The 141028-nt window shown below is 45.7% G+C and overlaps 1 protein-coding gene across 3 annotated transcripts; it reads right to left on the reverse strand.

The window, feature by feature from the left end:
* Positions 1-5828: 5828 nt before the first annotated feature.
* LOC106586768 (beta-galactoside alpha-2,6-sialyltransferase 2) lies at positions 5829-118378 on the reverse strand. 3 transcript variants are annotated; one of them, XM_014174374.3, is made up of 6 exons: positions 117999-118367; positions 70006-71126; positions 59614-59711; positions 56935-57036; positions 30053-30227; positions 5829-11767 (listed from the first exon to the last, which is right to left on the reverse strand). In XM_014174374.3, exons 2-6 carry the CDS (start codon positions 71030-71032, stop codon positions 11520-11522), a joined length of 1650 nt encoding a protein of 549 aa, XP_014029849.1. In that variant the 5' UTR covers positions 71033-71126; positions 117999-118367; the 3' UTR covers positions 5829-11519. The 3 variants fall into 3 exon arrangements, with proteins under 3 accessions (XP_014029849.1, XP_082825283.1, XP_082825284.1); XM_082969157.1 differs by lacking the exon at positions 5829-11767 and adding an exon at positions 13161-13631 and having other exon boundaries at positions 117999-118378; XM_082969158.1 differs by lacking the exon at positions 5829-11767 and adding an exon at positions 13259-13708 and having other exon boundaries at positions 117999-118376.
* Between the last annotated feature and the right edge of the window lie 22650 nt (positions 118379-141028).

Raw genomic sequence — 141028 nt, forward strand, 5'->3', positions numbered from 1 at the left:
CTTAAAAGACACACCCTCGTCCGCTTACCCTCGCCTTATGCCCTTGGAGGAATCCCCATCGCCATATTGGATGGTGGTCCAAATGATTAGCCAAGCAAGGGAAGTTTGCAACGTAACCCCCTCAGCCCTCGTTTTTAGTCGGCTTTGCGAGTGTACAATTATGTTCACTCCGGGACCTGAAACTCCCCATAATTCAATTTGTGACGATAGTACATCCGCTAAGAAAAGTCAGTGAAAACTTAAAAACAACATCAATGGAGAAGTCAGCATACAAGTGTAAGTAAAAACGAATGCAAATAAGTTCGAAATTTTGCTACTACGTAAAAAGTAAATATGTTTTTGTTTGGTTATCTTTTGGAAATTGTAGAAATAAAACATTTTACTTCTTCAGAAGTTCCAGCTAGGCAGGCTAATGTTATTTATCTAATTAATTTGCTAGCTATCATACAGTAGGCGTATATTAATATTTATATATTTAGTATAAGTAGACATGCACTCATAATTGAATGTAGCGGATATAAAGCACCCACAAGCTACCGGTGGCTGAAAACACAATCATTGCGCGATGAACGAGTGACGAATTTCCCGGCCCAGGGTGGTCCATTTAAAAATCATTCCTTCCTCCCTCGCCCCTTGCCCTGCAAGTGTAAACTCATCAGACGTCATGATACATCATCAGATGTGTTCACTTAATTTGAGGGCTGAGGGGATAGGGTGCGTCTTTGAAGTGTTTGGACCGCAGCCCATGTCTCCCCAAGGCCCTGTTTATTACTAACCCTTTATGAGTGTGTTCATCTCCCAATAGATCAATCTGTGGAACTCTTCAACTCAATCTGCTTTCTCATTTAGTCAGCCAATAATTGGTCAATGAATCTCTCTTTCTCCCCCTTCTGCCTTCCTCACTCCGTTCTTTTGTCTTCTCTCCTTCTTCCCTTCCTCACTACCACCCAATGTCTCTCTCCTTCTCTTTCTCTCTCCCGCTGCTTTTACCACTCTTTCTCCGGCTCCCCCTCTCCTCTCCCCCACTCCTCTCCTCTCCCTCCCCAGGTATCGTGTCGTTGATCTCCCTGGTGGTCCTTTCATATGACCGCTACAGTACCCTGACCGTGTACAACAAGCATGGTCCCGACTACCGCAAGCCCCTGCTGGCCGTGGGGGGCTCCTGGCTGTACTCCCTGATCTGGACGGTGCCCCCCCTGCTAGGCTGGAGTAGCTACGACCTGGAGGGGGCCGGCACCAGCTGCTCCGTGTCCTGGACCCTGAGGACAGCTCAGTCCCACGCCTACATCATCTGTCTGTTCGTCTTCTGCCTGGGCCTACCCATCGTCATCATGGTCTACTGCTACTGTCGGCTGCTGTGGGCCGTCAAACAGGTGGGGTGGGGGATAAAAGGATAGATGGAGAGAGAGAGGGTGGGGCTGAGGGAACCCCTCATCCCAGAAGAACACAGATACTGTTGACTGATGGGAGGGAGGGAGAGAGGGAGAGAGACAGAGACAGATGCGGAGAGAGTAAAGTATTGACATTGAGAGATGTACAATGTACTAAAAGAGAGACTGAGAGAAAACGAAAGAATGTGTGTTTGTAAAAAAAAAAAAAAACATTTTATTGGTCACATACACATGGTTAGCAGATTATTGCGAGTGTAGCGAAATGCTGAGTTGTGAAAGAGTTGGTAATGTGTGCGTGTGTTAGAGAGCCCTCCAAATTGAATTGAATCTGGCTCACTATTGAGATCAATTTCAGCACTATACTCACAACTAAACTAAACCCTTATTGTGTTTTAATCAAGATTAGTGTGATCCATGCGCCTGCCCATTCAATTTATTCTGGGGGTCAATTAACTCCAAGATCACCCTGCTAGAACACCTAGTGAGTCTGGAGAAGTAGGTTGTTTCAACTAGGGCTGGGAATTGCCAGGAACCTCGTGATACCATATTATCATAATACTAGGTGCTGATCCGATTATGTATTGCGATTCTCACGATTCTATATGTATTGAGATTCGATACTGTGATTTTATTGCAATTTTATGTTACCAGAACATTGTTCATTATATGTGTTCTGTAGAGAGACAAGAGAAAGCATGAGAAAATTAGTTTTGATCAGTAATGGAAATAAATTGGTGAAAACTTGTTGGCTCAGGATTTAAAAGGATTTGGCACAGGTGCAGCCAACTAGCGCTAACTAACACTTCCCATAGCTGCAGGAAGTAGTTTGGGGGTGCTGTATATTTTATAGATTTTTATTTTATTTTCAAGGGGGGGTGCTGAAAAAACATGTTTGCCCTCTCTACAGAAGCTATATTGGGCTGCTAATACAGCACCATTAAAGGCCCAGTGCACTATTTTTATGAATTTTAGTATAACATTTTTTTAAATATTTTATTTTATTAATATATCATTTTTTATTCCGATTTTTCAGGGTTGCTGCAGCAACCTCAGAACCCCTACTTTCCGCGGCAGCGAGATTTTTTTTTAAATACATACATTTTTTTATACAAATCAATACTTGGAGTCAAACTATCGATATAATATCGTTCAAACTAATATTGCGATATGTAACTGTATCGATTTTTCCCCATCACTAATTTCAACCTTGTTATTTTATACTCCATTATCTTCCAAGATCACATTTCTGGGGGATTAATGCTGCCAAAACAAATGTTAAAGTAAAGCTGCTGCAGTGTGTAAATATTGCCCCAGCCTCAGCCAGTGTGTGTAGTTGATGTGTGAGTGTTTGGGTTTGGATTAAGGGACCGTTCTCAGTGTAGGTTCGTACTGAAGAAGACTGTTAAGCTGAAACGTCTGTGTATGCGATCCTGATGTCAACCCATCACACTTTAATGCCCTCAGATAGAGCCAGGGCCAGGAATGAGTGAATGAGGGGGTTAGCTGAGTGCTGTCTGGATTTCCCAATACCAATCTGTTTTTAGTGGGACTCGGAGTCCCGGACTCACAACCAGCAGCTTTCACAAAGCTCTACGCCATTCCAAGTGAGCGCAGGGAAATGCTCTGAGAAACATGTGAACATGTACATGCATGAACGTACGTGCTTCATACACACACACATACTCTCTGTAGTGACTTTCCCTTTTTTGCTGTGAGTGTGTGTTAGTCAGTGTTGGGGAGTCGTGAATTATATTGAGGTAACTAGTAATTAACTCAATTTTTTTGCAGTAGCTTGGTGGTACTGTAGTTTAACTTAATTCAAATCTAGGTAATTTTTTCAGCAGTTAATTACTATTTGTTTTGCTTTGTAGTGGTAGAAAACAATAAGATATGGGTGAAGTAGGCAAGAAATTCATTTCTTTTTCCACATCAGACCTGCTTAATTCTCACTCAGAACATAGTTTTTGTGTTTAGTAGGCAAAATTACACATTCTGTTAACATTTGACCACAAAGTGAAATTTGTTATTACAATTTGTAGTCTAGAATTTCATATGTACATATGATATTTTTTGGGGATATAGTGAAGTACTTTTTCAAAGTAACTTTGGTTAAGTAAACTATATTTTTCTTAAGAGTAGCTTTAGTGTAGCTTAAATTCCAGAGTGAAGTAATTGGTAGCTTGGTGAACTATGTTTTCAGAGTAGCTTCCCCAACGCTGTTGTTAGTCACTGACCCCTCGCTTGAACCCCGCCTCCGCTTGAACCCCCCCGCCTCTAAATAATAATTTTCTTCTGTTAGGACTCCTCTGATAAGAATAAGTAGCTTTCACTAAATGTGACTTGCTCACGCAATCACTGCACTGTGGGGCTCAATAGACAAATGAATTTGAGTCCAGAGCATTACTCAACAGCATCCCTATGGAGCGTCAGGGTCATGGTCACCGCATGGTGTGAAGAACTGACCAATCCATGCCGATACAGCTGTTCTGGTATTAGAGCTGTGTTTACATTGCCCCTGGCAACTCATCCTGAATTTACTTTCGCTGCTTTATCGATCGTTCCATACATAAATCTGAACCTGCCATCCTATAAGTATTTTGAGCTGACGTCAAAATGACGTGTTTCATGATTTCTGTAGGGAAGCTCTGGCCCAACCCATCGGTTTCTGGCACCAATCAGAATGGTCAGAATGTGTTTGCATTCTAAAAGAGTCAGGCAAAAGAGCAAATCAAGTCTTGCTATAGGTTATCATTTTGAGGTTCCGTTAGCGAAGCATCACTGATCAATGATTTGGAGGAAACTAAACCATAGTCGTTCTCCCATCATGTCACCTTTTTACCTTTGCTACGGTTTAGGCCTAATGGAGGTTATTGGGACAGTAGCCTATTACGTCCAGTCTCTGGATTAATTTGATGCAGGGAGGTACAAGGGAATCTGGTCATAAAAAGCCACTTTATGTTGGCGAACGGCGAACAGGATAGAGAGTGGGACAGTGCCTTAATCCTCTAAAATGGAAGAAGGAGAATAGAATCTCTCTCTCTGCTGTCCCTTTCGTTCTTTGGGCTGACAGGGATACTGGGGGAGATGGATGGAGAGTCAGGCATTCCATTGCTGAAATGGGAGGTTAGCGGCACAGAACGGATGGACTGATTATCACTGTCTCTCTGTGGGTTAGGAGAGAAGCCCTCAGGCAGAACAATGAGCACACTGCAGGGACGGAGCACAACCAGAGAGAGGGAGAGTAGGAGGGAGGGGACCTGTCAGCGTGAGATAGTTAAAGAGATATTAGCTCTGAACAGATTGTGTGTTTACCCCCCGGGGACTCTGTCGTGTCTAAAGGGACATCTATTAAACTCTAACACCACCATGCTGTTTCAGCTCAAACACACACACACACACACCCTTTTCCCTCCCTATCATCATACTATTCCCTCCCAAATATTTACACATTTATCAAACGTATTAGAGTCCAGAGCCTTACATTAGGTGTGTGTGTGTGGTGTCCAGAGGATTGACAATAACAAATACAGCAAACAAATGTCTATTTGGACAAAATACTATTTTAGTCTCTCCCAGGGGTGAAAACACATTCTCTCCTCCTCTTCTCTTCTCCTCCTCTCTCCTTTTCCCCTTCTACCTCCTCCTTTTCTCTCCTCCTCTTCTCTCTCATCTTCCCTCCTCTTCTGCTGTTCTCTCTCCTCCTCTTCTCTCTTCTCTCTCCTCTTCCTCCCCCTTCTTCTCCCCTCTCCACCCTCCTCTTTTCCACTCCTCTCTCCTCTTCCCCCTCCTCTCCTTCTCTCCCCTCCCCTCCTCTTCTCTTCCTCCTCTCTCCTCTCCCTCTCCCCTTTTATCTCCCTCTCTCCCCTCCTCCTTTCCTCCTCCTCTCCCCTCCCCACTCACTCTCTCCTCACTCACACTGTCCTTTCATCTCTCCTGTCTCTAGGTGGGTAAGATCCGTAAGACTGCGGCACGGCGGCGAGAGCACCACATCCTGTTTATGGTGCTGACCACAGTGGTGTGTTATATACTGTGCTGGATGCCCTATGGTGTGGTGGCCATGATGGCCACATTCGGCCGGCCCGGCATCATCACCCCCGTGGCCGCCGTCGTGCCCTCCCTCCTGGCCAAGAGCAGCACCGTCATCAACCCCATCATCTACATCCTCATGAACAAACAGGTGAGGCAGCCGGGGGGTGTTTGTGGAGGGGGGGGGGGGGGGGGGTGTAATGTGTATTGGGTGGTGCTTGGTAATGTGTGTGTGTGTGTTTTGTCGGTAATCTAAGGCCGGGATTCAATCCGATCGCGCATTGTTGAGTGTGTCTTTTAAAGGCAAGGTTCCTGAATGCATTTACGCTAAACACGGAGATGCCGGCTCAAACGGAAATTACATTCAAATGGCGCATTGTGACAGCGACAGTCTTTATAACTCCAGACTAATCCTTTGTACATGTACAATGTCTTTATTTACATGGTAAAAAATAACAATGAATTAACAACAATTTAATTTTATACCAACAGTCAACTTAAATACCTTTGTGTAAAAAACCTGTAATGACAAATCAAAAGGAAAGTTTTAGTCATAACATTTTTTATCCCAAGGCTGAAAATGAGATGTGCTTTTCAATAACACTTTGGTCATGATGAATCACCCACACTCTCTCTCTCTCTCCCTTTCCTCTCAGCCTTTGTTCAAAGCCCTCTTGGAAATCTGAGGACAACTTAAAAACCATGAAATGTTTCCATTTTAAAGGCAGTGTTGTGGCGCTGTGAATCTCCACCCTACAGAAAAGGATGCGAGCGAGTGAGAGAGAGAGATATCAAAAACATACTGTGGAGGAGGAATCAAGTTAAGCAGTGACCTCCAAAACAAACTCTTTCTCTTTGTTGTCTGGCATGCCAGTCCATACAGAGATGTCTGGCATGCCAGTCCATACAGAGATGTCTGGCATGCCAGTCCATAACGAGATGTCTGGCATGCCAGTCCATACAGAGATGTCTGGCATGCCAGTCCATACAGAGATGTCTGGCATGCCAGTCCATACAGAGATGTCTGGCATGCCAGTCCATACAGAGATGTCTGGCATGCCAGTCCATACAGAGATGTCTGGCATGCCAGTCCATACAGAGATGTCTGGCATGCCAGTCCATACAGAGATGTCTGGCATGCCAGTCCATACAGAGATGTCTGGCATGCCAGTCCATACAGAGATGTCTGGCATGCCAGTCCATACAGAGATGTCTGGCATGCCAGTCCATACAGAGATGTTGGTCGTCTTTATCGCCCCTAAACACATGCTAGAAGACAAACAGAGCCCCCTTCCACCCAACCACCTACCTGCATCAGCAAGTAAACGTTAAATAAATAAATCATTGGGAACAGTATCAAGATTCCACTACCGTTGCCAAAAGCATTGCATTTGATCAAGGAGTGCTTCTACAGACTATATGAAGATGCTAATAATAGCTGCTCTCTTGTTTCCAGCTGGATGGAATTTCCCTACGCACACAATATACACAGCGCCAGTAGAAATATTGGACATTTTTCCATCATGGTCTTTTTTTTTACTTGGAGCTCTAAATACTAAATTACAGTAAAGTACAGTCAATTGCAGTACAGTAAAGTACAGTATACATGGACAATTGAAACCTCCTAGCCCTGCTCCGGTTAGACTTGCATGCTCTGTCCATTGGAATATAAACAAAGTTATTACAAATGAATTTCATATTTTTTTGCACCATCACTGTGTCACAATCACAATCACAAGCGTAACAGTTACAGTTAGTTAGGGTTGCAATGTTACCGGTAATTTACCAAACTTACTGGATCTTTAGTCATTTTGGTAATTTACAGAAAATATGGCAATCGTAACTTTGGTAGTTTATACCATGTAAAAATGTATTCATATATAGCATTCATTTATTATATCTGTGTCCACATCATCCATGAGTTTCTAGTAGATAGAGCAGAAGGTTCAAGAGAAAATAGCCCAATTAATGAAAAAAAGAATCTAAGCAACAAGGGAATTATCTTCAATTAACTGCAACTCTGCCATTTATTGACTTTTCACAACTGCCACCAGTTTGACACCAAAACATTAACAAATACATAGAAAAAAAGTGTGGTATTCACCAAGTTGATGGTTTATAATTAGGATAATGTTTTACAGCTGTCATCATTTTTATTCTTATTTAATTCTTAATTCATTATTTTAGATATTTTACATGTGATAAGGCCACACAGAGGGCCAGAGATAATTACAGACACCCGATATTATCTGAAATACCCAAATGGGCCATTAGATATCTTGTGAAAGAGTACATAAAATCTTTGTAAGATACCAAAATTCTGGTATTTTACTGGATAACTTCAAAAGATTCCAGTAATGCACCCTCCCCTTGTAACCCTAGTTAAAGTTGATGATTTGTAAACATCAATAATAATGCATGGAGATGAATCAGAGATGAGCCTTCTGATACACTGTGTGTAAGAGACTCTTCCAGACAGCTTCACAACAGCCTTGTTTCACTCAGATCTCTCAGTGAGAGGTTGGCCCTAGGCGATCATGCGACACAGAGGTGCATCTGGCTCCTCAAAGCCAATATTTTCTTTCCATCAGTGTGATATTTTGCTTGCCTGGGGTGCCGGTGTAACAGTTATTCGGAACCACGCTTGCGTGCTGAGTAACCTTGCCTGAGACCTGAACTTGCGTTAGCTCCCCGAACTACTGCCAAGGCTTTATTTATTTTGATTTAACCTTTATTTCTACAGGGAGTACCATTGAATACAAAGGACTCTATCCAAGGGAGCCCTGCATGAACACAATTTATTAAAACAATTACAACATTCAATGTAATAAGAACATACAATACTATAAGAAATTCATAAAATTGCAAAGAGCCATCAGAGTTCCCCTCATACCGACACAGCCTTCACATCACAGATTTAAAACAGCTCTAACCCTAAATGGTATTCCTGTTCGGTCTCTCTTCTATCACCTGAATACAACAACAGTTGCCTCGGTTTATCCCAAGCAGCGTTTGTTTGCCATGTGTAGAACTGAATAAATTCCTTTCTGCAACTCTGGTTAAGCATGGTTCCTGGAGCAAGGGCATAGCAACAAGTTACAGAATAACAAACGCTAATACACAAACACACATCTCTTATTTGCGTTCTGTCACTGACTGCCAATGTCAACCCCTTCCATGTTTTCCCTGGCCAGGGAATGGTCACTAGCTGGACGCTACAGAGAGAACTACAGTGACAAATAGGTTAGATGGACAAGTACATGATCTGTTTGTTTTCATTGGGTCAGCTGGGGATCAAGGTGAAGCTTAGTAGTTGTAAGCGGATTTGTGGTTGGAAACCACTGAGCCTCCATTGTCCATTCCAGCATGGCCAGATAGTTCATTCTATAGGGCTCTATATGTCATTCTATAGGATCACTATTAGAATAGGTCTCTGAGAAATCCCCCATCTCCTTTCCTTTATACACACACACACACACACGCACACACACACACACACACACACACACACACACACACACACACACACACACACACACACACACACACACACACACACACACACACACACACACACACACACACACACACACACACACACACACACACACACACACACGAGATAGCTAGCTAAAATGTACTGTAGGCAAGTCTGGCACAGAGTCAGGATAAATAACAAAGCCATTAAAACACAAAGTGAGTGTGGAGATATTACTGCTTGAAATCCCTGCCACGATAAGAAATGTTCTCCAGCAGCGCACCAGGGCAGGCTGCTGCAAGCTCAGGCATAATAATAATTTCAGACCAATATTGGACTATTGAGTCAAAATGACAACGGTAAAGACATAATGAACGATAGTTTCAAGGTAGAACTAGACTACGCTCTGCTGTATGCCTGGGAGGAAGTCTAGCTACTGGACCCTGCAGACTGAACCCCTCATTCTCTTGACTCCATCAAATGGCACACAGTCAGAGTAGTGCTCATAGACAGAAGGGCCCTAAGGAGAGGTTTGATTACATTCAAAGTGACAGGTCAATCAGCGCAGTAGCTACAGCTGCTTTTAAAGAGACGTCAGAGAGAGGGCGTTGGTTCAATTGCCTTTTGGCATGGGGTGGACACTGGACAGTATGGGAGTTTGACTAGTGATCTCTCCTACTCGCCACTAACAGAACACAGGACGGTCTGAGCTATGGGCTGATTAGCAGGCTTCTTTAAATCTCAACTATTAAACAATTAAATAAGCAACAAAAAGTTCAACAATGACACTGCAGTTAAATGGATGGCATATGTGAATGATCAGTCTGAGGGTGTTTTGAAAGGCAACCCAGTGTTCGTTTGGCCACTAGGCACAGGGTTATAGCTGTTTTCAGAAAGTGTTGCGAGTCCCTTCTCTTACCCCCTAGCTCCTATCCACTTGCCTCTCATCATTTGGTGTACTGGATTAAACCTAAGAATGGGCAACCAATGTGTTTTCCAGGGTTTGGTACCCAACTACCCACCAGACATGCATTTGAAGTGGCAGCCTTGAAATGGCAGGCAGTCACCAGCCTGTCATTAGCCAGTCTTAAAGTGCTAAGTGGGGAGTGTGACAATCTGTTTATTGGCAACTGGTCTGGTGCAGTCAAGCTTGAGGATTGGACAGGAGTGACATAAAGCGCAGCAGCAGCAAAACAGCACTCAAAATCATTGACAACAACAAATAAGACTTCACAAATAAGAATAGAAAAGAACATTTAAGGAATGTCAAATACAGCAAAATGTGACGGTTGTAGATCAAAAACAATGTACCTCCATCTTGGTTAGATAATACTTAGAGGGTTTGGTGTAGTTCCAGTGTGCCTGTATGGAGCAACATATAGCCCCTCTGTGTATGTACAGTGTACGGGTGTGTGTTGTGTATGTATTGTCTTTGAAGTTATATGGAGGTACATTTCCAATAGAACTTCATGTGTGTTACATGTTGTCGGGAGTGTGTGGCTGGTGTACGCAGAGTTTGTATCTTTTCAAAAGTGTGTGTTCGATATGGACGTGTGTGAGACATTCAGTGCGGACCACTGCTCATTTTCTCAAACATTAATTTACCACCCCATGAGAGCCATAACCCGCTATTAAAAAAACACAGACACCCACCATTAAAAAACTGTGGACTGTCCTTTTAAGAAAGAAGAGCAACCAGAGCTCTGGAGAAACAACACTTCACAACAGCAAAAAACATCCAAATATATCAAAACCGTTTCTCTATCTAAAAACACTTTTCTATTGCTACCCTAGACAGCTCTTCTCTCTTCCGGCTCAGCAATGGCAGAGATAGAGGTGGTCACATTGGGCATGTCTTGGGCTTGTTAACCCTCTGAGGAGGGTTGAAAAGTAGCTGATTGCATGTAATCTGATTACAACAACTGGTAACTGTAATCAGTTACGTTACCAGCAAAAATACTATCATCAGATTACAAATACTTTTGAAAAACTAGCTCATTACTTTTTGGATTACTTTTAAATTTAGAAAGGATGTTTGCGAAAAAATACATTACGACACCTTTCCGTTTTCTCAGTGACATTCAATTAAGCGTTGTTTAAGTTTGTTCCACCTGAGCGAGTCTGACCACAAGTCAGAGACCACTATGATGATACACCAAATGATGACCACCAATCAAAGACCACTATGATGACACACCAAATGCATTTGATGGATCCTTTTGTCTTCTATGTAATCCAAAAGTAACTGAGCGTAATCAGATTACGTTACTGAGTTTGGGTAATCCCAAAAATTACGTTACTGATTACAATTTGACAGGTAACTAGTAACTGTTGATTACATTTGGAAAGTAACGTTCCCAACCCTGCCTGTGAGGAAGGCAAGGTTTTGACTGATGTGGGTTCTGTTGATAAATCCTGACTTAGATGTAGTTAGACTAGAGCTGTACCCTCCGGTTTGATCCCATCCCACACAGAGGGGCTATGGCTTAGGTTCTCCACTGTTCTACGTGGTTCTACATGGTTGCCTCCGGGTTCCCCCTAAGGTCAGAGTCCAGAGGGTTCTTATTGCACCGTTTTCCCTTAGACGCGTGGAGTCATGGTGGTTCCATGTGTGGCTTCCTAGTTCAGAGTTCACAGTTGACGGTGTTGAAGCCGGGGAGGGTGACACGGCCCTTCCTCTTCAGGTCTCTCACAGGGCCTGTGTTGATGCGCTGCACCAGACTCTTCTCATAGAGCAGCGGGTGGTACGCCCCCAGGGTGCATGCAGCGTCGTAGTAGCGCTCGTGGTAGTGGCACAGGTCTGTCTGCCGCAGCGAGGGGATGTACTCGTACACGTGGACCTCTTCGCACAGCGCCATCATCAGGAGGATGCCTGTAATTACAACGACAAGGCAGAGCATGAAGTGTTACATATTCTAGCATACACACACACAAGTTACACACACACAAGTTACACATTCCACAAAACACACAATCCATTAAGCTGTCCCCGACACATTTTTTTTTGATTGACTGAAAGTCATCTGTTCTTTAAACGAATCAATTGGCAGGAATTTTAAAACGTGCATTTTTACATACATAGACATTAATAAAATCAACTATATATTTTTACATTTTACATTTACGTCATTTAGCAGACGCTCTTATCCAGAGCGACTTACAAATTGGTGCATTCACCTTATGATATCCAGTGGAACAACCACTTTACAATAGTACATCTATATCTTTTTTTGGGGGGGGGGGGGGGAGTTAGAAGGATTACTTTATCATATCCCAGGTATTCCTTAAAGAGGTGGGGTTTCAGGTGTCTACGGAAGGTGGTGATTGACTCCGCTGTCCTGGCGTCGTGAGGGAGCTTGTTCCACCATTGGGGTGCCAGAGCAGCGAACAGTTTTGACTGGGCTGAGCAGGAACTGTGCTTCCGCAGAGGTAGGGGGGCCAGCAGGCCAGAGGTGGATGAACGCAGTGCCCTTGTTTGGGTGTAGGGCCTGATCAGAGCCTGAAGGTACGGAGGTGCCGTTCCCCTCACAGCTCCGTAGGCAAGCACCATGGTCTTGTAGCAGATGCGAGCTTCACCTGGAAGCCAGTGGAGTGTGCGGAGGAGCGGGGTGACGCGAGAGAACTTGGGAAGGTTGAACACCAGACGGGCTGCGGCGTTCTGGATGAGTTGTAGGGGTTTAATGGCACAGGCAGGGAGCCCCGCCAACAACGAGTTGCAGTAATCCAGACGGGAGATGACAAGTGCCTGGATTAGGACCTGCGCCGCTTCCTGTGTAAGGCAGGGTCATACTCTGAGAATGTTGTATAGCATGAACCTACAGGATCGGGTCACCGCCTTGATGTTAGCGGAGAACGACAGGGTGTTGTCCAGGGTCACGCCGAGGCTCTTAGCACTCTGGGAGGAGGACACAATGGAGTTGTCCACCGTGATGGCGAGATCATGGAACGGGCAGTCCTTCCCCGGGAGGAAGAGCAGCTCCGTCTTGCCGAGGTTCAGCTTGAGGTGGTGATCCGTCATCCACACTGATATGTCTGCCAGACATACAGAGATGCGATTCGCCACCTGGTTATCAGAAGGGGGAAAGGAGAAGATTAATTGTGTGTCGTCTGCGTAGCAATGATAGGAGAGACCATGTGAGGATATGACAGAGCCAAGTGACTTGGTGTATAGCGAGAATAGGAGAGGGCCTAGAACTGAGCCCTGGGGGACACCAGTGGTGAGAGCACGTGGTGCGGAGACGGATTCTCGCCACGCCACCTGGTAGGAGCGACCTGTCAGGTAGGACGCAATCCAAGAGTGAGCTGCGCCGGAGATACCCAACTCGGAGAGGGTGGAGAGGAGGATCTGATGGTTCACAGTATCAAAGGCAGCAGATAGGTCTAGAAGGATGAGAACAGAGGAGAGAGAGTTAGCTTTAGCAGTGCGGAGAGCCTCCGTGACACAGAGAAGAGCAGTCTCAGTTGAATGACCAGCCTTGAAACCTGACTGATTTGGATCGAGAAGGTCATTCTGAGAGAGATAGCAGGAGAGCTGGCCAAGGACGGCACGTTCAAGTTTTGGAGAGAAAAGAAAGAAGGGATACTGGTCTGTAGTTGTTGACATCGGAGGGATCGAGTGTAGGTTTTTTGAGAAGGGGTGCAACTCTCGCTCTCTTGAAGACGGAAGGGACGTAGCCAGCGGTCAAGGATGAGTTGATGAGCGAGGTGAGGTAAGGGAGAAGGTCTCCGGAAATGGTCTGGAGAAGAGAGGAGGGGATAGGGTCAAGCGGGCAGGTTGTTGGGCGGCCGGCCGTCACAAGACGCAAGATTTCATCTGGAGAGAGAGGGGAGAAAGAGGTCAAAGCATAGGGTAGGGCAATATGTATTGAGCTTGTCTGATGCTTTAAGCGCACTGTTAGATGAAGTAAGACACAAATGACTCAAGAGGGAGCCAAAGATCAAGATAAGCAGAAGAAAAAAACCTAACCAGACTATCCTCCTCCCGCTCCTACTGGCTTTCACAGATTCTGCCTTCACTCTCCTGAAGTTGCCGGTCATAGGCTGCATGAGGAGTCAGCAACCTTTCTCACCTGGAATCCCAATTTATCTTAACATTTCTACCACCCTGCGTGCCAGTTATGGTTTTCATGTGCACATTTTCATGGAACAGTTTAATTTAATTTATAATAATGTCTTCGTATCTCAAATTCATTGTCATGAAAATGAATGAAAATGATACAAACCTAAAAAGTAACTTATTGCCATTTCCAACTATGTAAAAATAGCCAATAAAGCCAACAAATAAAAACATTGCAGACTGCAGATAAAAATAAATATCCTCTAAAATCACATTGGCTACACATGGCCTGTCTGCAACGAACATGAAACATTGTATCAACTATTAACTTGGGTATGGCCTAAAGCTGGTGCTAGCTAACTTGAAACATTGTATAAAATATGCTGGGCCCTCAGAGGTTCCTGAGCCAGTGAGCTTGGGACAGACACAACTGTAGGCTAATTGCACAAGGGATAAGAGGTCATCAGGTAGGCCTGTTCTATGATGTTTCCACTGGATCAGAACATGACATTTTTCTCTTTCATGCTGAGAGCTTATCGAAAGGGAGAGCGCTGGAAAGATGTTTCAAATACATTGAGGAACTGATGTCATTCTCAATGGATGTATAAACAGACTTTGAGAAGCTCCACAGCTCATTAGTGGTGGTGCGTTATGCCAATCAGAAATACCATCAGATCCTCAAATGGACACTATAGGTTTACTTCTATGCGTAATCAGGGGCGTGTCCTTACTCAACAGAAGCGCTTCAAACAAAAGACAATGACTACATTGACAAAACTTGGAAATCGAATGAAATAAACCAAAACTTGTTTCTCATAAGTGTAGCATAGGTTGTGCGCTCTGAAAAACAATGTGTCCCCTCCGACAACAAGAACAGTAAAATACTGGAATAATAATATATTGAATGCATTAACAGAAATGACCGTAACCAAACAAACATTGTAGATTAGAAATGATAGGAATTAAGTCAAAAGTTTGGACACACCTACTCATTCAAGGGGTTTTCTTTATTGTTTTACTATTTTCTACATTGTAGAATAATAATGAAAACAGCAAAACTATGAAATAACACATTGAATAATGTAACCAAAAAAGGTGTTAAACAAATCAATATCGATTTTATATTTGAGATTCTTCAAAGTAGCCAACCTTTACCTTGATGACAGCTTTGCACACTCTTGGCATTCTCGCATGTGTGGGAACCATCCGTTCACCTTCTCTGAGTCTCAAAGAATCGGCCGTTGGAACCAAAAATCTCAAACTTGGACTCATCAGACCAAAGGACAGATCTCCACCAGTCTAATGTTCTTTAGTAGTGGTTTCTTTGCAGCAATTCGCCCATGAAGGCCTGATTCATGCAGTCTCCTCTGAACAGTTGATGTTGAGATGGGTCTGTTACTTGAACTCTGTGAAGCATTTATTTGGGCTGCAGTCTGAGATGCCGTTAACTCTAATGAACTTATCCTCTGCAGCAGCAGTAACTCCGGATCAACGGCACTTGAAAAAAAATGCAAAGTTCTTTACATTTTCCGTATTGATTGACCTTCATGTCTTAAAGTAATGATGGACTCTTGTTTTCTTTGCTTATTTGAGCTGTTCTTGCCATAATATGGACTTGGGCTTTTACCAAATAGGGCTATCTTCTGTATACCATTAATCACTGAGCCAACTGATTAGCTCAAACGCATTAAGAAGGAAAGGAATTCCACTTTTAACAAGGCACACCTGTTAACTTCACTAGGGTAGGGGGCAGTATTTTCACGGCCGGATGAAAAATGTACCCAAATTAAACGGCCTACTACTCGGGCCCAGGAACTGGAATACGCATATTATTAGTAGATTTGGATAGAAAACACTCTGAAGTTTCTAAAACTGTTTGAATGATGTCTGTGAGTATAACAGAACTCATATGGCAGGCAAAAAACGGAGAAAAATCTAAGCAGGAAGTGAGAATTCTGGTGCTTGTAGTCCTTTCAAGTCTTGCCAATCGAACACACAGTGACTAAGGATTAATTTTGGCTTCCACTAGATGTCAACAGTCTTTAGAACCTTTTTTGAGGCGTCTACGATGAACAGAGACCCGACTGGAAGGCTGGGAAGTTGGTAACCCAAGGAATGACATAACTTCATTGGTGCGCATTCATGGGAGTGTTGGCTTTGTTCCAAAACCTTTTTCAAGACACAGGAACCGTCCGGTTGAAATATTACTGAATCTTCACGTTCTATATGCCCTAAAGATTGATGTTTTACAACGTTTTACATGTTTGAACGAACGTAAATAAAAAATGTTTTTACTTTTCGTCGTGACATTTCCCTCGCGCGCCCTACATTTGGAGTACCTTACTGAACGTGCAAACAACATGGAGTTATTTGGACATAAATTATGGCTTTTATCGAACAAAACAACATTTGTTGAGTACCTGGGATTCCTGGAAGTGCCTTCTGATGAAGATCATCAAAGGTAAGTGAATATTTCTAATACTATTTATTAATTTAGATGACTCCAACATGGCGGCTATCTGTATCGCCTAGTGTTTTTTTCTGAGCTCAGTACTCAGATTATTGCAAAGTGTGATTTCCCAGTAAAGTTATTTTGAAATCTGGCAATGCGGTTGCATTCAGGAGATGTTAATCTATAATTCTTTGAATGACAGTTTAATATTTTATCAATGTTTTTGAAGAGTATTTTTGTAGATTGTGGTGCTGATTCACCGGCAGTATTGGAGGCAAAATATTTTCTCAACATCACGCGGCAATGTAAAATGCTGTTTTTATATACAAATATGAACTTTATCGAACAAAAAAATGCATGTATTGTATAACAATGTCCTAGGAGTGTCATCTGATGAAGATCGTCAAAGGTTAGTGCTTCATTTAGCTGTGTTTTGTGTATTTGTGATGCATGCTAGTTGCTTAGAAAATGGCTGTGTAGTTATTGTGTCAATGTACTCTCCTAACATAATCTAATGTTTTGCAATGGAAATTTGTAAGTCGCTCTGGATAAGAGCATCTGCTAAATGACTTAAATGTAAATGTAATGCTTTCGCTGTAAAGCCTTTTGGAAATCGGACAACGTGGTTCGATTCAGGAGAAGTGTATCTATAAAATGATGTAAAATAGTCCTACGTTTGAGAACTTTGAATTATGACATTTTGTGGTTTTAAATCTGGCGCTCTGATTTTTCACTGGCTGTTGAATAGGGTGGGACGATTTCCTTCCCTAGAGAGGTTAACTTCTCTAGGGCCAGTGGGACGATTTCGTCCCACCTACGTAACAGCCAGTGGAATCCCGTGGCGCGTTATTCAAATACCTTAGAAATGCTATTACTTCATTTTCTCAAACATATGACTATTTTACACCATTTTAAAGACAAGACTCTCGTTAATCTAACCACACTGTCCGATTTTAAAAAGGCTTTACAACGAAAGCAAAACATTAGATTATGTCAGCAGAGTACCCAGCCAGAAATAATCAGACACCCATTTTTCAAGCTAGCATATAATGTCACAAAACCCAGAAGACAGCTAAATGCAGCACTAACCTCTGATGATCTTCATCAGATGACAACCCTAGGACATTATGTTATACAATACATGCATGTTTTGTTCAATCAAGTTCATATTTATATCAAAAACCAGCTTTTTACATTAGCATGTGACGTTCAGAACTAGCAAACTTCCGGTGAATTTACTAAAAATGTACTAAATTACTCACGATAAACGTTCACAAAAAGCATACCAATTATTTTAAGAATTATAGATACAGAACTTCTCTATGCACTCGATATGTCCGATTTTAAAATAGCTTTTCGGTGAAAGCACATTTTGCAATATTCTAAGTAGATAGCCCGGCATTACAGGGCTAGCTATTTAGACACCCAGAAAGTTTAGCCTTCACCAAACTCCGATTTACTATTAGAAAAGTTTGATTACCTTTGGTGTTCTTCGTCAGAATGCACTCCCAGGACTTCTACTTCAATAACAAATGTTGGTTTGGTCCCAAATAATCCATTGTTATATCCAAATAGCGGCGTTTTGTTCGTGCGTTCAAGACACTATCCGAAAGGGTAAATAAGGGTGACGAGCATGGCGCATTTCGTGACAAATAAATTCTAAATATTCCATTACCGTACTTCGAAGCATGTCAACCGCTGTTTAAAATCAATTTTTATGCAATTTTTCTCGTAATAAAGCGATAATATTCCGACCGGGAAAGCGTGTATACGTACAAAGAGAGAGAAAATAAAAACATCTCGTGCCCTGGTGCACGAGCCTGAGTCTCAGAGTACTCTGACCGGCCACTATCCAAACGTGATAATGTGTTTCAGCCTGGGGCTGCCTCGATATCATTCAGCTTTTTCCCGGGCTCTGAGAGCCTATGGGAGCCGTAGGAAGTGTCACGTTACAGCAAAGATCCTCAGTCTTCAATAAACAGAGACAAGAAGAACAAGATCTTGTCAGAGAGGGCACTTCCTGTAAGGAATCTTCTCAGGTTTTTGCCTGCCATATGAGTTCTGTTATACTCACAGACACCATTCAAACAGTTTTAGAAACTTTAGGGAGTTTTCTATGCAAAGCCAATAATTATATGCATATTCTGGTTACTGGGCAGGAGTAGTAACCAGATTAAATCGGGTACGTTTTTTATCCGGCCGTGTCAATACTGCCCCCTACCCCCAACAGGTTAATTGAAATGCATTCCAGGTGACTACCTAATGAAGCTGGAAGCTCAGAGAATGCCAAGATTGTGCAAAGCTGTCATCAAGGCAAAGGGTGGATATTTGAAGAATCTCAAATATATTTTGATTTGTTTTAACACTTTCTTGGTTACTACATGATTCCATATGTGTTATTTCATAATTTTGATGTATTCACTATTCTACAATGTAGAAAATAGTAAAAATAAAATAAAACCCCTTGAATAAGTAGGTGTTCTAAAACTTTTGACCGGTAGTGTATATATACTGCTCAAAAAAATAAAGGGAACACTTAAACAACACATCCTAGATCTGAATGAAAGAAATAATCTTATTAAATACTTTTTTCTTTACATAGTTGAATGTGCTGACAACAAAATCACACAAAAAAAATCAATGGAAATCCAATTTATCAACCCATGGAGGTCTGGATTTGGAGTCACACTCAAAATTAAAGTGGAAAACCACACTACAGGCTGATCCAACTTTGATGTAATGTTCTTAAAACAAGTCAAAATGAGGCTCAGTAGTGTGTGTGGCCTCCATGTGCCTGTATGACCTCCCTACAACGCCTGGGCATGCTCCTGATGAGGTGGCGGATGGTCTCCTGAGGGATCTCCTCCCAGGCCTGGACTAAAGCATCCGCCAACTCCTGGACAGTCTGTGGTGCAACGTGGCGTTGGTGGATGGAGCGAGACATAATGTCCCAGATGTGCTCAATTGGATTCAGGTCTGGGGAACAGGCGGGCCAGTCCATAGCATCAATGCCTTCCTCTTGCAGGAACTGCTGACACACTCCAGCCACATGAGGTCTAGCATTGTCTTGCATGAGGAGGAACCCAGTGCCAACCGCACCAGCATATGGTCTCACAAGGGGTCTGAGGATCTCTTCTCGGTACCTAATGGCAGTCAGGCTACCTCTGGCGAGCACATGGAGGGCTGTGTGGCCCCCCAAAGAAATGCCACCCCACACCATGACTGACCCACCGCCAAATCGGTCATGCTGGAGGATGTTGCAGGCAGCAGAACGTTGTCCACGGTATCTCCAGACTCTGTCACATCTGTCACGTGCTCAGTGTGAACCTGCTTTCATCTGTGAAGAGCACAGGGTGCCAGTGGCGAATTTGCCGATCTTGGTGTTCTCTGGCAAATGCCAAACGTCCTGCACGGTGTTGGGCTGTAAGCACAATCCCCACCTGTGGACGCCGGGCCCTCATTCCACCCTCATGGAGTCTGTTTCAGACCGTTTGAGCAGACACATGCACATTTGTGGCATGCTGGAGGTCATTTTGCAGGGCTCTGGCAGTGCTCCTCCTGTTCCTCCTTGCACAAAGGCGGAGGTAGCGGTCCTGCTGCTGCGTTGTTGCCCTCCTACAACCTCCTCCACGTCTCCTGATGTACTGGCCTGTCTCCTGGTAGCGCCTCCATGCTCTGGACACTACGCTGACAGACACAGCAAACCTTCTTGCCACAGCTCGCATTGATGTGCCATCCTAGATGAGCTGCACTACCTGAGCCACTTGTGTGGGTTGTAGACTCCGTCTCATGCTACCACTCGAGTGAAAGCACCGCCAGCATTCAGAAGTGACCAAAACATCAGTCAGGAAGCATAGGAACTGAGAAGTGGTCTGTGGTCCCCACCAGCAGAACCACTCCTTTATTGGGGGTGTCTTGCTAATTGCCTATAATTTCCACCTGTTGTCTATTCCATTTGCACAACAGCATGTGAAATGTATTGTCAATCAGTGTTGCTTCCTAAGTGGACAGTTTGTTTTCACAGAAGTGTGATTGACTTGGAGTTACATTGTGTTGTTTAAGTGTTCCCTTTATTTTTTTGAGCAGTGTGTATATATATATATATATATTTGCTACTGATCGACTAAAATACATTTTGGTCAACCAACAGCTTAACGACCAAACAATCCACCAGTGGACTAATTCGGGTCAGCCCTACAATCCATACATTGAATTATGTAATTATGAAGTTGTCTAGTATAAAAGCTCTGTTGCACTGTTTCACTTAACTATAGTGAAATGGAACATACATTCAGTCTGGATACCAGGCAAATCATGAACCAGCAGGTAAACTCTTTGCTTGACATCATGGGAAAATGAAAAGAAATGTGATCCGGTCACAAATTGCAGACTTGTTTACGTGCTGCTGTGCATTTTGTTGCCGATCTTACTTTGCTACCTGACTACTTCACATTTTTTACTTTTTCATTACCGTATATTTTTAGTTTTTCCCTCACTCAACTTTTTTCATTCAACTTTTTCACCCCGGAGGTTTTATCTGGACATGGTTCGTCAGGACTTCCGACAGCCGAAGCTAAGTAACATAATGCCTTCTAATGGCAGTCGCTGTACTTATAATATACAGGAGAACGATCGCCTTACGGCAAGGATAGCTGTGCTGCAAGCCCAGCTTCAGACGCAATCGTTAGGCAAGGGTAATTTCAGTGTAGGAAAGGATGAAACAGCGTCTGTGCCACCAGTAAGTACAGATAGTAATGTTAGTATAAATCCCCTCGCACGGTCCCCGCAGCCGGACAACTTTCTCATGGCTTCTGGAGGGAAACGCTGTAGGAATGCTCAACCGGTGTCGCTTATTCAGCCGACAGAAACTTTCAACCAGTTCTCCCCATTAGGCGAGTCGGAGTCGGAGGCCGAAAGTTCTCTGGTCTCTGCTCCTCCCGTTATGGGGTCTGAGACGCCGAAGCCTCCCACCATTAGCTCTGACAAATTGAAAACCCTAGTCATTGGCGACTCCATTACCCGCAATATTAGACTTAAAATGAATCATCCAGCGATCATACACTGTTTACCAGGGGGCAGGGCTACCGACGTTAAGGCTAATCTAAAGACGGTGCTGGCTAAAGCTAAAACTGGCGAGTGTAGAGAGTATAGAGATATTGTTATCCACGTCGGCACCAACGATGTTAGGATGAAACAGTCAGAGGTCACCAAGCGCAACATAGCTTCAGCGTGTAAATCAGCTAGAAAGATGTGTCGGCATCGAGTAATTGTCTCTGGCCCCCTCCCAGTTAGGGGGAGTGATGAGCTCTACAGCAGAGTCTCACAACTCAATCGCTGGTTGAAAACTGTTTTCTGCCCCTCCCAAAAGATAGAATTTGTAGATAATTGGCCCTCTTTCTGGGACTCACCCACAAACAGGACCAAGCCTGGCCTGTTGAGGAGTGACGGACTCCATCCTAGCTGGAGGGGTGCTCTCATCTTATCTACGAACATAGATAAGATGAGAGCTAACTCCTCTAGCTCCACAATGAAATAGGGTGCAGGCCAGGCAGCAGGCTGTTAGCCAGCCTGCCAGCTTAGTGGAGTCTGCCACTAGCACAGTCAGTGTAGTCAGCTCAGCTATCCCCATTGAGACCGTGTCTGTGCCTCGATCTAGGTTGGGCAAAATTAAAGATGGCGGTGTTCGCTTTAGCAATCTCACTTGTATAAAGATCTCCTCCATTCCTGTCATTACTGAAAGAGATTGTGATACCTCACATCTCAAAATAGGACTACTTAATGTTAGATCCCTCACTTCAAAGGCAGTTATAGTCAATGAACTAATCACTGATCATAATCTTGATGTGATTGGCCTGACTGAAACATGGCTTAAGCCTGATGAATTTACTGTGTTAAATGAGGCCTCACCCCCTGGTTACACTAGTGACCATATCCCCCGCGCATCCCGCAAAGGCGGAGGTGTTGCTAACATTTATGATAGCAAATTTAAATTTACCCCCAAAAAAACAACAACAACGTTTTTATAGCTACTGTTTACAGGCCTCCTGGGCCATATGCAGCGTTCCTTACTGAGTTCCCTGAATTCCTATCGGACCTTGTAGTTATCGCAGATAATATTCAAATTTTTGGTGACTTTAATATTCACATGGAAAAGTCCACAGACCCACTCCAAAAGGCTTTCGGAGCCATCATCGACTCAGTGGGTTTTGTCCAACATGTCTCTGGACCTACTCACTGCCACAGTCATACTCTGGACCTAGTTTTGTCCCATGGAATAAATGTTGTGGATCTTAATGTTTTTCCTCATAATCCTGGACTATCGGACCACCATTTTATTACGTTCGCAATCGCAACAAATAATCTGCTCAGATCCCAACCAAGAAGCATTAAAAGTCGTGCTATAAATTCTCAGACAACCCAAAGATTCGTTGATGCCCTTCCAGACTCCCTCTGCCTACCCAAGGACGTCAGAGAACAAAAATCAGTTAACCACCTAACCGAGGAACTCAATTTAACCTTGCGCAATACCCTAGATGCAGTTGCACCCCTAAAAACATTTGTCATAAGAAACTAGCTCCCTGGTATACAGAAAATACACGAGCTCTGAAGCAAGCTTCCAGAAAATTGGAATGGAAATGGCGCCACACCAAACTGTAAGTCTTCCGACTAGCTTGGAAAGACAGTACCGTGCAGTATCGAAGAGCCCTCACTGCTGCTCGATCATCCTATTTTTCCAACTTAATTGAGGAAAATAAGAACAATCCGAAATTTCTTTTTGATACTGTCGCAAAGTTAACTTAAAAAGCAGCATTCCCCAGGAGAGGATGGCTCTCACTTCAGCAGTGATGAATTCATGAACTTCTTTGAGAAAAAGATCATGATCATTAGAAAGCAAATTACAGACTCCTCTTTAAATCTGCGTATTCCTCCAAAGCTCCGTTGTCCTGAGTCTGCACAACCCTGCCAGGACCTAGGATCAAGGGAGACACTAAAGTGTTTTAGTATTATATCTCTTGACACAATGATGAAAATAATCATGGCCTCTAAACCTTCAAGCTGCATACTGGACCCTATTCCAACTAAACTACTGAAAGAGCTGCTTTCTGTGCTTGGCCCTCCTATGTTGAACATAATAAACGGCTCTCTATCCACCGGATGTGTACCAAACTCACTAAAAGTGGCAGTAATAAAGCCTCTCTTGAAAAAGCCAAATCTTGACCCAGAAATTATAAAAAAAACTATCGGCCTATATTGAATCTTCCATTCCTCTCAAACATTTTTGAAAAAGCGGTTGCGCAGCAACTCACTGCCTTCCTGAAGACAAACAATGTACACGAAACGCTTCAGTCTGGTTTTAGACCCCAACATAGCACTGAGACTGCACTTGTGAAGGTGGTAAATTACCTTTTAATGACGTCAGACAGAGGTTCTGCGTCTGTCCTCGTGCTCCTAGATCTTAGTGCTGCTTTTGATACCATCGATCACAACATTCTTTTGGAGAGATTGGAAACCCAAATTGGTCTACATGGACAAGTTCTGGCCTGGTTTAGGTCTTATCTGTCGGAAAGATATCAGTTTGTCTCAGTGAATGGTTTGTCCTCTGACAAATCAACTGTACATTTTGGTGTTCCTCAAGGTTCCGTTTTAGCACCACTATTGTTTTCACTATATATTTTACGTCTTGGGGATGTCATTCGAAAACATAATGTTAAATTTCACTGCTATGCGGATGACACACAGCTGTACATTTCAATGAAACATGGTGAAGCCCCAAAATTGCCCTCGCTAGAAGCCTGTGTCTCAGACATAAGGAAGTGGATGGCTGCAAACTTTCTACTCTTAAACTCGGACAAAACAGAGATGCTTGTTCTAGGTCCCAAGAAACAAAGAGATCTTCTGTTGAATCTGACAATTAATCTGGATGGTTGTACAGTCCTCTCAAATAAAACTGTGAAGGACCTCGGCGTTACTCTGGAGCCTGGTCTCTCTTTTGAAGAACATATCAAGACTGTTTCAAGGACAGCTTTTTTCCATCTACGTAACATTGCAAAAATCAGAAACTTTGTCCAAAAATGATGCAGAAAAATTAATCCATGCCTTTGTTACTTCTAGGTTGGACTACTGCAATGCTCTACTTTCCGGCTACCCGGATAAAGCACTAAATAAACTTCAGTTACTGCTAAATACGCCTGCTAGGATCCTGACTAGAACCAAAAAATTTGATCATATTACTCCAGTGCTAGCCTCCCTACACTGGCTTCCTGTTAAGGCAAGGGCTGATTTCAAGGTTTTACTGCTAACCTACAAAGCATTACATGGGCTTGCTTCTACCTATCTGCCTGATTTGGTCCTGCCGTACATACCTACACGTACGCTACGGTCACAAGTCGCGGGCCTCCTAATTGTTCCTAGAATTTCTAAGCAAACAGCTGGAGGCAGGGCTTTCTCCTATAGAGCTCCATTTTTATGGAATAGTCTGCCTACCCATGTGAGAGACGCAGACTCAGTCTCAACCTTTAAGTCTTTACTGAAGACATATCTCTTCAGTAGGTCCTATGATTAAGTGTAGTCTGGCCCAGGGGTGTGAAGGTGAACGGAAAGGCTGGAGCAACGAACTGCCCTTGCTGTCTCTGCCTGGCTGGTTTCCCCTCTTTCCACTGGGATTCTCTGCCTCTATCCCTATTACGGGGGCTGAGTCACTGGCTTACTGGTGTTCTTCCATGCCGTCCCTGGGAGGGGTGCATCACTTGAGTGGGTTGAGTCACTGACGTGGTCTTCCTGTCTGGGTTGGCGCCCCCCCTTGGGCTGTGCCGTGGCGGAGATCTTTGTGGGCTATACTCGGCCTTGTCCCGGGATGGTATGTTGGTGGTTGGAGATATCCCTCCAGTGGTGTGGAGGCTGTGCTTTGGCAAAGTGGGTGGGGTTATATCCTACCTGTTTGGCCCTGTCCGGGGCTTTCATCGGATGGGGCCACAGTGTCTCCTGACCCCTCCTGTCTCAGCCTCCAGTATTTATGCTGCAGTAGTTTATGTGTCGGGGGGCTAGATTCAGTCTGTCACATCTGGAGTATTTCTCTTGTCTTTTCCGGTGTCCTGTGTGAATTTAAATATGCTCTCTCTAATTCTTTCTTTCTTTCTTTCTTTCTTTCTTTCTTTCTTTCTTTCGGAGGACCTGAGCCCTAGGTCCATGCCTCAGGACTACCTGGCTTGATGACTCCTTGCTGTCCCCAGTTCACCTGGCCGTGCTGCTGCTCCAGTTCCAACTGTTCTGCCTGCAGCTATGGAACCCTGACCTGCTCACCAGACGTGCTACCTGTCCCAGACCTGTTGTCCCAGACCTGCTGGAACCCTGACCTATTCACCGGACGTGCTACCTGTCCCAGACCTGCTGTTTTCAACTCTCTAGAGACAGCAGGAGCGGTAGAGATACTCTCAAACATCGGCTATGAAAAAGCCAACTGACACTTACTCTTGTGTTACTGACTTGTTGCACCCTCGACAACTACTATGATTATTATTATTTGACAATGCTGGTCATTTATGAACATTTGAACATCTAGGCCATGTGCTGTTATAATCTCCACCCGGCACAGCCAGAAGAGGACTGGCCACCCCTCATAGCCTGGTTCCTCTCTAGGTTTCTTCCTAGGTTTTGGCCTTTCTAGGGAGTTTTTCCTAACCACCGTGCTTCTATACATGCATTGCTTGCTGTTTGGGGTTTTAGGCTGGGTTTCTGTACAGCACTTTGTGATTTCAGCTGATGTAAGAAGGGCTATATAAATACATTTGATTTGATTTGATTTAAACAGGACACAGTGTTTACATTGACATGTCCCAAACACACCTACAACACAGAGACTAGAGTCTGGATACCCCCAAATCCATCCCCGTTTTCACACTCCTTAGTTGGTCATTTTCTCTAAATCTAAATGCAAAGATTCCAGACAAAGTTTTAAGTAGCCGAAACTGTCATTGTCACTTTCACAAGATTTGTAGTAATCTTAATTATCTTATTTTAATTATCATCAAAACCAACGTAATAGCGTCTTTGATTTGACGGCCTGCACATGTGAGTTCGGCGCCACACGACCGTTGGACCCAATGAGGTGTTTCTGTGCATGAGCTTAGCTAGGTAACGTCGCCATCACGTCGCCAACAAGTGTGATCTGGGAATTCTGTTGGAGAAGCACTTTCTGCCTATCTTCATACTGTACTGTCTTTGATGCTATTCTGCTGATGCAGTGAGGTCCTTAGAGGGGCTTTTCCTCTCCGTCTACCTCAGTTCCTGTTTAGCTTTGAGACGGAGAGAAATGTGACAGGTCAAACTCAGGGAACGGATACATTTGTCCAACCTCTCGAGGGAGACGGAGCAAAGGTTACACCAACTCACTCTGTGGGTGACCGTTCCACGACCTCTCTTGCTAGTGTGTGTTGTTTCTATAGACACAAAACGGAGAAGGCCACCAAATTAACAAAGTGCAGATGAAGTGTTATTGGCCAAGGATAGAAGTGACGTCATATCAACACTCTGTTCATACAACCCAGAGACATTGCATGATACAGGCCATAGAATCATCAGCTGCCATGGTAACATGGAACAATAGAAACATGAAGCTCTTAGAAAATGATAAAAGGATCTCCATGTATGAGTCCTGGTTGGTTCATGCAACCAAAATGAGCAAAAAGAGAAGATGGATAATGATGTTTTTTGCTTCTCATTGCTGTAGCAACAGCCTTCTCCTCCACCTCTTCCTTCTGTCCTGCTCACCTCACTCCCTTCTGCCATATCTGCCCTACCCGTTCCCCCCTCAAATCTCTCCCTCCCAACTAATATCTCCTCCCTTTCTCAGTTCTACAGGTGTTTCCTGATCCTGTTCCAGTGTGAACGGCGCGCCACGGAGAACGGCCTCTCCTCCATGCCCTCCAAGACCACCGTCATCCAGCTCAACCGGCGTGTCTACAGCAACACGGTGGCGTGCACCGCCCAGATCTCCACCGGTATCCACAACCATGGCTGCAGCACCCCGGCCACTGAGCGCAACAACCCTCCCGAGGTCACTTCCTGAGCAGGCACGCCGGGAAGACCAACGGGGAAGAGTGAATGATCGTTGGATGATGATGATACAGTAGCTAGCTAGCTGAGCGGTGCACTGTGTGAACCAATAGGCCATCACAACGTGAGCGCTCCAAGCCCCATGCATAAAACCCCTCGGGGGTCTCTCCAGCCACTTCCATTTGTTTACTGAACGCTGTGTTTACCTGTGCATGTGTGTGTATGTGCGAGAGAAATTGTCCATGTGTGTCTAAGAGAAAGTAAGTTTATGTGAGTGTATGGGGGATGGGGCAGAGGCTGTAATATAGTGAGCATGTGTCCTGCATGCATAAGAGGAAGTGTGTGTATCTCTGTGTATGTGTGTGTGTATGAATTCTGTGTGTGTGTGTGTGTGTGTGTGTGTGTGTGTGTGTCTGTGTGTGTGTGTGTGTGTGTGTCTGTGTGTGTGTGTGTGTGTGTGTGTGTGTGTGTGTGTGTGTGTGTGTGTGTGTGTGTCAATTCTGTGTAAATAAATTCTGTGTATGTGTGTGTATGAATTATGTGTATGTGTGTGTGTATGAATTATCTGTGTGTGTGTGTTTATAAATTATGTGTGTGTCTGTGAATTTTGTGTCTGTGTGTGTCTATGAATTCTGTGTATGTGTGTGTATGAATTATGTGTGTGTGTGAATACTGTGTGTGTGTGTGTATGAATTCTGTGCATGTGTGTGAATTGTGTGTGTGTATGAATTGTATGTGTGAGAATTATGTGTGTGAATTTTGTGTGTGTGTATGAATTATCTGTGTGTGTGTGTGTGTGTGTGTGTGTGTGTGTGTGTGTATGAATTATGTGCATGTGTGTGTGTATGTATGAATTCTGTGTGTGTGTGCATGAATTATATGTACTGCATGTGTGTGAGTATGAATTGTGTGTGTGTATGAATTATCTGTGTGTGTGTATGAATTATGTGTGTGTGTACCATTTGATGTCACTCTGCTCTATTGACAGTCTGCTTGTCTTGGTGTAAATACCATCGCTCAACACACTGGCAAACCACAAAACACACAGCACTGCCCAAGTGAAAAGGTGTATCTCTGTCACATTCCCCCCCCCACACACACACACACACACTCCGACCCCACGCCTCGAACAAACACACACAGACACACTCCACACACACACAGCCAGTGCGTATCCTACTCCCAGCCTCCGTGCTGTCCGAGCTGTGAAGACTGATGAGAGAGTTTGAGGCTGCGTCTCAAATTGCACCCTATTCCCCAAAGTAGTGCACTACATAAGGCTCTGGAAAGAAGTAAGGGGAATAAGATGCAGCCACTGACTAAAGTGCAATAAGCTATGGGATATATTAGGTATATTATATTGGGATATCCAGTAAAGAGATGATAAAGGCTACAAAGACTGAAAGTTTATCAAGAGAACAAAGACTACTTTCTACAGGAGATAGATCAGTTCAGCCCAGGAGGATACTGGTGACTGCTACACTGGTGGCTGTGGGTGATCTGGCAGCTGCGGGAGATCTGGTGGGTGATCTGGTGACTATGGGTGATCTGGTGACTGTGGGTGATCTGGTGACTGTGGGTGATCTTGAACTTTTCTATTGAGGAACTACATGGATCTCAAATACAGGGAATGGGACTTTGCCAGACCTGCCAGCATTTTCATTGGGGAGAATTGGCTTTCAAATCATGAATTCATGTGTGACGTTTGGGGTGCCCCCATCCTCCACGTCTTGTGCCACCCCCCCCACCCCCCTTCATCCAAACCTGTACAAAGAAAGTGCTGAATTCAGTCTCTCTGTGTTTCTTGTGTGATTTGTTGTTTCACTGGTCTACTGAGCAATCCAAACTGACCTAATTACCTAAACAATATGTAATATAACACAGCAATACACCACCACATCACTGGGGACAATAAAATCTTTGAGACATCGTTCTCCCCAAATGGGACTAAACGACTACCGTATACCTAAACAACACCCCAAATCCCACTGCAACACAAAATATACCCCTGTAACAGTTATGCATGCATAACCTATTCAGAAATAACTCGTCTTAAGAGGTCGGGAGAAGGGGAGTGTGAGGAGTTACAGCAGAAGACACGTCAACTTCCTGTGGCTATTAAAAACCCACTGGAGTCTGCATTATCTACTCCACACACACACACACACACACACACACACACTCTTCCTATGGTCATAATTGCTGTATCTAGGGCATAGAAAATTGCACATGATGCCAACCCTCCCACACTTATGTTGTTGGCATGGCGACTGGACCCCGAGGTGACAGGAGGAGTATAATATATAATAATAATTACATTGTTCTGATGACGACATTCACTAGATTTGAATAGCCCAATCAGTGGTGCTTTAGGACGGGTCCTGTATGGCTGTTTTAAAATAATACAACACTCTATTACACAACATAGAGAAGTGGACTGGCCGCATCTCAGACTCTCTAACGTTAACATTAGAACCACAGAGCCAGCTTTATAGAACACTTGTGTGAGTGTGTGTTTTTGTGTGTGTGCGTAATGTGTGTGTGCACTTGTACGTGTGTATGTGCATGTATGCATGTGTGTGCATACATAGTCTCACCTATAAACCCAGAGGAGGGTGGGTTGGGCTGAATGGTCTCCTGGGTGTTGCCCTGGATCACGTCCCAGAGATGCCACAAATATTTGGGGTGGAGGACGTAGAAGGGCTGGGTGGGGTGGAGCTTCCGGTGCTCCACGTACGGACTGAACAGGTTATAGTCTGGACTGGCATACCACTGTTTGAGAGCACGAGAGAGAGAGGGGAAAGGGAGAGGGAGGGTGAAAGATAGAGAAAGGAAAGAGGTTTGAGAGTGGGGGCAGAGAAAGAGAGGGAGACAGAGAGGGGGGTAGTAGTTATAGTCTACTCTAGACTGACATACCTAAGAAAAAAAGAGACAGACCAACACAAACAGACAGAGAGAGGCAGAGACTGACAGACAAACATACAAACAGACACAGACAGTACTTTTCCTTCTGCAGTCATTTGCAGGTGTGTGTGTGTGTGTGTGTGTGTGTGTGTGTGTGTGTGTGTGTGTGTGTGTGTGTGTGTGTGTGTGTGTGTGTGTATACACAGTTGAAGTTGGAAGTTTACATACACTTAGGTTGGAGTCATTAAAACTAGTTTTTCAACCACTCCACTAATTTCTTGTTAACAAATTGTAGTTTTGAGTCATTAAAACAAGTTTTTCAACCACTTCACAAATGTCTTGTTAACAAACTATAGTTTTGTCAAGTCAGTTAGGACACCTACTTTGTGCATGACGAGTCATTTTCCCAACAACTGTTTACAGACAGATTATTTCACTTATAACTCACTGAGTTATAATACACTAAGTTGACTGTGCCTTTAAACAGCTTAGAAAATTCCAGAAAATTATGTCATGGCTTTAGAAGCTTCTGATAGGCTAATTGACATCATTTGAGTCAATTGGAGGTGTACCTGTGGATGTATTTCAAGGCCTACCTTCAAACTCACTGCCTCGTTGCTTGACATCATGGGAAAATCAAAAGAAATCAGCCAAGAACTCAGAAAAACAATTGGAGACCTCCACAAGTCTGGTTCATCCTTGGGAGCAATTTCCAAATGCCTGAAGGTACTACGTTCATCTGTACAAACAATGGTACGCAAGTATAAACACCATGGGACCATGCAGCCGTCATACCGCTCAGGAAGGAGACGCATTCTGTCTCCTAGAGATGAACGTACTTTGGTGCGAAAAGTGCAAATCAATCCCAGAACAACAGCAAAGGACCTTGTGAAGATGCTGGAGGAAACAGGTACACAGGTATCGATATCCACAGTAAAACGAGTCCTATATCGACATAACCTGAAAGGCTGCTCAGCAAGGAAGAAGCCACTGCTCCAAAACCGCCATTAAAAAAAGCCAGACTACGGTTTGCAACTGCACATGTCACGCCCTGACCTTAGAGATCCTTGTTATTCTCTATGGTTGGTTAGATCAGGGTGTGACGCGGGTGGGAAATTCTATGTTTTCTGTTTCTTTGTTTTTGGGCCAGTGTGGTTCCCAATCAGAGGCAGCTGTCTATCGTTGTCTCTGATCGGGAATCATACTTAGGCAGCCTGTTTTCCACCTGAGGTTGTAGGATCTTGTTTTCTGTTTAGTGTCTGTGCGCTTTCGTTTTGTTGCTGTAGTTATTTTGTTTTAGTGTCTCTTGAATAAACGAATCATGAACACTTACCACGCTGCGCCTTGGTCTACTTCTACCACCAACGAGAGCCGCCACAGCACATGGGGACAAAGATCATACTTTTTGGAGAAATGTCCTCTGGTCTGATGAAACAAAAATATAACTGTTTGGCCATAATGACCATCATTATGTTTTTCAGGAAAAAGGGGGAGGCATGCAAGCCGAAGAACACCATCCCAACCGTGAAGCACGGGGGTGGCAGCATCATGTTGTGGGGGTGCTTTGCTGCAGGAGGGACTGGTGCACTTCACAAAATAAAAGGCATCATGAGGCAGGACAATTATGTGGATATATTGAAGCAACATCTCAATACATCAGTCAGGAAGTTAAAGCTTGGTCACAAATGGGTCTTCCAAATGGACAATGACCCCAAGCATACTTCCAAAGTTGTTACAAAATGGCTTAAGGACAACAAAGTCAAGGTATTGGAGTGGCCATCACAAAGCCCTGACCTCAATCCTATAGAAAATGTGTGGGCAGAACTGAAAAAGTGTGTGCGAGCAAGGAGCCCTACAAACCTGACTCAGTTACACCAGCGCTGTCAGGAGGAATGGGCCAAAATTTACCCAACATATTGTGGAAAGCTTGTGGAAGGCTACCCGAAACGTTTGACCCAAGTTAAACAAAGCCAATGCTACAAAATACTAATTGAGTATATGTAAACTTCTGACCCACTGGGAATGTGATGAAAGAAATGAAAGATTAAATGAATCATTCTCTACTATTATTCTGACATTTCACATTCTTAAAATAAAGTGGTGATCTTAACTGACCTACGACAGTGTCACATCCTGACACTGGGTCATTTGGGTCATTTGCCATAGTAGAATGGTCAGGGCGTGGCAGGGGGGGTTGTTTTGTGTGTTTTGGGGTTTGTTGGTTTCTAGGGGAATGTGTTCTAGTTTTCATTTTCTATGTTTCGTTTTCCAGGGTTGGCCGAGTATGGTTTCCAATCAGAGGCAGGTGTCTTTCATTGTCTCTGATTGGAAGCCATACTTAGGCAGCCTGTTTTCCTTTGGGTTTTGTGGGTGGTTGTTTTCCGTATTAGTCTGTGTACTGTTTTGTCGTTTGGTTATTTTGTTTAAGTTTTCTCTCTAAATAAATGAAGATGAGCACTATACACGCTGCGCCTTGGTCTGTTCAAAACGACGCTTGTGACAGACAGGACATTTTTACTAGGATTAAATGTCAGGAATAGTGAAAAACTGAGTTTAAATGTATTTGGCTAAGGTGTATGTACACTTCCGACTTCAACTGTGTGTATATATATATATATACATACACACATACATACACACACACACACACACACACACACACACACACACACACACACACACACACACACACACACACACACACACACACACATATATAGGACCAGTCAACAAGTGTGGACACACCTACTCATTCAAGGGGTTTTCTATTTTTAGTATTTTCTACATTGTAGAATAATAGTGAAAACATCAAAACAATGAAATAACACATATGGAATCATGTAGTAAACAAAAAAGTGTTAAACAAATCAAAATATATTTGAGATTCTTCAAAGTAGCCACCCCTAGCCTTGATGACAGCTTTGCACACTCTTGGCATTCTCTCAGCCAGCTTCATGAAGTAGTCACCTGGAATGCATTTCAATTATCAGGTGTGCCTTGTTAAAAGTAAAATTTGTGGAATTTCTTTCATTCTTAATGCATTTGAGCCAATCAGTTGTTTTTTGACAAGGTAGGGGTGGTATACAGAAGATAGCCCTATTTGGTAAAAGACCAAGTCCATATTATGGCAAGAACAGCTAAAATAAGCTAAGATAAACGACAGTCCATCATTACTTTAAGACATGAAGGTCAGTAAATCCGGAACATTGCCTAGTCAAATAAAGATTTTTTTTTTTTAAGCTAACATTTCAAGAACTTTGAAAGTTTATTCAAGTGCAGTCACAAAAACCATCAAGCGCTATGATGAAACTGGCTCTCATGAGGACCACCACAGGAAAGGAAGACCCGGAGTTACCTCTGATATAGAGGATAAGTTCATTAGAGTTACCAGCCTCAGAAATTTCATCTCAAATAAATACTTCAGAGTTCAAGGAACAGACACATCTCAACATCAACTGTTCAGAGGAGACTACGTGAATCAGGCCTTCATGGTCGAATTGCTGCAAAGAAACCACTACTAAAGGACACCAATAAGAAGAAGAGATGTGCTTGGGGCAAGAAACACGAGCAATGGACATTAGACCGCTGGAAATCTGTCCTTTGGTCTGATGAGTCTAAATTTGAGATGTTTGGTTCCAACCGCCGTGTCTTTGTGAGACGCAGAGTAGATGAACGGATTATCTCAGCATGTGTGGTTCTCACCGTGAAGCATGGAGGAGGAGGAGTGAAGGTGTGGGTGTGCTTTGCTGGTAACACTGTCAGTGATTTATTTAGAATTCAAGGCACACTTAACCAGCATGGCTACCACTGCATTCTGCAGCGATACGCCATCCCTTTTGGTTTGTGCTTAGTGGGACTATCATTTGTTTTTCAACAGGACAATGACCCAAAACACACCTCCAGGCTGTGTAAGGGCTATTTGACCAAGAAGGAGAATGATGGAGTATTGGATATCAGAGCAACGTCAGCTTACCAGCACTACGACCAAGAATACGACCTTCCCTATGTGGATCCTTTGTTCAAACCACTCAAGGAATTTACCCAAAACAACGTCGCCACAGAAGAGGTAGACGGAGTGGCCTTCTGGTCAGACTTCGGAGGCGCACACACCACTCACCGCTTCCGAGTATATTACTTGCTAATGCCCAGTCTCTAGATAACAAGGTAGATGAAATTAGAGCAAGGGTTGCTTTCCAGAGAGACATCTGGGATTGTCACATACAAATATAAACAGTGTAGTTATTCTCTCCGCAAGGCAATCAAACAATCAAAATGTCAGCATAAGGACAAAGTGGAGTCACAATTCAACAGCTCAGACATGAGACGTATGTGGCAGGGTCTACAGACAATCACGGACTACAAAAAGAAAATCAGACAAAAGAAAATTGCCCGCTTTGAGGATAGCACAGTGCCACCGACGCGGTCTGCTACCAAGAACTGTGGGCTCTTCTTCTCCATGGCCAACGTGAGTAAGACACTTAAACATGTTAACCCTCGCAAGGCCGGCCCAGACGGCATCCCTAGCCGCATCCTCAGAGCATGCGCAGACCAGCTGGCTGGTGTGCTTACGGACATATTCAATCGCTCCCTATCCCAGTCTGCTGTGCCCACTTGCTTCAAGATGTCCACCAAGGTAACTGAACTGAATGACTATCGTCCCGTAGCCCTCACTTCTGTCATCATGAAGTGCTTTGAGAGACTAGTATATCATATCACCTCCACCTTCACCCTAGACTCACTGCAATTTGCATAACGCCCCAATTGGTCCACAGACGATGCAATCGCCATCACACTGCCCTATCCCATCTGGACAAGAGGAATACCTATGTAAGAACGCTGTTCATTGACTACAGCTCAGCATTCAACACCATAGTACCCTCCAAGCTCATCATTAAGCTGGAAGCCCTGGGTCTCAACCCCGCCCCGCCCTGTGCGATTGGGTCCTCAACGTCAACATTGATGAGGTGACTCCGGGATGCTGGCCTTCTTGGCAGAGTTGCAAAGAAAAAGCCATATCTCAGACTGACCAATAAAAATAAAAGATTAAGATGGGCATCCCGGAGTCGCCTCTTCACTGTTGAAGTTGAAACTGGTGTTTTGCGGGTACTATTTAATGAAGCTGCCAGTTGAGGACTTGTGAGGCGTCTGTTTCTCAAACTAGACAGTCTAATGTACTTGTCCTCTTGCTCAGTTGTGCACCGGGGCCTCCCACTCCTCTTTCTATTCTGATTAGAGCCAGTTTGCGCTGTTCTGTGAAGGGAGTAGTACACAGCGTTGTATGAGAGCTTCAGTTTCTTGGCAATTTCTCGCATGGAATAGCCTTCATTTCTCAGAACAAGAATAGACTTACGAGTTTCAGAAGAAAGTTCTTTATTTCTGGCCATTTTGAGCCTGTAATCGAACCCACAACTGCTGATGCTCCAGATACTCAACTAGTCTAAAGCAGGCCAGTTTTATTGCTTCTTTAATCAGAACAGTTTTCAGCTGTGCTAACATAATTGCAAAAGGGTTTTCTAATGGCTGATTTTGAATGGAATATCTACATAGGCGTACAGAGGCCCATAATCAGCAACCATCACTCCTGTGTTCCAATGGCACGTTGTGTTAGCTAATCCAAGTTTATCATTTTAAAAGGCTATCAATTAGCCTTTTAAAATGATTGAACAGAGCGAGCTGGATGCATATATAAACATTTTGACGCTGGCAAGCAGACATGCAATCAAGTACCACACACACACACACACACACACACACACACACACACTTTTACAGCTGTTATTTTCTGTCGGCTGGGACTCTAGTGAGACCAATTTGGAGCAGGGTGAAAAAACAATTGTTATGAGGACTTTAGTGGTGTGAATAAATGTTTAAACAAATTGTGGGCTGATAAGTGTTCATTAAATTAAGAAGGGCTGAGTGGTGAATGGCAGGCAGCTCTCAGAGACAGAGAGAAGGAGAGAGACAGCACAGCGATGGAGAGAGACCGGGTCAGCAAGTTAACAGCTTGACGTCTGGGCTCTACTGAGGTAAAACTATTAAACACACACTGCCTTGAAAGTAGTGTATGTAGATCTGTGTGTTGGTTTTGCAACATTTCAGGCAACACCTGCTAACCGTCTCCACTTATGTTCCCTCCTGTTTAATTAAACAGCGTATTAGTCTAACAGCCATTGTAAAATGTATTCACCAGAGAGAGAGAGAGAGAGAGAGAGAGAGGGGAGAAAAGAGAGGAGAGGGGAGAAATAGGGGGGGGGGGGTGATTAACCTGCTGGAGCCAGGAGTCCCATGAAATCTATTAATCAGTGATTCACAATGATCATCATAGCCTTGTCCTTTTCCCCAGGACTTATTATTGAGCATGCACCTCAGCTCAGAAAGAGGTAGGGATAAAGGGAGGGAGTACATGAAGAAAGAGGAGGATCAGAGAGAGAAGCTGATTGGTCCTGCGGCTGACGTAATAGTCATGAAATAAAGAGAGGAGGTGACAGGAGGAGGGGGAAATGAGGAAAGAGAGAGAGAGAAGGAGGGGAGAGAGAGAAGGAGGGGAGAGAGAGAAGGAGGGGAGAGGAGAGGGGGAAGGAGGGGAGAGAGAAGGAGGGAAGAGTGAAGGAGGGGAGAGAAAAGGAGGGGAGAGAGAAGGAGGGGAGAGGAGAGGGGGAAGGAGGGGAGAGAGAAGGAGGGGAGAGGGAAGGAGGGAAGAGTGAAGAGTGAAGGAGGGGAGAGAAAAGGAGGGGAGAGAGAAGGAGGGGAGAGAGAAGGAGGGGAGAGGGAAGGAGGGGAGAGAGAGTGAAGGAGGGGAGAGAGAGTGAAGGAGGGGAGAGAGAGAGGAGGGGAGAGAGAGAGAGAAGGAGGGGAGAGAGGGAAGGAGGGGAGAGAGAGAGGAGGGGAGAGAGAGAAAAGGAGGGGAGAGAGAGAGAGATGGAGGGGAGAGAGAGAAGGAGGGAAGAGAGAGAAGGAGGGGAGAGAGGGAAGGAGGGGAGAGAGGGAAGGAGGGGAGAGAGAGAAGGAGGGGAGAGAGAGAGAAGGAGGGGAGAGGAGAGGGGGAAGGAGGGGAGAGAGAAGGAGGGAAGAGTGAAGGAGGGGAGAGAGAAGGAGGGGAGAGGGAAGGAGGGGAGAGAGAGTGAAGGAGGGGAGAGAGAGAGGAGGGGAGAGAGAGGAGGGGAGAGAGAGAGATATAAGGAGGGGAGAGAGAGGGAAGGAGGGGAGAGAGAAAGAGGGGAGAGAGAGAGAGAGGAGGGGAGAGAGAGAAAAGGAGGGGAGAGAGAGGAGGGGGAGAGAGAGAGAGGAGGGGAGAGAGAGAAAAGGAGGGGAGAGAGAGAAGGAGGGGAGAGAGAGGAGGGGAGAGAGGGAAGGAGGGGAGAGAGAGAAGGAGGGGAGAGAGAGAAGGAGAGGAGAGAGAGAAGGAGGGGAGAGGAGAGGGGGAAGGAGGGGAGAGAAAAAGGAGGGGAGAGAGAAGGAGGGGAGAGGGAAGGAGGGAAGAGTGAAGGAGGGGAGAGAGAAGGAGGGGAGAGAGAGTGAAGGAGGGGAGAGAGAGAGGAGGGGAGAGAGAGAGGAGAGGAGAGAGAGACGGAGGGGAGAGAGAGAGAGAGAAGGAGGGGAGAGAGAGGGAAGGAGGGGAGAGAGAGAGAAGGAGGGGAGAGAGAGGAGGGGGAGAGAGAGAGAAGGAGGGGAGAGAGAGGAGGGGGAGAGAGAGATAAGGAGGGGAGAGAGAGAGAAGGTGGGGAGAGAGAGAAAAGGAGGGGAGAGAGAGAAAAGGAGGGGAGAGAGAGAAGGAGGGGAGAGAGAGAAGGAGGGGAGAGGAGAGGGGGAAGGAGGGGAGAGAGAAGGAGGGGAGAGGAGAGGGGGAAGGAGGGGAGAGAGAAGGAGGGGAGAGGGAAGGAGGGAAGAGTGAAGGAGGGGAGAGAGAAGGAGGGGAGAGAGAGTGACGGAGGGGAGAGAGAGAGGAGGGGAGAGAGAGAGAGAGAAGGAGGGGAGAGAGAGGGAAGGAGGGAGAGAGAGAGGAGGGGAGAGAGAGAGAGAAGGAGGGGAGACAGAGGGAAGGAGGGGAGAGAGAGAGAGAGAAGGAGGGGAGAGAGAGGGAAGGAGGGGAGAGAGAGAGAGAGGAGGGGAGAGAGAGGAGGGGGAGAGAGAGGAGGGGGAGAGAGAGAGAAGGAGGGGAGAGAGAGAAGGAGGTGAGAGAGAGAAAAGGAGGGGAGAGAGAGAAAAGGAGGGGAGAGAGAGAAGGAGGGGAGAGGAGAGGGGGAAGGAGGGGAGAGGGAAGGAGGGGAGAGGGAAGGAGGGGAGAGAGAGTGAAGGAGGGGAGAGAGAGTGAAGGAGGGGAGAGAGAGAGGAGGGGAGAGAGAGACAGAAGGGGAGAGAGAGTGAAGAAGGGGAGAGAGAGTGAAGGAGGGGAGAGAGAAGGACGGGAGAGAGGGAAGGAGGGGAGAGAGAGAAGGAGAGGAGAGGGGGAAGGAGGGGAGAGAGAGAGGAGGGGAGAGAGAGGAGGGGAGAGAGAGAGGAGGGGAGAGAGAGAGAGAGAGGAGGGGAGAGGAGAGGGAAGGAGGGGAGAGAGAGAGGAGGGGAGAGAGAGAGAAGGAGGGGAGAGAGAGAGAAGGAAGGGAGAGAGAGAGAAGGAGGGGAGAGAGAGAAAAGGAGGGGAGAGAGAGAAGGAGGGGAGAGGAGAGGGGGAAGGAGGGGAGAGAGAAGGAGGGGAGAGGGAAGGAGGGAAGAGTGAAGGAGGGAAGAGAGTGACGGAGGGGAGAGAGAGAGGAGGGGAGAGAGAGGGAAGGATGGGAGAGAGAGAGGAGGGGAGAGAGAGTGAAGGAGGGGAGAGAGAGTGAAGGAGGGGAGAGAGAGAGGAGGGGAGAGAGAGACAGAAGGGGAGAGAGAGTGAAGGAGGGGAGAGAGAGTGAAGGAGGGGAGAGAGAAGGACGGGAGAGAGGGACGGAGGGGAGAGAGAGAAGGAGAGGAGAGGGGGAAGGAGGGGAGAGAGAGAGGAGGGGAGAGAGAGGAGGGGAGAGAGAGAGGAGGGGAGAGAGAGAGAGAAGGAGGGGAGAGAGAGAGGAGGGGAGAGAGAGAGAAGGAGGGGAGAGAGAGAGAAGGAGGGGAGAGAGAGAGAAGGAGGGGAGAGAGAGAAAAGGAGGGGAGAGAGAGAAGGAGGGGAGAGGAGAGGGGGAAGGAGGGGAGAGAGAAGGAGGGGAGAGGGAAGGAGGGAAGAGTGAAGGAGGGAAGAGAGTGACGGAGGGGAGAGAGAGTGACGGAGGGGAGAGAGAGAGGAGGGGAGAGAGAGAGGAGGGGAGAGAGAGGGAAGGAGGGGAGAGAGAGAGGAGGGGAGAGAGAGGGAAGGAGGGGAGAGAGAGAGGAGGGGAGAGAGAGAGAGAGAAGGAGGGGAGAGAGAGAGAGAAGGAGGGGAGAGAGAGGAGGGGGAGAGAGAGGAGGGGGAGAGAGAGGAGGGGGAGAGAGAGAGAAGGAGGGGAGAGAGAGAGAAGGAGGGGAGAGAGAGAAAAGGAGGGGAGAGAGAGAGAAGGAGGGGAGAGAGAGAAAAGGAGGGGAGAGAGAGAAAAGGAGGGGAGAGAGAGAAGGAGGGGAGAGGAGAGGGGGAAGGAGGGGAGAGAGAAGGAGGGGAGAGGGAAGGAGGGAAGAGTGAAGGAGGGAAGAGAGTGACGGAGGGGAGAGAGAGTGACGGAGGGGAGAGAGAGAGGAGGGGAGAGAGAGAGGAGGGGAGAGAGAGGGAAGGAGGGGAGAGAGGAAGGAGGGGAGAGAGAGAGAGAGAAGGAGGGGAGAGAGAGAGAGAAGGAGGGGAGAGAGAGGAGGGGGAGAGAGAGGAGGGGGAGAGAGAGAGAAGGAGGGGAGAGAGAGAGAAGGAGGGGAGAGAGAGAAAAGGAGGGGAGAGAGAGAAAAGGAGGGGAGAGAGAGAAGGAGGGGAGAGGAGAGGGGGAAGGAGGGGAGAGAGAAGGAGGGGAGAGGGAAGGAGGGGAGAGTGAAGGAGGGGAGAGAGAAGGAGGGGAGAGGGAAGGAGGGGAGAGAGAGTGAAGAGTGAAGGAGGGGAGAGAGAGAGAGGAGGGGAGAGAGAGAAGGGGAGAGAGAGTGAAGGAGGGGAGAGAGAGTGAAGGAGGGGAGAGAGAGAGAGGAGGGGAGAGAGAGTGAAGGAGGGGAGAGAGAGTGAAGGAGGGGGAGAGAGAGTGAAGGAGGGGAGAGAGAGAAAAGGATGGGAGAGAGAGAGGAGGGGAGAGAGAGAGGAGGGGAGAGGAGGGAAGGAGGGGAGAGAAAGAGGAGGGGAGAGAGAGAGAAGGAGGGGAGAGAGAGAGAAGGAGGGGAGAGAGAGAGAAGGACGGGAGAGAGAGAAGGACGGGAGAGAGAGAGAAGGACGGGAGAGAGGGAAGGAGGGGAGAGAGAGAAGGAGGGGAGAGGAGAGGGGGAAGGAGGGGAGAGGGAAGGAGGGAAGAGTGAAGGAGGGAAGAGAGTGACGGAGGGGAGAGAGAGTGACGGAGGGGAGAGAGAGAGGAGGGGAGAGAGAGAGGAGGGGAGAGAGAGGGAAGGAGGGGAGAGAGAGAGGAGGGGAGAGAGAGAGAGAGAGAAGGAGGGGAGAGAGAGAGAGGGAAGGAGGGGAGAGAGAGAGAGAGAAGGAGGGGAGAGAGAGGAGCGGGAGAGAGAGGAGGGGGAGAGAGAGAGAAGGAGGGGAGAGAGAGAAGGAGGGGAGAGGAGAGGGGGAAGGAGGGGAGAGAGAAGGAGGGGAGAGAGAAGGAGGGTAGAGTGAAGGAGGGGAGAGAGGAGGGGAGAGGGAAGGAGGGGAGAGAGAGTGAAGAGTGAAGGAGGGGAGAGAGAGAGAGGAGGGGAGAGAGAGAAGGGGAGGGGAGAGAGATGAAGGAGGGGAGAGAGAGTGAAGGAGGGGAGAGAGAGAAAAGGAGGGGAGAGAAGAGGGAAGGAAGGGAGAGAGAAAGGAGGGGAGAGAGAGAGAAGGAGGGGAGAGAGAGAGAAGGAGGGGAGAGAGAGAGAAGGACGGGAGAGAGAGAGAAGGACGGGAGAGAAGGAAGGAGGGGAGAGAGAAGGAGGGGAGAGAGAGAAGGAGGGGAGAGGAGAGGGGGAAGGAGGGGAGAGAGAAGGAGGGGAGAAGGAAGGAGGGAAGAGTGAAGGAGTGAAGAGAGTGACGGAGGGGAGAGAGAGTGACGGAGGGGAGAGAGAGAGGAGGGGAGAGAGAGAGGAGGGGAGAGAGAGGGAAGGAGGGGAGAGAGAGAGGAGGGGAGAGAGAGAGGAGGGGAGAGAGAGAGAGAGAAGGAGGGGAGAGAGAGAGGGAAGGAGGGGAGAGAGAGAGAGAGAAAAAGGGGAGAGAGAGGAGGGGGAGAGAGAGAGAAGGAGGGGAGAGAGAGAAGGAGGGGAGAGAGAGAAAAGGAGGGGAGAGAGAGAAAAGGAGGGGAGAGAGAGAAGGAGGGGAGAGGGAAGGAGGGTAGAGTGAAGGAGGGGAGAGAGAAGGATGGGAGAGGGAAGGAGGGGAGAGAGAGTGAAGAGTGAAGGAGGGGAGAGAGAGAGAGGAGGGGAGAGAGAGAAGGGGAGAGAGAGAGAAGGGGAGAGAGAGTGAAGGAGGGGAGAGAGAGAGAGGAGGGGAGAGAGAGTGAAGGAGGGGAGAGAGAGTGAAGGAGGGGAGAGAGAGAGAAGGAGGGGAGAGAGAGAGAAGGAGGGGAGAGAGAGAGAGAAGGAGGGGAGAGAGAGAGAGGAGGGGAGAGAGAGAGAGAAGGAGGGGAGAGAGAGAGAGGAGGGGGAGAGAGAGAGAGAAGGAGGGGAGAGAGAGGGAAGGAGGGGAGAGAGAGGGAAGGAGGGGAGAGAGAGAGGAGGGGAGAGAGAGAGAGGGAAGGAGGGGAGAGAGAAGTGAAGGAGGGGGAGAGAGAGAGAAGGAGGGGAGAGAGAGAAGGAGGGGAGAGAGAGAAGGAGGGGAGAGGAGAGGGGGAAGGAGGGGAGAGAAGGAGGGGAGAGGGAAGGAGGGGAAGAGAGAAGGAGGGGAGAGAGTGAAGGAGGTGAGAGACAGGAGGGGAGAGAGAAGGACGGGAGAGAGGGAAGGAGGGGAGAGAGAGAAGGAGGGGAGAGAGAGAAGGAGGGGAGAGAGAAGGAGGGGAGAGGAGAGGGGGAAGGAGGGGAGAGAGAAGGAGTGGAGAGAGAGTGAAGGAGGGGAGAGAGAGAAAAGGAGGGGAGAGAGAGGAGGGGAGAGAGAGAGAGAGGAGGGGAGAGAAGAGGGAAGGAAGGGAGAGAGAGAGGAGGGGAGAGAGAGAGAAGGAGGGGAGAGAGAGAGAAGGACTGGAGAGAGAGAGAAGGACGGGAGAGAGGGAAGGAGGGGAGAGAGAGAAGGAGGGGAGAGAGAGAAGGAGGGGAGAGGAGAGGGGGAAGGAGGGGAGAGAGAAGGAGGGGAGAGGGAAGGAGGGAAGAGTGAAGGAGGGGAGAGAGAGTGACGGAGGGGAGAGAGAGTGACGGAGGGGAGAGAGAGAGGAGGGGAGAGAGAGAGGAGGGGAGAGAGAGAGGAGGGGAGAGAGAGAGAGAGAAGGAGGGGAGAGAGAGAGGGAAGGAGGGGAGAGAGAGAGAGAGAAGGAGGGGAGAGAGAGGAGGGGGAGAGAGAGAGAAGGAGGGGAGAGAGAGAGAGGGAGGGGAGAGAGAGAAAAGGAGGGGAGAGAGAGAAAAGGAGGGGAGAGAGAGAAAAGGAGGGGAGAGAGAGAAGGAGGGGAGAGAGAGAAGGAGGGGAGAGGGAAGGAGGGTAGAGTGAAGGAGGGGAGAGGGAAGGATGGGAGAGGGAAGGAGGGGAGAGAGAGTGAAGAGTGAAGGAGGGGAGAGAGAGAGAGGAGGGGAGAGAGAGAAGGGGAGAGAGAGAAGGGGAGAGAGAGTGAAGGAGGGGAGAGAGAGTGAAGGAGGGGAGAGAGAGAGAGGAGGGGAGAGAGAGGAGGGGAGAGAGAGTGAAGGAGGGAGAGAGAGTGAAGGAGGGGAGAGAGAGTGAAAGAGGGGAGAGAGAGAGAAAGAGGGGAGAGAGAGAGAAGGAGGGGAGAGAGAGAGAGAAGGAGGGGAGAGAGAGAGAGAGGAGAGAGAGAGAGAAGGAGGGGAGAGAGAGAGAGGAGGGGAGAGAGAGAGAGAAGGAGGGGAGAGAGAGGGAAGGAGGGGAGAGAGAGGGAAGGAGGGGAGAGGGAAGGAGGGGAGAGAGAGTGAAGGAGGGGGAGAGAGAGAGGAGGGGAGAGAGAGAGAGAAGGAGGGGAGAGAGAGAGAGAAGGAGGGGAGAGAGAGAGAAGGAGGGGAGAGAGAGAGAGAAGGAGGGGAGAGAGAGAGAAGGAGGGGAGAGAGAGAGAGGAGGGGAGAGAGAGAGAGAAGGAGGGGAGAGAGAGAGAGAGAAGGAGGGGAGAGAGAGGGAAGGAGGGGAGAGAGAGGGAAGGAGGGGAGAGAGAGAGAAGGAAAGGAGAGAGAGAAGGAGGGGAGAGAGAGAGGAGGGGAGAGAGAGAGAGAGAGAAGGAGGGGAGAGAGGGAAGGAGGGGAGAGAGAGTGAAGGAGGGGAGAGAGAGAGAGGAGGGGAGAGAGAGAGAAGGGGAGAGAGTGAAGGAGGGGAGAGAGAGAGAAGGAGGGGAGAGAGAGAGGAGGGGAGAGAGAGAGAAGGGAGGGGAGAGAGAGGGAAGGAGGGGAGAGAGAGTGAAAGAGGGGAGAGAGAGAGAAAGAGGGGGAGAGAGAGAGAAGGAGGGGAGAGAGAGAGAAGGAGGGGAGAGAGAGAGAGGAAGAGAGAGAGAGAGAGAAGGAGGGAGAGAGAGAGAGGAGAGAGAGAGAGAGAAGGAGGGAGAGAGAGAGAAGGAGGGGAGAGAGAGAGAGGAGGAGGAGAGAGAGAGAGAAGGAGGGGAGAGAGAGGGAAGGAGGGGAGAGAGAGGGAAGGAGGGGAGAGGGAAGGAGGGGAGAGAGAGAGGGAAGGAGGGGAGAGAGAGAGAGAGAAGGAGGGGAGAGAGAGGAGGGGGAGAGAGAGAGAAGGAGGGGAGAGAGAGAGAGGGAGGGGATAGAGAGAAAAGGAGGGGAGAGAGAGAAGGAGGGGAGAGAGAGAAGGAGGGGAGAGGGAAGGAGGGTAGAGTGAAGGAGGGGAGAGGGAAGGATGGGAGAGGGAAGGAGGGGAGAGAGAGTGAAGAGTGAAGGAGGGGAGAGAGAGAGAGGAGGGGAGAGAGAGAAGGGGAGAGAGAGAAGGGGAGAGAGAGAGTGAAGGAGGGGAGAGAGAGTGAAGGAGGGGAGAGAGAGAGAGGAGGGGAGAGAGAGGAGGGGAGAGAGAGTGAAGGAGGGAGAGAGAGTGAAGGAGGGGAGAGAGAGAGTGAAAGAGGGGAGAGAGAGAGAAAGAGGGGAGAGAGAGAGAATGAGGCGAGAGAGAGAGAGAAGGAGGGGAGAGAGAGAGAGGAGAGGAGAGAGGGAGAAGGAGGGGAGAGAGAGAGAGGAGGGGAGAGAGAGAGAGAAGGAGGGGAGAGAGAGGGAAGGAGGGGAGAGAGAGGGAAGGAGGGGAGAGGGAAGGAGGGGAGAGAGAGTGAAGGAGGGGGAGAGAGAGAGAGGAGGGGAGAGAGAGAGAGAAGGAGGGAGAGAGGAGAGAGAGAGAGGAGGAGGGGAGAGAGAGAGGAGGGGAGAGAGAGAGAAGGAGGGGAGAGAGAGAGAGAGAAGGAGGGGAGAGAGAGAGGAGAAGGAGGGGAGAGAGAGAGAGGAGGGGAGAGAGAGAGAGAAGGAGGGGGAGAGAGAGGAGAAGGAGGGGAGAGAGAGGGAAGGAGGGGAGAGAGAGAGGAGGGGGAGAGAGAGAGAGGGAAGGAGGGGAGAGAGAGTGAAGGAGGGGGAGAGAGAGAGAAGGAAAGGAGAGAGAGAAGGAGGGGAGAGAGAGAGGAGGGGAGAGAGAGAGAGAGAGAGAAGGAGGGGAGAGAGGGAAGGAGGGGAGAGAGAGTGAAGGAGGGGAGAGAGAGAGAGAGGGGAGGAGAGAGAGAAGGGAGAGAGAGAGAGAAGGGGAGAGAGTGAAGGAGGGGAGAGAGAGTGAAGGAGGGAGGAGAGAGAGAAGGAGGGGAGAGAGAGAGGAGGGGAGAGAGAGAAGGAGGGGAGAGAGAGAAAAGGAGGGGAGAGAGAGGGAAGGAGGGGAGAGAGAGTGAAAGAGGGGAGAGAGAGAGGAAAGAGGGGAGAGAGAGAGAAGGGAGGGGAGAGAGAGAGAAGGAGGGGAGAGAGAGGGAAGGAGGGGAGAGAGAGGGAAGGAGGGGAGAGAGAGGGAAGGAGGGGAGAGGGAAGGAGGGGAGAGAGAGTGAAGGAGGGGAGAGAGAGAGAGAGGAGGGGAGAGAGAGAGAGAAGGAGGGGACGAGAGAGAGAGAAGGAGGGGAGAGAGAGAGAGGAGGGGAGAGAGAGAGAAGGAGGGGAGAGAGAGAGAGAAGAGAGGGGAGAGAGAAGAGAGAAGGAGGGGAGAGAGAGAGAGAAGGAGGGGGAGAGAGAGAGAGGAGGGGAGAGAGAGAGAGAAGGAGGGGAGGAGAGAGGGAAGGAGGGGAGAGAGAGGGAAGGAGGGGAGAGAGAGAGGAGGGGAGAGAGGAGAGAGGGAAGGAGGGGAGAGAGAGTGAAGGAGGGGGAGAGAGAGAGAAGGAAAGGAGAGAGAGAAGGAGGGGGAGAGAGAGAGGAGGGGAGAGAGAGAGAGAGAGAAGGAGGGGAGAGAGGGGAAGGAGGGGAGAGAGAGAGAGGAGGGGAGAGAGGAGAGAAGGGGAGAGAGTGAAGGAGGGGAGAGAGAGTGAAGGAGGGAGGAGAGAGAGAAGGAGGGGGAGAGAGAGAGGAGGGGAGAGAGAAAAGGAGGGGAGAGAGAGTGTGAAGGAGGGGAGAGAGAGAGGAGGGGCGAGAGAGAGGAGGGGAGAGAGAGAGGAGGGGAGAGAGAAGGAGGGGAGAGAGAGAGAAGGAGGGGAGAGAGAGAAGGAGGGGAGAGACAGGAGGGGAGAGAGAGAGAGAGAGAGAGAGAGGAGGGGAGAGAGAGAGAGAGAGGGAGGGGAGAGAGAGGGAAGGGGAGAGAGAGAGAGAGAGAGAGAGAGAGAAGGAGGGGAGAGAGAGGGAAGGAGGGGAGAGAGAGGAGGGGGGAGAGAGAAGGAGGGCAGAGAGAGAAAAGGAGGGGGAGAGAGAGAAAAGGAGGGGAGAGAGAGAAAAGGAGGGGAGAGAGAGAAAAGGAGGGGAGAGAGGGAAGGAGGGGAGAGAGGGAAGGAGGGGAGAGAGGGTAGAGAGAGAAGGAGGGGAGAGAGAAGGAGAGGGGGAAGGAGGGGAGAGACAAGGAGGGGAGAGGGAAGGAGGGGAGAGAGAGGAGGGGGAGAGAGAGAGGAGGGGAGAGAGAGAGAAGGAGGGGAGAGAGAGAAAAGGAGGGGAGAGAGAGAAAAGGAGGGGAGAGAGAGAAAAGGAGGGGAGAGAGAGAAGGAGGGGAGAGGAGGAGAGGGGGAAGGAGGGGAGAGAGAAGGAGGGGAGAGAGAAGGAGGGGAGAGAGAGTGAAGAGTGAAGGAGGGGAGAGAGAGAGGAGGAGGGAGAGAGAGAGAGGAGGGGAGAGAGAGAGAGGAGGGGAGAGAGAGTGAAGGAGGGGAGAGAGAGAGTGAAGGAGGGGAGAGAGAAAAGGAGGGGAGAGAGAGAGGAGGGGAGAGAGAGAGAGAGGAGGGGAGAGAGAGAGAGAGGAGGGGAGAGAGAAGGACGGGAGGAGAGAGAGAAGGAGGGGAGAGAGAGAAGGAGGGGAGAGAGAGAAGGAGGGGAGAGAGAGAAGGAGGGGAGAGAGAGAAGGAGGGGAGAGAGAAGGAGGGGAGAGGGAAGGAGGGAAGAGTGAAGGAGGGAAGAGAGTGACGGAGGGGAGAGAGAGTGACGGAGGGGAGAGAGAGAGGAGGGGAGAGAGAGGGAAGGAGGGAGAGAGAGAGAAGGAGGGAGAGAGAGGAGGGAGAGAGAGAGAGAGAGAAGGAGGGAGAGAGAGAGAGAGAAGGAGGGAGAGAGAGAGGGAAGGAGGGAGAGAGAGAGAGAGAAGGGGAGAGAGAGAGAGAGAAGGAGGGAGAGAGAGAGGGAAGGAGGGGAGAGAGAGAGAGAGAAGGAGGGAGAGAGAGGAGGGGAGAGAGAGAGGAGGGAGAGAGAGAGGAGGGGAGAGAGAGAAAGGAGGGGAGAGAGAGAAAGGAGGGGAGAGAGAGAAAAGGAGGGGAGAGAGAGAAGGAGGGAGAGGAGAGGGGGAAGGAGGGAGAGAGAAGGAGGGGAGAGGGAAGGAGGGTAGAGTGAAGGAGGGGAGAGAGAAGGATGGGAGAGGGAAGGAGGGAGAGAGAGTGAAGAGTGAAGGAGGGGAGAGAGAGAGAGGAGGGGAGAGAGAGAAGGGGAGAGAGAGAAGGGAGAGAGAGAGGAGGGGAGAGAGAGAAAAGGAGGGGAGAGAAAGAAAAGGAGGGAGAGGGAGAAAAGGAGGGAGAGAGAGGAGGGAGAGGAGAGGGGGAAGGAGGGGAGAGAGAAGGAGGGGAGAGGGAAGGAGGGTAGAGTGAAGGAGGGGAGAGAGAAGGATGGGAGAGGGAAGGAGGGGAGAGAGAGTGAAGAGTGAAGGAGGGGAGAGAGAGAAGGGAGAGAGAGTGAAGGAGCGGAGAGAGAGTGAAGGAGGGGAGAGAGAGAGAAGGAGGGAGAGAGAGAGAAGGAGGGAGAGAGAGAGAGGAGGGGAGAGAGAGAGAGAAGGAGGGGAGAGAGAGGGAAGGAGGGGAGAGAGAGGGAAGGAGGGGAGAGAGAGGGAAGGATGTGATTGAGAGAGGAGGGGAGAGAGAGAGGGAAGGAGGGGAGACAGAGTGAAGGAGGGGAGAGAGAGAAGGAGGGGAGAGAGAGAAGGAGGAGAGAGAGAAGGAGGGGAGAGGGGGAAGGAGGGGAGAGAGAAGGAGGGGAGAGGGAAGGAGGGAGAGAGAAGGAGGGAGAGAGTGAAGGAGGTAAGAGACAGGAGGGGAGAGAGAAGGACGGGAGAGAGGGAAGGAGGGAGAGAGAGAAGGAGGGAGAGAGAGAAGGAGGGGAGAGAGAAGGAGGGAGAGGAGAGGGGAAGGAGGGAGAGAGAAGGAGGGGAGAGGGAAGGAGAGGAGAGAGAAGGAGGGGAGAGAGTGAAGGAGGGGAGAGAGAGAGAAGGAGGGGAGAGAGAGAGAAGGAGGGGAGAGAGAGAGAAGGAGGGGAGAGAGAGAAGGAGGGGAGAGAGAGAGAAGGAGGGGAGAGAGAGAAGGAGGGTAGAGAGAGAAAAGGAGGGGAGAGAGAGAGGAGGGGAGGGAGAGAGAGAGAGAGGAGGGGAGAGGAGAGGGAAGGAAGGGAGAGAGAGAGGAGGGGAGAGAGAGAAGGAGGGGAGAGAGAGAGAAGGAGGGGAGAGAGAGAGGACGGGAGAGAGAGAGAAGGGTAGAGAGAGAGAAGGGGAGAGAGAGTGAAGGAGGGGAGAGAGAGTGAAGGAGGGGAGAGAGAGAGGAGGGGAGAGAGAGAGAGAGGGAGGGGAGAGAGAGAGAGAGGAGGGGAGAGAGAGAGAAGGAGGGAGAGAGAGAGGGAGAGAGAGAAGGAGGGGGAGAGAGAGAGAAGGAGGGGAGAGAGAGAGAGGAGGGGAGAGAGAGAGAGGAGGGGAGAGAGAAGGAGGGGAGAGAGGGAAGGAGGGAGAGAGAGTGAAGGAGGGGAGAGAGAGAGAAGGGGAGAGAGTGAAGGAGGGGAGAGAGAGTGAAGGAGGGGGAGAGAGTGAAGGAGAGGAGAGAGAGAAGGAGGGGGAGAGAGAGAGGAGGGAGAGAGAGAAGGAGGGGAGAGAGAGAAAAGGAGGGGAGAGAGAGTGAAGGAGGGAGAGAGAGAGGAGGGGAGAGAGAGAGGAGGGAGAGAGAAGGAGGGGAGAGAGAGAAGGAGGGGAGAGAGAGAAGGAGGGGAGAGAGAGAAGGAGGGGAGAGAGAGAAGGAGGGGAGAGAGAGAGAGAGGAGGGGAGAGAGAGAAAAGGAGGGGAGAGAGGTAAGGAGGGGAGAGAGAGAAGGAGGGGAGAGAGAGTGAAGGAGGGAGGAGAGAGAGAAGGAGGGGAGAGAGAGAGGAGGGAGAGAGAAAAGGAGGGGAGAGAGAGTGAAGGAGGGGAGAGAGAGAGGAGGGAGAGAGAGAGGAGGGGAGAGAGAGAGGAGGGGAGAGAGAAGGAGGGGAGAGAGAGAGAAGGAGGGGAGAGAGAGAAGGAGGGAGAGACAGGAGGGGAGAGAGAGAGAGAGAGAGAGAGGGAGGGAGAGAGAGAGAGAGAGGAGGGGAGAGAGAGGGAAGGGAGAGAGAGAGAGAGAGAGAGAGAGAAGGAGGGAGAGAGAGGGAAGGAGGGAGAGAGAGGAGGGGGAGAGAGAAGGAGGGCAGAGAGAGAAAAGGAGGGGAGAGAGAGAAAAGGAGGGAGAGAGAGAAAAGGAGGGGAGAGAGGGAAGGAGGGGAGAGAGGGAAGGAGGGAGAGAGGGTAGAGAGAGAAGGAGGGAGAGAGAAGGAGAGGGGGAAGGAGGGAGAGACAAGGAGGGAGAGGGAAGGAGGGAGAGAGAGAAGGGGGAGAGAGAGGAGGGGGAGAGAGAGAGAGGAGGGGAGAGAGAGGAGGGGAGAGAGAGAGAAGGAGGGAGAGAGAGAAAGGAGGGGAGAGAGAGAAAAGGAGGGGAGAGAGAGAAAGGAGGGAGAGAGAGAAGGAGGGGAGAGGAGAGGGGGAAGGAGGGGAGAGAGAAGGAGGGGAGAGGGAAGGAGGGGAGAGTGAAGGAGGGGAGAGAGAAGGAGGGGAGAGAGAGTGAAGAGTGAAGGAGGGGAGAGAGAGAGAGGAGGGGAGAGAGAGAGAGGAGGGGAGAGAGAGAGAGGAGGGAGAGAGAGTGAAGGAGGGGAGAGAGAGTGAAGGAGGGGAGAGAGAAAAGGAGGGAGAGAGAGAGGAGGGGAGAGAGAGAGAGGAGGGGAGAGGAGAGGGAAGGAGGGGAGAGAGAAGGACGGGAGAGAGAGAGAAGGAGGGAGAGAGAGAAGGAGGGGAGAGAGAGAAGGAGGGGAGAGAGAAGGAGGGGAGAGGGAAGGAGGGAAGAGTGAAGGAGGGAAGAGAGTGACGGAGGGGAGAGAGAGTGACGGAGGGGAGAGAGAGAGGAGGGAGAGAGAGGGAAGGAGGGAGAGAGAGAGAAGGAGGGGAGAGAGAGGAGAGAGAGAGAGAGAGAGAAGGAGGGAGAGAGAGAGAGAGAAGGAGGGAGAGAGAGAGAGAGAAGGAGGGGAGAGAGAGAGGGAAGGAGGGGAGAGAGAGAGAGAGAAGGGGGAGAGAGAGAGAGAGAAGGAGGGGAGAGAGAGAGGGAAGGAGGGGAGAGAGAGAGAGAGAAGGAGGGAGAGAGAGGAGGGGGAGAGAGAGAGGAGGGGAGAGAGAGAGGAGGGGAGAGAGAGAAAAGGAGGGAGAGAGAGAAAAGGAGGGGAGAGAGAGAGAAAAGGAGGGAGAGAGAGAAAAGGAGGGGAGAGAGAGAAGGAGGGAGAGGAGAGGGGGAAGGAGGGGAGAGAGAAGGAGGGGAGAGGGAAGGAGGGTAGAGTGAAGGAGGGGAGAGAGAAGGATGGGAGAGGGAAGGAGGGAGAGAGAGTGAAGAGTGAAGGAGGGGAGAGAGAGAGAGGAGGGAGAGAGAGAAGGGGAGAGAGAAGGGGAGAGAGAGGAGGGGAGAGAGAAGGGGAGAGAGAGAAAAGGAGGGGAGAGAGAGAAAAGGAGGGAGAGAGAGAAAAGGAGGGAGAGAGAGAAAAGGAGGGGAGAGAGAGAAGGAGGGAGAGGAGAGGGGAAGGAGGGGAGAGAGAAGGAGGGAGAGGGAAGGAGGGTAGAGTGAAGGAGGGGAGAGAGAAGGATGGGAGAGGGAAGGAGGGGAGAGAGAGTGAAGAGTGAAGGAGGGGAGAGAGAGAGAGGAGGGAGAGAGAGAAGGGGAGAGAGAGTGAAGGAGCGGAGAGAGAGTGAAGGAGGGGAGAGAGAGAGAAGGAGGGGAGAGAGAGAGAAGGAGGGGAGAGAGAGAGAGGAGGGGAGAGAGAGAGAGAAGGAGGGGAGAGAGAGGGAAGGAGGGGAGAGAGAGGGAAGGAGGGGAGAGAGAGGGAAGGATGTGATTGAGAGAGGAGGGGAGAGAGAGAGGGAAGGAGGGGAGACAGAGTGAAGGAGGGGAGAGAGAGAAGGAGGGAGAGAGAGAAGGAGGAGAGAGAGAAGGAGGGGAGAGGGGGAAGGAGGGAGAGAGAAGGAGGGGAGAGGGAAGGAGGGAGAGAGAAGGAGGGGAGAGAGTGAAGGAGGTAAGAGACAGGAGGGGAGAGAGAAGGACGGGAGAGAGGGAAGGAGGGGAGAGAGAGAAGGAGGGGAGAGAGAGAAGGAGGGGAGAGAGAAGGAGGGGAGAGGAGAGGGGGAAGGAGGGAGAGAGAAGGAGGGGAGAGGGAAGGAGAGGAGAGAGAAGGAGGGGAGAGAGTGAAGGAGGGGAGAGAGAGAGAAGGAGGGGAGAGAGAGAGAAGGAGGGGAGAGAGAGAGAAGGAGGGGAGAGAGAGAAAGGAGGGAGAGAGAGAGAAGGAGGGGAGAGAGAGAAGGAGGGTAGAGAGAGAAAAGGAGGGGAGAGAGAGAGGAGGGGAGGGAGAGAGAGAGAGAGGAGGGGAGAGGAGAGGGAAGGAAGGGAGAGAGAGAGGAGGGGAGAGAGAGAAGGAGGGGAGAGAGAGAGAAGGAGGGGAGAGAGAGAGGACGGGAGAGAGAGAGAAGGGTAGAGAGAGAGAAGGGGAGAGAGAGTGAAGGAGGGGAGAGAGAGTGAAGGAGGGGAGAGAGAGAGGAGGGGAGAGAGAGAGAGAGGGGAGGGGAGAGAGAGAGAGAGGAGGGGAGAGAGAGAGAAGGAGGGGAGAGAGAGAGGGAGAGAGAGAGAGAAGGAGGGGGAGAGAGAGAGAAGGAGGGGAGAGAGAGAGAGGAGGGGAGAGAGAGAGAGGAGGGGAGGGGAGAGAGTGAAGGAGGGGAGAGAGAGTGAAGGAGGGGAGAGAGAGTGAAGGAGAGGAGAGAGAGAAGGAGGGGAGAGAGAGAGGAGGGGAGAGAGAGAGGAGGGGAGAGAGAGAGAGAGAGAGAGAGAGGAGGGGAGAGAGAGGGAAGGGGAGAGAGAGAGAGAGAGAGAAGGGGGAGAGAGAAGGAGGGCAGAGAGAGAAAAGGAGGGGAGAGAGAGAAAAGGAGGGGAGAGAGGGAAGGAGGGGAGAGAGGGAAGGAGGGGAGAGAGGGAAGGAGGGGAGAGAGGGAAGAGAGAGAAGGAGGGGAGAGAGAAGGAGGGGAGAGAGAAGGAGAGGAGAGGGGGAAGGAGGGGAGAGACAAGGAGGGGAGAGGGAAGGAGGGGAGAGAGAGGAGGGGGAGAGAGAGGAGGGGGAGAGAGAGAGGAGGGGGAGAGAGAGAGAAGGAGGGGAGAGAGAGAGAGGAGGGGAGAGAGAGAGAGGAGGGGGAGAGAGAGAGAAGGAGGGGAGAGAGAGAGAGGAGGGGAGAGAGAGAGAGGAGGGGAGAGAGAGTGAAGGAGGGGGAGAGAGAGAGAAGGAGGGGAGAGAGAGAAGGAGGGGAGAGAGAGAAGGAGGGGAGAGAGAGAAGGAGGGGAGAGGAGAGGGGGAAGGAGGGGAGAGAGAAGGAGGGGAGAGGGAAGGAGGGGAGAGAGTGAAGGAGGTGAGAGACAGGAGGGGAGAGAGAAGGACGGGAGAGAGTGAAGGAGGGGAGAGAGAAGGAGAGAGAAGGAGGGGAGAGGGAAGGAGAGGAGAGAGAAGGAGGGGAGAGAGAGAATGAGGGGAGAGAGAGAGAAGGAGGGGAGAGAGAGAAGGAGGGGAGAGAGAGAAGGAGGGGAGAGAGAGAAAAGGAGGGGAGAGAGAGAGGAGGGGAGAGAGAGAGAAGGAGGGGAGAGAGAGAAGGAGGGGAGAGAGAGAAGGAGGGGAGAGAGAGAAAAGGAGGGGAGAGAGAGAGGAGGGGAGAGAGAGAGGAGGGGAGAGAGAGAGAGGAGGGGAGAGGAGAGGGAAGGAAGGGAGAGAGAGAGGAGGGGAGAGAGAGTGAAGGAGGGGAGAGAGAGAGGAGGGGAGAGAGAGAGAAGGGGAGAGAGTGAAGGAGGGGAGAGAGAGTGAAGGAGGGGAGAGAGAGTGAAGGAGAGGAGAGAGAGAAGGAGGGGAGAGAGAGAGGAGGGGAGAGAGAGAGGAGGGGAGAGAGAGAGAGAGAGAGAGAGGAGGGGAGAGAGAGGGAAGGGGAGAGAGAGAGAGAGAGAGAAGGAGGGGAGCGAGAGGGAAGGAGGGGAGAGAGAGGAGGGGGAGAGAGAAGGAGGGCAGAGAGAGAAAAGGAGGGGAGAGAGAGAAAAGGAGGGGAGAGAGGGAAGGAGGGGAGAGAGGGAAGGAGGGGAGAGAGAAGGAGGGGAGAGAGAAGGAGGGGAGAGAGAAGGAGAGGAGAGGGGGAAGGAGGGGAGAGACAAGGAGGGGAGAGGGAAGGAGGGGAGAGAGAGGAGGGGGAGAGAGAGGAGGGGGAGAGAGAGAGAGGAGGGGGAGAGAGAGAGAAGGAGGGGAGAGAGAGAGAGGAGGGGAGAGAGAGAGAGGAGGGGGAGAGAGAGAGAAGGAGGGGAGAGAGAGAGAGGAGGGGAGAGAGAGAGAGGAGGGGAGAGAGAGTGAAGGAGGGGGAGAGAGAGAGAAGGAGGGGAGAGAGAGAAGGAGGGGAGAGAGAGAAGGAGGGGAGAGAGAGAAGGAGGGGAGAGGAGAGGGGGAAGGAGGGGAGAGAGAAGGAGGGGAGAGGGAAGGAGGGGAGAGAGTGAAGGAGGTGAGAGACAGGAGGGGAGAGAGAAGGACGGGAGAGAGTGAAGGAGGGGAGAGAGAGAAGGAGGGGAGAGAGAGAAGGAGGGGAGAGAGAAGGAGAGAGAAGGAGGGGAGAGGGAAGGAGAGGAGAGAGAGAGAAGGAGGGGAGAGAGTGAAGGAGGGGAGAGAGAGAGAAGGAGAGGAGAGAGAGAATGAGGGGAGAGAGAGAGAAGGAGGGGAGAGAGAGAAGGAGGGGAGAGAGAGAAGGAGGGGAGAGAGAGAAGGAGGGGAGAGAGAGAAAGAGGGGAGAGAGAGAAAAGGAGGGGAGAGAGAGAGGAGGGGAGAGAGAGAGAGAGAGGAGGGGAGAGGGAAGGAAGGGAGAGAGAGAGGAGGGGAGAGAGAGAAGGAGGGGAGAGAGAGAGAAGGAGGGGAGAGAGAGAGGACGGGAGAGAGAGAGAAGGGTAGAGAGAGAGAAGGGGAGAGAGAGTGAAGGAGGGGAGAGAGAGAGGAGGGGAGAGAGAGAGAGAGAGAGAGAAGGAGGGAGAGAGAGAGAGAGGAGGGGAGAGAGAGAGAAGGAGGGGAGAGAAAGAGGGGAGAGAGAGAGAGAAGGAGGGGAGAGAGAGGAGGGGGAGAGAGAGAAGGAGGGGGAGAGAGAGAGAAGGAGGGGGAGAGAGAGAGAAGGAGGGGAGAGAGAGAGAGGAGGGGAGAGAGAGAGAGGAGGGGAGAGAGAAGGAGGGGAGAGAGAGAGAGGAGGGGAGAGAGAAGGAGGGGAGAGAGGGAAGGAGGGGAGAGAGAGTGAAGGAGGGGAGAGAGAGAGGAGGGGAGAGAGAGAGAAGGGGAGAGAGTGAAGGAGGGGAGAGAGAGTGAAGGAGGGGAGAGAGAGTGAAGGAGAGGAGAGAGAGAAGGAGGGGAGAGAGAGAGGAGGGGAGAGAGAGAAGGAGGGGAGAGAGAGAAAAGGAGGGGAGAGAGAGTGAAGGAGGGGAGAGAGAGAGGAGGGGAGAGAGAGAGGAGGGGAGAGAGAGAGGAGGGGAGAGAGAAGGAGGGGAGAGAGAGAGAAGGAGGGGAGAGAGAGAAGGAGGGGAGAGAGAGGAGGAGAGAGAGAGAGAGAGAGGAGGGGAGAGAGAGAGAGAGAGAGAGAGGAGGGGAGAGAGAGGGAAGGGGAGAGAGAGAGAGAGAGAAGGAGGGGAGAGAGAGGGAAGGGGAGAGAGAGAGAGAGAGAGAGAAGGAGGGGAGAGAGAAGGAGGGCAGAGCGAGAAAAGGAGGGGAGAGAGAGAAAAGGAGGGGAGAGAGAGAAGGAGGGGAGAGAGGGAAGGAGGGGAGAGAGGGAAGGAGGGGAGAGAGGGAAGAGAGAGAGAGAGGAGGGGAGAGAGAGAGAAGGAGGGGAGAGAAAGAGGGGAGAGAGAGAGAGAGGAGGGGAGAGAGAGGAGGGGGAGAGAGAGAAGGAGGGGGAGAGAGAGAGAAGGAGGGGGAGAGAGAGAGAAGGAGGGGAGAGAGAGAGAGGAGGGGAGAGAGAAGGAGGGGAGAGAGGGAAGGAGGGGAGAGAGAGTGAAGGAGGGGAGAGAGAGAGGAGGGGAGAGAGAGAGAAGGGGAGAGAGTGAAGGAGGGGAGAGAGAGTGAAGGAGGGGAGAGAGAGTGAAGGAGAGGAGAGAGAGAAGGAGGGGAGAGAGAGAGGAGGGGAGAGAGAGAAGGAGGGGAGAGAGAGAGAAGGAGGGGAGAGAGAGTGAAGGAGGGGAGAGAGAGAGGAGGGGAGAGAGAGAGGAGGGGAGAGAGAGAGGAGGGGAGAGAGAAGGAGGGGAGAGAGAGAAGGAGGGGAGAGAGAGAAGGAGGGGAGAGAGAGGAGGAGAGAGAGAGAGAGAGATAGGAGGGGAGAGAGAGAGAGAGAGAGAGGAGGGGAGAGAGAGGGAAGGGGAGAGAGAGAGAGAGAGAGAAGGAGGGGAGAGAGAGGGAAGGGGAGAGAGAGAGAGAGAGAGAAGGAGGGGAGAGAGAGGGAAGGAGGGGAGAGAGAGGAGGGGGAGAGAGAAGGAGGGCAGAGCGAGAAAAGGAGGGGAGAGAGGGAAGAGAGAGAAGGAGGGGAGAGAGAAGGAGGGGAGAGAGAAGGAGAGGAGAGGGGGAAGGAGGGGAGAGACAAGGAGGGGAGAGGGAAGGAGGGGAGAGAGAGGAGGGGGAGAGAGAGGAGGGGGAGAGAGAGAGAGGAGGGGGAGAGAGAGAGAAGGAGGGGAGAGAGAGAGAAGGAGGGGAGAGAGAGAAAAGGAGGGGAGAGAGAGAAAAGGAGGGGAGAGAGAGAGAAGGAGGGGAGAGAGAGAGAAGGAGGGGAGAGAGAGAGAAGGAGGGGAGAGAGAGAAAAGGAGGGGAGAGAGAGAAAAGGAGGGGAGAGAGAGAAAAGGAGGGGAGAGAGGGAAGGAGGGGAGAGAGAGAAGGGGGAAACCTAAAACTAGCAGCCTTATGACTGTTAACATACATGTAGGTGGCGATAAAGAGGGAACCGTAAAATATATAAAAGAGGAAGAAGAGAGGGAAGAAGAGGTGGCAGAGAAGAAAAATAGGGAAGCAATGTCAGAGCAAAAGAAGAACATAAAAAGCGGAGAAGAAAGAGGGGATTGGAGAGAAGAGAACGGAGGAGGAGTGTGTGGTATAGAAAGTTGACATGTAATAAATAGACAGTGTGTGGGTGTATGATGTAGCACTCTGTCCCTTCAGGCCGTGGGTTAGAGAGACCAACGAGGCAATGAGGACCAACTACAGGTCCTCATTAACATTACTATCGTAACCGTGGCCCATCCTCCACCCATTCAACAGGACTTTGGGGCTCTGCTGAGTGACGCTCTTTACATATCGCCTTCTAGATGCCGTTACTGGGCTTCTCAGACAGAGTGGGCAAGGTAAGAGAATAGTGTCTGCTTCAAACACACAGACACACACACACCTTGTGTAGGTTGACAGCATACGGAGCAGGGTCCCAGGCTACCAGGGTCACGTTCCTATATAGGGAGCTGGTGTTGAAGCGGTGATCAGGATTGGTCAGGATCTGTTAAGGGGAGGGGTCAAAGTTGACACAGGAAACTAGATGCAGCATTGCAGTGCCCATACTAGTGAAAACACACACACTCACTCTTTAGCTCTATCTCTCTATCTATGGTAGCTGTGGGTCCACAGTGGAATGTGCTCTGTGGGTGCTTTGATTGTTAGTCTGACAGTAGTAGAGTGTGTGTAGGTGTTTACTCCATGCTGAGAGTGTGGTGATTTCCCCCTTATTCATAATGCCCCTGGTATCAAGCAGGGTGATCACTTACCCCCTAATAGGCCAGCTAGTTCACACACACACACACACACACACACACACACACACACACACACACACACACACACACACACACACACACACACACACACACACACACACACACACACACACACACACACACACACACACACACACACACACACACACACACACACACACACACACACACGTGCCTGTGTCCATGCTTAGATTGAATCACATTGTCATTCATATGCAAATCGGCTGATATGACTGGATGCATGTTGTTGTGTTGCTGAACCACTGCTTGGAAATGGTACTTGATTGCAGCCACATATTCATGCTGTGTTGTGAAACCTGTTATCGTTCCTCTTGGTTTGTGGCGTGAACGTACCCCCTGGTATCCGCACACCTTAGACGGGCTAAATGGAATAGTAACTGAAATCTGGAAACTGACTATAGGTCTATAACCTCTAACCTGTAGAGTAATATAATATTACCTGTAGGTCTATAACCTCTAACCTGTAGAGTAATATAATATTACCTGTAGGTCTTTAACCTGTTATGGCTAGGGGGCAGTATTTTCACGGCAGGATAAAAAACGTACCCGATTTAATCTGGTTACTACTCCTGCTCAGTAACTAGAATATGCATATAATTATTGGCTTTGGATAGAAAACACTCCAAAGTTTCTAAAACTGTTTGAATGGTGTCTGTGAGTATAACAGAACTCAAATGGCAGGTCAAAACCTGAGAGATTCCTTTACAGGAAGTGGCCTGTCTGACCATTTCTTGAACTTCTTTGCCATCTCTATCTTTTACAAAGGATCTCTGCTCTAACGTGACACTTCCTACGTCTTCCATGGGCGCTCAGAGCCCGGGAAAAACCTGAATGTCGTCATCCCAGCCCCAGGCTGAAACACATTATCGCCTTTCTCAAGTGGCCGATCAAGGGACTGTGGGCTTAGGCGCGTGCCCTGGCCGCCCCCGTCTTTGTGATTTTTCCTCTGTTTGCCGAAAAAGAGATTCTCGGTCGGAATATTATCGCTTTTTTACGAGATAAATTGCATAAAAATTGATTTTAAACAGCGGTTGACATGCTTCGAAGTACGGTAATGGAATATTTAGAATTTTTTTGTCACAAAATGCGTCGTGCGCGTGACCCTTATTTACACTTCGGATAGTGTCTTGAACGCACGAACAAAACGCCGCTATTTGGATATAACTATGGATTATTTGGGACCAAACCAACATTTGTTATTGAAGTAGAAGTCCTGCGAGTGCATTCTGATGAAGAACAGCAAAGGTAATAACATTTTTCTTATAGTAAATCTGACTTTGGTGAGTGCTAAACTTGCTGGGTGTCTAAATAGCTAGCCCTGTGATGCCGGGCTATCTACTCAGAATATTGCAAAATGTGCTTTCACCGAAAAGCTATTTTAAAATCGGACATAGCGAGTGCATATAGGAGTTCTGTATCTATAATTCTTAAAATAATTGTTATGTTTTTTGTGAACGTTTATCGTGAGTAATTTAGTCAATTCACCGGAAGTGTTCGGTGGGAATGCTAGTCACATGCTAGTCACATGCTAATGTAAAAAGCTGGTTTTTGATATAAATATGAACTTGATTGAACAAAACATGCATGTATTGTATAACATAATGTCCTAGGTGTGTCATCTGATGAAGATCATCAAAGGTTAGTGCTGCATTTAGCTGTGGTTTGGGTTTATGTGACATTTTATGCTAGCTTGAAAAATGGGTGTCTGATTATTTCTGGCTGGGTACTCTGCTGACATAATCTAATGTTTTGTTTTCATTGTAAAGCCTTTTTGAAATCGGACAGTGTGGTTAGATTAACGAGAGTCTTGTCTTTAAAATGGTGTAAAATAGTCATATGTTTGAAAAATTGAAGTAATAGCATTTCTAAGGTATTTGAATATCGCGCCACAGGATTACACTGGCTGTTGAGTAGGTGGGACGCAAGCGTCCCACCTAGCCCATAGAGTAATATAATATTACCTGTAGGTCTATAACCTCTAACCTGTAGAGTAATATAATATTACCTGTAGGTCTATAACCTCTAACCTGTAGAGTAATATAATATTACCTATAGGTCTATAACCTCTAACCTGTAGAGTAATATAATATTACCTATAGGTCTATAACCTCTAACCTGTACAGTAATATAATATTACCTATAGGTCTATAACCTCTAACCTGTAGAAATGTCAGAAATGATAACCAGAAAAATCTCAATTGGGCTTAAATGATTTTATAATATGCACCCCTGTGAAAACTCCTTCCTTCATCCCTGACACACACACACACACACACACACACCTGCGAGTTAATGATGCGGATGGTGGTCTTGTTCCCCACGTCCCTTTCATAGCCCTCTGTAGGTGCTGTGTTGAACCGCAGAACTGCATCATGGGAATCTGGGGGATAGACAAAGACAACATAAGTCAATTTAATGTCACTGAACAAAGAAAATCAAATGCCACTCAGCAAAGAAAATCAAATGCCACCCAGCAAAGAAAATCAAATGCCACTCAGCAAAGAAAATCAAATGCCACTCAGCAAAGAAAATCAAATGCCACTCAGCAAAGAAAATCAAATGCCACTCAGCAAAGAAAATCAAATGCCACTCAGCAAAGAAAATCAAATGCCACTCAGCAAAGAAAATCAAATGCCACTCAGCAAAGAAAATCAAATGCCACTCAGCAAAGAAAATCAAATGCCACCCAGCAAAGAAAATCAAATGCCACCCAGCAAAGAAAATCAAATGCCACTCAGCAAAGAAAATCAAATGCCACTCAGCAAAGAAAATCAAATGCCACTCAGCAAAGAAAATCAAATGCCACTCAGCAAAGAAAATCAAATGCCACTCAGCAAAGAAAATCAAATGCCACTCAGCAAAGAAAATCAAATGCCACTCAGCAAAGAAAATCAAATGCCACTCAGCTAGGAAAATCAAATGCCACTCAGCTAGGAAAATCAAGCGTCATTCAATTTAGACAATCAAGTGTCATTAAACTAAGTCAAAGAGAAATATGGAAGGCCAATCAATCAAAGGACCAGCTCCTAGATGGCATCCAACAGTCTGTCTTCTGTTTCCTCTGGCGAAAAACTATGATTTAGCTGGTTCACACTGTTTACTCTGGTCAAATACTATGATTTAGCTGGTCCACACTATTTACTCTGGTCAAATACTATGATTTAGCTGGTCCACACTATTTACTCTGGTCAAATACTATGATTTAGCTGGTCCACACTATTTACTCTGGTCAAATACTATGATTTAGCTGGTCCACACTATTTACTCTGGTCAAATACTATGATTTAGCTGGTCCACACTGTTTACTCTGGTCAAATACTATGATTTAGCTGGTCCACACTGTTTACTCTGGTCAAATACTATGATTTAGCTGGTCCACACTGTTTACTCTGGTCAAATACTATGATTCAGCTGGTCCAGACTGTTTCCTCTGGCCAAATACTATGATTTAGCTGGTCCAGACGGTTTACTCTGGCCAAATACTATGATTTAGCTGGTCCACACTGTTTACTCTGGCCAAATACTATGATTTAGCTGGTCCAGACTGTTTACTCTGGTCAAATACTATGATTTAGCTGGTCCAGACAGTTTACTCTGGTCAAATACTATGATTTAGCTGGTCCAGCCTGTTTAGTCTGGTCAAATACTATGATTTAGCTGGTCCAGACTGTTTACTCTGGTCAAATACTATGATTCAGCTGGTCCAGACTGTTTAGTCTGGTCAAATACTATGATTTAGCTGGTCCAGACGGTTTACTCTGGTCAAATACTATGATTCAGCTGGTCCAGACTGTTTACTCTGGTCAAATACTATGATTTAGCTGGTCCAGACTGTTTACTCTGGTCAAATACTATGATTCAGCTGGTCCAGACTGTTTACTCTGGTCAAATACTATGATTCAGCTGGTCCAGATGGTTTACTCTGGTCAAATACTATGATTTAGCTGGTCCACACTGTTTACTCTGGTCAAATACTATGATTCAGCTGGTCCAGACGGTTTACTCTGGTCAAATACTATGATTTAGCTGGTCCACACTGTTTACTCTGGTCAAAAACTATGATTCAGCTGGTCCAGACGGTTTACTCTGGTCAAATACTATGATTCAGCTGGTCCAGACGGTTTACTCTGGTCAAATACTATGATTTAGCTGATCCAAACTGTTTACTCTGGTCAAATACTATGATTTAGCTGGTCCACACTGTTTCCTCTGGTCAAATACTATGATTTAGCTGGTTAAGGTGGTGGCTCAGGGGAATTAGAATAAACAGGATTCACACACACACACACACACACACACACACACACACACACACACACACACACACACACACACACACACACACACACACACACACACACACACACACACACACACTTATGACTGATGTTCATGGCTATGCTCAGCCACTCTTAATCAGTCTCTCCACTGGTCGAGCAGTCCATTGTGACTTCAGCAGGACTACATGACACATGGATGAACGATCATGTATGGTTGAGCTGACACTTCAAAGGATGGGCTTCCACAGCAAAGCTATCCTCCACTTCCTCAATGACACCAGTAAACCATGTGGAGGGTATTGGCATTCAGTAGATCAACATTTAGCTTAACCCCTGTGGACAGACTCCAAGTTCTCATTGACATTCAAAGTGTAGGTTTTGTTCTTCATGCCTCTAGCTCGTACGGCCGCTGGACGGGACCATTCATTTGTCCCAGGACTATACCTGATCGAGTAATGTTACTGCATCCACAGTCTTCATCTCAAAAGGTACGTCTTAGATTTCAAATGAACAGCCATGTACAAAGCATATGGTAATAGCTCTAATAGTGGAAAAGGTAAGTGATAGCCAAGGAATGGGGGTCTATTTGGAATTCAGAAGGACGTGTGGGATAGGGGGTGGAAAGATGTGGAGGGAGAGAGCGGTGAGGTGGTGAGAGGACTTGAACATAAAAGGCCGTTGAGGGTGTTATTCAGTCAATTCACAACATGGTGGCAGCAACAGTACAGATGACAACAGATTCACAAACCTCTCACTTTACAGACTATAATCCCAAACACACGCTCACATGCTTGTACACACCACACACACACACACACACACACACACACACACACACACACACACACACACACACACACACACACACACACACACACACACCTTGCCGTGAAGGAAAGGATGGGAAGGCAGGAAGGCATTTCCACCTCAGGAGATCAGAAACACCTATTGGGACTGTAAGGTTCTATCTAGATTTTGCTCAAAATGTAGTTATTGACATAGCCTTATTCCGTTCAATGTTCTCTACCTATATAGTATTATAAATACCCTAATTTATGTTGTTAAGTTCAAAAGAATAAGATTTAAAAAATAGCTGACACCGTTCAAACCAATGAGGGTTCTGAACATTAAAGTCAACTATCTCAGAATTTTCTTTTAGCAGATAGAACCTTTTAGTTCCAAGCTCTCAATTTGGCGTAACTAAGTGAGATCAATGCGGTTTGATTTCCTGTTCGCCAATCTATACAGTTAATTAAACAAGGTTTGGCTCTTCTAACCTCACAGAGGTTCAATACTGAATGAGTTTATTATGTGGCTCATCACAAAGGCCTTTATCATGCAGGAGCTCCCCCTAGATCGGTTGGTTGGTTGGTTGGTTGGTCGGTTGGTGAGTGGCCGTTGTTGCTTCTAGATGTTTCCACTTCACAATAACAGCACTTACAGTTGGCCCGGGGCAGCTCTAGTAGGATAGACATTTGACGAACTGACTTGTTGGAAAAGTGGCACCCTATGACGGTGCCACCGTGCTCTTTAGTGGGGCGGCAGGTAGCCTAGTGGTTAGAGTGTTGGACTGGTAACCGAAAGGTTGCAAGATCAAATCCCCGAGCTGACAAAAACCTGTGGTTCTGCCCTGAACAAGGCAGTTAACCCACTGTTCCTAGGACGTCATTGAAAATAAGAATTTGGTCTTAACTGACTTGCCTAGTTAAATTAGTAAGGCCATTCTACTGCCAATGTTTGTCTATGGAGATTGCATGGCGGTGTGCTCGATTTTATACCCCTGTCAGCAACGGGTGTGGCTGAAATAGCCGAATCCACTAATTTGAAGGGGTGTCCATATACACTATATATACAGCAGTATGTTCAGTATGTACAGTACATCTATTCTTGCTATGACAGACAAAGCAGAGATAAGACCATCCAATGGTTACTGATAACCACAAACACAACAGTCACCAGATTCCGGTTTCACCGACCGACCAACCAACCCACTCACTCACTCACTCACCAACCAACCGACCAACCAACCATGAAATGGGTTTCCATGGCTTCCATGGCTGAAGAGCTGCACACAAGCCCAAGATCACCATGCGAGATGCCATGGCTACACAGACTATTTGCATTGCCCCCTCGCCCCCCCCCCCCCCCTTTTACGCCGCTGCTACTCTCTGTTATCATCTATGCATAGTCACTTTAATAACTCTACCTAAATGTACATATTACCTCAATTACCTCGACTAACCGGTGCCACAGCACATTGGCTCTCTACCGGTACCCCCTGTATATAGTCTTGCTATTGTTATTTTACTGCTGCTCTTTAACTACTTGTAAACTTTTATTTCTTATTCTTATTCATATTTTTTTTAAACTGCATTGTTGGTTAGGGGCTTGTAAGTAAGCATTTCACTGTAAGGTGAAATGTTGTTGTATTCTGCGCATGTGACTAATAAAATTAGATTTTAAATGTCGGCTGGAGTGGTGTCAAGTTCCCTGCCATTGGACTCTGAAGCAGTGGAAACACGTTTTCTGGAGAGATGAATCACGCTTCACCATCTGGCCTGCACAGAGCCCTGACCTCAACCCCATCGATCACCTTTGGGATGAATTGGAACACCAACTGCGAGCCAGGCCTAATCGCCCAACATCAGTGCCCGAACTCACAAATGCTCTTGTGGCTAAATGGAAGTCAGTCCCTGCAGCAATGTTCCAACATCTAGTGGAAAGCCTCCCCGGAAGAGTATAGGCTGTTATAGCAGCAAAGGGGGGACCAACTCCAAATTAATTGCCCATGGTTTTGGAATGAGCAGGTGTCCACATACTTTTGGTCAAGGAGTGTATAAATCTACATTACGGATGTTAAATCGGTTAGCCGGCAGAAAATACATTTTACCGGCCATGCTTATCGGTCTATAGGTTAATTAGCATAATTTTGTGGAATTAAATTGGACCGTGTGTATTTTCGTTAGTCTTCATGCGTTTTATTTATCACGCGCACAGCATACAGAGCCTAGTTTGAGGAGCAGATAGCCTACCACCTGTCAGACAGCGCAAGAGTAGCTCCTCAAAAAGACTGTAGGCTACTTGAGTGAACCCTGCTTTTGTAAGCCCAGTAATTGTGCAACAAGTAACAATTCAAAATTCAAATCGAGTGTAAAAAACTTGTGGCCCCGATCAAAAAGGAGCTATTTTCATTTCTCAATCTCAACTCGTAAAGTGCGCCGCCCATTCGGATTCGGATGCAAAGGCTATAACCTGCCTCCCGTTGACTATCAGCGCTCCACCCACCACTTTGCAAAGGGAGCTTGTGGCAGTATAACTGTTTGAAACTTGAACGATTTACTTTACTTCAAATAATGAGTCATGTCTTACCTTGCTTCAAAGTAGCCTTGAGAAAATCCATCCATAGAAACGTGAAGGCCATGATTTTATAAAGACTTCCTCGTGCCATTAACCTGTTAGGGCTAGGGGGCAGTATTGACACGGCCGGATAAAAAACGTACCCGATTTAATCTGGTTACTACTCCTGCCCAGTAACTAGAATATGCATATAATTATTGGCTTTGGATAGAAAACACCCTAAAGTTTCTAAAACTGTTTGAATGGTGTCTGTGAGTATAACAGAACTCATATGGCAGGCAAAAATCTGAGAAGATTCCATACAGGAAGTGACCTGTCTGACAAGTTGTTGTTCATCTTGGCTCTTTTTATTGAAGACTGAGGATCTTTGCTGTAACGTGACACTTCCTACGGCTCCCATAGGCTCTCAGAGCCCGGGAAAAAGCTGAATGATATCGAGGCAGCCTCTGGCTGAAACACATTATCGCGTTTGGCAAGTGGCCGATCAGAGGACAATGGGCTTAGGCGTGTGCACGAGTCGATCCCGTGCTTTATTTTCTTTCCTCTTTTTACCTAAACGCAGATTCCCGGTCGGAATATTATCGCTTTTTTATGAGGAAAATGGCAAAAAAAATTATTTTGAACAGCGGTTGACATGCTTTGAAGTACGGTAATGGAATATTTAGAATTTTTTTGTCACGAAATGCGCCATGCTCGTCACCCTTATTTACCCTTTCGGATAGTGTCTTGAACGCACGAACAAAACGCCGCTATTTGGATATAACAATGGATTATTTGGGACCAAACCAACATTTGTTATTGAAGTAGAAGTCCTGCGAGTGCATTCTGACGAAGAACAGCAAAGGTAATAAAAATTTTCTTATAGTAAATCTGACTTTGGTGAGTGCTAAACTTGCTGGGTGTCTAAATAGCTAGCCCTGTGATGCCGGGCTATCTACTGAGAATATTGCAAAATGTACTTTCACCGAAAAGCTATTTTAAAATCGGACATAGCGAGTGCATATAGGAGTTCTGTATCTATAATTCTTAAAATAATTGTTATGTTTTTTGTGAACGTTTATCGTGAGTAATTTAGTAAATTCACCGGAAGTGTTCGGTGGGAATGCTAGTCACATGCTAGTCACATGCTAATGTAAAAAGCTGTGTTTTGATATAAATATGAACTTGATTGAACAAAACATGCATGTATTGTATAACATAATGTCCTAGTTGTGTCATCTGATGAAGATCATCAAAGGTTAGTGCTGCATTTAGCTGTGGTTTGGGTTTATGTGACATTTTATGCTAGCTTGAAAAATGGGTGTCTGATTATTTCTGGCTGGGTACTCTGCTGACATAATCTAATGTTTTGCTTTCGTTGTAAAGCCTTTTTGAAATCGGACAGTGTGGTTAGATTAATGAGAGTCTTGTCTTTAAAATGGTGTAATATAGTCATATGTTTGAAAAATTGAAGTTTTTGCATTTTTGAGGTATTTGAATATCGCGCCACGGGATTACACTGGCTGTTGAGTAGGTGGGACGCAAGCGTCCCACCTAGCCCATAGAGGTTAACCAGCATTTCTCTCCTGCTCTGTTGATTTTTATATCAAATTTTTTTCATTGTCCAGAAGCCAAAGGCAAAATCCTAGTCATAATAGCAACCCATCATAGTAGTTGCTATAAAGCCTTTTCCAGGGCACGAACCACTGACGTAACGCACAGATACACGCGACTCCTGGCGGCAGTAAGAAAGCCATCGCCATCTGTGCCCATTCAACATAGATTTGGTTGTGATCTTGGCAAAATAACTATTTTGGATGCAGCAGTTGTTAGCTAGAATGCTAACACTCATTAACATAGGCTGTAGCAAAAGCTAGACAAAGAGCCATTTTACTGGTTGAAGTTTAAGTGCAGTTGATTTGCGATGATGACACAAACATAATATTAAGCAGGACATTCATACGAGCCTTAAAATCCAATTATAATCCAAAAGTAGTGTGAAATGCACTCATAAGCAACATGCAAATAGAGGCTGTGTTTGCTGGTGTTCTACGGTGCATTTGGAAAGTATTCAGATCCCATCAATCTATGCAATACCCCATAATGGCAAAGCATTTACATTAGCCTTTTACATAAGTATTCAAACCCTTTACTCAGTACTTTTTGAAGCACCTTTGGCAGTGATTACAGCCTCGAGCCTTCTTGGGTATGACGCTACAAACTTGGCACACCTGCATTTGGGGAGTTTCTCCCATTATTCATTGCAGATCCTCTCAAGCTCTGTCAGGTTGGATGGGGAGTGTCGCTGCACAGCTATTTTTAGGTTTCTCAGGAGATGTTCGATCGGGTTCAAGTCCGGGCTTTGGCTGGGCTACTCAAGGACATTCAGAGACCAGTGTCCAGAAGCCACTCCTGCATTGTCTTGGCTGTGTGCTTAGGGTCATTGTCCTGTTGGAAGGTGAACCTTCGCCCCAGTCTGAGGTCCTGAGCGCACTGGAGCAGGCTTTCATCAAGGATCTCTATGTACTTTGCTCCATTTATCTTTGCCTCGATCCTGACTAGTCTCTCAGTCCCTGCCGCTAAAAAACATCCCCACAGCATGATGCTGCCACTACCATACTTCACTGTAGGGATGGTGCCACGTTTCCTCCAGATGTAACGCTTGGCATTCAGGCCAAAGAGTTCAATCTTGGTTTCATCAGACCAGAGAATCTTGTTTCTCATGGTCAGAGTCCTTTAGGTGCCTTTTGGCAAACTCCAAATGGGTTGTCATGTGCCTTTTACTGAGGAGTGGCTTCCATCTGGCCACTCTACCATAAAGGCCTGATTGGTGGAGTGCTACAGAAATGGTTGTCCTTCTGGAAGGTTCTCCCATCTCCACAGAGGAACTCTGGACTCTGTCAGAGTGACCATCGGGTTCTTGGTCACGTCCCTGACCAAAGCCCTTCTCCCCCGATTGCTCAGTTTTTCCGCTTTTTACCAGCTCTAAGAAGAGTCTAGGTGATTCCAAACTTCTTGCATTGAAGAATGATGGAGGCCACTGTGTTCTTTGGGACCTTCAATGCTGCAGACATTGTTCCTTACCCTTCCCCAGATATGTGCCTCGACACAATCCTGAAGGACAATTCCTTTGATCACATGGCTTGGTTTTTGCTCTGACATGCACTGTCAACTGTGGGACCTCATATAGACAGGTGTGTGCTTTTCCAAATCATGTCCAATCAATTGAATTTATCACAGGTAGAATCCAATCAAGTTTTAGAAACATCTCAAGAATTATCAATGGAAGCATGCTGCACCTGAGCTCAATTTCAAATCTCATAGCAAAAGGTCTTAATACGTATGTAAATAAGGTATTTGTTTTTTATTTTTAATACATTTTCAAAAATGTCTAAAAACCTGTTTTCCCTTTGTCATTATGGGGTATTGTGTGTAGATTGACGAGGGAAAATATTTATTTAATCCATTTTAGAATAAGGCTGTAGTGTAACAAAATGCGGAAAACATAAAGGGGTCTGAATACTTTCCGAATGCACTGTATAAGAACTCCCCCGAGTTCTGCCACCAACATGAGTGTATTGTCCTCGTGCGGCAATGTTTGCAAAAACAGAAAGGGGTCTATTAGATTCCCCGTTTTATAAAATTTCGAAATAATATTTTAATCTCTGTCACATATGGAACTGCTCGCATTAGGACCGCAGTTTACAATTGGACATTTCCAGTGAATTGCATTTGGGCAAATGTTTGAAAATAAGTTTTATTCGTTTCTTCATTACAGGAGTTGCATGTTCAATATTAGGTTACAGCCTTTTGACTGTGAGACGATAGGCTTCCCATTGTTGAATGTTTCCATTAAGCTCTTAATGAAAAATGTCCTGTCCTTGTATGCATGCATAGTATCAGAGAGGAAAAGGCAATGCGAGAGGTTACACTCTCGCTAAAATCTGTCCAAAATAAGTCCAATGTGGTTTTATGGGCTTATTTTGTGCCTTCCCGCCTTGGGACGACTCCCATTGTAATGGCGGAAACATAAGCATCTCGTCATTATATACAGATCTCTGATAGTATTTTCTGTTGGTCATGTCATTTTACTTTTATAAAAAAAATAATACAGTTTGTTGACTGGTTAATGAGGGTCAGTTAGTCGGCAGCAAAATTTACCGAAATTTGCATCCCTAATCTACATGGGTGATGTGAACTAACTTGATTTGTTACCAGAAGGGTTGCTTTTTTCCCCCCAAAGTGAGCCATCTGTCCCCGAGTTCACACTCTCCCCATGCACCATAGAGCCTCCAACACAGAGAACAGAACACACAAACACACACAGATAACGCAATGCAGTCGGCCAAAGTATTCCAAAAGTCTATAGAGGATCTCCAAACTAACTCATCAAGACCCTTCTGGAGATCTGATTGGCTTTGAATTACTTATGTCAAAGCCATTTCAGCCAATCACAGAGATTGTTACTACAGGGTGACAGATGTCTGCTACTCAGTGTGTGAGAGACAGTATAGAGCCCAAGCCAAAACGTCTCTCTCTGCTACAATAAACTAATACTATGCTAGAGGCGAATGGGGAAGTCGATAGAGTTACATGACTATTTGACTTTCCAATCAATGCTGTGGATGTCACGGCGTAAAGAGTCATCATTCTCCCCTCACACAGACAGACTGCCACAGAGACAGGGTTGTCACAGAGAAAGCTGATCAGGATCAATGATGTATTTCACACTCAGACACACAGTCACAACACAGTCACAACACAGTCACAACACAGTCACAACACATAGGGTATTATTCATTAGGGTATTATTTTAAAACATTTTATTTAACCTTTAATTAACTATTGGGTAAAGGGAAAACAAAGTTGTTGTTTTTTAATCTACTGTACCGATAAAAGTTTCCCAGTTCTCTTTAATCCCTTAATTCCATTTAACCTGCATCCCTCCATCACCCTGTCTTCAATCTCTTTACCTCCCTTCTCTCTCCCCCTCCTCTGCTCCCCTCTACCTCTTTTCCCTCCCCTCCCTGACCCCTCTACCCTCTACCCTCCACTCACCGATCTCCTTCCCCAGGCCTGAGTGCAAAATAGCCCCAGCAGAGGTCACCACAGCACAGCTCCTAAAGCCTCTCTGGCCCCCTTGTCTGTAGAGCTTCTCCAGGGCCAGGCGCGGTACCAGGCGGGCCCAGCCCAGTGAAGAGAAAGGCTGCTCGGACCCGTCCAGCGTCCTCAGCCGGGCCTGGTCCTTCAGCTCACACAGTAGTTCCCTGGAGCTCTGAGCAGCCCGCCGGCCTCCTTTATAGGTTACATGGTGCTTGTTGGCGCTCAGGTAGTCCCGCTTGGCGTGCTGCAGTCGCGGGGACAGCATCCCAGAGGACACTTTTCCCCGCCAGAGTCGCTGCACCAGTGAGGCAGACTTGGAGGAGTAGTCCTCCTCTAAACCATCCTCTTCTTTTCCTCGCCTCTCCCCCCCATGATCCCCCACCGTGGTCCTCCTCTTGTGGCTGTTGTTCGTCTCTACCCCCTCCTCATCCTTTTCATCCTCACGTGAGGACCGGCGTGTGGTTTGGTTGGGCCCCCGGCTGGCGTCGGAGGCAGTCCAGGCAGGTCTCTCACTGTTTCGAGTCACCGTCTGGTCGGAGTGGGAACCCACGTTCTCCGTGCTAGAGGAGGACCAGGCAGCCAGGGTCTGGGCGTCCAGGTAGTCCTGCTGCTGGCGGCTGCCCCCCTCCGTCTCTTGGCTGGTCCCGTAGCTCAGCTCCAGGCCAGGCTCAGGGTTGGTGGAGGAGGAGCTAGGCTCTGAGTCTGGGTAATGGTTAAGGTCTGGATAGGCTGTGGTAAAGGTGGTGTAGGTTGGTTCGGGCTGGGAGCCCCTGATGGAGCGGTGCTGCCGGTGGGAGGCGCCTTGGATGGAGGCCAGGCGCCGTGTGTCGGGGTGCTGGGAGAGCGAGGAGCTGGCCGAGGTCAGGGGCTCGTTGTACACGGGGGTATCCAGGAAGTAGGAGAGCAGAGCCAGGAAAAGGAGGGCCCACACCAACATGCCCACCAACAGCAGCCTCCGCCACTGATGCATACTGGACTTCATCTCCTTACAATCTCTCACACACCTATACGCACACCAGGCCAGCTCCAATCAGCAGTCAGAAGCCGGGACACAGCAGAGATGACAGCCGGAGGGCCTGCAGAGGTGAGAGGTCAAAGGTGACAGTTAGTCTTCACCTTAATGGACCTGAATGTTTTGACTTTGATTAAAATAAATCCCCAGTCTTTTCAGATGTTTTGGAATTGGTGTGTGTATCTTATTGTGTTTTCCTAGACTTACCTCACCTGGTGCCCCTATACCATCTGGTGCCCCATATATAATTCTGGCCTGTCAAACTAATGTGGACATTCTGGTAATATCTGAAACTTGGCTAAAGAAGACTGTGTCGGATACTGATGTGTCTCTGGCTGGTTATAGATCTGACAGAGCTGGCAGAGGTGAAGGTGTTGTCAGATTTGCAAAAGACAACTTACATTTTCAACATGTGCTCTTCGCCAATTGTCTGAGTTGCTATCTAACTTGGTGAATCTGAACGATTAATTTTGGGTGATATTAATCTGGATTAGTTAATGTCAGTTTCTGATATGCTGATATCTTTCAGCCTCAGTTGATAACTGAACCAACCCGCCTCAACTTTAAACACCCGGAAAAATCTACGATTTTACAGTGCCTTGCAAAAGTATTCATCGCCCTTAGAGTTTTTCCTATTTTGTAAAAAAATATGTGCACACATATTCACCCTCTTTGCTATGAAGCCCCTAAATTAGATCTGGTGCAACCAATTACCTTCAGATGTCAAATAATTAGTTAAATAAACTCCACCTGTGTGCCTTCTAAGTGTCACATGACCTGTCACATGATCTCAGTATATATACACACCTGTTCTGAAAGGCCCCAGAGTCTGCAACACCACTAAGCAAGGTGCACCACCAAGCAAGCTGCACCATGAAGACCAAGGAGCTCTCCAAACAGGTCAGGGACAAAGTTGTGGAGAAGTACAGATCAGGGTTGGTTATAAAAAAAAATATCAGAAACTTTGAACATCCCACGGAGCACCATTAAATCCATTATACATTTTTTTGGAAAGAATATGGCACCACAACAAACATGCCAAGAGAAGGACGCCCACCAATACTCACGGACCAGGGAAGGAGGGCATTAACCAGAGAGGCAACAAAGAGACCAAAGATAACCCTGAAGGAGCTGCAAAGTTCCACAGCGGAGAATGGAGTATCTGTCCATAGGACCACTAAGCCGTACACTCCACAGAGCTGGGCTTTACGGAAGAGTAGACAGAAAAAAGGCATTGCTTAAAGAAAAAAATAAGCAAACACATTTGATCTTCACCAAAAAGCATGTGGGAGACTCCCCAAACATATGGAAGAAGGTACTCTTGTCAGATGAGAATTTCTTTTTTGGCCATCAAGGAAAACGCTTTGTCTGGCACGAACCCAACACCTCTCACCACCCCGAGAACACCATCCCCACAGTGAAGCATGGTGGTGGCAGCATCATGAGGGGGGATGCTTTTCCATCGGCAGGGACTGGGAAACTGGTCAGAATTGAAGGAATGATGGATGGTGCTAAATACAGGGAAATTCTTGAGGGAAACCTGTTTTGGTCTTCCAGAGATTTGAGACTGGGACGGAGGTTCACCTTCGAGCAGGACAATGACCCTAAGCATACTGCTAAAGTAACACTCGCATGGTTTAAGGGGAATCATTTAAATGTCTTGGAATGGCCTAGTCAAGGCCCAGACCTCAATCCAATTGAGAATCTGTGGTATGTACACCAGCGGAACCCATCCAACTTGAAGGAGCTGGAGCAGTTCTGCCTTGAAGAATGGGCAAAAATCCCAGTGGCTAGATGTGCCAAGCTTATAGAGACATACTCCAAGAGACTTGCAGCTGTAATTGCAGCAAAAGGTGGCTCAACAAAGTATTGACTTTGGGGGGGGGGGGGGTGAATAGTTATGCACGCTCAAGTTTTCTGTTTTTTTGTCTTATTTCTTGTTTGTTTCACAATTTAAAATATTTTTCATCTTCAAAGTGGTAAGCATGTTGTCACGTCCTGACCAGTAAAGGGGTTATTTGTTATTGTAGTTTGGTCAGGACGTGGCAGGGGGCGTTTGTTTTATGTGGTTCGGGGTTTGTTGGGCTATGTACTTAGGTAGAGGGGTGTTTGTTTTATGTGTTCCGTGGTTTTTTGGTTTATGTTCTATGTTAGTATATTTCTATGTTCTAGTCTAGTCCTTCTAGTTCTATGGTTAGGGTTTGGATTGACCTTCAATTGGAGGCAGCTGTTCCTCGTTGCCTCTGATTGAAGGTCCTATGTATAGGGGTGTTTTTGTATTGGGATTTGTGGGTAGTTGTCTCCTGTTTTGTGTCTGTGCACCTGACAGGACTGTTTAGTGTCGTTCGTTGTTTTTTGTATACGTATTTCTTTTGTTTTTCCTTCTTTTAAATTTAATAAAGAAGATGTGTATACACGTTCCCGCTGCACCTTGGTCCAATCCTTACGACAACCGTGACAGAACTACCCACCACCAACGGACCGAGCAGCAGAGGGACTATAAGGAGTTTTGGACTTGGGAGCAGATATTAGCGGGAGAAGGACCATGGAGGAAGACTGGAGAGGTCCGGGAACGCTATACAGGAACACGGGGATTGGAGCACCGGGGAGAAGGATGGACATGGGCGGATGAACGAAGATTTTGGGAGGACAAACGAAGGAAGCTAGAGGAGACCGGGAGGCAGCCTCAAGAAAACTTTGGGAAGGAGCACACAGAAAGGTCGACGGAGCCGAGGATGGAACCAGAGCCAGTCGGAGTGAAGTTGGAGGTGAGCGAAGGGAGCGAAGCAGAGACAGTGAAGGAGTTGATTGGGAAATTGGAGGAGAGAGCTATGAGAGAGCTGCTGTATTGGTGCATGAGGCACGACATTCGCCCTACGGAGCGTGTCCTCGAATTGTTGTCACCTGAGTCAGCTCTCCATACTTGTCCTGAGGTGCGTGCTAGCCGTCTGGTGAAGACAGTACCAACACCACGCAGCAGGCCTCCAGTGCGTCAGCCCAGTCCAATACGTCCTGTTCATGCCCCTCGCACTAGCCCTGTGGTGTGTGTTGCTAGTATGGTACCTCTGGTACCAGCGGAAATAAAGGAAAGCCGCACACTCTAAGAGCTCAGATGCAAAAATGTAATCACCAACGTTTCGACAGCGAAGCTTTCTTCATCAGGGTATCATCAAACACTGCGAGATGAGTCATTTATATAGTGTCAAGAGACACACAGGTGTTTGTAATCATGGCCAAGTATGGCCTAATATCATTGGTTAACTCAAATATTTAAAAAAAATGGCATACAAAGAACATACAAAAAGACAAACAAATGGATAGCATACGATCATAGCATTTGTAGTCTAAAATGTATCTAACAAACAATTCTTTACTGTCCTAGATGGTTATTTAAATTCTGGTCAGATAACTAAAAAAGAATATGACTTTCTGGCCATTCAACACCCTAAAATTGCCACTTTCTATACTTTGCCAAAATTACACAAGAATGTTACAAACCCTCCAGGGCGCCCTATTGTAGCGGGCATTGATGCAGTAACGGCCCCTCTATCTACTTTTGTGGATTTTTTTATTAGACCACTTGCAGAACAGCTCCCCTCCTTTGTAAAGGACACCAGCAGTATGATCTCTATCATTGAATCTCTTGATCCTCTGCCTGAGAACACCTTGTTAGTTACTTTTGATGTTGAGTCGTTATACACAAATATTCCACACGAGGGCGGTATTGAAGCCATGGAACATTTTCTTCTGCAACGTGACCCTAATGAGCTACCTTCCAGTGCCTGCATTGTAAAATTGGCTGAAATAGTACTCACACATAACTACTTCATGTTTCTAAATGATTTCTTTATTCAGACGAAGGGTACTGCTATGGGATCCCCCATGGCTCCTAACTATGCTAATTTGTATGTGGGTTACATGGAGAAACAATCCATTTTCAACCCTCTCAAAAATGTTTTCTTGCCTAACATCATTATTTGGAAACGGTATATTGACGATATTTTTGTTCTATGGAGGGGTGATGCAGAACTGCTCCAGGCGTTTTATGCTTTTCTTAACTCCTGTTCTGAACATTTGAGATTTACTATGCAATCTGATACACGTCAAATTAGTTTTCTTGATCTTCTGATCGTGTGTGAAGATAATGTTTTATACACTGATCTTTACAGGAAACCTACTGATCGTAACAGTTTGTTGAGGGCTGATAGTTGTCACCCACTGCCCTTGAAAAATAGTTTGCCCTACAGCCAATTCTGTCGAATCAAAAGAATTTGTATTAAACAATCAGATTTCGACAGAAATATGGCTGAGACTCAGGATAAGTTCAAGGAGAGGGGGTACAACAATGATCAGATTAATATTGCCATTGAGAAAATTCAAAACAAAACGAGACATGACCTTTTTCAAGGTCAGTCTCGCAAAAAGACGCATTCTTGCGTTCTCACTACCCGCTATTCAAAGTGCTCTGAACAAATTAAAGGAATCGTTCACAAACATTGGCACATTCTGAAATATGATGATAGTCTCGTTAATGTGTTTTCTGATCTTCCCCTGGTCGTATTCTCGCGGGGAAGAAATCTCAGAGACCAATTGGTACACTCTGATTTACCACCCCAAGATATTCCTGAACAACGTCTATTTGCGCCCATACTGGATGGAAATTACAAGTGTAATGGCTGTGCTCAATGTAATGGCACTTATAAATGTAGATCCTTCAAACACCCCCAAACAGGGAAATCTATCCCAATTAAAGGTGTTATTACGTGTTCCACTAAGGCAGTTATTTATCTTATAACTTGTCCTTGTGGTAAAAATTATGTGGGTAAAACAAAGCGTGAATTAAAAGTACGTATCTCAGAGCATCGTAGCACCATTAGGTGCAAAAACTTAACTTACCCAGTTGCGGCCCACTTTTTGGAAGCAAACCATCCGATTTCGTCTCTGCGTTATATTGGTATTGAACATGTCACCCTCCCGAGGAGAGGGGGTGACCTTGATAATTTATTGTTGAAACGAGAGGCTGCCTGGATCTTTAATTTAAAGACCCTTGCTCCCTTCGGTCTCAACATAGACTTTGATCTGAAGCCATTCTTGTGATAATTGTGATTTTGCCATTGTAATTGTTTGTTAGATACATTTTAGACTACAAATGCTATGATCGTATGCTATCCATTTGTTTGTCTTTTTGTATGTTCTTTGTATGCCATTTTTTTTAATATTTGAGTTAACCAATGATATTAGGCCATACTTGGCCATGATTACAAACACCTGTGTGTCTCTTGACACTATATAAATGACTCATCTCGCAGTGTTTGATGATACCCTGATGAAGACAGCTTCGCTGTCGAAACGTTGGTGATTAAATTTTTGCATCTGAGCTCTTAGAGTGTGCGGCTTTCCTTTATTTTCTAGTGTTCTACTCCGCTAGCCAGCACCTCGCCTTTAAAGGTGTGCGTTTCTTTTTTCTAGATACCTCTGGTACCAGCCCCACGCAGCAGGCCTCCAGTGCGTCAACCCAGTCCAGTACGTCCTGTTCCTGCCCCTCGCACTAGCCCTGTGGTGCGTGTTGCTAGTATGGTACCTCTGGTACCAGCCCCACGTAGCAGTCCTCCAGTGCGTCAGCCCAGTCCAGTACGTCCTATGCCTGCCCCTCGCACTAGCCCTGTGGTGCGTGTTGCTAGTGTGGTACCTCTGGTACCAGCCCCACACACCAGGCTTCCAGTGCGTCAGCCCAGTCCAGTTCGTCCTGTTCCTGCTCCTTGCACTAGCCCTGTGGTGCGTGTCCCTAGTCTGGCGCCTCCAAAGCCAGTCCCACGCATCAGGCCTTCAGTGCGCAGTCCCCGTCCAGAGCTTCCGACGACAGTGCCCCGTCCAGAGTGTCCGGCAACAGTGCCCCGTCCAGAGTGTCCGGCATCAGTGCCCCGTCCAGAGCGTCCGGCAACAGTGCCCCATCCAGAGCGTCCGGCAACAGTGCCCCGTCCAGAGCGTCCGGCGATAGTTTACAGTCCGGAACCAACAGCGACGGCCCACAGTCCGGAACAGACAGCGACGGCCCACAGTCCGGAACCGATAGCAACGGCCCACAGTCCGGAACCGGCGCAGCCAGAGTCGCCCTACAGTCCGGAACCGGCGCAGCCAGAGTCGCCCTACAGTCCGGAACCGGCGCAGCCAGAGTCGCCCTCCAGCCCTGAAACTCCAGAGACGCTCATCAGCCCTGAGCCATCAGAGACGCTCATCAGCCCTGAGCCATCAGAGACGCTCATCAGCCCTAAGCCATCAGAGACGCTCATCAGCCCTGAGCCATCAGAGACGCTCATCATCCCTGAGCCATCAGAGACGCTCATCAACCCTGAGCCTGCAGAGACGCTCATCGGCCCTGAGCCATCAGAGACGCTCATCGGCCCTGAGCCTCCAGAGACGCTCATCGGCCCGAGGTGTCCAGCGACGCGCCTCGGCCCGAGGTCTTCAGCGGTGCGCTTCGATCTGAGGTCTTCAGCAACGTGCCTCGGTCCGAGGTCTCCAGCGACGCACTTCGGTCCGAGGTCTCCAGCGACGCACTTCGGTCCGAGGTCTCCAGCGACGCGCCTTAGCCCTGAGTCTTCAGCGGGGGAGGACAGGTTAGGTTGGGGACTAAGGCCGGGGCCTGAGCCACCTCCATAGTTGGAGGATTAGGGAGGGGGGGGGTGTAGCAAGGGAGCCGTCGTGACGGTAGCCACCCTCCTTCCCCTCCCTTTAGTTGGGGATTTATTTTTGGTTTGTTTTTGGGGTGCATCCGGGTTCTGCACCTTTGGGGGGGGGGGGGGGGGTACTGTCACGTCCTGACCAGTAAAGGGGTTATCAGGACGTGGCAGGGGGCGTTTGTTTTATGTGGTTCGGGGTTAGTTGGGCTATGTACTTAGTTAGAGGGGTGTTTGTTTTATGTGTTCCGGGGTTTTTGGTTTATGTTCTATGTTAGTATATTTCTATGTTCTAGTCCTTCTAGTTCTATGGTTAGGGTTTTGATTGACCTTCAATTGGAGGCAGCTGTTCCTCGTTGCCTCTGATTGAAGGTCCTATGTATAGGGGTGTTTTTGTATTGGGATTTGTGGGTAGTTGTCTCCTGTTTTGTGTCTGTGCACCTGACAGGACTGTTTAGTGTCGTTCGTTGTTTTTTGTATACGTATTTCTTTTGTTTTTCCTTCTTTTAAATTAAATAAAGAAGATGTGTATACACGTTCCCGCTGCACCTTGGTCCAATCCTTACGACAACCGTGACACATGTTGTGTACAGTCGTGGCCAAAAGTTTTGAGAATGAAACAAGTATACATTTTCACAGTCTGCTGCCTCAGTTTGTATGATGGCAATTTGCATATACTCCAGAATGTTATGAAGTGTGATCAGATGAATTGCAATTAATTGCAAAGTCCCTCTTTGCCATGCAAATGAACTGAATCCCCCAAAAACATTTCCACTGAATTTCAGCCCTGCCACAAAAGGACCAGCTGACATCATGTCAGTGATTCTCTCGTTAACACAGGTGTGAGTGTTGACGAGGACAAGGCTGGAGATCACTCGGTCATGCTGATTGAGTTCAAATAACAGACTGGAAGCTTCAAAAGGAGGGTGGTGCTTGGAATCATTGTTCTTCCTCTGTCAAACATGGTTACCTGCAAGGAAACACATGCCGTCATCATTGCTTTGCACAAAAAGGGCTTCACAGGCAAGGATATTGCTGCCAGTAAGATTGCACCTAAATCAACCATTTATCGTATCATCAAAAACTTCAAGGAGAGCGGTTCAATTGTTGTGAAGAAGGCTTCAGGGCGCCCAAGAAAGTCCAGCAAGCGCCAGGACCGTCTCCTAAAGTTGATTCAACTGCGGGATCGGGGCACCACCAGTACAGAGCTTGCTCAGGAATGGCAGCAGGCAGGTGTGAGTGCATCTGCACGCACAGTGAGGCAAAGACTTTGAGGATGGCCTGGTGTCAAGAAGGGCAGCAAAGAAGCCACTTCTCTCCAGGAAAAACATCAGGGACAGACTGATATTCTGCAAAAGGTACAGGGATTGGACTGCTGAGGACTGGGGTTAAAGTCATTTTCTCTGATGAATCCCCTTCCCGATTATTTGGGGCACCCGGAAAAAAGCTTGTCCAGAGAAGACAAGGTAAGCGCTACCATCAGTCCTGTGTCATGCCAACAGTAAAGCATCCTGAGACCATTCATGTGTGGGGTTGCTTCTCAGCCAAGGGAGTGGGCTCACTCACAATTTTGCCTAAGAACACAGCCATCAATAAAGAATGGTACAAACACATCCTCCGAGAGCAACTTCTCCCAACCATCCAGGAACAGTTTGGTGATGAACAATGCCTTTCCCAGCATGATGGAGCACCTTGCCATAAGGCAAAAGTGATAACTAAGTGGTTCGGGAAACAAAACATAGATATTTTGAGTCCATGGCCAGGAAACTCCCCAGACCTTAACCTGTTGGGTTAAGTATTGACACGGCCGGATAAAAAACGTACCCGATTTAATCTGGTTACTAATCCTGCCCAGTAACTAGAATATGCATACAATTATTGGCTTTGGATAGAAAACACCCGAAAGTTTCTAAAACTGTTTGAATGGTGTCTGTGAGTATAACAGAACTCATATGGCAGGCAAAAACCTGAGAAGATTCCTTACAGGAAGTGGCCTTTCTGACAAGTTGTTGTTCATCTTGGCTCTTTTTATTGAAGACTGAGGATCTTTGCTGTAACGTGACACTTCCTACGGCTCCCATAGGCTCTCAGAGCCCGGGAAAAAGCTGAATGATATCGAGGCAGCCCCAGGCTGAAACACATTTACGCTTTTGGCAAGTGGCCGATCAGAGGACAATGGGCTTAGGCGCGTGCCCGAGTCGACCCCATGCTTTATTTTCTTTCGTCTGTTTACCTAAATGCAGATTCCCGGTCGGAATATTATCGCTTTTTTACGAGAAAAATGGTATAAAAATGGATTTTAAACAGCGGTTGACATGCTTCAAAGTACGGTAATGGAATATTTAGAATTTTTTTGTCACGAAATGCGCCATGCTCGTCACCCTTCTTTACCCTTTCGGATAGTGTCTTGAACGCACGAACAAAACGCCGCTATTTGGATATAACAATGGATTATTTGGGACCAAACCAACATTTGTTATTGAAGTAGAAGTCCTGGGAGTGCATTCTGACGAAGAACACCAAAGGTAATAACATTTTTCTTATAGTAAATCTGACTTTGGTGAGTGCTAAACTTGCTGGGTGTCTAAATAGCTAGCCCTGTGATGCCGGGCTATCTACTCAGAATATTGCAAAATGTGCTTTCACCGAAAAGCTATTTTAAAATCGGACATATCGAGTGCATAGAGGAGTTCTGTATCTATAATTCTTAAAATAATTGTTATGCTTTTTGTGAACGTTTATCGTGAGTAATTTAGTAAATTCCCCGGAAGTTTGCGGGGGGTATGCTAGTTCTGAACGTCACATGCTAATGTAAAAAGCTAGTTTTTGATATAAATATGAACTTGATTGAACAAAACATGCATGTATTGTATAACATAATGTCCTAGGTGTGTCATCTGATGAAGATCATCAAAGGTTAGTGCTGCATTTAGCTATCTTCTGGGTTTTTGTGACATTATATGCTAGCTTGAAAAATGGGTGTCTGATTATTTCTGGCTGGGTACTCTGCTGACATAATCTAATGTTTTGCTTTCATTGTAAAGCCTTTTTGAAATCGGACAGTGTGGTTAGATTAACCTGTTAGGGCTAGGGGGCAGCATTTGCACGTCTGGATAAAAAAAATGTACCCGATTTAATCTGGTTACTAATCCTACCTAGTAACTAGAATATGCATATACTTATTATATATGGATAGAAAACACTCTAAAGTTTCTAAAACTGTTTGAATGGTGTCTGTGAGTATAACAGAACTCATTTGGCAGGCAAAACCCTGAGACATTTTCTGACAGGAAGTGGATACCTGATGTGTTGTATTGACTTTAAACCTATCCCATTGAAAAACACAGGGGCTGAGGAATATTTTGGCACTTCCTATTGCTTCCACTAGATGTCACCAGCCTTTACAAAGTGTTTTGAGTCTTCTGGAGGGAGATCTGACCGAACAAGAGCCATGGAACGATGATGTCCCATTAGACACCTGGCGCGCGAGTTCATGTTGGGTACCCTCGTTCCAATACGTTATAAAAGAGTATGCATTCGTCCACCTTGAATATTATTCATGTTCTGGTTAAAAAAGGCCCTAATGATTTATGCTATACAACGTTTGACATGTTTGAACGAACGGAAATATATTTTTTCCCCTCGTTCATGACGAGAAGTCCGGCTGGCTTAGATCATGTGCTAACAAGACTGAGATTTTTGGACATAAATGATGAGCTTTTTTGAACAAAACTACATTCGTTATGGACCTGTGATACCTGGAAGTGACATCTGATGAAGAGAATCAAAGGTAATGGATTATTTACATAGTATTTTCGATTTTAGATCTCCCCAACATGACGTCTAGTCTGTATCGCAACGCGTATTTTTCTGGGCGCAGTGCTCAGATTATTGCAAAGTGTGATTTCCCAGTAAGGTTATTTTTAAATCTGGCAAGTTGATTGCGTTCAAGAGATGTAAATCTATAATTCTTTAAATGACAATATAATATTTTACCAATGTTTTCTAATTTTAATTATTTAATTTGTGACGCTGACTTGACTGCCGGTTATTGGAGGGAAACGATTTCCTCAACATCAATGCCATAGTAAAACGCTGTTTTTGGATATAAATATGAACTTGATAGAACTAAAAATGCATGCATTGTCTAACATAATGTCCTAGGAGTGTCATCTGATGGAGATTGTAAAAGGTTAGTGCATCATTTTAGCTGGTTTTATGGTTTTGGTGACCCTGTCTTTGACTTGACAAAACATTACACACAACTCTTGTAAATGTACTGTCCTAACATACTCTAAATTTATGCTTTCGCCGTAAAACCTTTTTGAAATCGTAAAACGTGGTTAGATTAAGGAGATGTTTATCTTTCAAAGGGTGTAAAATAGTTGTATGTTTGAAAAATTTGAATTTTGACATTTATTTGGATTCAAATTTGCCGCTCTTGAAATGCACCTGCTGTTGATGGAGTGCACCACGGGTGGCACGCTAGCGTCCCACCTAGCCCATAGAGGTTAACGAGAGTCTTGTCTTTAAAATGGTGTAAAATAGTCATATGTTTGAGAAATTGAAGTAATAGCATTTCTAAGGTATTTGAATAACGCGCCACAGGATTCCACTGGCTGTTACGTAGGTAGGATGGTTTCGTCCCGCCGGCCCTAGAGAAGTTAATCCCATTGAGAACTTGTGGTCAATCCTCAAGAGGCGGGTGGACAAACAAAAACCCACAAATTCTGACAAACTCCAAGCATTGATTATGCAAGAATGGGCTGCCATCAGTCAGGATGTGGCCCAGAAGTTAATTGACAGCATGCCAGGGCGGATTGCAGAGGTCTTGAAAAAGAAGGGTCAACACTGCAAATATTGACTCTTTGCATCAACTTCATGTAATTGTCAATAAAAGCCTTTGACACGTATGAAATGCTTGTAATTATACTTCAGTATTCCATAGTAACATCTGACAAAAATATCTAAAGACACTGAAGCAGCAAACTTTGTGGAAATTAATATTTGTGTCATTCTCAAAACTTTTGGCCACGACTGTAAATCAAATGTTACAAACCCCCCAAAAATCCATTTTAATTCCAGGTCGTAAGGCAACAAAATAGGAAAAATGCCAAGGGGGGTGAATACTTTCACATGCCACTGTACATATTATTTTGACAAATGCCCTTTACAGGTATACAGCCAATGGAATTTTTGCTAATGAGTTTAGTCACCATTGTCCGTTGCCTGCATAAGAGATGGAAAGCTACCTAAATCTCGGCCTCACATTATTACAAAGTGAAATTATTGTAATTTCAATGAGCAACAATTCTTGTCTGATCTGGGATTGTATGAATGGGGGGGGTTGTGTCAGATATCTCTGACTTGGATCAGGCCCTAAATTGGTTTACTTATTTGCTACACTCTATTGCAGATAAGCATGCTCCATTCAAGAAACTTAGGGTAAGGGACAGACTATTATGGACTACAAAGGGAAGCCCAGCCGTGAGCTTCCCAGTGACACAAGGATTCCAGACGGGCTAAATGACTTATGCGCGATTCGAGGCAAGCAACACTGAGGCATGCATGAGAGCACCAACTGTTCTGGATGACTGTGTGATCACGCTCTTCATAGCCGATGTGAGTAAGACCTTTAAAAAGGTCAACATTCACAAGTCCGCAGGGCCAGACAGATTACCAGGACGTTTTGCAAGTGTCTTCACTGACATTTTCCAGCAGACCCTGACCGAGTATGTAATACCTACATGTTTCAAGCAGACCACCATAGTCAATGTGCCCAAGAACGCCATGGTAACCTGCTGAAATGACTATCGACCCGTAGCACTCACGTCTGTAGCCATGAAGCGCTTTGAAAGGCAGGTCATGGCTCACATCAACACCATCATCCCAGAAACCCTAGACCCACTCCAATTCGCATACCGCCCCAATAGATCCACAGATGACACAATCTGTATTGCACTCCACACTGCCCTTTCCCACCTGGACAAAAGGAACACCTATGTGAGAATGCTGTTCATTGATTACAGCTCAGCTTTCAGCACCTTAGTGCGCTCAAAGCTCATCACTAAGTTAAGGACCCTGGGACTAAACACCTCCCTCTACAACTGGATCCTGGATTTCCTGACGGCCAGCCCCAGGTGGTAAGGGTAGGCAGCAACATCTGCCACGCTAATCCTCAACACAGGGGCCCCTCAGGGGTGCGTGCTTAGTCCCCTCCTGTACTCCCTGTTCACCCACAACTGCGTGACCAAGCACAACTCCAACACCATCATTAAGTTTGCCGGCGACAATGGTGGTAGGCCTGATTACCGACAACGATGAGACAGCCGATAGGGAGGAGGTCAGAGACCTGGCAGTGTGGTGCCAGGACAACAACCTATCCCACAATGTGATCAAGACAAAGGAGATGATCGTGGACTACAGGAAAAGGAGGGCCAAGCAAACCCCCATTCACATGGACGAGGCTGTAGTGGAGCAGGTCGAGAGCTCCAAGTTTCTTGGTGTCCACATCACCAACAAACTATCATGTTCCAAGCACACCTACGACAGACAGTCGTGAAGAGGGCACGACAACGCCTATTCCCCCTCAAGAGACTGAAAAGCTTTGGCATGGGTCCTTATATCTTCAAAATGTTCTACAGCTGCACCATCTAGAGCATCCTGACTGGTTGCATCACTGCCCGGTATGGCAAATGCTCGGCATCCGCCCGCAAGGCGTTACAGAGGGTAGTGCGTGCGGCCCAGTACATCACTGGGGCCAAACTTCCTACCATCCAGAACCTCTATATCAGGCGATGTCAGAAGAAGGCCCTAAAAATTGCCAAAGACTCCAGCCATCCTAGTCAAAGACTGTTCTCTCTGCTACTGCAAGGCAAGCGGTACCGGAGGGCCAAGTCTAGGTCCAAAATGCTCTGTAACAGCTTCTACCCCCAAGCCATAAGACTACTGAACAGTACTATTTGCATTGACCCCCCCCCCCCTTTTTTTTACACTGCTGCTGCTATTCGCAGTTTATTATCTATACAAAGTCACTTTAGTTTATTTAGTAAATATTTTCTTAACTCTTATTTTTCTTAAAACTGCATAGTTGGTTAAGGGCTTTTAAGTAAGCATTTAACGGTAGGGGCTACACTTGTTGTAGTCAGCGCATGTGACAAATAACATTTGATTTGAAAATCTAAATCAATATTCTTCTTGAACTGTGTATCTGAGAATTGTGGGAATCCAGCTGCCTTCTGGAAGGTAGTCAAATCTCTGAAACAAAACCCCACCCCCTCATTACCCCAGCAGGTTATGACAGCCTCTGGTCCCATAACAGATAAGACGAATGTTTGTTGTGCTTTTAACAAGCACTGTGCCTCAACGGGCCACCTATTTGATACAGTTGACCATTTCTTACTTGTTCAAATGTCTGAAATAGGCCTAGATCAGGCATCTTGTAATTGGTTCAATAACGATCTAACGGACAGGACACAATGTGTGCTTACTGACGGTATAACATTTATTTTCCTCAATATTATGAAAGGTGTGCCGCAGGGGTAAATTTTGGGCTCCGTTCTCTTCACTATTTATACTGTATAAATACTATTGATCTATCTGTTAAAACCGGCAACATTCATCTCTACGTGGGTGATACAGTTATTTACTCATGTGACCCCTCAGTACAGCAGGCCATTCATGACCTTCAGCATGGTTTTGAATTAATTCAAAAATTGCTTACTGATTTTAAACTAGTGCTGAATGCTAATTAAACAAGTGTATGTTGTTCTCTAGGTCTCATAATATTGACCCTGAGGACATGCATATTGGCACATTGAAGGAAGCCCAAATTGAGCAAGTTCCCCATTTAAAGTACTTGGGTATGTCGACTGAGGACAAATTGTCTTTTAAAACAAACATTGAATAACTGACCACAAAGTTGACAATTAAGATTTTTTTTTTTTATAGGAATAAATACTGCTTCACTTTGTAAAGTAGAAGGAAGATTGTTCAAGCAACGCTTCTCCCATTACTTATGGTGATTAGGGTTGCAAAGGGTCGGAAACTTTCTGGGTACATTTCTGGAAAGTTAAGCCCTGGAATTTGGGGAATTTTTCTTAAATTAACCAAAAAAGTTAGCTTATAACAGTGAACCTTTTTTGTGGGACACACATAAGGCAATTCTAGGGCTTGTGGCATATTTTGGTTAAACTATCCCCAATTCAATGGAATTGCAACCCTCTGCATGCACAGTGCATTCTCCATCACAGCTGATTTTCAAGATCTTGCACACTAATGAGATGCTATTGAGCCCACACTACTACACTGTCTGAGCCAAGGACTACATGCTTTCTGGTAAGTTTTGATTATAATACTGGGTGGGGTGAATATGCAGAATATGCATTTTACATGACATACATTATTTTTTGTTAACTAGTAAATAGCAGCCTACAGCAAAGTGTGCTTAAATAATTTCTAACTTGTTAACAATTCCTGCTAGTTAGTTTTTGCTACCATGTGGGTTTTAGCTTGCTTGAGCCTGCTAACTGAGGAGTGTTAATTCACCTGTTTCCATACATGTTTCATTTTAAAACATTTATCTTACAATGGAGTTGTTTAATCTAACTATTTATGGAATTGTATTTGGGTTTTTTTTATTCATTTTTTTCAAATCTTTAGAGGAAAATGCCACGGGCACTATCTGATGTGTGGAGACATTTCACTGCAACTAATGTAGAAGGAAAAGCTGTGTACATTTGCAAATACTTTGCCAAATCATATGTGGAGAATGCAACAAAGATGCAGAATCATCTGGCCAAGTGCATAAAGTTCCCTCAGCGCTCACAACAAGCAACCTCTGACAAAAGTCCTTCTACTTCTATTTGAGGTGAAAATGACACCTTATCGATAGCAACAGCTCATGGTCCTCCTGGAATCAGAAGTTTTTTTGACTCAATGGAGAAATGTAGTCAGACAAATGCTGATGAATGTCTTGCTCGAGCTGTGTATGCAACTGGTTCACCTCTGATATTCACAGGAAATATGTATTGGAAGAGATTTCTGAATGTTCTTCGCCCAGCATACACCCCTCCAACCAGACCCGCTTTATCTACTCATTTGCTGGACGCAGAGCTCAACAGTGTTCAAGTGAAGGTCAAGCAAATCATAGAGAAAGCAGACTATTGCAATCATCTTTGATGGGTGGTTGAATGTTCGTGGGCAAGGAATAATTAACTACATCATCTCCACCCCTCAACCAGTATTCTACAAGAGCACAGACACAATGGACAACAGACACACCGGTCTCTACATTGCAGATGAGCTGAAGGCTGTTACCAACGACCTTGGACCACAGAAGGTATTTGCACTGTTGACAGACAATGCTGCAAACATTAAAGGCTGCTTGGTCTAAAGTGGAGGAGTCCTACCCTCACATCACACCCAGACTCTGCTTGCAGATGTAAGAGAAGAAATCCATACTGCCCTGCCCACTTCACTGTTGCTCCAAGCAGAGGAAACTGCAGTTCTGAAATACATCAAAAAGTGTGAAGACTTCTGCCTGAAGCCCACACATGCCGCAGTGTACATGTTGGACCCCAAGTATGCTGGCAAGAGCATTCCTGTCTGGTGCAGAGATCAACAAGGCCTATGGTGTCATCACTACCGTGTCTCGCCACCTTGGCCTGGATGAGGGCAAGGTTCTTGGCAGTCTAGCGAAGTACACTTCCAAGCAAGGGTTTTGGGATGGAGATACAATATGGCAGTCGTGCCAACATATCTCATCAGCCAACTGGTGGAAGGGACTTTGTGGATCTGAGGCTCTTTCCCCTGTTGCCTCCATCATCCTCCAAATCCCACCAACATCAGCCACCTCAGAGCGCAACTGGTCCTTGTTTGGGAACACACACACCAAAGCACGCAACAGGCTGACCAATACAAGGGTTGAAAAATTGGTGGCCATCCGGGCAAATTTGAGGCTGACAATGAGCCATCCTCAACAAGGTTGGAAAGTGACAGTGAAGATGAGGCCTCAGTCTGATGTTCAAAAGGTGGACATTGAGGAGGTCCAGGGAGAAGACATGGAAGCCTGAGAGGAAGACAATCAAAGCTTTAGTTTCTAGACTATCATTTTACAGATGTATGTTGAAAACGTTTTTGGGAGATGCGATGGATCATTGGGGATCATTCAATATTCCCTTTCTTTTGTTGTTCAGTGAAACCATCCCATGTGAAGAGTCAACTCATTTAATTGAAGTTCGTAACTAAATTGTTTTTTTTATTTCTATTGGAAGGATTTAATCATTTGCAATTATGTCTACTTATAAGGTAAAAGGTTTATGTTTCTGTCTCCATATGATATGGTAAATATATCCAATGCAAAAAACATCTACATTTAAATGGTATTAATATTCATTTGCATATATTTCCGTTAATTCCCATATATTCCTGTTAATTCCCATATATTCCCATTAATTCCCGCGGAAAGTTTCCACCTCTGAATGTTTTAGTTTTTATTCCCCAGCCCATGTGTCTTCCAGAATAAAACAGGGCACTGGGAAATAAAAGGTACTAATTAGCGAGGAGACATCACACATGAGTTTGTGTTAGTTTGTTAGCAATAACTATCTACAGTGAACAACATTACAGTTCGGGTGAGAAGGTTAAGCCGTTAGGGTTAGCAGAAGTTAGAAAGGGGAACCTTTGCTTTAGAAAATGTACAAAACTTAGTGGCCAGTGGCAGTCCTAGTAGATCAATCATCAATAAAAGGCTAGTCATTAGGGACTTTCATTCATAACCGTTGGTTAAATTTTAACTAAATATGATTATACATTATTTTTCAACTTGGAGCACTCCATTCATACGCATGGCACCAGTTATAAATCAGACCTGTGAACGAGCATTTTAACTCTGCCTGAAAAACACCCATCATTCACCTTTTATGATGACAATAACACCCTTATTTGCTCTATACTTTGGAAGTATTGGAATTAGGCCAATAGTATCTAAAAGAAATACACTGAACAGAAATATAAACCAACATCTGAAGTGTTGGTCCCATGTTTCATGACCTGATATAAAAGATCCCAGAAATGTTCCATACACACAAAAAGCTTATTTCTCTCAAATATTGTGCACAAATTGTTTTACATCCCTGTTAGTGAGCATTTTTCCTTTGCCAAGACAATCCATCCACCTGACATGGGGTGTTCGATGGAGTTGAGGTCAGGGCTCTGTGCAAGCCAGTCAAGTGTTTCCTCCTCCACCAAACTTTACAGTTGGTACTATGCATTCGAGCAGGTAGCGTTTTCCTTGCATCTGCCAAACCCAGATTTGTCCGTCGGACTGCAACATGGTGAAGTGTGATACATCACTCCAGAGAACACGTTTCCACTGCTCCAGATTCCAATGGCGGCGAGTTTTACACCACTCCAGCCGACGCTTGGCATTCAGATTTTTACACGCTACACGCTTCAGCACCCCATTCTGTGAGCTTGTGTGGCCTACCAGGAGCCGTTGTTGCTCCTAGATGTTTCCACTTCACAATAACAGCACTTACAGTTGACCGGGACAGCTCTAGCTGGCCAGAAATTTTACGAACTGACTTGTTGGAAAGATGGCATCCTATGACGGTGCCACGTTGAAAGTCACTGAGGTCTTCAGTACGGGCCATTCTACTGTCAATGTTTGTCTTAGGAGATTACATGGCTGTGTGCTCGAGTTTATACACCTGTCAGCAACGGGTGTGGCTGAAATAGCCGAATTAACTCATTTAAAGGGGTGTCCACATACTTTTTGCCATTTAGTGTATTTACAAGGACACATTCTCTTGCTAAACCCACTCCAGCATGGTCACACACAACAACTTCCACTTCTGCTGTACCACCCCGCCTCATTGCCCCATCCTCACCCCCATCCCCTCACCCCAGAGTGGGCCAGAGCCCTAGGACTGTCCCCTGCTGGGTGTTATGAAGCCACAATGGTGTCACTGTCTGGCCTGCCAATACTGCTGCAGCACATCACTGCAGTGGACTGATTAACTGACCCTAGTAGTCAGGTCAACATCACACATACGGAGTAGAACTCTGTCTCTGCTCTGGAAGGCTCAATGATTATCCAGAATGTGTTACTATCGGCAGCCGTGTTGTGTGGAAGATCATGCTGCTACTGCTCTAGCAGGTAAACACAATGAAGGGAAACTGTGTGAATTGCATCGCTGTAAATTATTTTGTTGGAACTTCCACCGACATGCAAAGCACACACTTCACTCACCGTTGTCTAACACAAATAACTACTGTTTTTTACCGTATGTGGAGAATGAGAAAGGGGGGAAATAATTGACCAAATTGGGTCGCACTTCAAACAAACCAAGGTACAAATGCTTAATAGGGCATTCATGTGCCCTACATAGATGTTTCACAATTAATTTATACGCAAAGTCATCAAGGGTGATAGAAAAGGTCCATAAATGTGGTCTTTACCAAATATTGTATAATCATCAAATAATCATTTTGCCAGCTTTTATATAGTATGATGTATGCTATATAGTATGCGTATGAATGATTTCTGAAGCATCCTTTCTGTATATAAGCATCAATACAGGCTTATAAAGGGTTGTCGTTTGTTTGAACTTGGTCCCAAATACTGTATGAGGAAAACATTTCAAAAAGTCTAACATGGATTACGGCATCTTCTCTATGAGTACCAACCCTCCCTCAGCCGTGAGTCTGTGTATCCTACGCTAAGTGGGAAGTGGAAGAGAGATGTGTGGTGGTTTGTAAATGAGTGAAAAGAGAATAATTAAGTCTCAGGAGATTTGGGTTTCTCATTAAAAACACTGACTTGAAGCAGACAGGAAGGAAGGAGAGGAAGAAAGACGAAGAGTGTAGAAGAGTATAATGTAGGGTTGAGTTCTGTAGTAGAGGGTTAAAGACAAACCAACATGCTTTCATGTAGAGTATAATTAAGCAATATGGCCAATATACCACAGCTAAGGGCTGTTCTTACGCACAACGCAACGCAGATCACAAACCCCTGAGGTGCCTTACTGCTCTAAAAACTGGTTACTAATGTCATTAGAGCAGTACAAATACATGTTTTGTCATACCTGTGGTATACGATCTGATATACCGCGGCTGTCAGCCAATCAGCATTCAGGGCTGGAACCACCCAGTTTATAATTCCTTTTACTGTATATATACATCAATGGTACTACACACAGGTAAAGCACAGGCTAAGCATTTTGTTCCTCATACATTATTTGAGTGTTCTAAAGTGAAGGTGGACAGTACATTGTGTTCTGTCCAAAACATCAAGCCCTTCTCCTTTAATATTTATCTGTCAACAGTCCATGCGGGCAGCATGCTGTTGGATGCTCAACCTCAAATCCACTCCTAGCCTCTATCAGCTAGCCCAGTTTATCTTATTTTTTATTTTTATTTCACCTTTATTTAACCAGGTAGGCTAGTTGAGAACAAGTTCTCATTTGCAACTGCGACCTGGCCAAGATAAAGCAAAGCAGTTCGACACAAACAACAACACAGAGTTACACATGGAATAAACAAAACATACAGTCAATAATACAGTAGAAAAATAAGAAAACAAAAAGTCTATATACAGTGAGTGCAGTCTCATTGATGGGAGAAAATCTGACCTGTTTAAACAGAAAGGTCATTTCTTCACATTGTCTTCTGATAGGCCCTGTTAAATGTCACCATATTACTTACAATTAAAGTGATGCTCCAAAACTTTTCAGCCAGTAGTTTTGAAAGTGGTGCTCACGAGCCAAAACGGTTCCCCGTTTTTTTCGTACTACGTCATCTAATTGCAGTGGTGTAAAGAACTTAAGTACAAATACTTGAAAGTACTACTTAGGTCATTTTTTGGGGAATCTGCACTTTACTATTTATGTTTTTGACTTTTACTTCACTACATTCCTAAAGAAAATTCTGTACTTTGGTCATCCCTACTGCCTCTGATCTGGCGGACTCACTAAACACAAATGCTTTGTTTTTAAATTATGTCTGAGTGTTGGAGTGTGACCCTGGCTATCCGTAAGAAAAAAGTATTTTTTAATTATTATTTGTACTTTTACTTTTGATACTTAAGTATATTTAAAACCAAATACTTTTACTCAAGTAGTATTTTACATGGTGACTTTCAGTTTTCTATTAAGGTATCTTTACCTTTAGTCAAGTATGAGGCCAATTGTGCGCCGCCCTATGGGGCTCCCAGTCACGGCCGGCTGTGACACAGCCTGGGATCGAACAACAGGCTGTAATGGCGCCGGACCGCTGCACCACTTGGGATTCCGGACTGCATTTTTGTTCCAGATCTACAGAAGCATTCTCACCATTCACCCAATCCCTATAGGGCTATAGGCTCATCACCATCTTTTTAATACTTTATAAAATCTCTCATTGAGTAAAAAAAGAGAGAGTTAAGACCGTTAGCCTAAGCGTTAGCAGGCTTTTAGCCCAAGGAGGTTCATGGTAATTACTTTACATGGCAGACAAAACCACATACTGAAATAGAAATAGAGAGAGAGAGAGAGAGAGAGAGAGAGAGAGAGAGAGAGAGAGAGAGAGAGAGAGAGAGAGAGAGAGAGAGAGAGAGAGAGAGAGAGAGAGAGAGAGAGAGAGAGAGAGAGAGAGAGAGAGAGAGAGAGAGAGACTATTGTATGTAAGGGTGAGCAAGAGAGAGAAAGAGAGTGAAAGAAAGAAAGAGGAACTAGGATGAGAGAGGGGGATTAGGGTGTGGGAGAGCAAGGGAATGAAAGAGAAGAGACAAAAGACAAAGGCAGCATGACAGGGAATAAAAGACACACAGACAAATATACAACCGAGATACAACAGATATAGAACTACAAATATACCCATACAAATCTGTCAAACAGACAGACGAGGCTCTCAGTCTTTTTATTTTTTTTATTTAACAAGGCAAGTCAGTTAAGAACAAATTCTTATTTACAATGGCGGCCTACACCGGCCAAACCCGGACGACGCTGGGCCAATTGTGTGCCGCCCTATGGGACTCCCAATCACAGCCGGTTGTGATACAGCCTGGAATTGAACCAGTGCCTTAGACCGCTGCACCAGTTGATGAGCTGGTTGATAAGACTTAACCAAAATGTACCAAAGTCATGTAAAGAACCATGACATAACTACAGTCACAAAGAACCCAAGATGGGAGAGATTTAAATGTGAACAGTCTGTATGGAAAATCACTTGGCTCACAGTTCCATTCAAACCGCAAACCGGTTAAACTGAGATTACATTTACATGACGCTCTTATCCAGAGCGACTTACAGTAGTGAATACATACATACCTTTTTTTTTTTGTACTGGCCCCCCATGGGAATCGAACCCACAACCCTGGCGTTGCACACACCATGCTGGCTTTGCAAACACCATGCTCTACCAACTGAGCCACAGGGAAGGCTCCACCCAATCACCTCATCTGCCCTTGAGCAATGCAGTTAACCCACACAACAACTCCTCAGAGTTTCGGTTAAATGTGGAAGACACATTTCTTCTGAATGCAATTCAGTCGTGTAACTGACTAGATAACTGAATAGACACTCTTTCACTTTCTCTTTACACATCCTTTTATATACAGTGCATTCGGAAAGCGTTCTGACCCCTTGACTTTTTCCACATTTTGTTACGTTACAGCCATATTCTAAAATGGACAAAATACATTTTTCCTCATCAAATCTACACACAATACCCCATAATGACAAAGAACAAAACTGGGTTTTAGAAATGTTTGCAAATATATTAAACATAAAAAACTGAAATATTACATTTACATAAGTATTCAGACTCTTTACTCAGTACTTTGTTGAAGCACCTTTGGTATTGGTATTTGGTATTTTATTAGGATCCCCATTAGCTGTTGCAAAAGCAGCAGCTACTCTTCCCGGGGTCCACACAAAACATGAAACAGAATACAGAACATCAATAGACAAGAACAGCTAAAGGACAGAACTGCATACATTTATGTAGTGATTACCGCCTCAAGTTCAATCTTGGTTTCATCAGACCAGAGAATCTTGTTTCTCATGGTCTGAGAGTCCTTTAGGTGACTTTTGGCAAACTCCAAGCGGGCTATCATGTGCCTTTTACCAAGGAGTGGCTTCCATCTGGCCACTCTACCATAAAGGCCTGATTGGTGGAGTGCTCAAGAGATGGTTGTCTTTTTGGAAGGTTCTCCCATCTCCAGAGGAACTCTGGAGCTCTGTTAGTGTGACCATCGGGTTCAAGGCCCTTCTCACCCGATTGCTCAGTTTGGCTGAGCGGCCAGCTCTAGGAAGAGTCTTGTTGGTTCCAAACTTCTTCCAATAAAGAAAGATGGAGGCCACTGTGTTCTTGGGGACCTTCAATGCTGCGGAAATGTTTTGGTACCCTTCCCCAGATCTGTGCTTCTGCACAATCCTGTCTCTGAGCTCTTAGTACAAGTCCTTCAACCTTATGGCATTTTTTTTTTGTACCCCCTTTTTCTACGCAATTTTGTGATTAGATCTTGTCTCATCGCTGCAACTCCCAATAGGCTTGGGAGATGCGAAGGTCGAGTCATGCGTCCTCCGAAACATGACCGGCCAGGCCACGCTTCTTAACATCCACTCGCTTAACCTGCTGCACCAATGTGTCAGAGGAAACACCATTCAACTGACAAACGGAGTCAGCCTGCAGGCGCCCTGCCCACCACAAAGTGTCGCTAGAGTGCAATGAGCCAAGTAAAGACCCCCCGGCCAAACCCTCCCCTAACCTGGACGATGCTGGGCGCCCCCATATGGGACTCCCGGTCATGGCCTGGGATAAAACCCCAGGCTGTAGTGACGCCGCAACACTGCGATGCAGTGCCTTAGACCGCTGAGCCACTCAGGAGGCCATGACTTGGTTTTTGCTCTGATATGCACTGTCAACTGTGGGACCTTATATAGACAGGTGTGTGCCTTTCCAAATCATGTCCAATCAATTGAATTTACCACAGGTGGAATCAAGTTGTAGAAACATCTCAAGGATGATCAATGTAAACAGGATGCACACGAGCTCAATTTCGAATCTCATAGCAAAGGGTCTGAATACTTAGGTAAATAAAGTATTTAAAAAAATGTTTGTATAAGTTTTCACTTTGTCATTATGGGGTATTGTGTGTAGATCTATGAGGAAAATGTTGTATTTAATCAATTTTAGAATAAGGCTGTAACGTAACAAAATGTGAAAAAGTCAAGGGGTCTGAATACTTTCCGAATGCACTGTGCCTCAGCATTTTTGTCACTTAGATAAGGGTGTCAAGACATGAATTGACCCAGTGTGCACTTGATTAAACTAATTTGCACTTTCGGGACTGTTCTATTTGTTCTATTAGGTCGGTCTGGCAGAGCTAGATAAAACATAACACTATTTCTACTCAGGTTTGCCAGTCATCACTTCGGAACAGCCACTGTCATAAGATTGCTATTGAAACCAAATCGTGTTCTATGACCCATCGCAGCCTTGTACTAAAACTATAATGCAATATTGGAATCCATTCACATTAAGAGTTCATATTACAGCAGACTTTCATTAGACCAAAGGCATTTTTATGAGTATCGATTCTCTCACAGTATATGACAGCAGAGCAGACACCCGAGTTGCTCGGATATTAGAACATTTAAATTAACAAATCACAGCGAGCAAAGGATGGAATGGAATAAATGTAATTAAGAGAGGGTGAGGGGGATAAAGAAAGAGAGAGATGGAGAGAAAGAGAGGTGGAGAGAGGGAGTAGGCAAACAAAGAGGAAAGGAAAGAGAGAGGAAGAAATGTAGATGTCACACAGGAAGGGTAAGATGCACAGGAAGAATATAAATCAATGAGGTCATATCCTGCCTGCCAGACTACATGAACAGTGCATCCGTCTTCACTCTCTCCCTGCTCCTCACCAACAGGTTCACCCTACTCCACTTGCAGGGGCCAGAGAGGTGATATTACTCTCATATCCAATACTGTATCTAATAACTGCTAGCATTTTAGTTTATTTTGCTGAAAGGGCATATTGGATCTCCCAGTTCGAGTGCTAGTGGAGGGAAACGGCAGCTCAGAAGGTTGCTATGCTGCCCCCCTAGTTTGGCCTGGAGATATTCAGGAATATTCCTGAATGAAATATAAAATAACTGAAATGTAAACAATGTTAAAGAAATCCCATAATCCCCAGGTTTGAGGTTGGTACGAGTTGGCAACCCTGCTTGCTCCTATTACCATCAAGTTGCCTATAGCTGCCGCAGGATAGCATAGGACTGCATCAGAGTACAGTGATGTAAAGGGTTATAGTAAAGTAGGACTGTTCCATTGGATTAGGGATGGATTGAGCAGCAGTATGTTCTAAAATAGGATTACTCCTAGATAGTAGAGGATAGGATAAGGTAGAGTGGTGAAGTGAACCGTTTGGTAAAAAAATTAAAAAGTATGCATGGATCTCCTGCTCACGCCCACTCCCTCTCATTTTCTCGCTCTGCCTTTCGTTCTCTCTCTCCCTCGTTCTCTCTCTCGCTCTGCCTCTCGTTCTCTCTCCCCCTCGTTCTCTCTCTCTGCCTCTCGTTCTCTCTGTCTCTCTCGTTCTCTCTCTCTCTGCCTTTCATTCTCTCTCCCTCGTTCTCTCTCTCTGTCTCTCTCTCGTTCTCTCTCTCTCCCCCTCGTTCTCTCTCTCTGCCTCTCGTTCTCTCTCTCTGCCTCTCGTTCTCTCTCTCTGCCTCTCGTTCTCTCTCTCTGCCTCTCGTTCTCTCTCTCTGCCTCTCGTTCTCTCTCTCTGCCTCTCGTTCTCTCTCTCTGCGTCTCTCTCTCTGCGTCTCTCTCTCTGCGTCTCTCTCTCTCTGCGTCTCGTTCTCCCTCTCGTTCTCTGCCTCTCGTTCTCTCTCTGCCTCTCGTTCTCTCTCTCTCTCTGCCTCTCGTTCTCTCTCTCTCTCTGCCTCTCGTTCTCTCTCTCTCTCTGCCTCTCGTTCTCTCTCTCTCTGCCTCTCGTTCTCTCTCTCTCTCTGCCTCTCGTTCTCTCTCTCTCTCTGCCTCTCGTTCTCTCTCTCTCTCTGCCTCTCGTTCTCTCTCTCTCTCTGCCTCTCGTTCTCTCTCTCGCTCTGCCTCTCGTTCTCTCTCTCTCTGCCTCTCGTTCTCTCTCTCTCTCTGCCTCTCGTTCTCTCTCTCTCTCTGCCTCTCGTTCTCTCTCTCTGCCTCTCGTTCTCTCTCTCTGCCTCTCGTTCTCTCTCTCTCTCTCTCTCCCTCTCTCTGCGTCTCTCTGCGTCTCTCTCCGTCTCTCTGCGTCTCCCTCTCTGCGTCTCCCTCTCTGCGTCTCCCTCTCTGCGTCTCGTTCTCTGCGTCTCGTTCTCCCTCTCGTTCTCTCTCTCTGCGTCTCTCTCTCTGCGTCTCTCTCTCTGCGTCTCTCTCTCTGCGTCTCTCTCTCTGCGTCTCTCTCTCTGCGTCGTTCTCTCTCTGCGTCGTTCTCTCTCCCTCTCTGCCTCTCGTTCTCTCTCCCTCTCTGCCTCTCGTTCTCTCTCCCTCTCTGCCTCTCGTTCTCTCTCCCTCTCTGCCTCTCGTTCTCTCTGCCTCTCGTTCTCTCTCCCTCTCTGCGTTTCTCTCCCTCTCTGCGTCTCTCTCCCTCTCTCTGCGTCTCTCTGCGTCTCGTTCTCCCTCTCGTTCTCTCTCTCGGTCTCTCTCTCTGCCTCTCGGTCTCTCTCTCTGCCTCTCGGTCTCTCTCTCTGCCTCTCGGTCTCTCTCTCTGCCTCTCGGTCTCTCTCTCTGCCTCTCGGTCTCTCTCTCTGCCTCTCAGTCTCTCTCTCTGCCTCTCGTTCTCTCTCTCTCTGCCTCTCGTTCTCTCTCTCTCTGCCTCTCGTTCTCTCTCTCTCTGCCTCTCGTTCTCTCTCTCTCTGCCTCTCGTTCTCTCTCTCTCTGCCTCTCGTTCTCTCTCTCTCTCTCTGCCTCTCGTTCTCTCTCTCTCTCTCTGCCTCTCGTTCTCTCTCTCTCTCTCTGCCTCTCGTTCTCTCTCTCTCTCTCTGCCTCTCGTTCTCTCTCTCTCTCTCTGCCTCTCGTTCTCTCTCTCTCTCTCTGCCTCTCGTTCTCTCTCTCTCTCTCTGCCTCTCGTTCTCTCTCTCTCTCTCTGCCTCTCGTTCTCTCTCTCTCTCTCTGCCTCTCGTTCTCTCTCTCTCTGCCTCTCGGTCTCTCTCTCTGCCTCTCGGTCTCTCTCTCTGCCTCTCGGTCTCTCTCTCTGCCTCTCGGTCTCTCTCTCTGCCTCTCGGTCTCTCTCTCTGCCTCTCGTTCTCTCTCTCTGCCTCTCGTTCTCTCTCTCTCTGCCTCTCGTTCTCTCTCTCTCTGCCTCTCGTTCTCTCTCTCTCTGCCTCTCGTTCTCTCTCTCTGCCTCTCGTTCTCTCTCTCTGCCTCTCGTTCTCTCTCTCTGCCTCTCGTTCTCTCTCTCTGCCTCTCGTTCTCTCTCTCTGCCTCTCGTTCTCTCTCTCTGCCTCTCGTTCTCTCTCTCTGCCTCTCGTTCTCTCTCTCTGCCTATCGTTCTCTCTCTCTGCCTATTGTTCTCTCTCTCTGCCTATCGTTCTCTCTCTCTCTGCCTCATTTATATATATATGGGGGATACAATCATCCCAGTTCTGCAGATTTTGCTGTGAAGAGACAGAATCATTAGATCATTTGTTTTGGTACTGTCCATATGTAGCTTATTTTTTAGTCACAGGTTCAGGAATGGCTGAAAAAGCTAAACATTTACCTAAAACAAACTGTGCAAATAGCAGTGCTGGGTGATCTGAAAAGTTATAGTCATTTGAATAATAATACTCTTAAAATGTTAATCTTTCATTTCCAACCTGTAGAAACTATGTGAATAGAAAGGTTCAGACCTTCTGTGAAACATCACAGCACAGTTGAAAAATAGATGGTGAATAGAAATCAAAACTGGATGGTTTTCAGAGATAGATGGGAGGGGTTGAGGGTGGCTGAAGGGTGGGACTAAAGAAAAAGAGGGATAACTAAAAGGTGAAATGTTCCGTGCCCGTAATATGCATATGTATAAGTTGGAAGTAGAAGTCTAAGTATTGATGTCTATTAGTTTATTCCAATTAGGGTGGCAGGGTTAGGGGAAATAATACAACAAAACAAGAGAGAGACTAAGGAAGAGAGAGAGAAAGAGATAAAGAAGGAGAGAGAGATGTGAGGAGAAAGAAAGATGAAAGAGAGATGAAGGAGGAAGAGAGGGATGCTGAGGGACGGAGATGGAGGGAAGCAGAGCAGCAGATCTCAGCTGGAGAGGGATAATCTGTTGTTCATATCTCCTCCTCCTCCTCCTCCTCCTCTTCCTATGAGCTAAACATTGGAGGGTAAATCCGTCCCACACACTCAGCCAAAACCTTAATCCATCGGCCAACAATAGCGTTATTTCAGAATAAAAACACTTCCTTCCTTCCCTGATACTTTGTGTGTACAGGTGTGTGTGTGTGTGTGTCCAAACTGAAGATAAACTTGAAGGATGAACAACAATATGAACCTGAGAGGAGAAGAGTTAATGAAGGGCTTAACTGAGACAGTAGAACTCCCACATCTCATCAACGGTCTGAACGAGTGACATTTCTGATGTTTCAGTCAGAAGGGTAAAAAAAAGGAAGAGAGAGGGAAAGATATGTTTCCCAAACTCGGTCCTGGGCCCACCCCTGGGTGCACATTTTGGTTTTTGCCCTACCACTACACAGTTGATTCAAATAATAAAAGCTTGATGTTGAGTTGGTTAATTGAATCAGCTGTGTAGTGCTAGGGCAAAAACCAAAACGTGCCCCCAGGGGGGGCCCCAGGACCGAGCTTGGGAAACCCTGGTCTAATGCTAGATTCCAAAGAGAATAGCTGGGAAACGGTGTGTTTTTATGTGAGCATGTATGTTTGTATCCTCTTTCTTCATTGCAGAGATACACTGTACAGGTCAAATATATAGCCTAACAGTTCCTTGAAACAAATGTTCCTAACACCAGTTGAAGCAGCTCTCAGCTTGTTGGGGTTGGGTCTGGAGAGAGAGAGCGAGAGCGAGACATAGCTTTAGCTGAGGGTAGGTTCAGGCTGGGGGAGCCTGCTGGGTTAGGGCGAGGACAGGAACAGGCCAGCAGAGTGCCTGTTATTATTGGGTCTTGTGGGACGAAGCGGCTGGGGAGAGTCGATTAAGCTTAGATTTATGCATTCAACAGCCTCTGTGTGTGCGTGTAGTGCCTTCAGAAAGTATTCATACCCCTTAACCTTTTCCACATTTTGTTGTGTTAGAGCCTGAATTTAAAATGGATGAAACTGAGATGTGTGTAGTCCAGTGACACAATACCCCATAATGTCAAAGTGGAATTGTTTGTATTGTTTTTTAAATTACAAATGAATAAAACAATCAAAGCTGAAATGTCTTGAATCAATAAGTATTCAACCCCTTGGTTATGACAAGCCTAAATAAGTTCAGGAGTAAATATTTGCTAAACAAGTCACATAATAAGTTGCGTGGACTCACTCTGTGCAATAATAGTGTTTAACATGATTTTTTTAATGACCACCTCATCTCTGTACCCCACACATACAATTATCTTTAAGGTGCCTCAGTCGAGCAGAGAATTTCAAACAGATTCAAAAACAAAGACCAGGGAGGTTTCCAATGCCTCACAATGAAGGGCACCTATTGGTAGAAGGGTAAAAAAAAATAAGAAAAGCAGACATTGAATATCCGTTTCAGCATGATGAAGCTTTTAATTACACTTTGGATGGTGTATCAATACACTCAGTCACTACAAAGATACAGGCATCCTTCCTAAGTTGCTGGAGGGGAAGGAAATCACTGAGGGATTTCACCGTGAGGCCAATGGTGACTTTAAAACAGTTACAGAGTTTAACCTGTTAGGGCTAGGGGGGCAGTATTGACACGGCCGGATAAAAAACGTACCCGATTTAATCTGGTTACTACTCCTGCCCAGTAACTAGAATATGCATATAATTATTGGCTTTGGATAGAAAACACCCTAAAGTTTCTAAAACTGTTTGAATGGTGTCTGTGAGTATAACAGAACTCATATGGCAGGCCAAAACCTGAGAAGATTCCATGCAGGAAGTGGCCTGTCTGACAAGTTGTGTTTCATCTTGGCTCTTTTTATTGAAGACTGAGGATCTTTGCTATAACGTGACACTTCCTACGGCTCCCATAGGCTCTCAGAGCCCGGGAAAAAGCTGAACGATATCGAGGCAGCCTCTGGCTGAAACACTTTATCACGTTTGGCAAGTGGCCGATCAGAGTACTATGGGCTTAGGCGCGTACCCGAGTCGACCCCATGCTTTATTTTCTTTCGTCTGTTTACCTAAACGCAGATTCCCGGTCGGAATATTATTGCTTTTTTATGAGAAAAAATTGCATAAAAATTGATTTTAAACAGCGGTTGACATGCTTCGAAGTACGGTAATGGAATATTTAGAAATCTTTTGTCACGAATTGCGCCATGCTCGTCACCCTTATTTACCCTTTCGGATAGTGTCTTGAACGCACGAACAAAACGCCGCTATTTGGATATAACAATGGATTATTTTGAACCAAACCAACATTTGTTATTGAAGTAGAAGTCCATGGAAGTGCATTCTGACGAAGACAGCCAAGGTAATACAATTTTTCTTATAGTAAATCTGACTTTGGTGAGTGCTAAACTTGCTGGGTGTCTAAATAGCTAGCCCTGTGATGCCGGGCTATCTACTGAGAATATTGCAAAATGTGCTTTCACCGAAAAGCTATTTTAAAATCGGACATAGCGAGTGCATATAGGAGTTCTGTATCTATAATTCTTAAAATAATTGTTATGCTTTTTGTGAACGTTTATCGTGAGTAATTTAGTAAATTCACCGGCAGTGTTCGGTGGGAATGCTAGTCACATGCTAGTCACATGCTAATGTAAAAAGCTGGTTTTTGATATAAATATGAACTTGATTGAACAAAACATGCATGTATTGTATAACATAATGTCCTAGGGTTGTCATCTGATGAAGATCATCAAAGGTTAGTGCTACATTTAGCTGTGGTTTGGGTTTATGTGACATTATATGCTAGCTTGAAAAATGGGTGTCTGATTATTTCTGGCTGGGTACTCTGCTGACATAATCTAATGTTTTGCTTTCGTTGTAAAGCCTTTTTGAAATCGGACAGTGTGGTTAGATTAACGAGAGTCTTATCTTTAAAATGGTGTAAAATAGTCATATGTTTGAAAAATTGAAGTTTTTGCATTTGAGGAATTTGAATAACGCGCCACGGGATTACACTGGCTGTTGAGTAGGTGGGACGCAAGCGTCCCACCTAGCCCATAGAGGTTAATGGCTGTGATAGAAGAAAACTGAGGATGGATCAAGAACATTGTAGTTACTCCACAATACTAACCTAATTGACAAAGTGAAAAGTAAAAAAAAAAAATATATATATATATATATATATATATATATATATATAAAGTAATATAGCGAAAAATGTGTACAAAGTGTTATGTTTGGGGCAAATCCAATACAGCACAATACTGAGTACCCCTCTCTGTATTTTCAAACATAGTGGTGGCTACATCATGTTTGTAATAATTAAGGACAAGGGAGTGTTTCAGGATAAAAAATAAACTAAGCTAAGCACAGGCAAAATCAGAGAGGAAAACCGGGATTCACCTTTCAGCAGGACAATAACCTAAAACACAAGGCCAAATCTACACTGGAGTTGCTTACCAAGACGACAGTGAATGTTCCAGAGTGGCAGAGTTACAGTTTTGACTTAAGTCTGCTTGAAAATCTATGGCAAGACTTTAAAATGGTTCGCTAGTAATGATCAACAAACAATTTGACAGAGCTTGAAGAATTCTCAAAAGAAAAATGGGCAAATATTGTACCAAGTGTGCAAAGCTCTTAGAGACTTACCCAGAAAGATTCACAGCTGTGATTATAACGTATTGACTCAGCGGTGTGAATACTTAGTGCATTCGAAAGCATTCAGACCCCTTGACATTTTACACATTTTGTTACGTTACAGACTTATTCTAAAATTGATTAAATTGTATTTTTTCAATGACAAAGCAAAAACAGGTAAGACTGTACTGCAAATGTATAAACATTTTTTTTACAATGATATCACATTTACATAAGTATTCAAACCCTTCACTCAGAAATTTGTTTTGGCACCTTTGGCAGTGATTACAGCCTCAAGTCTTCTTGAGTATGATGCTACAAGCTTGGCACACCTGTATTTGGGGAGTTTCTCCCATTCTTCTCTGCAGATCCTCCCAAGATCTGTCAGGTTGGATTGGGAGTGTCGCTTCACAGCTGTTTTCAGGTCTCTCCAGAGATGTTCGATCGGGTTCAAGTCCGGGCTCTGGCTGGACCACTCAAGGACATTCAGAGACTTGCCCCGAAGCCACTCCTGCGTTGTCTTGGCTTTGTGCTTAGGGTTGTTGTCCTGTTGGAAAGTGAACCTTCGCCCCAGTCTGAGGTCCTGAGCGCTCTGGAACAGGTTTTCATCAAGGATTTCTCTGTACTTTGCTCCATTTATCTTTCCCTGGATCCTAACTAGTCTCCCAGCCCCTGCCGCTGAAAAACATCCCCACAGCTGCCACCACCATTCTTCACCGTAGGGATGGTGCCAGGTTTCCTCCAGACGTAACGCTTGGCATTCAGGCCAAAGAGTTCAATCTTGGTTTCATCAGACCAGAGAATCTTGTTTCTCATGGTCTGAGAGTCCTTTAGGTGCCTTTTGGCAAACTCCAAGCGGGCTGTCATGTACCTTTAACTGAGGAGTGGCTTCCGTCTGGTCCCTCTACCATAAACGCCTGATTGGTAGAGTGCTGCAGAGATGGTTGTCCTTCTGAAATGTTCTTCCATCTCCACAGAGGAACTCTAGAGCTCTGTCAGAGTGACCATCAGGTTCTTGGTCACCTCCCTGACCAAGTTCCTTCTCCCTTGATTGCCCAGTTTGGCCGGGCAGCCAGCTCTAGGAAGCATCTTGGTGGTTCCAAACTTCTTCCATTTAAGAGGCCACTGTGTTCTGGGGACCTTCAATGCTACAGCCATTTTTTGGTACCCTTCCCCAGATCTGTGCCTCGACACAATCCTGTCTCGGAGCTCTACAGACAATTCCTTCAATCTCATGGCTTGGTTTTTGCTCTGAAATGCACTGTCAACTGTGGGACCTTATATAGACAGGTGTGTGCCTAACCAAATAATGTACAATCAATTGAATTTGCCACAGGTGAACTCCAATCAAGTTGTAAAAACATCAAGGATGATCAATGGAAACAGGATGCACCAGAGCTCAATTTCAAGTCTCACAGCAAAGGGTTTGAATACTTATGTAAATAAGGTATCTGTTTTTTGGGTTTAATAAATGTGCAAACTGGTTTTCTCTTTGTCATTATGGGGTATTGTGTGTAGATTGATGAGGGGAAAAAACTATTTAATATATGTTATAATAAGCTTTAACTTAACAAAATGAGGAAAAAGGGAAGGGGTCTGAATACTTTCCGAATGCACCGTACGTAAATTAGATTTCTGTATTTTATTTTCAATAGATTTGCAAAAATGTGTAAATACATGATTTCGCTTTGTCATTATTGGGTATTGTGTGTAGATGGGTGAGCAAAAAATACATTTAAGCCATTTTGAATTCAGGCTGTAACAATAAAAGGTGGAATAAGTCAATACTTTCTGAAGGCACCGTATGTGCACTAGGCTGTATGTGCTGTGTTTGAGTGGCAGGCGGTGTGATGGCTGGAATGAGCTGTGGGTCTCAGTGCCCTGCAGTGTGAGCTCAGCTCCACATGCTAGGTGCCAGCCACAAGGAGACACACACACAGACACAGCCTAGTGCACATACACACACTTCCAATCACACACAGAGAATGCAGTGCACGCTTACTCGCCATCTCTTGCTTTGAAAAACCCACACCCATCCATGTGGTTACATAATCTCTGGTAGGGTCTCATGATGTTTCAGGAAAGCGATTTGATCTAACATAATGAGCTGATCTACTACTGTTATTATGGTTATCATGTCATTAAGGTTATCATGTCATTACTGTTATTATGGTTATCATGTCATTACTGTTATGATATTACTGTTAGTACTGATATGATATTGTTATTATGGTCAGTACTGTTATTATAGTAATTATGTTATTTATATTAAAATTATTACTGTTATATTTTAGTACTGTTATGTTGTTACTGTCATTATAGTTATGTTAGTGTTATTGTGGCTGTTATGTTACTGTTATTATGGTTAACTTATTACTGTTTTTATCTTGCGACTTATTATGGTTATTACTGTTATTATGGCTGTTATTACTGTTATGTTATTACTATTGGTCTGTTGTACTGTTACTGTTTGTTATTACTGTTACTGTGTTTGTTATTACTGTTATGGTTATGTTAGTAATGTTAGGATATTACTGTTATGACATTACTGCTATTATGTTAGTACTGTTATTACAGTTATATTATTACTGTTATGGTTGTTATTACTGGTATTGTGTTTGTACTGTTATGTTATTAAAGTTAGATGTTATTATGTTATGATTTATTACTGTTATGGTTATATTATTACTGTTATGTTATGACTTACGGTATTATTGATATTAAGTTATAACAGTGGTGTGTGTTTGTAGGTTGTTGAATTATAACAGTGGTGGGTGTTTGTATTGTTGAGTGATAGCAGTGGTGTGTGTTTGTAGGTTGTTGAGTTATAGCAGTGGTGTGTGTTTGTAGGTTGTTGAGTTATAGCGGTGGTGGGTGTTTGTATTGTTGAGTTATAGCAGTGGTGTGTGTTTGTATTGTTGAGTTATAACAGTGGTGGGTGTTTGTATTGTTGAGTTATAACAGTGGTGTGTGTTTGTAGGTTGTTGAGTTAGAACAGTGGTGGGTGTTTTGTATTGTTGAGTTATAACAGTGGTGTGTGTTTGTATTGTTGAGTTATAACAGTGGTGTGTGTTTGTATTGTTGAGTTATAACAGTGGTGGGTGTTTGTATTGTTGAGTTAGAACAGTGGTGTGTGTATTGTTGAGTTAGAACAGTGGTGTGTGTTTGTATTGTTGAGTTATAACAGTGGTGTGTGTTTGTATTGTTGAGTTATAACAGTGGTGGGTGTTTGTATTGTTGAGTTAGAACAGTGGTGTGTGTATTGTTGAGTTAGAACAGTGGTGTGTGTTTGTATTGTTGAGTTATAGCAGTGGTGTGTGTTTGTATTGTTGAGTTATAGCAGTGGTGTGTGTTTGTATTGTTGAGTTATAGCAGTGGTGTGTGTTTGTATTGTTGAGTTATAGCAGTGGTGTGTGTTTGTATTGTTGAGTTATAACAGTGGTGTGTGTTTGTATTGTTGAGTTATAACAGTGGTGGGTGTTTGTATTGTTGAGTTAGAACAGTGGTGTGTGTTTGTATTGTTGAGTTAGAACAGTGGTGTGTGTATTGTTGAGTTAGAACAGTGGTGTGTGTTTGTATTGTTGAGTTATAACAGTGGTGTGTGTTTGTATTGTTGAGTGATAACAGTGGTGTGTGTTTGTATTGTTGAGTTATAACAGTGGTGTGTGTTTGTATTGTTGAGTTATAACAGTGGTGTGTGTTTGTATTGTTGAGTTATAGCAGTGGTGTGTGTTTGTATTGTTGAGTTATAGCAGTGGTGTGTGTTTGTATTGTTGAGTTATAATAAGGGTGTGTGTGTTTTAAATCATCTAAACTCTTGGGGTCTGTTATAATGTGGGATCAGCAGTTATTCAGTGCCCCAAGAGAGGAGAGAGATGGAGATGGAGCTGTGCGATCAGTCAGTGACAGAATGTGCAGCTCTCATAACTTATGGGCAAATCACAATATCTCGAGAGAAAAAAATTTAAACAAACTTTCTCTAATGCAGATTTTGCTCTTGATGTTAAATTGTAGTTGCTCTGATTTCAAAAGGATTGTTGAAAAGTTAACACTATGGTGTCTGTGAGTGAGTGGGAAGGTGCACAAAGCACAGAAAGAGCGAAGGACACGAGACCAAAAATATAAAATCTCCTAAAGAAAATTGTATAGAAAGAAAATCTTCTTGCGATACAGGCATTTGGAACATCGTAAACATACATTGAAATGAATTGGATATCGCCCAGCCCCAGTGTAATTATATAACACTTGTGGACAGCAGCTTATCCCCGACATCTTGTTCCATTCATCTGACCATGCAGATAGTGATGTTCAAAAAGAACGAATCGTTCGCAAGTTGCACAACTCTTTTTACTGACTCGAGAGTCATGATCCGTTTTTCTGAGTAACTCGTTCATTTTAGTCGTTAGTTCGTTTGACCTGCTGGCCTCAATGACTACAGCATGATTAATACTCCATCCTCCGGCTCAGTGGCTCCAAAGGACGTGCTCCGACCAACAACTATAACATAGATCATGCTTCATTCACTATAGAGAAGAATAATACATGTTTACAACTGCTAATTGATCGCATGGTGCCAGAATGAATGCAATTCATTCTAGAACGTTAGGAGGGTCACAGCTTTGTAGAATCAAAACATGCACACAGCCTCTGCTCAACAAACTCATACGAATCATTTGGGGCGCTGCAGTTGGAACAATATGTGTTTCTCACCCTCATGGCAGTGAAGCATTCCGACAAGAGTCTTTCACAATCTCGTCCGGTTGCGGCCAAAACTAGACCTCGTTACAAATGTATCAAGAAATAACTGTATTTGTAGCAATCAACACATGTACATTCTTTTAAAGCACACTTTTACAAGTCTCAGTCACAAATGACATCTCCAATAAGCCCCTTATGGTGAACGACACGTGAATGAGAGGCTTGTAGAATAATGACTCTTTCAAGTTATCAGTTGGTCATTCGCCGGTGGGTGATCCTGCATGCTCTGGGCATCACTGACTGAAATTAACAAAATGAGTCCATTTGTTTTTTTTTTGCTTGAACCAGTCAAAGATATGTGTCAGTATAAAGAGACACTTCCCATCACTACATGCAGAGTGAACTGCAATAAAGTGCTCGTGACTCTGTGGTTGAGAAACTGCTCTCTCCATCAATGACTGGGCAGGGCTTAGTGTGGTAAGCGGCATTTAGCATCCGGAAAAATAGGGAGACAGATGACTGAAGTAGCAAACCAAATATAAAAACAGACATGACACGTGTCAGTGTTGCGTATCACATTTAACAAACCAAACATTGAAATACTGTTATAGAATGTAAAGTAAAAACCCAAACCTGTCCGTGCATCAATACCATTATTTAATAAAAATACGGTATACCGCCCAGCCCTAACACACGTACACACACAGCAGCAGCAGCTCCCCTGAAGGGCTGTGATCTCCACAACAGAACATCTGCATTAGTGTTCCAGAACATATTTTCTAGCTCATTATAGTGGCATGCAGGCTGGCACCTCTTTCTCTTTGTAGCTGGCTATTTATGGGGGTGAACGGGCTGGGCCACGCTCCCCCTGGGGGGGGGGGGGGGGGGGGGGGGGGGTGTTGTAAAGCCCACAGGTGTGCAGTGCTACCTCTCCCCTGCACACACACACCCCACCTCACAACCCCCCAGTATAACTACAGAAGGACACTCTTTGCTGATGTCCTCTGAGGGACAGATGTGTGATACTAGGATATTCAGCGCAGCATAGCTCATGCAGTACAGTACAGTACATTACAGTACAGCACATTACAGTACAGCACATTACAGTACAGTACATTACATTACAGAACATTACAGTACAGCACATTACAGTACATTACAGAACATTACAGTACAGCACATTACAGAACAACACATTACAGTACATTACATTACAGTACAGCACATTACAGTACAGTACATTACAGTACAGCACATTACAGTACAGCACATTACCTTATCATGACTTTCCCCTCCCCATCAGCTCTGAATAGCAGGATAATGCTGTTACTACAGGGCCACTGTACAGTAGAAAAGGAAACATTCGGCTATTTTGTCTGAAGATTTGTGCAAGTACACGGGCAGAGATATCTGTCCTTAATTGGAGGGTTATGGTTTAAGAGCAGCGGTTATATGAGCCCAGCCTTCAAAGGAGGAGGGTTGCAGTCACCAAGACCAGCTGTGGCCCTCACTCTGTCTGTCTGTCTGTCTCTGTGTATGTGTGAGAGGGGAGGAGGATGAGGACATGAGGGCCATAGACAGTAATAATTGGTTATAAACACCCTGAGAAGTCATATAGGAGCTTTAGTGGGACGTTTGTTTAGCTGTTGTGTCTTTCTATTAGGTGACAGGAGGTGTAATTCATCTGTTTTTCAGTGTGGTATACTGTCTATGTAAAGACCAGTTCGGGCAATACAACTAGAGCAGGAAAAACTACTTTTTCTAGATGCATCTAGTTGGCAGAGAGAGGTCAAGCTGTCAGAAGAGATGTGCATCCTAGTTCAGCGGTCGTGTTCTGTGGTCGTAGTTTAGTGAAACCACACACCCTCGTATAGTCTGCTAACCCTAACATGTGAAAGCCTGTGATGTAATCAGCTCAAATCCTGTTAACTTCTCGCTGGAACATAATGTTTGAGCACCTGTGTGTGTGTGCACGCACTTCACCTCCGGGGCTATCAGAGGTTATCCGAGCCCGTCTAAGCCCCTTATGTAATTGACTGTCTCTTGTCCTGTGATTAGTGGTAATTTATTACGGGCCGTAGTCAATCAAAATAGATGGCTAAGTTTCCCAGCCTTCCAGGCTAAGACAACTTCTTAGACGTCTTGTCCTGCGGTGTTGCAGGATTTGAAAACATTTTCTATCCAAACATATAATAATGTCAAACCTCACTACGATGCGGTGCCTCAGACCGCTGCGCCACTCGGGAGGCATAACATTATTTTCCTACTGTCACAAACAGCTTTTTTCTCTGTCATCGCCTCCAGACAGTCCACTCCCCTGGGTGAGGTCACCTGAGATATTCTGGTCCCCCAGAGCGTTTACGGATGGTCACCCTTCCTATGGTCATTACTCCCAAATGGCCCTCCAGAGGACGATGAGAACGGCGCATAGCGGCCAGGGGGAAGTGTCCTTTAAGTGTCCCTGTGAGTTGACTCAGTCCACTTCTTCAAATGTCTGTGCCGCTGCCAGCCCCTGTATTTATGGGCCAGAATTGGAGATGTAGTGCTGCTGTAGAGCTGGGATCCTTTCACAGGACCTTGTTCCTGACCAGGCTGCGTTTGAGAGCACTCAGCGGTCTGTCTCCGCAGCCCAAAGGCTGTCATTAAAAGATGTGTGATTTATCAGAGAGAGGGTGCGCTGTGAAGGTCGTAATTACACGAGAGACCATGCACTGCCTGGACTCTTGTCTTGTCTGTCTTCTGTTCTGTTATCTTCCAGGGTTTTCTCTGGATCAAAAAGGGGCTTAGGTGGTGGGTGTGGCAGGGGGCGTGGCAATGGGCACGGTTGGCACGACTGAATTTTAGAGAACATTTTAGAGGCCCCCCAGCTTGGCCTTGTGGAGAATTGTTTGCATTTTTAAAGCACCTTTTCTGAAATTCTACACATTTTGCCTTGGAGCTGACAGAAAATGTTATGGATTTAAAAAACCTTTCCTGTGATTTGACACCTTTGACATGGAGCTGAGAAAACATTGTGCAGTGCTAAAGCTAATTTCCTGCAATTTTGTGCATTTTGACATGGCTAATGCTGTTTGTTTTTGGTTGTGTTTCAGATATTTTTTTCCCCCAATAGAAATGAATGGTAAATAATGTATTGTGTCATTTTGGAGTCACTTTTGTTCTAAATAAGAATATGTTTGTAAACACTTGTACATTAATATGGATGCTACCATGATTACGGATAGTTCCGAATGAAACATGAATAATGTGAACTATTTTGAAACCTGTATGGCACAGCTGTCCATTTTTTGGACCTTAAGTGAAACTGGTATACTTTTTTATTTATGCCAATTTTCTTTTACCAGTTTTGGTCTTTAATACAGCGCCGACAAACAAGTTCCTTCCCCCTTCCACTTGCCTCATCCATTTTTGCAGAAATGATGTAATTAGTTGGATGTCATTTTGGATAGAGGAGACATTTCCATATATTTTTGTTAGCTTCATGTGTGACAACTCCACTAGTCCTATTTATGATATATTTTAAAAAGATTGCCGTTTTTACATTTTTTCACAAAAATATTAAATATATAAATATTTTAAATCAATTAGTATATTTGAGTTTTACTATAATATTTGTTCTGTCTTTTCTGGTGGATTAAACTGAAATAGCAACCAACTTTCTATGGCTTGTTTTAAAAATAGCGATATTTTGGAGATTATTTCCTTTTCAAATAATGGAAAGTGAGAGGTTGTAATCTGAATAAAGGGAAAAAGGCCATTCTTGAACATGGGGTGGGCCATTACTAATCTGCTAGAGAACCCGTTTGGATTTAAGTATAGCTTTTGTATGACTGCAGCCTTTAGTGAGAAGTCTAATGCTTTAATAATTGCTGCCCTCCGAATTAATATTAATTATATAAATAGGCCCATTTAATTTAGTCTTGCCTGCTATTCCAAATAACATTTGATCTTTTTTGTTCGTATAATTTAAAAAACAAGTCATTAGGTGTAGGCAGGGCCATGTCACATTTGTCGTAAAAAGTGGACCAAGGCGCAGCGGGTATCGTGCTCATCTTCCTTTTTATTTGGATAAACGTGAACACTTAGAACAAAAAATAACAAACAACGACAAAAACAGTCCTGTAAGGCTAACCAGCTATACACGTAACAACTACCCACAAAACCCTTAGAAAAACACCCCTACTAAATAGGACCTTCAATTAGAGGCAATGAGGAACAGCTGGCTCCAATTGAAGGTCAGCCCAATAAACTAAACATAGAAATATAAGAACTAGAACAAACATAGAAATATATTAACATAGAATATAACCCCAAAAAACCCGAAACACACAAAACAAACACACCCCTGCCACGTCCTGACCAACTACAATAACAAAATGACCCCTTTTCTGGTCAGGATGTGACAGGCCATAAGAAAATAGCTAAACTGGGAAATGACTAAAGATATAATCAGGGATTTTTCCACAAAGAGACAGGTATTTCCCTTTCCATCTAGCAAGATCTTATCTATTTCTGATAACTTTCTATTAAAATATATAAATATATTTATTTCCTTCGGGATATGATTACTGTCAGACCATTTTGCTGTTAAACTGCACGGTAATGGAAAATATATTTATTTTTTTGTGATCCAATACGTAATATCATAATGGATTATCATAATTTGATTGTAATCCAGAGAGGTTCAAAAAATTATCTAGATCTTCTGAGGCTGTGGAGGGATCCAAATTGTGGATTTAAAAGAACATGAATCAGGTGTTGTGTGTATTGGCACTCATAGGATGTAATGTCTGTGCTTGCCCATTTAAGATAAAAACTTATCTTGAACAAGGCTTGTTAATCAATCAATGAGTCAAACCAGTGCTACCGTCTGGCTGTGATAAAAACCTTGATTGTTTTTCATAAGATAAGATGAATGCAAGCTAGCAACTTACCTTGGCTCCTTGCAGCCACAAGGTCCATTAGATGCTGCACTCGCGTAACAGGGGGTCAGCCTGCCATGCAGTCTCCTCGTGGATTGCAATGTAATCGGCCATAAGGCCCATTACCGATTGTTATGAAAACTTGAAATCGTCCCTAGGCTGATTAATCAGGCCAATTAATCAGTCGACCTCTAGTTATAACTCAACAACACAAACACACACCACTGCTATCACTCAACAATACAAACACACACCACTGCTATCACTCAACAATACAAACACACACCACTGCTATAACTCAACAATACAAACACACACCACTGCTATAACTCAACAATACAAACACACACCACTGTTATAACTCAACAATACAAACACACACCACTGTTATAACTCAACAATACAAACACACACCACTGTTATAACTCAACAATACAAACACACACCACTGCTATAACTCAACAATACAAACACACACCACTGTTATAACTCAACAACCTACAAACACACACCACTGTTATAACTCAACAACACAAACACCCACCACTGTTATAACTCAACAATACAAACACACACCACTGTTATAACTCAACAATACAAACACACACCACTGCTATAACTCAACAATACAAACACACACCACTGTTATAACTCAACAATACAAACACCCACCACTGTTATCACTCAACTGAGCCCCCCTGTGGCTCAGTTGGTAGAGCATGGTGTGTGCAACGCCAGGGTTGTGGGTTCGATTCAAACACACACCACTGTTATAACTCAACAATACAAACACACACCACTGCTATAACTCAACAATACAAAACACACACACCACTGTTATAACTCAACAATCTACAAACACACACCACTGTTATAACTCAACAACAATACAAACACACACCACTGTTATAACTCAACAACAATACAAACACACACCACTGTTATAACTCAACAATACAAACACACACCACTGTTATAACTCATCAATACAAACACCCAGCACTGTTATAACTCAACAATACAAACACCCACCACTGTTATAACTCAACAACCTACAAACACACACCACTGTTATAACTCAACAATACAAACACCCACCACTGCTATAACTCAACAATACAAACACACACCACTGTTATAACTCAACAATACAAACACCCACCACTGCTATAACTCAACAATACAAACACACACCACTGCTATAACTCAACAATACAAACACCCACCACTGCTATAACTCAACAATACAAACACACACCACTGTTATAACTCAACAATACAAACACACACCACTGCTATAACTCAACAATACAAACACCCACCACTGTTATAACTCAACAATACAAACACACACCACTGCTATAACTCAACAATACAAACACCCACCACTGTTCTAACTCAATAACTCAACAATACAAACACACACCACTGTTATAACTCAACAATACAAACACACACCACTGTTATAACTCAACAATACAAACACACACCACTGCTATAACTCAACAATACAAACACCCACCACTGTTGTAACTCAACAACCTACAAACACCCACCACTGTTATAATTTAACACAGACACACCCCTGTTGTCATTCATCAACAATACAAAGACACACACATTAAACTGTCCAGCTGCACACAAATAACTTGGGCTGAGAATTGCCAGGGACCTCACTATACAATATTACCATGATACTTAGTAGCTGATAAAATTTGTATTGCAATTATTTTTGTATCACAATTCTACAAATATGTATTGTGATCCGATACTGCGATTTTAATGCGATTCGATGTTCCAAACATATTGCTCACTGTTATGTGAGCCATGAGAAACAAGTATTGATATATCATCGTCTAAAATAACATTGTGACACTGAACTATTGATTTTTTGCCCCATCACTACAAAGAACACACTACCAAGGTAGCAGAGTTCCCTCAGCAACCACAATCAGTAAAAGCCCTCTGGGGTTCACCTTCCCCATGCTGCAGAAGGACACCATTTCAAAAGAGTGTAACTGTGACTCACACTTTGTTTTGGTATGGGGGTTTTACTCATTGTTTTTGTATTCATCACACATCACCTTAGAAATGCTGTTGGTTCAAGGACTGTAGGTTGATCCAAAAATAGATTGGTGTATGCTGCTGAATATATTACACTGAAATCATGTTTCTTACATTCCTCACCTCAGATGAGTCTTGGTTTTGATTTATTAGACGATTTAATAAAAATGTCTCACTGTTCTAAAACAAACCTAGACCTGTCTGTAGATCCCAGACAAAGAAACAAGGAATTCGACCACTTCAAAGCCTCTACCACACACACACACACACACACACACACACACACACACACACACACACACACACAAACCAAAACTGTTAGCTAGCTTATGGGGATAATTCCTAAAACTCTTCGTCCTTGGCACTTGTGTGCTTTCATTTCTCATAATTTCTCTCAAAATGACGTAACTACCGGCACTTCGTTCAATTTGTCTAATATAATGGACCATAACACTGTTGGGTTTGATTCAAACAACTGTTAAAGCCAATAATGATACGGTTGAAATGGTCCGAATCACCCATCTCCTGGCACGGACAGCGTGGTTCCCAGGATGGGCGTGAGCTGCCAACGACCGCCTGCCAAACCCCCATTGAATGTCCACAGGACTGGCATGGCCACTGTGTTGAACGGAACTGAATGAAGGAGATCAAATCCAATTTGATTTGAACCATTCACCCATAGATTACATTTATTATGGCGCAGACACACCAATAGTGTGTCAGGAAACACTCTTTGCCCTATAGATATGATATAATCAAGGCTACTCAATAGAATACATGAAGGACAAAAATAAATAACTTTCACTACATTTTACAGCAGGGGTGGAATTGCACTTGCCTCTTGGACGAGACCAGAAAATAGAGCAACTTCAAGCCAACTTGAAGTTAGCCCTCAAGTAAACTCAAGTAAAAGTCACCCGGCAAAATACTAGAGTAATGTCACGACTTCTACTGAAGTTTTCCTTGTTCGGGTGGTGTTCGGCGATCGACGTCACCGGCCTTCTAGCCACCATTGATCAGTTTTTCATTTTCCATTGGTTTTGTCTGGTCTCTTTACACACCTGTTTCATATCCCAGTAATTATATGTTGTGTATTTAACCCTCTGCTTCCCCTCATTTCTCTGTCGGTGATTGTTTGTTTGTTATGTACGTGTTGTTTCTGTATCGGTGTGCGACGGGTTATTGTTTTACCCGGATTATTTTTCTACGTTGTTTTTTTGTAAATAAATATTCAATTTTTAACCACTCTGTTTTCTCCTGCGCCTGACTTCCCTGCCACCTACTTACAGGGACTATGACAAGTAAAAGTATTTGCTTTTAAATATACTTAAGAATCAACAGTAAATGTAATTGCTAAAATACATATAAGTATCAAAAGTAAAAGTATAAATCATTTCAAATTCCTTATATTAACCTCTTACATCTAGATGTTCCGCTAGCGGAACACCGCTCCAATATCCAATGATAGGGCGTGGCGCGAATTACAAATTCCTCGAAAATCCGAAAACTTCAATTTTTCAAACATATGACTATTTTACACCATTTTAAAGACAAGACTCTCCTTTATCTAACCACACTGTCCAATTTCAAAAAGGCTTTACAACGAAAGCAAAACATTAGATTATGTCAGCAGAGTATCCAGCCAGAAATAATCAGACACCCATTTTTCAAGCTAGCATCTAAATAATGGAAAGCAAAACAAATATAAACCAAACAGATTTTGTTTTATTGTTTAACATTTCTTTTTCAGAATTTCTCTACTGTAAGGGCTGTCGTGAGAGAGAGTAGATCAAGGTGCAGCGGAGTTAGTGTTCATCATTGAATATTTAATAGCAGAAAGAACACTATACAAAACAAAACGAGAAAACTGACAGCCAAACAGTCCTGTCAGGTGCAAAACACTAAACAGAAACAATTACCCACAAAACCCCAACGGAAAACATGCACTTATGTGTGACTCCCAATCAACAACAACGAACTTCAGCTGTGCCTGGTTGGGAGCCACACACGGCCCAAAACAAATAAATACAAAAACATAGAACGCCCACCCAATGTAACACCCTGGCCTAACCAAAATAAAGAACAAAAAACCCAATCTATGGCCAGGGCGTTACAATCACACATAAGTGCCTGTTTTTCCGTTGGGGTTTTGTGGGTAATTGTTTCTGTTAGTGTTTTGCACTTGACAGGACTGTTTGGCTGTCGGTTTTCTTATTTTTGTATAGTGTTCTTTCGTCAATTAAATAAATATTCAATGATGAACACTAACTCCGCTGCACCTTGGTCTACTCTCTCTCACGACAGCCATTACACCCAGAGGGTAGTGCGGTCTGCACAACGCATCACCGGGGGCAAACTACCTGCCCTCCATGACACCTACAGCACCCGATGTCACAGGAAGGCCGAAAAGATCATCAAGGACAACAACCACCCAAGCCACTGCCTGTTCACCCCGCTATCATCCAGATGGCGATACAGGTGCATCAAAGCTGGGACCGAGAGACTGAAAAACAGCTTCTATCTCAAGGCCATCAGACCTCTAAACAGCAATCACTAACTCAGAGAGGCTGCTGCCTACATTGAGACCCAGTCACTGGCCACTTTAATAAATGGATCACTAGTCACTTTAAACAATGCACTCTAAATAATGCCACTTTAATAATGTGTACATATCTTACATTACTCATATCACATGTATATACTGTATTTTATACCATCTATTGCACCTTGCCTATGCCGCTCGGCCATCGCTCATCCATATACTTACATGTACATATTGTCATTCACCCCTTTAGATGTGTGTATTAGGTAGTTGTTGGGGAATTGTTAGATTACTTGTTAGATATTACTACACTGTCAGAACTAGAAGCACAAGGATTTCGCTACACTCGCATTAACATCTGCTAACCATGTGTATGTGACAAATACAATTTGATTTGATTTTAGTAACGTTAGTTGGATAGAGGACAGGACACCTCCAATCTCACATTATAGAAAGGTATGGTCCTCCTTAATCAAACGTACTTCTTATGCCACAGACAGGGTTTCACCACACACACACACACACATTTGTGGAACTTCTGGCCTAATAGTGCTCATTTAACATGCAGTCTAAATAAATGAAATTGTCTAATTTCATGAGCTAACAGTACTGTGTTAAACTCAAATGAGTAAAACACAGGAAGGCGTAATACAATTGGACAGCTATGAACAGGCAAATATTTACGTAAAGATTCCATACAAAGTAGGCTGTGGTTTAAATGTGTGACTTGGCTACAATGTTGTCGCACGAGGTATTGCATGCTTTATTTATGATCCAAAGGTTGTTCTAAATCTATCAAGTAGTAGTGCTCGTGATTGATGTTGATAGCCTAGGATAAAAACAATTTAACGGTGCAGTTGGCTATGGTCCTTTCATCATTCTGACCGTGCAAAGATAAACCCGTTAACCTAAACCGTTCAGGCTATTTATTTGCTATTGAATATTCTTGCTTAATTATGTTTTATTTATATGTCCATTCTAAAAACCAAATCGACCGCTGGCTGAATCTCTTGTAGCCACATATTTTGCCAAGTGACTGCTCGTCATTACAATGTAGTCTACCGCGGGCTGTTAGCACAAAGCGCTCTGAAGCGTGAGGAGCAACTGCCTGCAAATCCTGCGGGGAGCCATTAAAGCCTTACCTAGGAAATGTGCCAGTCTTCATTGTTTTAGAAGGCAGGCTAGTGTCCGTTTTTTCCTCCGTTAACCGAGCTGTGTGGGCAGTGGTCCGGTTTCACAGCGCTGTTTGAAATCAGATTCATGAAAGCTGCACATTCGGTGTCGTCTCACATTGTCAGAAGCCTTTTTCATGCAGCCTCAGCATGAGAGTGGTGGGTGGAGTCTCGATGTCTCTTTCGCTTTGAGGTTGTAACCTAGCGTGAAATATAGCGCCTTTGAGTGTTTGGGATCAACCAAGAGTTTATTTGAAGCCTTCCTAAACATGAATAATACCTTGTCCTCAGTTCGTCGCGCATGGAGTCTACAAGGTGTCCAAAGCGTTTCACAGGGATGCTGGCCCATGTTGACTCCAATGCTTCCCACAGTTGTGTCAAGTTGGCTGGATGTCATTTGGGTGGTGGACCATTTTTGATACACATGGGAAACTGTTGAGGGTGAAAAACTCAGCAGTGTTGCAATTCTTGATACATACCAGGCCGCTTGCCACCTACTACCATACCACGTTCAAAGGTGCTTAAATCTTTTGTCTTGTCCATTCACCATCTGAATGGCATAGATCTCAATTGTCTCAGGGCTTAAAAATCCTTCTTTAACCTGTCTCATCACCTTCATCTACACTGATTGAAGTGGATTTAACAAGTTACATCAATAAGGGATCATAGCTTTCACCTGGATTCACCTGGTCAGTCTATGTCAGTGGTTCCCAACCTTTATCAGTTACTGTACCGCCAACTGAATTTTGCTTTGCCCGTAGTACCCCCTCATAGAGCATTTTACCAGTAGGCCTAGAGTCTCATGACTCTTCTCAAGTACCCCCAGTGGATAGGCCAAGTACCCCCCAGGGGTCCTAGTACCCCTGTGGTTGGGAAGCATTGGTCTATGTGATGGAAAGAGCAGCTGTTCTTAATGTTTTGTACATTCAATGTATAATAATACGCTTTGATGTAGGAAATTGAAACTTAAATATTTCCCTCATAGGCCTGCTTGTGTGTTGACAACTCATAGCCTTTCATGAAAAACTTGCAGCCTAATTTGCTTGACTGCTAAATCTGTCAAATCATTATTCAGACCTACACTTACATGATGAATACATATTATATCTAGGATGCTTAATAGCAAAGTCACATTTATATGTAGTCCCATGGAGGGAGGCATGGCCGCTGCATGTGTTTGTGTGTGTGTGTATCTTACTGACTTTTCCAAGACTTACCTTACCTGGTGCCCCTATATCACCTGGTGCCCCTATATCACCTGGTGCCCCTATATCACCTGGTGCCCCTACATCACCTGGTGCCCCTATTTCACCTGGTGCCCCTACATCACCTGGTGCCTCTATATCACCTGGTGCCCCTACATCACCTGGTGCCCCTACATCACCTGGTGCCCCTACATCACCTGGTGCCCCTACATCACCTGGTGCCCCTACATCACCTGGTGCCCCTATATCACCTGGTGCCCCTACATCACCTGGTGCCCCTGCATCACCTGGTGCCCCTATATCTTTGAGTCCATGTGTCTTACAGAATAGAACGGGACCCTGGGAAATAAAAAGGTACAAATTAGCGAGGGGACATCACATGATAGTTTGTATTAGTTTGCATGCAGTCGTGTGTGCTTTTGCGTGTGTATCGTGTGCGAGTGTGCTTTTGTGTGTGTATCGTGTGTGTATCGTGTCTGCTTTTCTGTGTCTATCATGTGTGTGTGCTTTTGTGTGTGTATCGTGTGTGTGTGCATTTTTGTGTGCATAGTGTGTGTGTGCTTTTTTTGTGTGTATCGTGTGTGTGTGTGCTTTTTTGTGTGTATGTGCCTTTGTGTGTATCATGTGTGCTCTTTTGTGTGTATATCGTCTATGTGTGCTTTTTTGTGTGCATCGTGTGTGTACTTTTGTGTGTATATCGTGTGTGTGTTTGTTTGAACTCCACTATTGGTTTGTGTGTGTTCATCTTTCATGTGTGTGTGTGTGTGTGTGTGTGTGTGTTTAAACTGTCTGTGGGAGTGTGGGTGTGTGTTTAAACTGTCTGTGGGAGTGTGGGTGTGTGTTTAAACTGTCTGTGGGAGTGTGGGTGTGTGTTTAAACTGTCTGTGGGAGTGTGTGTGTGTGTTTTCCTGCACCGCTGCCTGTGTGTTTGTGCGCTGCTCACTTAATTGTCTCATCAGTAAATGTCAAACGTCCAAATGGCTCCACCGTTCCGATTTATTTATTCATTTGTGCTCCATCAGATGCAGCCACTGCTGTAGCACACTGCAATTACAACAGAACACAGACATATTACCATGAATAATAAATCACTAGACAGAGAAAAGCTGGCCAGCCAGATGGCCATGTACTGTCACAGCTATACAGAGAGAAGCTGGCCAGCCGGATGGCCATGTACTGTCACAGCTATACAGAGAGAAGCTGGCCAGCCGGATGGCCATGTACTTAGAGAGATCGGACTTAAAGAGAGAGCAATACCTTTTATTTAATTTGACCTTTGTTTTAGCAGGTATAGGGCCGACCAGATACTGTATACTGGCTTAGAGCGTATTTGGGTTTGGCCGGGGTAGGCCGTCATTGTAAATAAGAATTTGTTCTTAACTGACTTGCCTAGTTAAATAAAGGTTAAATAAAATAAATATATTGTCGTACAGCAATGACCTATAGGAAAAACATGTTATAGATGAATAAATAGTAGCTGCAGAGATGACCCATGCAGCTTGGACTAACAGAGGATGTGCTGCCCTGAAAGACTGACGTACACAAAATCACAGAACACCAAAACTCACTAATACTCACAACCTTTACACAGAAACATCCATTTATACACACACGTACAGATCTATTTACTGAAAATGAATGAGTGATTAGTCCGTCCCCCCGACACACACACATATGCACGGACAGACGCACACACACACACTCAAACACTCATAGATGTCCAAAGACTACAGACCACTTCAGAGCATATGTCACAACTGAGCTGTCACCGTGTGAATTCTCTCCCACCTTCTCTCCCACCTGAGTGAGCGAGAGTGTGTGTGTGTGTGTCTGTGTAAATTGTCTGTATGGCCTAAGCAGTTTCAGGATATAAGTCATATTAAGTTGCCTTAGGCTATCCTGAAACCTCTCACCTCCCCTCTTTCTCCTCCTCCCCCCTCCTGTACCCCTAGGTCAGGTGTGGTAGCTGAGCTCCTGAACCAGGTGCTCATCATCTTATCCAGGTATGCCAGTGTCCATATATGTACAGTACAGAGTGTCAATCACCAAGATGTCATATCCCTGCCTTTGTACCCGGGCTTGGATTATAGTGATTGGCTGATGTGTGTGTGTGTGTGTGTGTGTGTGTGTGTGTGTGTGTGTGTGTGTGTGTGTGTGTGTGTGTGTGTGTGTGTGTGTGTGTGTGTGTGTGTGTGTGTGTGTGTGTGTGTGCGTGCGCCTGTGTGTGTGTGTGAGAATATCTCACCTTTCAACATGCAGTAACTCCTCTGAGACGTTTCTTTGAACATAGAAATTTACCAGGCCGGCTGCTTTAAGTTACTTTAAGAATCTGCATCTGAACCTGCATCTGGCCTCCTATTGGATTACTTAGATTACTCTCCTCATCTCCATATTACTCTCCTCATCTCCATATTACTCTCCTCATCTCCATATTGCTCTCCTCATCTCCATATTACTCTCTTCACCGCCATATTACTCTCCTCACCGCCATATTACTCTCCTCATCTCCATATTACTCTCCTCATCTCCATATTGCTCTCCTCATCTCCATATTACTCTCCTCATCTCCATATTACTCTCCTCGTCTCCATATTACTCTCCTCGTCTCCATATTACTCTCCTCATCTCCATATTACTCTCCTCATCTCCATATTGCTCTCCTCATCTCCATATTACTCTCCTCACCGCCATATTACTCTCCTCATCTCCATATTACTCTCCTCATCTCCATATTGCTCTCCTCACCACCATATTGCTCTCCTATTCTCTTTATTACTCTCCTCATCTCCATATTACTCTCCTCATCACCATATTACTCTCCTCACCGCCATATTGCTCTCCTCATCTCCATATTGCTCTCCTCATCTCCATATTACTCTCCTCATCTCCATATTACTCTCCTCATCTCCATATTACTCTCCTCATCTCCATATTACTCTCCTCATCTCCATATTACTCTCCTCATCTCCATATTGCTCTCCTCACCGCCATATTGCTCTCCTCATCTCCATATTGCTCTCCTCATCTCCATATTACTCTCCTCATCTCCATATTACTCTCCTCATCTCCATATTGCTCTCCTCATCTCCATATTGCTCTCCTCATCTCCATATTACTCTCCTCATCTCCATATTACTCTCCTCATCTCCATATTACTCTCCTCATCTCCATATTACTCTCCTCATCTCCATATTGCTCTCCTCACCGCCATATTGCTCTCCTCATCTCCATATTACTCTCCTCACCGCCATATTACTCTCCTCATCTCCATATTACTCTCCTCATCTCCATATTACTCTCCTCGTCTCCATATTACTCTCCTCATCACCATATTACTCTCCTCATCTCCATATTAGTCTCCTCATCACCATATTACTCTCCTCACCGCCATATTGCTCTCCTCACCTCCATATTAGTCTCCTCATCAACATATTACTCTCCTCATCACCATATTACTCTCCTCATCTCCATATTACCCTTCTCATCACCATTTTAGATTACTCCCCTCCTCCTCACAATCTTAGATTATTCTCATCGTCATCACAATCTTAGATTATTCTCAGCCTCCTCACAATCTTAGATTATTCTCAGCCTCCTCACAATCTTAGATTTTTCTCATCGTCATCACAATGTTAGATGACTCTCATCCTCCTCACAATCTTAGATTGTTCTACTTCACCTCACAATCTTAGATTATTCTCATCATCGTCACAGTCTTAGATTACTCTCCTCCTCACCATCTTAGATTACTCTCCTCCTCACCATTTTAGATTACTCTCCTCCTCCTCACCGTCGTACATTTCTCTCCTCCTCACCATCGTAGATTACTCACCTCATTTTAGATTGTGCTCATCCTCACCATTTTAAATTACTCTCCTTACCAAAGACACACTCTCCTTCTTTCATGTCCCCCATTTGAGATGAAATCACCTCTCTCATTAGCAGATGAGCTTCCTCACTTCATCTCACTGATGGCGTTGGTGCTGTAGTTCAGTAGCTTCCTGTCTGTGATGTTTTGAAGCTGTAGAGCAGTGTTTGGGTGAGGAGAGTGTGATTAGCGTGTCGCCAATGTGGTTTCCATTTTAATCTCCTAATGAATTAGTCTCTATGTCATCATTATCATTAACTGATGTATGTCATCAATGTTACTGTGGTCCTCGTCTTCCTGCTCTCTTTCTCAACGTTGTCATCATCATCATCATCATAATTTTCTGTTCAGTATTATGACCATATAATGGAGTCAGGGAGTGTATCATCTTCATTTTTGGTTTCTAAACATCCTCTGAACATCTGGTCATTGCTCGGATCCATCCCAACGTGCCGTTCGCCATCACTGTAATCAGGGCCGTTAGCGACGCAAAGGAGCATAGCCGTTTCCATAGCGATGGAGCCATCTTATCTGGGCGGTCATCCTGGTCATTTCATCCCATCTGTTTCCACTGATTAGCGTGTCGCCACTGATTGAGTCAACATGTCACAAAGCAGTGTTGAACACAACACCCGTCCGGATACAACTGGTTTGGCTCTTAGAAGATGGGCTGAAGGCAGGGACACCAGGAACAGCATTTTGACTTGGATTATAGCATTCTTTATAATGTTCTTCATGGGTTCTAAACTTCTGAGCATTGAGAGGTGACTCCATAATTAACCTCACCCCTAACCCTCAAGTTGTAGTTGTCCTTGATTGAATAGTTGTGATGACATAGCCAATCATGTCCTTGGTAGCATGGCCATCTAAAAGTAATGCATGGCCATCTAGTAGTCAGGGTTGGGGTCAACATCAAATCAAATTGTATTAGTCACATACACATGGTTAGCAGATGTTAATGCGAGTGTAGCTTGTGCTTCTAGTTTCGACAGAGCAGTAGTATCTAACAAGTAGTCTAACAATTCCCCAACAACTACCTAATACACACAAATCTAAAGGGATGGAATAAGAGTATGTACATATAAATATATGGATGAGCGATGGCCGAGCGGCATAGGCAAGATGCAATAGATGGTATAAGATACAGTATAAAATTGTACATATGAGATGAGTAATGTAAGATATGTAAACATTATTAAAGTGCCATTGTTTAAATTGACTAGTGAGTCAATGTAGGCAGCAGCCTCTCTGAGTTAGTGATTGCTGTTTAGCAGTCTGATGGCCTTGAGATAGAACATGGCAGGGTTGGGGTCAACATGGCATGGGGTCAACATGGCAGGGTTGGGGTTTTCAATGCTTTTCAATGAGGAACATTTTGAATTACAATTGGAGTTTGGTTTCTGGATTGAATCGGAATTGACCCCAACCCTGATGCATAACAAAAATCACAGAATGACATGTATCAAATCAAATCCATAATCACAAAAGCCAAATCATAATAAAAATAATTCTCATCATTAACATAATGAAGTAATGCAGCAATTCAGTTCAATATGAAGCATGATTTTTTTTATTTTTGGGTTAGTATTTTACCACCTTTTTCTTCTCAATTTCGTGATATCCAATTACGATCTTGTCTCATCGCTGCAACTCCCCAACGGGCTCGGGAGAGGCGAAGGTCGAGTCATAAGTCCTCCAAAACATAAGTCGCTAGAGCGCAATGAGCCAAGTAAAGCCCCCCCGGCCAAACCCTCCCCTAACCCGGACAAAGCTGGGCCAATTATGCACCGCCCTAATGGGACTCCCGGTTATGGATCAAACCCACGTCTGCAGTGACACCTCAAGGACTGCGATGCAGTGCCTTAGACCACTGAGCCACTCGGGAGGACCAATACGAAGTATGATTGAGTCATTTAGGATCATAACCATTCTTCATAATCCTGATAACAATAATGCAAATAAATCGATCAGCTATCAGTTATTCAATCTATAATCTCCATTAGTTTGATCTCAGCATCATCAATCAATAATGACGTTTCATATTTCTTACTTCCAGGTTCGTCTTCATATGTACCTATCATTTCGTTACATTTTAACCATATATCACTGGCATAATTGTCCCGTGAGGATCTGTAGTGCCGTGATCATTGTCCATTAATATAACATAATAGGTTTGAAGCGTGCACTCCAAGTCACACTCTGCAGTAATAACTATAAACAATAACTGATGGCCCGCTCTCCTGAGCGCAATATATATATATATTTTTTTTTTACATTTAACTAGGCAAGTCAGTTAAGAACAAATTCTTATTTACAATGACTGCCTACCCCGGCCAAACCTGGATGACACTGGGCTAATTGTGCGCCGTCCTATGGGACTCCCAACCATGGCCAGATGTGATACAGTCCAGATTCAAACCAGGGACTGTAGTGGCGCCTCTTGCACTGAGATGCAGTGCTTTAGACCACTGCGCCACTCGGGAGCACAAATAGATAGTTCAGATGAGAGATATGGTGGATTTACGTTGATTTGTGGATGCACACAATGTCTGGATAAGACAGAGTTGGGGGAGAGAAAGCAGAGAGGTCGAGCGGTGGCGATTTCCTCCTTTTAATGAGTTGAGATCTGTCAGACATTTCCACCAAACCTAATTAAAGCGCTATGGCCCAGCCTCGCAAACAGCCATGAATTAAAGGGCTATTCCACCAACTACATGGACCTTCTCCACAAGCACTTTGACACAAAGAGAAAGGTACACCACTAGAAACCCACAACACAAAATGCACGATAACCCATACAACAATACCACAATGTATGTGTGTGTAGAGTGAGTGTGCTAGCGCCCGTGTGCATATGCGTGTTTCTGTACCTGTGTGTGTGTGTCTCTTCACAGTCCACACTGTTCCATAAGGTGTATTTTAATTTGTTTTGTTTTTTATCTGATTCTACTGCGTGCATCAGTTACCTGATGTGGAATAGAGTTCCATGTAGTAATGGCTCTATGTAATACTGTGCGCATCCAAATAGTCTGTTCTGGACTTGGAGAATGTGAAGAGACCTCTGTTGGTATGTCTTGTGGGATATGCATGGGTGTCTGAGGTGTGTGCTAGTATTTTAAACAGACAGTTCGGTGCATTCAGCTTGTCAACACTTCTTACAAAAACAAGTAGTGATGAAGTCAATCTCTCCTCCACTTTAAGCCATGAGAGATTAACAGGCATATCATTAATGTTAGCTTCCCATTTGCATTTAAGGGCCTGCCGGGCTGCCCTGTTCTGAGCAAATTGTAAAAGTCCCTCTTTTTGACACCTGACCACACAACTGAACATTAGTCCAGGTGTGACAAAACTAGGGCCTGTGGGACCTGCCTTGTTGATAGTGTTGTTAACTTCTTTGGGATAGGGGGCGGTATTTTGACGTCTGGATGAAAAGCGTGCCCAAAGTAAACTGCCTGCTACTCAGGCCCAGAAGCTAGGATATGCATATAATTGGTAGATTTGGATATAAAACACTCTAAAGTTTCTAAAACTGTTAAAATAATGTCTGTGAGTATAACAGAACTGAAATGGCAGGCGGAAAATCATCCCACCACTGATTTTAATGGCTGGCACTTTCATAGTAGGGCGAAATCGTGCCCGATTGCAGTTCCTAGGGCTTCCACTAGATGTCAACAGTCTTTAGAAAGAGTTTCAAGCTGGTTTTTGGAAAAATGAGCAAGAAATTGTTGTTTTTCTAGGTGGCTCCCATTTTGTCTGTAGTGTTTCCAAGCGCGTGAATGAGAGCGCGTTCTTTGGTATTTTTCTCCGGTAAAGACAATAACGATTCTCCATCTTAAATTTGATCATTTATTTGCATATTAGGGTACCTAAGGTTTGATTATAAATGTTGATTGACTTGTTTGGATAAGTTTATTGGTAACATTTGGGATTCATTTGGGATTCATTTACGTGATCTTCCTGTCTGGGTTGGCGACCCCCCCTTGGGTTGTGCCGTGGCGGAGATCTTTGTGGGCTATACTCGGCCTTGTCTCAGGATGGTAAGTTGGTGGTTGGAGATATCCCTCCAGTGGTGTGGGGGCTGTGCTTTGGCAAAGTGGGTGGGGTTATATCCTGCCTGTTTGGCCCTGTCCGGGGGTTTCATCGGATGGGGCCACAGTGTCTCCTGACCCCTCCTGTCTCAGCCTCCAGTATTTATGCTGCAGTAGTTTATGTGTCAGGGGGCTAGGGTCAGTTTGTTACATCTGGAGTATTTCTCTTGTCTTATCCGGTGTCGTGTCTTTGGCTATGCCGGATTAAGTGATATGACATGCTAACCTATAAAATTCTTTCTCTGTAATTAATATTACCTGATTAAGCTAATCATGTAAATGTAAATAACTAGAAAGTCGGGACACCACGGAAGAGTGTTTATAGAGCCGTTATCTTCCGAATAAACTCTTAACCTTTTGGGGGTAGGGGGCAGTATTTACACGGCCGGATAAAAAACGTACCCGATTTAATCTGGTTATTACTACTGCCCAGAAACTAGAATATGCATATAATTATTGGCTTTGGATAGAAAACACCCTAAAGTTTCTAAAACTGTTTGAATGGTGTCTGTGAGTATAACAGAACTCATATGGCAGGCAGAAACCTGAGAAGATTCCTTACCTCTGTTTATTGAAGACTGAGGATCTTTGCTGTAACGTGACACTTCCTACGGCTCCCATAGGCTCTCAGAAGGCGGGAAAAAGCTGAATGATGTAATTCCAGCCCCAGGCTGAAACACATTTGCGCTTTTGGCAAGTGGCCGATCAGAGGACAATGGGCTTAGGCGCGTGCATGAGTCGACCCCATGCTTTATTTTCTTTCGTCTTTTTACCTAAACGCAGATTCCCGGTCGGAATATTATCGCTTTTTTACAAGAAAAATGGCATAAAAATTGATTTTAAACAGCGGTTGACATGCTTCGAAGTACGGTAATGGAATATTTAGAATTTTTTTGTCACGAAATGCGTCGTGCTCGTCACCCTTCTTTACCCTTTCGGATAGTGTCTTGAACGCACGAACAAAACGCCGCTGTTTGGATATAACTATGGATTATTTGGGACCAAACCAACATTTGTTATTGAAGTAGAAGTCAATATTAACCCTTATCTTATTTTCAGTCTGGTTTTTGATATAAATATGAACTTGATTGAACAAAACATGCATGTATTGTATAACATAATGTCCTAGGTGTGTCATCTGATGAAGGTCATCAAAGGTTAGTGCTGCATTTAGCTGTCTTCTGGGTTTTTGTGACATTATATGCTAGCTTGAAAAATGGGTGTCTGATTATTTCTGGCTGGGTACTCTGCTGACATAATCTAATGTTTTGCTTTCGTTGTAAAGCCTTTTTGAAATCGGACAGTGTGGTTAGATTAACGAGAGTCTTGTCTTTAAAATGGTGTAAAATAGTCATATGTTTGAGAAATTGAAGTAATAGCATTTCTAAGGTATTTGAATAACGCGCCACAGGATTCCACTGGCTGTTACGTAGGTGGGACGAAATCGTCCCACTGGCCCTAGAGAAGTTAAAGACCTATTTATATTTTACATCGATAGCAGTCAATATTAACCCTTATCTTATTTTCAGTCTCATAATGAAAGTTGTAAATTCTTGGCTATCTTCACGAACCCTGGCTAACAAGTTGAATCAGCAATACAAAATTGGGTTTAATTATTTATTTACTAAATAAACTAATCACACAGAATTACAAATACACAGAATACAAATGATGTCATACAGAAAACGTCCCGGTGGACGGAACCTGTATGATGGCTGGTTACACAAAGGAAAGGGGGTTGGGCTTGAATGAAAGAGCGGGAAGACTTAGGAGCAAAGAAACAGCAGCTATGCTATCGTAAATACATTATCTTATGCATTCTAAATTACCGCCCATTTGGAAAAGGAAAATGCAATAAATATTTACTCTGAGCTGCGCTTCGGTATATTGGTCGTAGATGCTGGCCGGGTTGGCCAACAGATCTTCCTGTCCTCGGAAGAATGTCACTGGTGGTAAATTGGATACGTGGTGGTATCTTCGTCTGTTTGTTAGGCTGGATCCGTCGTCCGTCCTTTCCTAGCCCACGTCTACAGCGGCCGCTGCTAACTCAACGGCTAGGAAGTGTCACTTCTGTAGTGAATAAGCTCAAAGTTCATACCATTCGCCACCAAAGCTCACGCCGAGGTTGGCTTAGTTCTGTACTTGACATGTGTGCTTCTAACGTAGAGGCTGCAGACCTCACGTACTGGAACATGTGGTTATCTTTTCGTCAAAGGCTTATATAGTGGAGAGGGGGAAGGGTGTGTTTCATCGTGTATAACCCCTGTCTCTTCACAGGGGTGGGCCACTGATCAAGCAGGGCACTTTCCTTATGAAAACCCAATTATCTCATTTGGAAGATAAAATTACATTTAATCTCCTAACAAACAATTTAAATATCAAACATTTCAATTGCATAACAATTCCATGTGACTCTGATAACTAGAGGGTGTATACTTTCCCAGGTACAGTTTATGTCGTCCTGTCATCAGTCATAATGTCTCAGATGACAACCGAACTGACATCCATACTCATTACGTTCCAAAGCATATTTCCAACTGGTTTTATTACCAAAATATGGTTCCTTTCCCCATTTGTTTGATGTTCCCAGACTCTCTATATTTAACAGGACAGCAGTCCTTCAGGACAGCAGTCCTTCAGTAGGGTCAGAAAGAGAGGGGAAGGGAGGGGAAGGGAGAAAGGTATTTATGGGGGAGTCATAAACCTTACCCACAGGCCAACGTCATGACACCGGTGTCCTGTGTGAATTTAAATATGCTCTCTCTAATTCTCTCTTTCTCTCTTTCTTTCTTTCTCTCTCTCGGAGGACCTGAGCCCTAGGACCATGCCTCAGGACTACCTGGCATGATGACTCCTTGCTGTCCCCAGTCCACCTGGCCGTGCTGCTGCTCCAGTTTCAACTGTTCTATGGAACCCTGACCTGTTCACCGGACGTGCTACCTGTCCCAGACCTGCTGTTTTCAACTCTCTAGAGACAGCAGGAGCGGTAGAGATACTCTCAAACATTGGCTATGAAAAAGCCAACTGACACTTACTCTTGAGTTGCTGACTTGTTGCACCCTCGACAACTACTATGATTATTATTATTTGACCATGCTGGTCATTTATGAACATTTGAACATCTTGGCCATGTGCCGTTATAATCTCCACCCGGCACAGCCAGAAGAGGACTGGCCACCTCTCATAGCCTGGTTCCTCTCTAGGTTTCTTCCTAGGTTTTGGCCTTTCGAGGGAGTTTTTCCTAGCCACCGTGTTTCTACACCTGCATTGCTTGCTGTTTGGGGTTTTAGGCTGGGTTTCTGTACAGCACTTTGAGATATCAGCTGATGTAAGAAGGGCTATATAAATACATTTGATTTGATTTTGATTTGATTTATGCATTTTGAAGGAGGGAAACCGAGTGGATTTTTGACTGAAAAACTTTATCAAACAAAAGGACCATTTGTAATGTAACTGGGACCTTTTGGAGTGCTAACAGAAGAAGATCTTCTAAAGGTAAGGCATATATTATATCGCTATTTCTGACTTTTGTGTCGCAACTCCCTGGTTGAAAATGATTTGTTATGCATTTGTGTGCTGGGCGCTGTCCTCAGATAATCGCATGGTTTGCTTTCACCGTAAAGCCTTTTTGAAATCTGACATGGTGGCTGGATTAACAACAAGTTAAGCTTTATTTTGATGTATTGCACTTGTGATTTCATGGAAGTTTAATATTTATAGTAATTTCATTTGAATTTGGCGCTCTTCTTGCATCCCAATAATCCGCAAGAAGTTAATAAGGCAGAGCAGTGCTTTACTATGGACAGACTTCCATAGTAAAGCTTAGCTACTGTTGTATCAACATGTTTTGACAATGACAGTTTACAATCCAGGGTTACTCCAAGCAGTTTAGTCACCTCAACTTCCTCATTATTCATGAAACTGGTTCAGAGTACCAGTCAAAACTTTGAAAGTTCCATATGGGGGATTATGTTGGAGAATCTCCAGTCCTCTGGTAATTTTACAGTAGCTATACTGCTTTCTTTGAAGTAGAAAGTAAAGTCAATATAAGGTTAAATATTAGACATGTGTAAGCAGAATGAAGGCTGAACCCATGTGAATGTACAAAGCTGGATCAACATCGAGTTAGCCATTACACATGCAAAAACAGATCTTAGCTACTGTTGTATCAACATGTTTTGACAATGACAGTTTACAATCCAGGGTTACTCCAAGCAGTTTAGTCACCTCAACTTCCTCATTATTCATAAAGCTGGTTCAGAGTACCAGTCAAAACTTTGAAAGTTCCATATGGGGGATTATGTTGGAGAATCTCCAGTCCTCTGGTAATTTTACAGTAGCTATACTGCTTTCTTTGAAGTAGAAAGTAAAGTCAATATAAGGTTAAATATTAGACATGTGTAAGCAGAATGCATGAGGCAAGGTAGACCAACACAGATCTGACTTGTGAAGGCTACTGGACATACACATGGGTTAATCATACATAGACAACATCGGCATGAACTTGTGAAGACCTTTGGACAGAAACAATAGCTAATCAGTTATAGGCACCATTAGACCTGCAGTAGGAGTGTGCATGTCTGTGTGTCACGCCACCAATAGAATCTATGCCCTAATGTCTGAGCCAATCAGAGAATGGAAACTAAGCAAGACAACAAGATTGGGGTGACCAAGGCTAGAAGGCATTAATAATTTACATAAAGTGGAATGACTATGTTATGTAAGAGTAAAACTGTATAAAAGCAGAGTACTGAGAATGGAGAGATCAGTTCTTACATGGAATTGCTCGGCTTTGTTACTTTTGTAATGAAGTCTATTTGAATTCACAAGCTCCGGTATCTGAGAAATATTTGATTCAATATTTCTACGACAGACACCTACTCACTCATTTTTCTTTATTTTTACCATTTTCTACATTGTAGAATAATAGTGAAGACATCAAAACTATGAAATAACACAAATGGAATCATGTAGTAACCAAAAAAGTGTTAAACAAATCAAAATATATTTAATATTTGAGATTCTTCAAAGTAGCCACCCTTTGCCTTTATGACAGCTTTGCACTCTCTTGCCATTCTCTCAACCAGCTTCATGAGGTAGTCACCTGGAATGCATTTAAATTAACAGGTGTGCCTTGTTAAAAACACATTTTTGGAATTTCTTTCCTCACTTAATTTGAGCCAGTCAGTTGTGTTGTGACAAGTTAGGGGTGGTATACAGAAGATAGCCCTATTTGGTAAAAGACCAAGTCCATATTATGGCAAGAACAGCTCATATAAGCAAAGAGAAATGACAGTCCATCATTACTTTAAGACATGAAAGTCAGTCAATCCTGAACATTTCAAGAACTTTGAACGTTTCTTCAAGTGCAGTCGCAAAAACCATCCTGCGCTATGATGATACTGGCTCTCATGAGGACAGCCACAGGAAAGGAAGACCCAGAGTTACCTCTGATATAGAGGATAAGTTCATTAGAGTTACCAGCCTCAGAAATTGCAGCCCAAATAAATGCTTCACAGAGTTCAAGTAACAGACACATCTCAACATCAACTGTTCAGAGGAGACTACGTGAATCAGGCCTTCATGGTCAAATTGCTGCAAAGAAACCACTACTAAAGGACACCAATAAGAAGAAGAGACTTGGCCAAGAAGCACGAGCAATGGACAGACTGGTGGAATTCTGTCCCTTGGTCTGATGAGTCCAAATGTGAAATTTTTGTCTTTGTGAGATGTTGAGTAGGTGAATGGATGATCTCCGCATGTGTAGTTCCCACCGTGTAGCATGGAGGAGGTGTGATGGTGTGGGGGTGCTTTGCTGGTGACACTATCAGGGATTTATTTAGAATTCAAGGCACACTTAACGAGCTTGGCTAACACTCTGTTCCGCTGATCAGTTTCACCAGTCCGTGTGCTTGGCTCCACCCCCCTCCAGGTGTCGCCCATCTTCCCAGTTATCCCCTGTGTATTTATACCTGTGTTCTCTGTCTGTTTGTTGCCAGTTCGTCTTGTTCATTCAAACTTACCAGCGTTTTCCTGTCAGCTCCTATCTGTTCCCAGCCTCTCTTTCCTAGTCCTTCCGGTTTTGACCTTTGCCTGTCCTGACCCTGTAGCTGCCCTCCTGACCTCTCTGCCTGACCCTGAGCCTGCCTGCTGTCCTGTACCTTTGCTCCACGTCTGGATTAGTGAACCCTGCCTGTCCCTAACCCTGAGTCCGCCTGCCGTCCTGTACCTTTGCCTTACCCTGGATTTTCGACCACTGCCTGCTTTGACCTGTCTTTGCCTGCCCCTGTTGCTACAATAAACAGTGTTACTTCGACAGTCTGCATCTGGGTCTTACCTTGATTCCTGATAACCACAGCATTCTGCAGCGATACGCCACCCCATGTGGCTTGCGCTTAGTGGGACTATCTTTTGTTTTTCAACAGGACAATGACCCAACACACCTCCAGGCTGTGCAAGGGCTATTTGACCAAGAAGGAGAGTGATGGAGTGCTGATTCAGATGACCTGGTCTCCACAATCACCCGACCTCAACCCAATTGAGATGGTTTGGGATGAGTTGGACCTCAGAGTGAAGCAAAAGCAGCCAACAAGTGCTCAGCATCTGTGGGAACTCCTTCAAGACTGTTGGAAAAGCATTCCAGGTGAAGCTGGTTGCAAGAATGCTAAGAGTGTGCAATGCTGTCATCAAGGTGAAGGGTGGCTACTTTGAAGATTCTAAAATCTGTATTGGTTACTACATGATTCCATATGTGTTATTTCATAGTTTTGATGTCTTCACTATTATTCTATGATGTAGAAAACAGTAAAAAATATACATGATAATTTACTAAACTTAGAATCAGCTATTAAAGACTACCAGAACCCATTGAACTCTCCAATTACGTTGGATGAGCTTTAGGAGAAAATACCCTCCAAAATACCCTTTATTTTCAAACTCAAAAAGGCCTGTGGTGTTGATGGTATACTAAATTAAATGATAAAATATACAGATACAAATTCAAATTGGTTAGTCTCAGCTCTGGCATCTGAATCCAATATTTGGAACCAAGATCTGGTCACCCCAATCCACAAAAGTGGAGACAAATTTGACCCCAATAATTACAGTGGAATCTGCGTCAACGGCAATCACTGAAAATCCTCCGCATTATCATCAACAGCAGTTGAACAGCAATTTCCTCAGTGAAAACAATGTTTTGAGCAAATGTCAAATTGACAAAATGACAGGCCACCTATACACCCTGCAAACCCTTATTGACAAACATGCTTTGTTGATTTCAAACCAGCTTTTGACTCGATTTGGCATGAGTGTCTGCTATACAAATTGATGGAAAGCGGTAATGGGGAAAAACCATGACACAAACAACAAGTGTGCAGTTAAAATTGGCAATAAACACACAGATGTGTTTCCTCAAGGCCGTGGGGTGAGACAGGGGTGCAGCTTGAGCCCCACCCTGGCTCTAAAAAAAATACAGGGCATTATTTGAAAATACCAACTTTTAAAAGACTCAAGGTAGTCGAATATAGAGAATCAACTAAAGTCAATTATTGGCAATTATTTCTTTTGGTATTCAAATACAGGTCTCAGAAAAACAAATAATATTTGAAGGTATTTGAATATATGCAAGTTCAGAAAGAAAATATAGAAATATGTTTAACCATTCATTAAGCAATGAATAATGCAAGTCTTGGTGATATAGGCTCTGCTCCTTCAGGGTAGCTCGCTGCCCAAGCAAAGCATCAATATAAAATAGCCTACAGGCAGTGAGCGCGGTAAGCTATACCAATCCCCCGACAGGAACACAAAACCTAACAGGTGGTGGCTGCAGTAGCAGTAACAGAAAGCAGTAGCTGGATGAGTGAGAAGACCTGGTCAGCTTGAATAGACCGCCAATAAGGTAGGCGTGATTGTTACTAACCTCTAATTGATGCCATCTCAGCTGATGCGTCAGCCTGAGGCAGGGCACTCGGGAACGAAAAACTAGAACAGTTAGTTTAATTAGTCAGATATGAAACTTAATAGCCTAGAACGAAATACTTAATAATTAAAACATTAACATTTATCGATCTAAATAATGGAAAGCAAAACAAATATAAACCAAACAGATTTTGTTTTATTGTTTAACATTTCTTTTTCAGAATTTCTCTACTGTAAGGGCTGTCGTGAGAGAGAGTAGATCAAGGTGCAGCGGAGTTAGTGTTCATCATTGAATATTTAATAGCAGAAAGAACACTATACAAAACAAAACGAGAAAACTGACAGCCAAACAGTCCTGTCAGGTGCAAACACTAACAGAAACAATTACCCACAAAACCCAAAGGAAAAACATGCTCCTTATGTGTGACTCCCAATCAGCAACAAAAAACTTCAGCTGTGCCTGATTGGGAGCCACACACGGCCCAAAACAAAGAAATACAAAAAACCTAGAAAACGAACATAGAACGCCCACCCAATGTAACACCCTGGCCTAACCAAAATAAAGAACAAAAAACCCCTCTCTATGGCCAGGGCGTTACATCTACATCATATATTATATCAGCAGCTCATTTGAGTTAGCCTGCACACAAAGTTCCTGTTGCTATCATTTTCTAAATATATTTACTTACTTCAATAGGTTCTCCCACTGCCGCCGTTTTCTGGGTAATCTTCCCAAAGTTTCCGGTGATAGCAAAACACAGCCAGCCATGTGGACGACTGGAGGATTTCCAACAGACTGACTGGTTGTCACAACATCCACAGAAGGGGGCGCCTCTCCTCGGTCGAGCGGCGCTCGGCAGTCGTTGTCGCCGGCCTACTAGCTGCCACCGATCTGTGTTTCAGTGTCTATTAGTTATGTCTGGTTTTTGTTTGCACCTGTTTTGTGTTTTGTCATTAGTGGGGGGGTTATTTAGTCTGTCTGTGTTTAGCTAGGATTTTGTTCGTTGTTACGTGTGGTGTTACTTTTATTATCTAGGCATTAGGGTTGCTGGGCTGCGCCCCGTCTGCCTTTTGAACTGAGCTTTTTTTTGTCCATTTTTCTGACTGTTATGCTCCCAGCCGTATGTGAAACTTACCCGTGGATTTATTAAATTAAGATTGTTCCAACAGACCTCAGTCTCCTGCGTTTGACTCACTCCTTAAACTGTTCATTCCGCTCGTGACAGAATCCCGCACCACTTATGGAGTCAGCAGGGACAGGAACATTGTCAATGGAGGAACAAGTCGGCCAACATGCCAGTCTCCTCCAGCGACTGGGCACGGCCATGGACCAGGTGCTGACCCGACTGGAGAGCTGGGAGCGAGTCGCTCCATCACCCCCACCAGGACCAATTCATCGCCCTGCGCCCCTACCGAATCCAACCGAACCCAGTACAAGCGGGATACGGATAATGGCTCCCAGGGAGTTCGATGGGACGGCCGCTGGGTGCAAGGGGTTTTTGCTCCAGTTGGACCTGTACCTGGCGACCGTCCGGCCCTCTCCCTCCGATGAAGAGAGGGTGAGCGTCCTCGTCTCGTGCCTCACGGGTAGAGCCCTGGAATGGGCCAACGCCGTCTGGGAGGGCCCAGACTCAGCAAAGGACAACTACCCAGAGTTCGCTCGCCGCTTCCGGGCGGTATTCGATCATCCCCCGGAGGGCAAGGCGGCGGGCGAGCGATTATTTCATCTGAGGCAGGAGACGAGGAGCGCTCAGGACTTTGCGCTGGAGTTTCGGACTCTAGCCGCCGGATCGGGGTGGAATGAGTGGGCCCTGATTGACCACTACAGGTGTAGTCTACGTGAGGACGTCCGCCGGGAACTGGCTTGCCGGGACCATACCATCACTCTGGACCAGTTGATTGATTTGTCCATCAGGCTGGACAACCTGCTAACTGCCCGGGGACGTTCCGATCGGGGCCTATTCATTCCACCTCCCATCCCTCCTGCTCCAACGCCCATGGAGCTTGGAGGGACCGCTGCTAGGAGGACCGGAGGGGGGGGCTCTCCTGCACCCACTGTGGCCGTAGAGGACACACTGCGGACCGGTGCTGGAGAGGTTCTCCCGGGAACTCAGAGGGCAGGCAGAGCACTCCATCGACCCCCCAGGTGAGTCCGCACCAGTCTCACCCAGACCCCCCTGTCGACCACATGTATGTCTCTGTTTTCTTCCTTGGTTTTTCCCCTCACTCCCAGTATAAGGCACTAGTCGATTCAGGCGCAGCTGGGAGTTTCATGGACCGAAGTGTTGCTGATAAGTTAGGGATCCCCCTGGATAAACTGGACAAACCCTTCCCCGTGCACGCGTTAGATAGTCGACCACTAGGGTCTGGCCAAGTGAGGGAGGAAACAGTGCCACTGGTCATGGTAACGCAGGGGGGTCATGAGGAACGTATCAGCCTGTTCCTTATTGATTCCCCGGTGTTTCCGGTGGTGCTGGGACTTCCCTGGCTAGCCTCTCACAATCCTCTGATTTCGTGGGGGCAGAGGGCTCTTAAGGGGTGGTCGAGGGAGTGCTCAGGTAGGTGTATAGGAGTTTCCATCGGTGCAACCACGGTGGAGAGTCCAGACCAAGTCTCCACTGTACACATTCCCTCTGAATATGCCGATTTGGCTATCGCCTTCAGTAAAATGAAGGCGACTCAATTACCACCCCATCGACAAGAGGATTGTGTGATAAACCTCCAGGCTGGCGCGGCCCTTCCTAGAAGTCACGTGTATCCTCTGTCGCAGGAGGAAACAGTGGCAATGGAGACATACGTCACTGAATACTTGAGACAGGGATACATTCGGCCATCTAAATCACCCGTCTCCTCGAGTTTCTTTTTTTGTGAAGAAGAAGGTGGGAGGCCTGCGCCCGTGCATTGACTATAGAGGTCTAAATTCTATCACAGTGGGGTTCAGATACCCACTACCTCTCATTGCTACGGCCGTGGAGTCATTTCACGGGGCGCGCTTTTTCACCAAATTAGATCTCAGGAGCGCTTATAACTTGGTGCGTATCCGAGATGGAGACGAGCGGAAGACCGCATTTAGTACCACATCGGGCCATTATGAGTAGCTCGTCATGCCATATGGGTTAAAGAATGCTCCCGCTGTCTTCCAATCCTTTGTGGACGAGGTTCTCAGGGACATGCTCGGGCAGGGGGTGGTGGTGTACATTGATGACATCTTGATCTACTCCGCCACTCGCGCCGCGCATGTGGCTCTGGTGCGTAAAGTGCTTGGGCGGCTGCTGGAGCATGACCTATACGTCAAGGCTGAGAAATGTGAGTTCTTCCAACAAGCCGTTTCTTTTCTGGGATATCGCATTTCCACCACAGGGGTGGTGATGAAAGATGACCGCGTTACGGCTGTGCGTAATTGGCCGACCCCTACCACTGTGAAGGAGGTGCAGCGGTTCTTGGGGTTCGCCAATTATTACCGGAGGTTTATCCGGGGTTTTGGCCAGGTGGCAGCTCCCATTACCTCACTGATGAAGGGGGGTCCGGTGCAATTGCGGTGGTCGGCAGAGGAGGACAGAGCCTTCCGTCGTCTGAAGGTTCTGTTTACCAACGCTCCGGTGCTGGCGCATCCAGATCCCTCTTTGCCATTCATAGTGGAGGTGGACGCGTCCGATGCTGGGGTGGGAGCTGTGCTTTCGCAGCGTTCGGGCGCTCCTCCGAAGCTCCGCCCCTGCGCTTTCTTTTCTAAGAAGCTGAGCCCGGCGGAGCGCAACTATGATGTGGGGGACAGGGAGTTGTTAGCCGTGGTCAAGGCTTTGACAGTGTGGAGACATTGGCTTGAGGGGGCTCGTCATCCTTTTCTCATCTGGACCGACCACCGTAACCTGGAGTACATCCGGGCAGCGAGGAGACTTAATCCTCGTCAAGCCAGGTGGGCCATGTTCTTTATGAGGTTTCAGTTCACCCTTTCGTACATCCCGGGTTCTCGGAACCGGAAGGCCGACGCACTGTCACGTCTCTACGACACCGAGGAGCGGACCATCGATCCCACTCCCATACTCCCTGCGTCCTGTCTGGTGGCGCCGGTGGTGTGGGAGGTGGATGCGGACATCGAGCGGGCGGGTCGGCTCGAACCCACTCCACCTCAATGTCCCGCGGGTCGGAAGTTCGTTCCGCTGGGTGTTCGCGATCGTTTGATCCGATGGGCCCATACTCTACCCTCCTCGGGTCACCCTGGGGTGGAACGGACAGTGCGAGGCCTGAGGGGGAAGTACTGGTGGCCCACCTTGGTAGAGGATGTAACACACTATGTCTCTTCCTGTTCGGTGTGCGCCCAGTGTAAGGCTCCTAGGCACCTGCCTCGAGGGAAATTACAGCCCCTCCCCATCCACAACGACCTTGGTCTCACCTCTCGGTGGATTTCCTTACGGATCTCCCGCCATCTCAGGGAAATACTACGATCCTGGTTGTTGTGGATCGGTTCTCGAAGTCCTGCCGTCTGATTCCGTTGCCCGGTCTTCCTACGGCCCTACAGACCGCGGAGGCCCTATTCACCCACGTCTTCCGGCACCACGGGGTGCCCGAGGATATCGTATCTGATCGGGGTCCCCAGTTCACGTCCAGGGTGTGGAGGTCGTTTATGGAGAGGCTGGGGGTCTCGGTCAGCCTGACCTCGGGTTTCCACCCCGAGAGTAATGGGCAGGTAGAGCGCATTAACCAGGATGTAGGCAGGTTCCTGCGGTCATATTGCCAGGACCGGCCAGGGGAGCGGGCGCGGTTCGTACCCTGGGCCGAGATGGCCCAGAATTCTCAGCGCCACTCCTCTACTAACCTGTCACCCTTCCAGGTCGTGTTGGGGTATCAGCCGGTCCTGGTGCCATGGCAACAGAGCCAGACAGAGGCTCCTGCGGTGGAGGAATGGGTCCAGCGCTCTAGGGAGACCTGGCAGGCGGTCCAGGAGTGTATAAAGAAGGCTGGAGAACGACACAAAGAGAGCGCTGACCGCCACCGCAGTGAAGCCCCCGTGTTTAACCCGGGGGATAGAGTCTGGCTCTCGACCCGGAACCTGCCCCTCCGCCTGCCCTGCCGGAAGCTGGGTCCGCGATTTGTGGTGCCATTCAAAGTCCTGAGGAGAATAAACGAGGTGTGTTATAGGTTACAACTTCCTACATATTACCGTATTAACCCCTCGTTTCATGTGTCTCTCCTCAGGCCGGTGGTAGCTGGTCCGCTGCAGGACGCTGAGGTGCGGGAGGCCGCCCCGCCCCCCCTGGACATCGGAGGGGCCCCGGCGTACACAGTCCGGGCCATCTTGGACTCCCGACGTCGGGTGGGGGGCCTGCAGTACCTCGTGGACTGGGAGGGGTACGGTCCGGAGGAGAGGTGCTGGGTCCCGGCAAGGGACATTCTGGATCCAGCCATGTTGCGGAATTTCCACAACCTCCGCCCGGATCGCCCAGCGCCTCGCCCTCCGGGTCGTCCTCGAGGCCGGCGTCGGCGCGCTGCGGGACCCGCGCGTCAGGGGAGGGGTACTGTCACAACATCCACAGAAGGGGGCGCCTCTCCTCGGTCGAGCGGCGCTCGGCGGTCGTCGTCGCCGGCCTACTAGCTGCCACCGATCTGTGTTTCAGTGTCTATTAGTTATGTCTGGTTTTTGTTTGCACCTGTTTTGTGTTTTGTCATTAGTGGGGGGGTTATTTAGTCTGTCTGTGTTTAGCTAGGATTTTGTGCGGGATTGTTCGTTGTTACGTGTGGTGTTACTTTTATTATCTAGGCATTAGGGTTGCCGGGCTGCGCCCTGTCTGCCTTTTGAACGGAGCTTTTTTTTGTCCATTTTTCTGACTGTTATGCTCCCAGCCGTATGTGAAACTTACCCGTGGATTTATTAAATTAAGATTGTTCCAACAGACCTCAGTCTCCTGCGTTTGACTCACTCCTTAA

Source organism: Salmo salar, chromosome 25 (genome assembly GCF_965601325.2).
Source record: "Salmo salar chromosome 25, fSalSal1, whole genome shotgun sequence".
NCBI classification, from domain to species: Eukaryota; Metazoa; Chordata; class Actinopteri; order Salmoniformes; family Salmonidae; genus Salmo; species Salmo salar.

Bases quoted from the DNA above. Each gene is read 5' to 3' on its own strand.
- LOC106586768 (XM_082969157.1), bottom strand. From the start codon at position 71,032: ATGAAGTCCAGTATGCATCAGTGGCGGAGGCTGCTGTTGGTGGGCATG. The intron at 57,037-59,613 runs GTGTGTGTGTGT...TCCCCTTAACAG, and splicing joins TCCGCATCATTAACTCGCAG to ATCCTGACCAATCCTGATCA. The intron at 13,632-30,052 runs GTGAGACTATGT...TCTCTTCTCCAG, and splicing joins ACCCTCCTCTGGGTTTATAG to ACCATTTCCGGAGACCTTCT.